This window comes from Rattus norvegicus, chromosome 8 (assembly GCF_021556685.1).
Source record: "Rattus norvegicus strain SHRSP/BbbUtx chromosome 8, alternate assembly SHRSP_T2T, whole genome shotgun sequence".
In the NCBI taxonomy this organism is placed as follows: Eukaryota; Metazoa; Chordata; class Mammalia; order Rodentia; family Muridae; genus Rattus; species Rattus norvegicus.
In genome coordinates this window covers 100,713,895-100,858,073 of record NC_141541.1, presented here as the reverse complement: position 1 = coordinate 100,858,073, position 144,179 = coordinate 100,713,895, and the positions used below count along the sequence as shown (strand labels likewise).

The following is a 144,179-nucleotide window of genomic DNA, read 5'->3' as shown; positions in this document are numbered from 1 at the left end:
TAGAAATCATTGACTCAACTGTCAAAGATAATGTAAAGCAGAAAAAGCTACTGGTCCAAAACATACAGGAAATCCAGGACTCAATGAGAAGATCAAACCTAAGGATAATAGGTATAGAAGAGAGTGAAGACTCCCAGCTCAAAGGACCAGTAAATATCTTCAACAAAATCATAGAAGAAAACTTCCCTAACCTAAAAAAAGAGATACCCATAGGCATACAAGAAGCCTACAGAACTCCAAATAGATTGGACCAGAAAAGAAACACCTCCCGTCACATAATTGTCAAAACACCAAACGCACAAAATAAAGAAAGAATATTAAAAGCAGTAAGGGAAAAAGGTCAAGTAACATATAAAGGGAGACCTATCAGAATCACACCAGACTTTTCGCCAGAAAATATGAAAGCCAGAAGATCCTGGACAGAAGTCATACAGACCCTAAGAGAACACAAATGCCAGCCCAGGTTACTGTATCCTGCAAAACTCTCAATTAACATAGATGGAGAAACCAAGATATTCCATGACAAAACCAAATTTACACAATATCTTTCTACAAATCCAGCACTACAAAGGATAATAAATGGTAAAGCCCAACATAAGGAGGCAAACTATACCCTAGAAGAAGCAAGAAACTAATCGTCTTGGCAACAAAACAAAGAGAAGAAAAGCAAACAAACATAATCTCATATCCAAATATAATATAACGGGAAGCAATAATCACTATTCCTTAATATCTCTCAACATCATTGGCCTCCACTCCCCAATAAAAAGACATACATTAACAAACTGGATACGCAACGAGGACCCTGCATTCTGCTACCTACAGGAAACACACCTCAGAGACAAAGACAGACACTACCTCAGAGTGAAAGGTTGGAAAACAACTTTCCAAGCAAATGGTCGGAAGAAGCAAGCTGGAGTAGCCATTCTAATATCAAATAAAATCAATTTTCAATTAAAAGTCATCAAAAAAGATAAGGAAGGACACTTCATATTCATCAAAGGAAAAATCCACCAAGATGAATTCTCAATCCTAAATATCTATGCCCCAAATACAAGGGCACCAACATATGTAAAAGAAACCTTACTAAAGCTCAAAACACACATTGCACCTCACACAATAATAGTAGGAGATTTCAACACCCCACTCTCATCAATGGACAGATCATGGAAACAGAAATTAAACAGAGATGTAGACAGACTAAGAGAAGTCATGAGCCAAATGGACTTAACGGATGTTTATAGAACATTCTATCCTAAAGCAAAAGGATATACCTTCTTCTCAGCTCCTCATGGTACTTTCTCCAAAATTGACCATATAATTGGTCAAAAAACGGGCCTCAACAGGTACAGAAAGATAGAAATAATCCCATGCGTGCTATCGGACCACCACGGCCTAAAACTAGTCTTCAATAACAATAAGGGAAGAATGCCCACATATACGTGGAAATTGAACAATGCTCTACTCAATGATAACCTGGTCAAGGAAGAAATAAAGAAAGAAATTAAAGACTTTTTAGAATTTAATGAAAGTGAAAGTACAACATACCCAAACTTATGGGACACAACGAAAGCTGTGCTAAGAGGAAAACTCATAGCGCTGAGTGCCTGCAGAAAGAAACAGGAAAGAGCATATGTCAGCAGCTTGACAGCATACCTAAAAGCTCTAGAACAAAAAGAAGGAAATACACCCAGGAGGAGTAGAAGGCAGGAAATAATCAAACTCAGAGCTGAAATCAACCAAGTAGAAACAAAAAGGACCATAGAAAGAATCAACAGAACCAAAAGTTGGTTCTTTGAGAAAATCAACAAGATAGATAAACCCTTAGCCAGACTAATGAGAGGACACAGAGAGTGTGTCCAAATTAACAAAATGAGAAATGAAAAGGGAGACATAACTACAGATTCAGAGGAAATTCAAAAAATCATCAGATCTTACTATAAAAGCCTATATTTAACAGAACTTGAAAATCTGTAGGAAATGGACAATTTCCTAGGCAGATACCAGGTACTGAAGTTAAATCAGGAACAGATAAATCAGCTAAACAACCCCATAACTCCTAAGGAAATAAAAGCAGTCATTAAAGGTCTCCCAACCAAAAAGAGCCCAGGTCCATATGGGTTTAGTGCAGAATTCTATCAGACCTTCATAGAAGACCTCGTACCAATATTATCCAAACTATTCCACAAAATTGAAACAGATGGAGCACTACCGAATTCCTTCTATGAAGCCACAATTACTCTTATACCTAAACCACACAAAGACCCAACAAAGAAAGAGAACTTCAGACCAATTTCCCTTATGAATATCGACGCAAAAATACTCAACAAAATTCTGGCAAACCGAATCCAAGAGCACATCAAAACAATCATCCACCATGATCAAGTAGGCTTCATCCCAGGCATGCAGGGATGGTTTAATATACGGAAAACCATCAACGTGATCTATTATATAAACAAACTGAAAGAACAAAACCACATGATCATTTCATTAGATGCTGAGAAAGCATTTGACAAAATTCAACACCCCTTCATGATAAAAGTCCTAGAAAGAATAGGAATTCAAGGCCCATACCTAAACATAGTAAAAGCCATCTACAGCAAACCAGTTGCTAACATTAAACTAAATGGAGAGAAACTTGAAGCAATCCCGCTAAAATCAGGGATTAGACAAGGCTGCCCACTCTCTCCCTACTTATTCAATATAGTTCTTGAAGTTCTAGCCAGAGCAATCAGACAACAAAAGGAGGTCAAGGGGATACAGATCGGAAAAGAAGAAGTCAAAATATCACTATTTGCAGATGACATGATAGTATATTTAAGTGATCCCAAAAGTTCCACCAGAGAACTACTAAAGCTGATAAACAACTTCAGCAAAGTGGCTGGGTATAAAATTAACTCAAATAAATCAGTAGCCTTCCTCTACACAAAAGAGAAACAAGCCGAGAAAGAAATTAGGGAAATGACACCCTTCATGATAGACCCAAATAATATAAAGTACCTCGGTGTGACTTTAACGAAGCAAGTAAAAGATTTGTACAATAAGAACTTCAAGACACTGAAGAAAGAAATTGAAGAAGACCTCAGAAGATGGAAAGATCTCCCATGCTCATGGATTGGCAAGATTAATATAGTAAAAATGGCCATTTTACCAAAAGCGATCTACAGATTCAATGCAATCCCCATCAAAATACCAATCCAATTCTTCAAAGAGTTAGACAGAACAATTTGCAAATTCATCTGGAATAACAGAAAACCCAGGATAGCTAAAACTATCCTCAACAATATAAGGACTTCAGGGGGAATCACTATCCCTGAACTCAAGCAGTATTACAGAGCAATAGTGATAAAAACTGCATGGTATTGGTATAGAGACAGACAGATAGACCAATGGAATAGAATTGAAGACCCAGAAATGAACCCACACACCTATGGTCACTTGATTTTTGACAAAGGAGCCAAAACCATCAAATGGAAAAAAGATAGCATTTTCAGCAAATGGTGCTGGTTCAACTGGCGGTCAACATGTAGAAGTATACAGATCGATCCATGTTTATCACCCTGTACAAAGCTTAAGTCCAAGTGGATCAAGGACCTCCACATCAAACCAGATACACTCAAACTAATAGAAGAAAAACTAGGGCAGCATCTCGAACACATGGGTACTGGAAAAAATTTCCTGAACAAAACACCAATGGCTTATGCTCTAAGATCAAGAATCGACAAATGGGATCTCATAAAACTACAAAGCTTCTGTAAGGCAAAGGACACGGTGGTTAGGACAAAATGGCAACCAACAGATTGGGAAAAGATCTTTACCAATCCTACAACAGATAGAGGCCTTATATCCAAAATATACAAAGAACTCAAGAAGTTAGACCGCAGGGAGACAAATAACCCTATTAAAAAATGGGGCTCAGAGCTAAACAAAGAATTCACAGCTGAGGAATGCCGAATGGCTGAGAAACACCTAAAGAAATGTTCAACATCTTTAGTCATAAGGGAAATGCAAATCAAAACAACCCTGAGATTTCACCTCACACCAGTGAGAATGGCTAAGATCAAAAACTCAGGTGACAGCAAATGCTGGCGAGGATGTGGAGAAAGAGGAACACTCCTCCATTGTTGGTGGGATTGCAGACTGGTACAACCATTCTGGATATCAGTCTGGAGGTTCCTCAGAAAATTGGACATTGAACTGCCTGAGGATCCAGCTATACCTCTCTTGGGCATATACCCAAAAGATGCCCCAACATATAAAAAAGACAGGTGCTCCACTATGTTCATCGCAGCCTTATTTATAATAGCCAGAAGCTGGAAAGAACCCAGATGCCCTTCAACAGAGGAATGGATACAGAAAATGTGGTACATCTACACAATGGAATATTACTCAGCTATCAAAAACAATGACTTTATGAAATTCGTAGGCAAATGGTTGGAACTGGAAAATATCATCCTGCGTGAGGTGACCCAATCACAGAAAAACACACATGGTATTCACTCATTGATAAATGGCTATTAGCCCAAATGCTTATATTACCCTAGATGCCTAGAACAAATGAAACTCAAGATGGATGATCAAAATGTGAATGCTTCACTCCTTCTTTAAAAGGGGAACAAGAATACCCTTGGCAGGGAATAGAGAGGCAAAGATTAAAACAGACAGAGAAGGAACACCCACTCAGAGCCTGCCCCACATGTGGCCCATTCATATACAGCCATCCAATTATACAAGATGGATGACGCAAAGAAGTGCAGGCCGACAGGAGCCGGATGTAGATCGCTCCTGAGAGACACAGCCAGAATACAGCAAACACAGTGGCGAATGCCAGCAGCAAACCGCTGAACTGAGAATAGGACCCCCGTTGAAGGAATCAGAGAAAGAACTGGAAGAGCTTGAAGGGCCTCGAGACCCCAAAAGTACAACAATGTCAAGCAACCAGAGCTTCCAGGGACTAAGCCACTACCTAAACACTATACATGGACTGACCCTGGACTCTGGCCTCATAGGTAGCAGTGAATATCCTAGTAAGAGCACCAGTGGAAGGGGAAGCCCTGGGTCCTGCTAAGACTGAAGCCCCAGTGAACTAGATTGTTGGGGAGAGGGCAGCAATGGGGGGAGGATGGGGAGGGTAACACCCATAAAGAAGGGGAGGTGGGGAGGGGGATGTTTGCCTGGAAACCGGGAAAGGGAATAACACTAGAAATGTATAAAAGAAATACTCAAGTTAATAAAAAAAAAAATAAAGAAAACACAACTATAGGCTTCTCCTACCTAAAGTTTTGTATTATCTCATACATTTAACATAACTTATGCTGAAGTCCCTGTAATACATTTTGTTTCAAAGGAAAAAAATAGTCCTGTGGTGTTATACCAATAACAATACGTTGAGAAAGAAATTGTGCAAGCAGTTCTACACACACACACACACACACACACACACACACACACAACCAAGAAATGTATTGAAGAATAAGCTCATGCAAGGAGATGAAAGAACTCCACAGTAAAAACAGAAGACACTGGAAAGTGGGAGGATTTTCTATGCTCACAGATAAATAGAATTAATATTATGCAAATGACAATCCTACCAAAAAACGACAAATGGGATTACATGAAATAATAAAGCTTCTATACATAAATGGAAACAAACAGCCAAATAAAAAGACATTCTAGAGAGTGGGTAAAAAAGTGTGGACGTTGAAGCTTCAAAAGGAAGATTAATGTCTAGAATATCTAAAGAACTGCAAATGTAAATGCCAAAAAAAATCAAATTTTCAGTAAGTAAGTGGGCTAAGGGAATCATCTGACTGTTCTCAAAAGGAGAAATGCAGATGGCCAGTGAACATTTGAAAAAGTGCTCAACACCCTTATATTGCAGGAACAATAAAAGTCCATTTAGGGAAAATTCCTTTTGGTCAACAGAATAAAATCTCTGGCCTAGATGGAGAAAAAACTTTGCACTTGTGCACGTCAATCGTCAGACAAGGGACCACCCCTCATGAAGGGCATTTAAATCACACTAAAGAAGCAGGAGGGTTACTTCCAGGTAATTCCTTCCCAGAATTTCCTGTTCCCTAACACAGTCACTCACAATGCCACAGTCACATAGCTTTGTAAGTTTGTTCTTCTGACTTGCTCAGAAAAGTGTAACTTGTCATTTCTTCTTTGTGTCTCCTTTCCAAGCATTCTTCCCTTGAAACCTTGGGCTTTACTTTCTCTGAAGCTCTCCTGTGCGTTTGGCACCTTGTGGCTAGCATCTCTGTTCGTTTGACTCAACTGCATGGTTTCTTCTTTCTCTGCTTCATGGTCCTCCTTTGGGCAGCTGCCAGGACTCACAGTTTGTCTGTCCTGGTGCTTTCCTTTAAAATGCTAATAGAGTTATTAGCTAGCTTTTCAATATATTATTGATGATACTTAGAACCCTGATAAAAGACTCCAATTTCCAAGGTAACATGGAGCAACTCTGTTGAGAGTCCCCCAAATTTCCAGTCACACGTAGCCATCAAGAAAATGAAGATGAAAACTGCCTCAAGATTCCGTCTCACCTCATCCACAATGGCTGTCATCAAATGATAGTAAGGGTTAGGAAAAGGGAATACTGATCAAGTACAAGCAGTGCACATACCATTGAAATCAATAGGAAGGACTGATAAGAGTGAAAAACAGATTTACTATTTTATGACCCAGCTATGCCTTATCTGAGTATATATCCTCATAAGAATATGAAGTTAGAGTCTGGATCACACTGCTTCTTAGGCTATGAAACCTACAACAGCCTCTTCCTTTATCATAGACAGTAGCAAATGCCCTACTGATGACATTTTCTAATTAGCAGACTTCCAATTGCCTAGATTTCTCACTTGGGCATCAAAAGGGGTATTGGTGGCCATATAATCTGCTCCCCATCCTCCTCCTGGCTTCTTGTCTAAAAAAGCAGAGGCTGGCTGCAGGGTTCTTCTGTGAAATCACTCCTATCCTCACTAAATATAGGAAAAGACCCACTTCTGCTACAAGGACCCAGATTCCTATTTGTGGAACTCACTGCCATGATGTCTGCCTATTGTTCTGGAGCCTGAATGCTCCTCAGAGTCCATGAGAGGCTGTTCTGTCTTTTTATGCCATTAATAAAGTTTAGAACAGAGACTGAAGGAACGCCCATTCAGAGCCTGCCCCACATGTGGCCCATACAAGAAGTGCAGGCTGACAGGAACTGGATGTCGATCTCTCCTGAGAGACACAGCCAGAATACAGCAAACACATAGGCGAATGCCAGCAGCAAACCACTGAACTGAGAACGGGACCCCCGTTGAAGGAATCAGAGAAAGGACTGAAAGAGCTTGAAGGGGCTTGAGACCCCAAATGAACAACAATGCCAACTAACCAGAGCTTCCAGGGACTAAGCCACTACCTAAAGACTATACAGGGGCTGACTCTGGGCTCCCACTGCATAGGTAGCAATGAATAGCCTAGTAAGGACACCAGTGGAAGGGGAAGCCCTTGGTCCTGCCAAGACTGAACCCCCAGTGAATGGGATTGTTGCGGGGAGGGTGGTAATGGGGGGAGGATGGGGAGGGGAACACCCATATAGAAGGGGAGTAGGAGGGCTGAGGGAGATGTTGGCCTGGAAACCGGGAAAGGGAATAACAATTGTAATGTAAATAAGAAATACCCAATTTAATAAAGATGAAGAAAAAAATAAATTTGGGGAAGGTTTTCAATTCAAATAATTCTATTTCCTATTAAAAATTACTTACGCATCCATGTTTACTCCTTCTCTGTAGAGAATTCATCAAAAACAATAGCATTCTACCATGTCGACTTCAGATTTGGGACGGTTAATGTTGTGTCAACTTGAAACATTTAGGAAGAGAGAGCTTCATTGGATGAGTTGCCTGCATCAAACTGGCCTATGCGCACGTCTGTGGGGCACTCTCTTAATTAGTATGTTATTATTTTAATTAACAGTTAATTAATGAATTTCTAAAGATGTAGAACAGGCCAGTCCACTATGAGCAGTGCGTTCTGTAGGCAGGTGTATCTGTGCTGTAAAGAAAGGCAGCACAGCAAGCCTTGGAGAGCAAGCATGTAAAATATATTCCACCATGGTCTCTACCTCAGTGTCTGGATCCAGTTTCCTTCTTGAGCTACTTACTGCCCTGGATTCTCTCAGTAATGGACTTTAATCTGTAATATATAAAACCTCTTTTCTCCTCAAGTTGGTTTTGGTTTGTGTTGTTGACTTATTTGTGTGTTCGAGTGTTTTGCCTATATGTGTGTAAGTGCACGACTGTGTGCATTACCATCCCAGAAGAGGGCATCGGATCACCTGGAATAGTAGTTACGGATGTTTCTGAGCCACCACGTGAGTGCTGGGACTCAAACCTGAGTCCCGTACAAGAGCAGCAAGTGCTCTTAAGTGCTTGACAATCTCTCCAGGCTTTTGGTCGTTGATAACAGTAACAGATAACGCACTAGAAACTGTAATCAGCCAGGAAGAGATTCTAAAGAAAGCTTTGTGTCCCTTAACCTATCAGATTTTTGATAACAATGGACTCTGAAGAAATGTGTCTCCACCCATCTTCCACTCAGGAATCTCGTTCTGGAAGGAGGAAAAGGCACAAACCAGAGGAAAAACCTCTCTGTCTGAGAGAAGTTCTATCAAACCTATCAGATCACCTTACAGAAGGAGACTGGAGACCAGTCAAAGAGGAGTCAATGGTGGGCGGGTCCACAGCTTGATGGGACCGCTTAGATCTTCATACCCTTGGCCCTCTGTTTAAACATTCAGCTCCCTTCATGACTCTGAAAATGACTTGGATGATTACACTGAATAAAGTTCTTTGTTCTCGTTTCTATTTTTAGAAATGGCTAATCTAGGGCACAGGTTGTTACCCTCAAGCTCAATAACAGAACAAGACCCTTAACTCTGGCCAACCCAAATTCCAAACCTGACTTGGCTCCTTACTCTCTGTGACCCACAGTCTGTTTTCTCAAGCTTCTTGATTGGGTTACTATTAAATGAAATGTCTCCCTGAGCATACAAAGGCACCCAGTGCATAGACTGTGTTGGGAAGAATGCATCAATGATTATATAGCCAATATATTCCCATTGACTGCTCAGAGAGAAAACTGAAAGTTTAGGGACCCAAAATGCCAATTTGCTCAAAATATGTCATTATTTTAATTATATAAAAATCTAGGATTTTCAAGGTCATAGTTGGAAAAATGTTCAGTTTCCCTAAGAAATTTTATATGGTTTAATATTATTTTTATATACTTTCTTCTTTTCCAGAAATCAATAAATATTTTTGTTTATTTTTGTTTGTTTGCTTGCTTGCTAGTTTGCTTTGCTGGTTTGTTGAACTAGTAATTTCCTTTACTCTGTTGCATCATTTTCTAAGTACCATGACAACAGCTTTAGCCTTTAGGATAAATGGAAAAGCTCCACCAAGCTGGTCAAATCATGTCTGTTTACTTCCCTCCCTTAGACATGCTTGCTCCTAGATTGAGCCTTTGTCCAGGACCTTGGTGGACAGGTGGAACTGCCTTCCCATGTAGCTTTTCTTCCCTGGAGTGTGGATAACCCCTTATCCTAGATTCACGGCTTGTTCTACTGTTATTGGGAGTGCTCATTTTCTAGTTACCTCCCAAGAAAAGCGGAATAAACATGTTTGGAGACTTGACACACGAAAAAGTTCTATTCTGTCCATCCTCATACTCTAAATGCCATTGGCGTGAATTTACAGTTCTAGAATAGTTCCTCCAGAATCTTAGATGACCTGTCCAGTCCACAGTGACAGAGACATTTCCCACAGGCAAGCATTTCCTACCTACTGTTCTGTTTCTGCTGGATTTCTGGATTATGTTTTTAACACTGTTCCACTCTGCTTTCTCCCTTCTTTCCTACACTGATCCTCTGATTTCCTTATCTCCCCCTGCTGCTCTGTTGGGTTTCTTTGCCTTCATGGTTTTGCTTCCTAGAAAATCCTATAAAATTTTTTTTTATTTTGAGATTTCTATCATTTGTATATTTCTCATTCATTCCTTCATTTAAAATTGAATATTTTTACACTCGAGATTTGATTTCCCTCCCTCTGTCTCCACAAGGATGTCCCCACCAGACCTCTACACTTCCCAGGGCCTCTAGTCTCTTGAGGGTTAGGTGCACCTTCTCTGACTGAACCCAGACCTGGGAGTCCTCTGCTGTATGTGTGTTGGAGGCCTCATCTCAGCTGGTGTATGCCGCCTGGTTGGTGATTCAGTGTATAAGAGATCTCAGGGGTCCAGGTTAATAGAGACTGCTGGTTCTCCTACAGGGTCGCCGTCCTCCTTAGCTTCTTCCAGCTTTTCCCTAATTCAACCAGAGGGGTAAGCAGTTCTGTTCTTTGGTTGGGTGTACATATCTACATCTGACCCTTTCAACTGCCTGTTGGGTCTTTAGGAGAGCAGTCATGGTAGGTCCTTTTTTTTTGTGAATGCCCCATAGCTTCAGTAATGGTGTCAGGTCTTGGGGCCTCCCCTTGAGCTGAATCCCACTTTGGGTCTGTCACTGGACCTTCTTTTCCTCAGGCTCTTCTCCATTTCCATCCTTGTATTTCTTTCAGACAGGAAGAATTATGGGTCAGAGCTTTGATTGTGGGATACCAACCCCATCCCTTACTTGACGCCTGTCTTTCTGCTGGAGGTGGGTTCAGTAAGTTCCCTCTCCCCAGTGTATGGCCTTTCATCTAGGGTTCCCCCTTCGAGTCCTGAGAGATTCTCACTTTCTCTGGCACATTCTATAGGGTCCTCCCAACTTCCTTCCCCCCAAGGTTGTCTGTTTCCATTCTTTCTGCTGGCCCTCAGGGCTTCAGTCCTTTCCCCCCACCCAATACTAGATCATGTTCTCCTCTCCCCAGATTCCCACCGTTCCATCCTCTGGCCCTCCCTCCCTCTCTCCTTCTGATTGCATTTGTCTCCCTCCCAAGTCGAACTGAGGCATCCTCACTTGGGCCCTTCAGCTTGTTGACCTTTTTGAGTTCTATGGTTCTGTGGACTGTATCTTGGGTATCATGTACTTTTTTTTTTTTTTTTGACTACTATCCATTTATTAGCCTTGCATGTTCTTTTGGGTCTGAGTTACCTCACTTAGGATGACATTTTCTAGTTCCACCCATTTGCCTGCAAAACTCAAGATGTACTCATTCTTAATAGCTGAGTAATATTCCACTGTGTAAATGAACCACATTTTCTGTATCCATTCTTCTGCCGTGAGACATCTGGGTTGTTTCTAGCTTTTGGCTATCACAAACAAGGGCACTATGAATATAGTGGAGCATGTGTCCCTGTGGCATGGTGGGGCATCTTTGGGGTATATTCCCAAGAGTGGTATTTCTGGATGTTTAAGTAGGTTTATTTCCAATTTTCTGAGGAACCTCCAAATTGATTTCCAGGGTGGTTGTACCAGTTTGCAATCCTACCAGCAATGGAGGAGTCTTCCTCTTTCTCCACATCCTTGCCAACATGTATTGTCACATGAGGTTTTGATTTTAGCCATTCTAAATAGGCATAAGATAGAATCTCAGGGTAATTTTGATTTGCATTTCTCTGATCACTAAGAACTTTGAACATTTCTTTAGGTGCTCCTCAACCATTTGAGATTCCTCTATTGTGAATTCTCAGTTTAGTTCTATACCCCATTTTTCGATTTGTTTTTTTTTTGTTTGTTTTTTGTTTTTTGTTTTTTTTTTTTAGTGGTAAACATCTTGAGTTCTTTATATATTTTGGATATTAGCCCTGTATCAGATGTGGGGCTAGTGAAGTTTTTTTCCAAACCTGTAAGATGCCGATTTGTCTTATTGACTATGTCCTTTGCCTTACAGAAGCTTTCCAGTTTCATGAGGTCCCATTTATCAATTCTTGATCTTAAATCATGAGCCACTGGAGTTCTGTTTAGGAAATTTCTGCCTGTGCCAATGAGTTCAAGGCTCTTTCCCACTTTCCCTTCTATCAGATTCAGTGTATCTGGTTTTATGTTGAGGTCCTTGATCCACTTGGACTTGAGCTTTGTGCATGGTGACAAAAATGGGTCTATTTTCATTTTTCTACATACAGATATCCAGTTAGACCAGCACCATTTATGGAAGATGCTTTCTTTTTTTTTCCATTGTATATTTTTGGCTTCTTTATCAAAGGTCAAGGGTACGTAAGTGTGTGGTTTTATTTCTGGGTCATCAATTCTATTCCATTGATCAACCTATCTGTCTCTGTAACAATACCATGCAGTTTTTTTTTCTTTTTTCTTTTTTTCGGAGCTGGGGACCGAACCCAGGGCCTTGCGCTTGCTAGGCAAGCGCTCTACCACTGAGCTAAATCCCCAACCCCACCATGCAGTTCTTTAAATCACTGTTGCTCTGTAGTAGAGCTTGAGGTCAGGGATGATGATCTCCCAGCCATTCCTAGATTTTTAAGAATTTCTTTTTTTGCTATTCTGGGTTTTTGCCTTTCCAGATGAATTTGAGTATTGCTCTTTCCATGTCTTTGAAGAATTGTAGATTGCCTTTGGTAGGATGGCCATTTTTGCTATGTTAATTCTGCCAATCCCTGAGCATGTGAGATCTCCCCATTTTCTGACATTTTCTATTTTTTTCTTGAGAGACTTGAAGTTCTTGTTATAAACATCTTTCACTTGTTTGGTTAGAGTTACCCCAATCCTGTAAATATATCTACTACTCTCAAAAAGTTTTGTGCCATAATTGTAAATTTAAGAATCTTTTTTTTGTTCTGAATGGTTCATAATGGACACATCATTAAATTACGTTTTCTTTCTTTTAATTATTCAAATATATTGCTCACGTGTCATGTGTGGGTAATTTTTGTTATTCTTGCTGTATTTCCTTTCAGACCTTCACTTTTTAAATTTTCTAGTTCCTTTGTTCTAGATACTATATTTATATGAATACTTACTGCAAATTTCCCAAATATCCTTAGCAAACAATACTAAGATGCTCAAAAGATCAACGAGAGCTAAGTGAGTGCCAGTGCTGGATCCTGTGCAGATAGGAATTTTAATAGGATGAAAAGTCCAGACGTTTGTTAGAAACAGCTCCAACTATCAATGTCCTCATTTTCTGCTGATGATGTTATCCAGACAAAACCACCATTCAGAAAACAGGAGTGGTGTAGCTTTTAAGCCTAGTATTAGGCTTAGCTTTTAAGCTTGGCTGTTATATTGTAGTTCCTAACAAGGAGAAGAAGAGTGTTTTTAATCTGTATACTGTGGCTCATTGATATTTTCTCCTTTTGGGGGTTGATCTTACTGTTGTACTCCACAGTCTGTAGGAAGCATGTCCCCACTGTTTTGGGATAGATTCAAAGCTTGTCTACTGTCCTGGCCCACATATTCTGTATAGAGGAGAAAATAACTTTTCCACTGTGTCTCCATTGCATAACCTGGTACCTTAAATTCAGTAGCCAAAATTATGATCTTCTTTTTCTTGCATCAATTAATTTGTTCCACAGTGGAATTTTAATTCACATTTAACCACATTTTAGCTTTTGGAAACCTGTGAATTAACACCGAGGGACCAACGTATTAAGCATATATTCTTTTAAAACTTTATTGTTGATATTTTTAGCCGCCGAAGAATTAATTTGATATTATCAAAATTTCATGAGAAAAAAAGGAAAGCAGTAAGCAATTTTATCAATTAAAGCATTTCCCAGATCTCTAAGCAAGCTCCCATCTCTTCTCCCTGGTCTGGCATCTAATCCTTTTAAAATTCTTGTCTCTCTATAAGTGCAATTGCTTATATTGTCACATGTATGAGTATTGCCAGAGGCTCACAAGATCTAATTATCTGCATAGTGAGGAAATCAGCAAATGTTTAAATAATTTCCAAACTTTCTTTAGTTTTCTAACGTGAGGGAGGAATGGAAAGTTTCTGAGTGAATGTACTAAGGGCCTCATCAAGGCTTGCATTTTCCTCTGAAGCAGGGACATACCTGACTCATGTTTTCATTCCCCTAAAGCCCTGGCACAGTGCCTTGAATCTGCAGCCATGTAATAACCACCTGATGAATGAATGGGTACATTTACTTCTCTCTCTTTTGCCACAAACAGAGACCCAATTCATTGATTTCCTTTGCCCACCAGGCTTTCAATAATTAAGACATATTTGTTTTACTTCTTATGTGGTAGCTAATAAAACAAGATTCATCTCATACAACGGTGAACCCTAATCCATAATCTTGATGTGATTATCACAGTACTTCCCTATTTTCATATGTTATATTTCTATGTCTTATATGTGAGTCTTCATATCTCCCCATCTTTTTGCTTACAATGCTAGGAACCTAGAGTTAAGCAGATAATACAGTCTTTTTACAGAGAACTGCCTTCTATACATCGTGCATTTTTATATCATTGGAATTCAACTGGTCCCCACTTTTGTTTCCTGAAACATTGAAAGTCTTTAGTATAAGTAAAGGAATGATGTCGTTTTGCAGTTTTAGATCATGGTTGGTGATGTTTTTTATCCAAAATAGAAAATGAAACATAAAGTTTGAAATAAGAAGCTATAATTAGAACGAAAATGTTCTGGAATGAACATTTAAAAGGTATTGGAGCACCTTCAGAATCCAGTAACAGATCTAATAACAAAATCAGTGGGAAAGGAGAGGAATTGGTGCTCATAAAATTGCTCTCTAGCAACTATAAAATTATGGCATGTTTATAAAACTGTGTGCTTCTCTGCTTTATTAGAAGCCATAGCAGTATTGTGATAGGTGTGTTTATAAAACTGTGTGTTTCCTGGCTTTAGTAGAAGCCATAGCAGTGTTGTGGATGACAAGCAGTTCCGCCTAAGCACGATGAATGGCTGCATACCTTGAGAGTTTCCTCGTGTAACTGGCTTATTATACACTAGTGGGCATTTTCCCAGGCTGGTGAGTTATGAGAGTTTTTAAGGGACAAACTTGGGGGGTGGTTAGGGACTAATAAAATTGGATTTGGAGTATATGTAACACATTTAAATTCGGCTTGCTTCTGCCTCATACAGACAAGCAGACCTAATCACAAATGAAATTGTATTGGTAATTATTTTCATGAAACCAGAAACACATTAAGTGAATCTGGCATACTGAATGAAGTTCAGCAGAAAGGAATTTGAAGATCATTTTCTTGTATTTCTAACCCAGTGAGTGTAGTAAAAGGGCATGTCTGCAAGCCTGGAGAGCCAGATTTTCTGTGCTGCCAACAGTGGGGTGGACTAAGGTCAGCACCCGGCAGCTGAGATTCTACAGAAGAAAACATCTTAAAATGAGTCATAGACTAGAATCCTATTCATAGTTAAAATAATTTTCATTCATCATACCAGGGCATTTGCAGATAACAAGGCAAAACAGAACTTGGTTATGGAAAACCATCTTTGACTCAGAAGCAGAAGGTTCTGGGAGCACAGCAAAAATAAACTTCACACACACACACATACACACACACACATACACACACACATATGAAGGCAAAGTTTTTAGTTAAATAATAACCTTGTTAAGTGCTTTTAAATAAGATTTAAACGTGTGATTTATATAACAAAATTTAAATGCTTTTGTGTATTGGATTGTTTAAATCTTTGCAGAACTTCTCATTAAAAGGTAATGTGGAGCTTCTACATATTTAAAACATAATTTATTTATGTTTGTTTTTATGCGTATGAGGTTTGCTTTATGCATATATGTCTGCATCATGTGCATGCCTGGTGACAAGTAAGAAAGGACATTAAAATCTTTTGAACTGGAGTTAACAATGATTCTAAGCTACCATGGGCATGCTGGGAACTGAACCTAGGTTTCTCTGTGAGATCAGTTCGTGCTGTTGGCCACCAAGCCATGTCTCCAGCTCAGCCTCTAGGTTTTTAAAGTCCTCATAGTTTAATGGCTAAGGTTCTTCCAGTCTTTGTGACTACTATGAAAACATAAGATGGCACCACCAGTCTACAGCCTAAAGAACTCTGCGTAATGGCTGTACACGTGTTTATCCCGTGTAAACAGAGCAGCACCATTTGCTACGCGTATGAACTGCTATAATGACATCACCACGGCTCAAATCCAGTCATGTAAGAAAAGCACAGCTAATACATTTCCTAGACAGAGTATGATTTATCACTGTATCTATATGCTAGAAATCTTTGCACTTTGCATAACATGTTTTGTTACTTAATTTTTACTTAGGTGCTTAACAAGGTATTCCTACCTAAGTGACTCAAATTCAATCCTCCCCCCCCCACCAATTTTAACCAAACGCATTGCTATACTACATCATTCATTTTGATTATCCTCATATACAGAGGGGAAAAAATAAAGGGCTACAATGTACTTTAATTAAAACAACATTGCTACAGTCAACAAATTTCAGCGTTACTTCTGGGGTGATCTTAAGTGCTGAACCACTTACAGAAGAGTTTTCATCGAGAACCCCTGTTTAATCTGGCTCAGATTCGTTCTTTACAGTAGTGTGAGAAAAATACATCCTATGTATTATAAATTATAAATTTAACTAAAAAAAAATCAAGACATGAATTACAGTTGTAAAATAAACACGTGGGTAATTTGAATTGACGGAGCCACACAATAGAGGTGCAGGTACTGTCCTATTAAGGTCACCCAGAGAGGTCACCTGAGGCCCCATACTTCCTTCCAGGTCAGGTGATTGATGACACTTTCAAGGGTACAGCTTTATGAAACAAGTCTGAGAAGACTTCGTTGTATCAGTTGAATAAAGTTGTATTTTGGTTTATGACAGTGCAAAGAATCTGCCATGAAAATTGAGGCCTGGTCCTCCTTGCCGGGCTCTGCCCACACCATGATTTGGCACCACTGATGCTTCCATTGATCGCTGAAAATTTTATTAACAACAGCATCTTGTTCAGTGATTTGGTGGACTGTGAAGGATGAGGTAGCTGTGAGGCCACATTTATGCTTCAAGATGTGCTGCCTCTGATATGAGACCTCATCACACTTCTGTTACCTCCTGTGCCCTGCACACATGACATGTCCAGAGCCACACCACCGCCTTTCTCTCTGCCTGACAAATATTGGACGTGGACCTGAGCCATGACTTTAGGTGATTTAAAACTATTCAGTATTTTCACAGAATAGCCTGAAAGGGACATGGTATTTTTGGAAGAGACAGAAGCAGAGTGGAACTCAGAGCATACCTTCCTGTTTCCATTAGTTGAGCCGTCATTGTCAGGGCTACTTTGAATGCTAGCTACAAGGGGAAATGTTACTTTATTTTTAACAGCTCCAGTTTATTCACATTTACAATTTTTTGCATATTTTCAGATTACATTTTAATAACAGCATTTCTCGTCTTTCCTCCCTCCAAACACTCTGATATGCCCTTTCACACTCTCCTTCAAACTCATGGCCTCTTAGTTCATCAATTGTAATAGTATGCAAATATGTATTTGTACATACATCCATTTCCCCAATTATAACCTGCCAAGTCCATGTAATGTTATTTGTATGCATGTTTTCAGAGCTGACTGTTTGGTACTGGACAAGCAATTGGTGTGCTCTTCCTTAGAGACAGCCACCTCCCTAACTCACAGCTTTTCTCAGTCACCTGTAGTTCTTTGAGGAAGGCTGAGGCTTCATGGATGTCTCCCCAAGGGGAGAATATTGATACAGTCTGAGATCCCAGCCTGTAAATGGTCTAATTCCTGCTCTATGCTTTTATATCACAGAGCAGTTAGAAATGGACAGACTGCTTCTCATGCTGCACTTATAAACAGTAAGGATGTGGACTCTTCAAGAATTTGAAAAAAAAAGTTCTCTAACTTAATTCATGTTTCAGGGTAAGATTTATTCATGACATCTAACTTCAAGATTTTTATTTGTTATTTATTGTTGCTTGGAATAAAAACGAGGGCACTGCTCATTATCTTTGATCCCTAATTTGTTACAATTTCTAAGACAAACTTTATTTTTCTCCTCACTACAAGAGGAAGATCGGAATGAATAAGTATTTACTAGCAACCACACAGAACAAGGATTCTGTCTATGAGACAGGTCAAAAATTCATTTATTCATATGACTATATACTTCCTAGGAATTCAACTGTTAGGAAGGAAAGAAGGAAGGAAGGGAGGAAGGAAGGAAGGAAGGAAGGAAGGAAGGAAAGAAGGAAGGAAGGGAGGAAGGAAGGAAGGAAAGAAGGAAGGAAGGGAGGAAGGAAGGAAGGAAGGAAGGGAAGAGAAAGCAAGCCTCTGTTCTCTGCATAATAAAAAGTTAGATGCTGTCTTTATGAAAGTTCTGAGCTGCTGTGCCTTTGTGTGCCACCCTTCCAGATGCAGTGGTTCCTGCATTTGTCTCAATGAACTTCCCTCGTTAGTCTCTGCCTGCAAATACAACCTCCTCCTCCAGCAGTGGCCTTTCTTCTGGTTTCTCAATGCACTCAGACTTGCTTGGACTTCTTGGAGACCCTGCCCGTGCTGCAGACACTGTAAGTTATTGCAGAAGTACATGTTCTCTTCCCTGATGCTACAGATCCATCTACCCAGGCCAGAGATTCTTCCAAGTTTCTGTTGTATAATACTTTATACATTTGAGAATTATTAAAAACTAAAAACAAACAAACAAACAAAAAACCCCAAACCGGATGCGTTTGTGTGAGCTATTTTCATCTATAGTTAGCATTTTAAAGTTAAAATAAGCATTATATGAGCCTAGGCCCGTACCTCAGAAATAGGACAGTTAATACAACCAGGCCTAAGACTCGAGTTTGCTTTTGTTGGCACCACAATAAAATACAATATATAATAAAATAAAATGCAGTACTTTAATAGTATGCACCAATTAAAACTAGCAATGTTAGCATTTTAGTACGAATAAAATTGTGTGATAAATAACTACGCCCTAAGAAGCATTAGTACAAAAATTAGCAGCCTTTAATATTTAGCTTAGACACTTAAAGTTTGCATTTATGCTGTTATGATGTTTTGAGTTCTGATTGAATTACAGAGAGAAAATCTTGCCTCATAAAAGTATGTAGCAGAGAAAACAGCATGTCTAAAGCCCCGTGAGAAACTGTAGGTATTTTCCTATAGCCCCAGGGTGGAGTTTTTACCTAGCAGTTTAGGGCTCTGACCATGTGTGCTCCAGAAAATAAACTACAGACAGCGGTGCTGTTCATGTCTCCAAGTCACAGGCCATATAGTGTTGCTCTTTTTTTCCTTAATTGACTAAAACAGACATAAAGAAAGATTGCTCACATTCGAGGCAAGCAGACATAGAGCCTGCCTGTCCCTGAGGGAAGCAGAGCAGTATGGTTACGTCCCATGCACCAAACTGTTCCTTAGAAGTTGAAGGACAGACTAATCTTTTCAGCTGAGCTCCAGAGACAGAAAACAAACAAGAGAAGAAACCAAGGACTTGAGAGCACAGAGTCAGAATTTTAAAGGAGCAGGGGTCTTCGGTGACAAAGATGGGCATGAAGACATTGAATGAGGAAGACTGACAAGGGAAATGAGGGAAAATAGTAGGAAAAAAGAGAGGAAAAGAGCACATAGAATCAAATGTCACGTGTGATGTGTTTTTGTAATGTTGAATCCAGACGCAGGTGATTGATGTCTGTCAGAAATCTATACATGTGCTTAGGTCGACATACCACTTAACTAGCTTTCTGCTCCATCTACTGAGGACTTAATTTGTCATTGGCTTGCCACTCTGAAGAGATTTGGAGCCCAGCCATCTTCCTGTCTGCTAAGTCAACTAACTTATTCATGATACAGTTTCCTTGGGCCTCAGTTTTTGTTTTTGCTTTTGTTACTTTGTCCAGTGCGGGCAACCTGTCACTGGATTTTTGTTACTGATTTTCAGGTTATTTAACAATTTAAAAATGACTTCCCAGATCAGAAAGTTACAAAATAACTATTACATCTATCAATCAACCAAAAACTAAAGGCAATGCTTTCATCCTTTAAATCCCATCCATTATCTTCCAGTAACAACCCTTCCCAGTACAGCTGCAACAGTAAAGAAGGGAAAAAAGAAACAAAACCTTGCTTGATTAATGCCATTAATCCTTTCTAGAGACTACTATGACAGCTGCAGGTTGGCCTTCTAGCAACCTTAGATTTTTCCTTTGTTTTCTTCTGGAAAGAAATGTCTAAAGCACCATAACAGATTTCTACTTCCCCACCTAGCATGTTTCATCTTTCTTTACCAGCGACTGATTGTTGGGGAGAGTCGACCTGCATCTGACTCTGTTCCTGTGCCTACCTCAGAGACACTTATTGGATGCTTAACCACAGGCTCCCAAAGCAAGGCAGTTTGGGAGAAAAAAAAATAATACCAAAAAATTCCAGATTTGAGTTCTGGAACAAGCCAGGAACCATATCTAGATGAAGGGCTTTCAAAGGTTTAGAGCAGAGAATGAGAGTGGGGATAGAATGTTTTTCACATTCTATCCTCATATATACAGTATGAACTATGTTCAACATAGCCATTTTTCTTATGGTCAATGGATATTTCTGGGTAGTCAACTGTGATTTCAAGCATTGATCCTGTCTAGAAACACAATAACTCTAATGACATCATCACTGTTCGTGCTTTTAAGAAGTCTTTTAAAATTCTCTTCATAATGAACCCCATTCCGATTTGTCAATGTGGCCATTAATTCCACATAAATGACTTTTCTTTAAGTCTCTGATTATTACCAGTTACACCAGATGGTCAGTGAAGACACACTGTAAACATTGCAGGCAACCTTTTCAGACTTGGGCTGTTTCTTTAAAACAATAGACTTATTTACTTTATATATGTGTGTGTGTGCACTCATGTGTGTATGCCTGGTGTATCTACACGTACATACATGTTTGTGATGTGCCTGCAGAGGCCAGAAGAGGACATTTGAAACCCGGGAACAGGAATTAAAGGTAGTTATGATCTGCCTGATGTGGGTGCTCTTAACCACACCAAGTCATATCTCTAGCCTCTTCAGAGCTTGTTACAAGCAAGTAAATAAATTATATTTCTGATGATTTTATGTTCTCAGAATAAGAAGATAATGGCTTTGGAGAACGAGAAGGTTTTTGATTAATTATTTTATTTTTGGAGTTATAAAGTGTTAAATTCATACTTGCATAGTGTACAAACCAGAGCTCCCAGGGACTAAACCACTACCCAAAGACTATACATGGACTGACCCAGGGCTCCAACTGCATGTGTAGCAGAGAATAGCCTTGTTTGGGCACCAGTGGAAGGGGAAGCCCTTGGTCCTGCCAAGGTTGGACCCCCAATGCAGGGGAATGTCGGAGGGGAGGCAGTAAGGTGGGTAGATGGGAAGGGGGAACACCTGTATGGGGGAGGGGGACAGGATGAGGGCTTATAGAAGGAAACCGGGAAAGGAAATAACATTTGAAATGTAAATAAAGAAATATATCTAATAAAAAATATTTCAAAAAAAATCTCAAAAAAAGAAAGTGTTTTGTGAAGATATACATATGAAAATTATATATTTTATGTTTTAAATGAAAAAAAAAACAAAGGTCAGCTCAGGGTAGTGAGCATTTACACCTCCATAGACACTTTAAATTTTTGCTTAACAAATAATAATCATAATTATTTATGAAATATAACGACACACTGAAGCACACATATACAATGTGCATTGATGAAATCGGGAAATAAGATTCTCTACCTTTTATCATTGCTCTGTGGTTGGAGACATTGAACTCCTCTTTCCTCCCTATTAAAAAGCCTAAGTTACTCTGGACAGGTCTGAGCTGTGCTGTCCAACGCTACAACTTCTCCTTGAGTTGTTTTCTGGTAGCGGTTAAGCAAACTCTCACTGCTTCTCCCTCTCCATCTGGGTCATCCCTTTTAGCATATCCTTCCTCTCATTTTTGCTCCGGGTGTTCACTGAAAGAAAATAGCACCCTCATTCAAAGAAACATTTGCACATCGGGGTTTACTGTTACATAATTCACCCGGAGTAAGATATGAAACTAGGTAACTGCATATCAACGGATGGACGGAGAAAGAAAATATGGTTTGTGTCACGTAGCAGAATATTACCTAGCCACAAACATGCTGACATTGTCAGCAAACTGATGTAACTGGGGACATTGTGTTTTGTGAAATTAGACTCAGAAAGACATACTTCAGTCCTTTATCTCATGGAGGGACTGAAGAAAAGAAGAAAGCTGCCTTGAGATGAGAAAAGCCAAGGGTAGGCTTGTTTTCTCTCACACACAAGTAAATGGGAAGCTAGAGGGACTTCAGAGGAATTAACTCAATTTGCTAAATCCCTGGAAGTGGGCATGTGATAAATGCCTGAATAGGGTAAAGCATTCGAGTCAGTCAGAGATTCTGGGCCAAGCTGAGTTTTGTAGTTTGGGAGTGGTGATTCACTTCTAAAAGACAGTTTCCCAAACAACACAGCCAAAGCAAAATATAGGCATTCCTCTAGTCAGTCTTGTTATAACTCCCTACCGGGAATAAATATTTAGTTTAAAATAAACACACACATTCCGATGGTCCCATTTGTAAGAACTCTAGGATTTAACAGCGGACAGTGTGTACACTGACACAGATGACATGGTGGCTATTCTTATTTGTTTTGCATCGCCGGGTGGGTTGTGGTTTCTTTAGTTTGTGAAGACTCCAAAAGGCAGTCTCGAGTTTGGAACCATCAGATTATCATTTAGAAGGACCCCGAAGTAACGCGATTTTCCTGAGCTCTGGAAACAGAAATAGACTCTAACGCTGTATCAAAGCTGGCGGAGACGGAAGGGAACGCGGCTCCCAATGCAGTTTTTCTAATTCCCCTTGGCTCTCTGACTCGAAGGATGTTCCCGTAAGTTTTGTCTGTGACTCAGCAGCAGGTTCCGATGACTTCATGCTTCCACTTATCCAGGACGCGAACATGACTATTTACTCAGTCTGTGATCCCCAATTAGGATGGCAGCAGCCTCAGGGGAACTAAGCGTGTGGCTTGGCGTTCATCTTTTTCCCCCTCTCAGAAAATCAGCACTTACAGTGAGCCTGCTTAGCAGACATTTTTTTGTTTCTTAAATCTTTTCGGATATTTCTTGGTTACTGTAGCTAAAAGCCTAGCTACACAATCTTGCATACAGCAAAGCAAACCTGTTTCTACCCTTTTACATCACTGCTACACCAAGGTCTAAAAACCCAGTCTTGTCCGTCAAATTCTCACAATAATGATTTGTTATCAAAGCTGTTGTGGCATTATGGAATTAATTCTTTAGAAACAGCAAGGGAGTGTAAAGAACTTTCTGCCTCAGAGGCACATGCATGACGATCACAACTGAGTATCATTCAGTTGTGGTGTAAGCATTTGTTGGTATTTTCAGTCGTGTGCGCGCGCGCGCGCGCGTGTGTGTGTGTGTGTGTGTATGTGTGTGTGTGTGTGTGTATTTGCTGTGTGTTAGAGTTTGTGCATTGACAGTGACAATAGTTTTTTTCTTCAAAAGGAGATTGTATAGTTTATATTGGAAAATGATCCTGAAATCAGCAGTCAGGAAATACATTTACATGAATTAACTGTACCCTGAAGTTCATTTCTATCTGAATAAGTAGCAAGAAGAAGGTACCTGAGTTCTACACACACACACACACACACACACACACACACACACACACACACATGATATCCTACCTGTACTGTCTTGGTTTAGAACCATTCATACAATTGAAAGAAAAAGATTAGCAAAAAGTCAAGCAAGTTCAGTTGGTTTAGAGGAGGAAGAACTGAAGTTGGAGTGGAAGGGATATGAATGGAGTTTGGGAGCCATTTTGCCTATTCATTGAATTGAATGAGGGACAGAGCAGAGGATCCAAGCTTGTTTTAATATCCAGGGCTTGTGGAAAAGTGTATACAGTGGACGTTTTCAGTGGACATTAGCTAAGAGACTGCTCTGATTTTGCCTCAAATCCTTCTTTGCAGACAGCATTGATCTTCAGTGATGTGTTTGTAGGGTTGCAAGAATTCACAGGTAAATTCCTAAGGAAATGTGACTGGATTCTCTCCCAATTAGCCTGGATTTTCACCAGGCTATTTTCACAAGATATTCAGAAAAGCAATGGCTATTTTATTGTGAGAGTAACTAAGTCGCACATATTTTCTGCAACATCTCTGCATGAAAAACTGGTACCTGGGTTCTGGAGAGATGGCTGAGTTAATAGCATTACCACTCTTTCAAACAACACGATTTTCTTTTCATCTCCCATGTGGGTGACTCTCACCTGTCTGTAAAGCCAGCTCTACGACCTGGTGCTTCCAAAGGACACCTATTTCCTGTGCAAAATCCGTCCCTTGCATATTTATAGTGGAAAATAATAAATACTTAAAAATATCGATGTCTAAAATCAGCATTTATGTATGTACTTGTTAAGAGACAGGGTCTCCAAATAATATAAAGTACCTCGGTGTGACTTTAACCAAGCAAGTAAAAGATCTGTACAATAAGAACTTCAAGACACTGAGGAAAGAAATTGAAGAAGAACTCAGAAGATGGAAAGATCTCCCATGCTCATGGATTGGCAGGATTAACATAGTAAAAATGGCCATTTTACCAAAAGCGATCTACAGATTCAATGCAATCCCCATCAAAATACCAATCCAATTCTTCAAAGAGTTAGACAGAACAATTTGCAAATTCATCTGGAATAACAAAAAACCCAGGATAGCTAAAGCTATCCTCAACAATAAAAGGACTTCAGGGGGAATCACTATCCCTGAACTCAAGCAGTATTACAGAGCAATAGTGATAAAAACTGCATGGTATTGGTACAGAGACAGACAGATAGACCAATGGAATAGAATTGAAGACCCAGAAATGAACCCACACACCTATGGTCACTTGATTTTTGACAAAGGAGCCAAAACCATCCAATGGAAAAAAGATAGTATTTTCAGCAAATGGTGCTGGTTCAACTGGAGGGCAACATGTAGAAGAATGCAGATCGATCCATCCTTATCACCCTGTACAAAGCTTAAGTCCAAGTGGATCAAGGACCTCCACATCAAACCAGACACACTCAAACTAATAGAAGAAAAACTAGGGAAGCATCTGGAACACATGGGCACTGGAAAAAATTTCCTGAACAAAACACCAATGGCTTATGCTCTAAGATCAAGAATCGACAAATGGGATCTCATAAAACTGCAAAGCTTCTGTAAGGCAAAGGACACTGTGGTTAGGACAAAACGGCAACCAACAGATTGGGAAAAGATCTTTACTAATCGTACAACAGATAGAGGCCTTATATCCAAAATATACAAAGAACTCAAGAAGTTAGACCGCAGGGAGACAAATAACCCTATTATAAAATGGGGTTCAGAGCTAAACAAAGAATTCACAGCTGAGGAATGCCGAATGGCTGAGAAACACCTAAAGAAATGTTCAACATCTTTAGTCATAAGGGAAATGCAAATCAAAACAACCCTGAGATTTCACCTCACACCAGTGCGATTGGCTAAGATCAAAAACTCAGGTGACAGCAGATGCTGGCGAGGATGTGGAGAAAGAGGAACACTCCTCCATTGTTGGTGGGATTGCAGACTGGTAAAACCATTCTGGAAATCAGTCTGGAGGTTCCTCAGAAAATTGGACATTGAACTGCCTGATGATCCAGCTATACCTCTCTTGGGCATATACCCAAAAGATGCCTCAACATATAAAAGAGACACGTGCTCCACTATGTTCATCGCAGCCTTATTTATAATAGCCAGAAGCTGGAAAGAACCCAGATGCCCTTCAACAGAGGAATGGATACAGAAAATGTGGTACATCTACACAATGGAATATTACTCAGCTATCAAAAACAACGAGTTTATGAAATTCGTAGGCAAATGGTTGGAACTGGAAAATATCATCCTGAGTGAGCTAACCCAATCACAGAAAGACATACATGGTATGCACTCATTGATAAGTGGCTATTAGCCCAAATGCTTGAATTACCCTAGATCCCTAGAACAAACGAAACTCAAGACGGATGATCAAAATGTGAATGCTTCACTCCTTCTTTAAATGAGGAAAAAGAATACCCTTGGCAGGGAAGGGAGAGGCAAAGATTAAAACAGAGACTGAAGGAACACCCATTCAGAGCCTGCCCCACATGTGGCCCATACATATACAGCCACCCAATTAGACAAGATGGATGAAGCAAAGAAGTGCAGACCGACAGGAGCCGGATGTAGATTGCTCCTGAGAGACACAGCCAGAATACAGCAAATATAGAGGCAAATGCCAGCAGCAAACCACTGAACTGAGAATAGGTCCCCTATTGAAGGAATCAGAGAAAGAACTGGAAGAGCTTGAAGGGGCTCGAGACCCCAAAAGTACAACAATGCCAAGCAACCAGAGCTTCCAGGGACTAAGCCACTACCTAAAGACTATACATGGACTGACCCTGGACTCTGACCCCATAGGTAGCAATGAATATCCTAGTAAGAGCACCAGTGGAAGGGGAAGCCCTGGGTCCTGCTAAGACTGAACCCCCAGTGAACTAGTCTATGGGGGGAGGGCGGCAATGGGGGGAGGGTTGGGAGGGGAACACCCATAAGGAAGGGGAGGGGGGAGGGGGATGTTTGCCCGGAAACCGGGAAAGGGAATAACACTCGAAATGTATATAAGAAATACTCAAGTTAATAAAAAAAAAAAAAAAAAAAAAGAGACAGGGTCTCCTTATGTAGCTCAGGTTGGCTTTAAACTCTGGATTCCTCCTGCCTTGCCCACCACAGGACTGGGATTACAGGCATGGGAAACACACTGGGTTTGTAATTCATAATTAACTCTACATCGTGTAGTCCACATAGCAATTTCGCCCCAATTCACGAAAGCAAGAGAGTATACTCTATTGATTTATATGCAAATTGGGTATACCTTTCTTGGAGGCTTGACGACATGAGCAGATATTCTCACACTTCATGCGGAATAGATTCTGTGGGGGAGCTCTGCTGCCCTTGCTGCTGCTATGGGATTTGGTAGGATGTAGGATTTTCACCAACTTCCAGGTGACTTCTAGGTATAATTGCAAGGAACTGGACCCTGACACTCAATGGCTCTTAATCTGCTCAATATAAAACCCAGCATAAAATCATCCTCAGAGGACACTCATATTCTGAGGAAGCTTTTAGTGAACACTGAAGATACACCTGGGTTATGACTGTACTTCTGGCTCCAGGGAGTGGCACATGCTCTCCTGATATTTAGAGCAGAGTGGTTTTCAACCTACCTAATGCTGTGTCTCTTTAATACAGCTCCTCATGTTGTGGACACCCACAACCATAAAATAATCTTCATTGCTACTTTATAACTGCAACTTTGCTACTCTTATGAATCATATTCTACATACTTGACCTGCAGGATATCCCACATGTAACCCCTGTGAAAGGGTCTTTGAGACCATAGGTTGAGAACCACTGCTTTAGTGATAGCCCCATCCATGCACACAGCATACACATACATAAATTCCATTTTCAAAAGCATTTGTGTTGCTGGGTAAATCTTTTGTTGTGTGCATAAAGGGAGGAGTTCTCCAGTTCAAGCAACATTTCTGATAGCGACCAGGTAGCACTATTTCATCTAAGAAGCCTTGGGTACCCAGTCCATATTTCTGGTATCTTCTAGAATTCAGTTTCCTGAGATCTGCTCACTGGGTAAGAAACTGTGCCAACCATGACGTTGGCGATGGAATCCACGGGGAGAAGACAGAATAGATTATTGGCCAAAGACCTGATCGCATTTTTACTTGTCTGATACTCCCTTTTAAACAGCTAGAGAACACAGCTAGGGATGTAGAAATAATATTTATTTGCATGAAATAAAGTCATAGATTTCCCTGCTTTGAAATTGCCTTCACACACACACGCACGCACGCACGCACGCACGCACGCACACACGCACATGAACACAAATGAACATAACCTTCTAAATTTTTTAAATAAATGTTATCATTTGTCCAATAGTTACCTAAAATGGATGCATCATCTTCATTGTTAAAGAGAGCTCAGCACCCACGTGGTACCGTACAGCCACTGTAATCCCAGTTCCAAGACATCTGGCGCCTCTTTTGACCTTTATACAGACATGCAGGCACTCATATAAACACAAAATAAGAAAAAAGAATCATTTTTTAAATCACCACAAGTTGGAAACATGTTCGCTTCCTTTTACAAAACCCTGTTTATTTTTCCTTCATACAGCTTGTCTGTCTGCATACCCTTAAATTGTCAGTGTTACCCCCAGGGTTCGCGGGGCTCGTTATAGCAGGGGTGGTATGAATCCAAAAGAAAGCCAAACCCAATGGCTTCTTTCTCAGAAGGAACGAGGTGTTCTTTCGAACTTCTTAGGATCCACAATGAAGGATCCATCGACTGAATCACTAGGGAAATTTCCTATGTGGTTTCCCACCATGTGACTGAGACAGATCACTCTGATGTCTGGCTTTTCTCACCACCCAGAAATAAACTGACCTCCAGAGCCACATGAAGGAAGAACACAGCTGTTGCTGAGGTCGGTGCTTTGTGCCCTGCCCAGGTTGGATCCCCACAGCAGTGAGTGTCTCTCTCCGGGTGCTAGAGTATTTATGCACACTGACCTCATGAGTACCAAAAAACCAAGTTTGTAAACTAAGAATAAACTCAAAATACCAATGTTGTAAAAACACGTTGCATTAAATGTTTCAAAGCTCTGCGAAAGTCTTGATTTTATACTAAGGAAACAGGAAAAACAAAAACAAAAGCAACAAAACAAAACAGAGACTCGTAGTTTCTCTCCTGGTTTCTTCTGAGTTTCCAGGGTACTTTGGACATATGAGCGGTCTCTTTAAAACCCTTCATTGTAGATTAGAATGTAACGCAAGTGGTCCTAAATGCCCCTTCTAGGTTCAAATCTTTCTATCTCATAGATCAGAAGAGACGGAGTCTTGGCTGAGAAAATAATTGTGCTTCGCTAATGAAATCCACAGGCCTGTGCTGCCCCCTACCGCACCGTGTCATATTCCGTTCTTCTGACACCAGGGGTGGGAGGCTGAGAAAACAGGTAAGCTTTGCTCTTCCGTTGCTTCTCCCAAGTACCGTTCCTTTGTGTATTCCTACAAAAATCAACAGTATGAAAGACAGTACAATTCTAATTCTGTTGTGGCACGTTATGCAAGATTTGAAACTCTAGTCATCCTTCACTGTTAGTGAAGAGAATTTGAACAAACTTTTTAAGAAGTTGTTCACGGAAGATGTTCTATAATTTGACAAATGAACTTTACCTGAGCCTCAGTAATTGGGGAGCTGGAAAATTAAATGAATTTTAAATGAATGTGGGGGGGGGGAGACAAAAACCGTATCTTCAATTTGAATCTTCCACAAGGCCGATTAACTTACATCATCTTACAATGAGGTTGGAACAGTGCAGGTCTGGAGCTCAATTACAATTTTTCTTGGGCCAGCTCTGTCCACCTAAGCAACTATATCCCACCTCGGTGACCAATAAAAGCATTTGGACCATACTAACTTAGCAGAACACCAGCTTGCACCAACTCCAAAATCAAGAGTACATCAGAGCATCTGAAGGCATGCCTCTGGTCCTCTGCTTGGCTGTAGCCCGCCTCTCTGATGTCCCCTCAGTGTAGCTGGAAAGGGTTACGATTTATGATTTTCTTGCTGCCGTAAAGCCCCATGAAACTGTTTCAGCACTGAACACAGAGTTTGATGATTACTCAATCTGTGTTCATGGTCAGACATATTTAGCCCCAGAATCAACTCTTTCTTGTTCCCTTTGAGGTGAGAGCTGTGTTTCAGCATCAACAACCTTTTTCATAACAGCAGTAATAGAAATATTGAGCACTGAAAGACAATCTAGAATGTAGTAATGTGTTGGTTGCGAAGATGATGCTACCTCAAATGGAAACAGGACTCACATCCTGCAGTAATCCTCAGACCCAGTGACTGGATGGTTACATTAAAGAACTTTCTCTACCGATCTAGAACTTTACACTTAAAAAAAAAAAAAACCAGATCCCTTACATGTTGCTACAATTGCAAACTAACTAACCTTAAAATCCTCTTGCTGTAGGAAGCTAGAAAGTCTGATGCAGTACAAACCAAGCATACTGAGGGCAAAGTGCAGCTTGCTTCTGGAAGAGTAAGGGTTTAGTAGAGGCTAAAATGTAAGAAGCAGTCTCAGTGCCGGACTCTGATCCACAGTCCTCCTTAACAAATAGGATAAAATTAACACTATCTCTGATTCACTATCTGCCATGAGCCTGGTGGTCGGCTTTGAGCTTACCAAGGTGTGGTTTTAGAGCAGAGACTCTAACAAAACAAAAAGCCCTAGCGGTATTCACTGGTAAAAAGGGTGAAATTCGTCCACTGCTAAGCGGCCATGAAGACAATTATGTATGATGTATATATCGTATCATATCATATCATACTATATTATAAATATTATGTTTATATGCAATATTTAATATTATGCATAATTGATAACATAATTATTACTTGTACCTCAGGAAGGAAAAATTAAATTACTTTTGGAGGATTTAAAAACCACACATTGCCCTCGTTGTTTGGGATTTCGTATTTTAAAACATACACTATCACAGGAAGGGTGTTCATTTGGTACCCCTGGGGTACTAGCAGGGATGAAACTGAACTCTGAAGAAAGTACACCTCACACAAGGCCTCCTCTGTGTCCCCGGCCCTTCCCAGCTGAATTTCAGCATTTCAAAACACAGGACAACATGCTGTCACTCTGTTCTGTTTTTGTATATGCCATTAATGTGCCTTGACACAAGACAGAGTCATCTGGAAAGAAGGAGTTTTGGTTGAGAAATTGCCTGGGAGCAAGATTGTAGAACATTTTCTTAATTAATGATATGAGAAGGTTCATCTCACCGAGGGCAGTGCCATCCCGTGGATAGTGATCTTGGATCTTGGATAAGAAAGCAGGCTGAAGAAGCCATAAGAAGCAAGCCAGTAAGCAGCACTCCTCCATGGCCTCTGCTTCAGTCCATGACTCTAGGTTCCTGCCTTAGTTTACCTGGACTGTGAAGTGTAAGTCTAAAAGAAAGAAACCCTTTCCTCATCAAGTGGCTTTTGGTTGTGGTGCTTTGTCACAGAAATATAAACTCTAATTAAGGCATAGTTGGAATGTTTACAAACTGTAACAATGACCAGAATGTCAAAATAAACCCAAGGTTACCATAGTGACTCAAATCCCTAGAGTAACCAACAGCTGTCTAATTGGACTTAAGCCCTGCTTAAAAGGAAGAGATTCGTGCCCAGGAGTGTAAACCTTTCCAACCACCCATGGATGGCGATGTTGCAGACTCTAAAAGGGGACCTGTGGCTGCCATTTTCTTACATGAGTATAATTCCCACTTACAGCCTAAGGATTTATCTTAATATCATAGATAAGTGTAGCTCTCACCTCTCAAAGAAGACTCTCTAAAAATAACATTTTAATAACTTTCTTGAGAATTTTGATCATATGACTATTTTGATCATATTCACTTCCTTATCTTCCCCAAAGCCATCCCAGCCTTTGTCCCTAACACCTACATTTCATGCTTTCTTCTTAATCCTTTGTTCTTTCAGAAGAAAATACATCATAGCAAATGTCTTGTTTGTTTGGTTTGTGTGTGGGTAAAATGACAGGTTTATACCTGAGCTCTCAGAATGCTGTTTATCTGGTTTATATGCAAAGTACAAGATATCACACAGAAAATGTACATGTCTAGTTAAAATTAGAGGTGCATTTCAAAATATAAGGTAATTAGTTTTAGTCTAGAACTCATGGTTTTGTTTTTATAAAAAGTCACAGCAGCAAGTAAATAACTGAGAAGACAATCTTTCTCATAAAAATCTTTTTGCCTCCTTTTCTGTGACATTCCCTGAGTGTGTTGTAAATACAGAATGAGAGGGACAAGGAATTTAGAGAATGGAGAGAATATGGTAAAAATGATGTAAATATATTATTCACGTATGAAAATCTCAACAAAATAAATGTCGATTGTAATTGGGGCTGGACAAAAGACTCTCAGTTGTTCTCTGACTTTTGACCACTTGTGGATTTCTGTGACATTCTCTTGCAAACAAAGACGCTTCTTTGATGGGGGTGTGAAGGGACTTCTAAGCAAATAGAAACTAATATAAACACTTGCAAAAGAAACTTCTTTTTGTAACAAATAAAGTCTGTCCCTGAAGAAGACAACGATTCAGAGACCAGAGGACTGACCACGCGGAGTCCATCCGCAAGTGATACAAGCTACAACACAAGCCCTAACCAGAGGTTAGATAGGGGGAACATCTCTGAAGAGGGGCAGAAAGAATGTGCAAACCACAGGAGAGCAAGGTTTGAAGTGAGATGATAAATTCTATACATGACAGGCAGCGCTGCAGAGATCATAACATGGTCTTCTAAACAAACCCACACAATGGCAAATACTAATGGACGTTCCTGCATGGATGGGGGAAATCTCATAGGGCCTGTCCAATAGATGATGCGCACCTCAAAGAGGGATAAAGTGTCTTCCCAGAAGGAGCCCCTAACACACTGTCCAATTCTTAGTGGTCAATCCTAAAGTCATGCACATAAGAACAATACTAAATGGACTTAGCAAGCTGTGTGTGAATTTGTATGTTGACTAGAGAAGAGCTTATGTATTTGAGAGGGAGAGGGAGGAACAAGGAAATTGGACCGGGGAATGAGGTAGAAATGATAAAATATAGAATGCATACGAAATTCTTAACATGATAATACAAGTGTTAAAAACAGACAAGTACAAAATTAAAGAGGGTCTGAGGTAGGCGTGCCAGTGTGGAAGTGGGTCTGAGGTAGGGGTGTGGGGTATAGAAGTGGGTCTGAGGTAGGGGTGCAGGTGTGGAAGTGGGTCTGAGGTAGAGGTGCGGGGTGTGGAAGTGGGTCTGAGGTAGGAGTGCGGGGTGTGGAAGTGGGTCTGAGGTAGGAGTGCGGGGTGTGGAAGTGGGTCTGAGGTAGGGGTGCAGGGTGTGGAAGTGGGTCTGATGTAGGGGTGTGGGGTATAGAAGTGGGTCTGAGGTAGAGGTGGGGGGTGTGGAAGTGGGTCTGAGGTAGGGGTGCAGGGTGTAGAAGTGGGTCTGAGGTAGGGGTGTGGGGTATAGAAGTGGGTCTGAGGTAGGGGTGTGGGGTATAGAAGTGGGTCTGAGGTAGGGGTGCAGGTGTGGAAGTGGGTCTGAGGTAGGGGTGTGGGGTATAGAAGTGGGTCTGAGGTAGGGGTGTGGGGTATAGAAGTGGGTCTGAGGTAGGGGTGCAGGTGTGGAAGTGGGTCTGACATAGAGGTGCAGGGTGTAGAAGTAGGTCTGATGTAGGGGTGTGGGGTGTGGAAGTGGGTCTGATGTAGGGGTGTGGGGTGTGGAAGTGGGTCTGAGGTAGGGGTGCAGGGTGTAGAAGTAGGTCTGATGTAGGGGTGCGGGGTGTGGAAGTGGGTCTGACGTAGGGGTGCAGGGTGTAGAAGTAGGTCTGATGTAGGGGTGTGGGGTGTGGAAGTGGGTCTGAGGTAGGGGTGCAGGTGTGGAAGTGGGTCTGAGATAGCGGTGTTGGACGTGGGAATAGACCTTGGAGCAGTTAGTGGGAAGGGTTAAGGTAGGTATGATAAAAATGCATTAATAAAACTATCAAATAATTGACAAAATGTTGAAAAGAAATGTTAGTTATTACTGTACAATATCTACAAAAAAAATGCAATGAGCTTACTTAGTAAATAAGAAATTCCCTAAAAAAATCTCTGTGGAAAGCATTCAGACTCAGTCACAACTCAGAAAATAAAACAAAATACCATCTTACTATTAGTTCTATTACATACTTAAAAGTCTAAGAGACCCAAAAGAACAAGAAAACACTCAACTTTAAAAAAAAACAATTTCTGTTTATTGTTTAGTTAAGGAGGTTGTCTTGATACAATGAAATTCTACTGAGATACAGAAACTGCATGAATCATGATAAAGAATTTTTGCTGTTAGAGACGGCTTAGCATCGTAAACATTAAAGTATGAAGCACAGAAATAGAAAGCATTCTGACCTTCTCTATCAACGTAGTACAAGTGTTAGAATGGGGTGCGCGTGGGTAAAATGACAGGTTTATACCTGAGCTCTCAGAATGCTGTTTATCTGGTTTTATGCAAAGTATGAGATATCACACAGAAAACGTACACGTCTAGTTAAAATTAGCGGTGCATTTTAAAATATAAGGTAATTAGTTTTAGTCTAGAACTCATGATTTTGTGTTTATAAAATGTCAACAGCAGCAAGTAAACACTGAGGAAGACAATCTTTCTCATAAAAAACATTAGTATAATTAAAGCTGAAGCACCTGTCTGTTATTTCAAAAAAGACATGTTGGCTCAATATCTTCTCTCAGGATAACCCAACCCAAGAGCACTTAAACCTTTTTTATTTTTAATAAACTCTAAAAGGATATATCCAATTTAAAAAAATGCCACACACAATCTATGTGGAGGTCGAAAGCCAAGATGTGAGACTCATTAATCAAATCAGTGGATTCTTACATACACTGTCCTTGGTACAAATCTGCTGGTCTTCCATTGTTCTCACTGATAATCTGGAGAAAATATGGAAGCAATATATTTACTGTGTTTTCTTACTGTTTGTATATAATAGGTCTTTTAGCATGCAAAACAGTCAAGCAGTATTAGAACGATGACGGGATTTATACATTCAGTTTTTATAAACTGTTTGTCACAAGGACATCCTGATCTTTAGATGGATTTTGGAAAAAAAATCAAATGAGATAAAAAATACAATAGATAATTCCAGACAGACATCAGGATAAACATCCAGATATAAGGCCTGTGTAAATAAGAGAATTCACACTAAATCTGCTGAGGAAGCAAACGCACAAGGTTTGTAAGATGCCAAGACCTTATCTGGCTGTGGCCCTGATCAACTTTCCCTGGTACCCTCATCCGATCTTCATACATAGGTAGTTCTGCGTTGCCCAGCTGGGGGGATGAAGAAATATGGATAGAAAATATTAACTGCCTATAAAGAGAATACGTTTTATTATGTAATAAAATAAAATTCCCCACTGAGAACTTTATGAACTTGTATGCACGTTGCAGAACGGTGTTCTGGTGCATGCACACAAGAAACATTTCCTTTGCACATTAAAGCACATTCTTTCTGTGCACCTCTTGTCTCCTAAAGATGACGGGTAAGAGTAGCAGTCCTCTCACCTAGAATAAAGTTTGTCCCAATGAAGAAGAGAGGGACAGATACAGAAGACGTGTTATGTCTGTATGTTAAGTTGGGAACTAAGGGCGTCGTTTTCCCATAGCTCACGTGCCTATTGCTTATCGCTCGTATCTGTATGCTGATTGGGCTAATGAAGCAGCCATTTCAGAATAACCTAGTGTCCCAAGCTGCTAAATACTCAACTGAGACACGTGTCAAGCCAGAGGAATACACTTGCTAATAAATGAAGGCTATAAGCTGGATGCAAATTTCTCTGATTCTGTTCTCAACTGACGATTCTTCTGATCTTCTATCTTGATGAACGTCGTGGAGGAGGGCGTTCAAAGTACATGAAATCCTGCAATTGGAGAAGGGATTATATTTAGGTTGAGAGATGGATGGCAAAGAGAAATAACTATATTAATGCGTGTCATAGCCTTCACAGTTTATCATGGGAACATGCTAGTCCAGTAAATAAGTCTACTGAAATATTTATGAGCACAGCTAACGTGCGAGCATGGAGACAGATAGTAAGCTTTTCCTATTCAGCACCAATTAAAATGTTATCGTTAACCAAAGGAAAACCTCAGGTAAGCCAAAGGGTGATGGAACGTTGGTGAGCATGACTGTAGTTGACACGAAAGAGAAAAGGGGGCAGCTGCTTCGCAGTTACTCTCTTATATGGATTTTCACAGGACAGCTGTTTTGAAGTAGCGAGAGTGATAACCAATAGGAAATGAAGCCGACTGCACCCACTGTCTATGGGACACCTTCCAGGTGTGCCCCAGCAGACTGTACTCAGCTGCTTCATTACCTTGGAAAGGTCAGCATTTTTGTGCCTGTTACAAATGAGTAAAGCCAGTCACCCAGTGCCAATCGCGGGCCTAGAAGTGGCCCAGACAGAAGCTGGCCAGGTTTCAGAAGGAATTTTCTGCTAGAGAATACTGCTTCCCGCCATAAGGAATAATTCTCTCAAATGCCCCAGTGAAAGGCTTACAATGAGGAAGCAACAGCCGAAGATCATTGCTTTCATTTTCACATCCAGGGCCAAAGGGAAGCGAATCTCAAAGTGGTCTGCATTTCCCATCGTTGATAAAAAGCCATTCCACTTCCTGATAATACTGCCAATGTTAGATGCTCCATCTAGAGAGTTGACCTGCAATGCCAAGAATAGGTCTTTATGAAAAGCACCAAGGGACGTGTCTCTGTCCTTTTCTTAGAAGCAGTTTGTGCTGTTGCAATTCATAATGTAGGAACAAACACTAATGACACGATTTCCAATGAGAATTTTTTTTTTTTTGGCGTTGTCTCGAAACTGTTTAGTAACTGAGTTCAGTTATATCTTAAAATCCTCAACCTAGTGAATTTTCCTAATCCTTAAATACTCTCTTTGGGGTTTCTTTCAGAAGGTACAACTTGAATTGATAGTTCAGTTCTTTTCTGTAGCACAGGAAGAGAATTTGGGAATACAAAGTCACATCCAACCAAGGGAACCTATAAGCAAAGGTCCTGAATCATATACTATCCACCACTCACTCAAGCCTTTGTGGGACACACCCACCCTATCTTAGCAGACCATGGTTTAAGAATGGGCGGCAGCTTCTAAAAGACAGACACTGACACTGAACTCAGTAGAAATACCCCCTAACATAGCTGCTAATATCACTTATAACAGAATGCTCACACACAGCCCCACCAGGAATCTGGTTTGTTTTCATTTTCTACAATACTGTTAATTAGTAAGCAATGCTTTATTAAGTGGCAATATGAAATGAAAACTTTCTGTTATCATAGGAAGCAGGAGAAGGAATATATTTATTGTATGCCAAACCTCATCCTGTTAAAGGAATTTGAGAAAGCCCCCAAACGTCAGCCCTTCTTTTCTAATGAAATCTTTGGTAGTCCCTGGGATAAATGCAAAACAAAATGTCCTTTTTTATTGAGAAAATGTTATAATATAACCCTGTCACTCATTGTCATTCATCTATGTCCTTATGAATGTACTAAGGGCTATATTTCTTAGAATTTTGCATTTCAAAATACATACATGCATTCTAGAAATCATTAGAAAGAAAAGAGACGACACACACCAAGAATAAATTGATACAATTTACTCCCAAAAGTTTTCATCATTCTAAATGGGGAAAAGATGTTTATAAAAGATGTTTTTATTTTTATCATTTTGAAAAATGTCAAGTGACCATAAGGAACCATGTGGAAAGGGTTGATGTCAACTCCTAATTAATTCTTTCTTCATAATACCTGACTCATTCACAGGAAAATCTGCAGAAGAACATGGTGGGATCTGATACAGAAAGAAGGGAGTGAGGAGAGTAGAAGCACTATTTTTGACATATATTTACCTCAAAAACAGAATCAGAGCCACAGCCATAGGTCGCACATGGACCACGAACTCTCATTGCACTTTCTTTCTTCTCATTCTGGATGCTGTAAGAGGCTCTGCATAAGTTCCAGTGTTCTGCCACAAAGCCAATGGTGACTCCAGGAGGACACTGCACTTCTAACTGCATACGAAACAGTGACAGGGGTTAGGATGCTGTATGTACACAATGCACCCGGATGTTATTCATACACATGCACACACGTGTTTGTGTGCACACCCCCTACACACACATGCATACACACATACATGCATGTAGGCATGCACGCACACCTGGATTTGTTCTCAGTCATTCAAGGGCAAAGAGAATTGATGTTGGGAAGGAAAGACGCATTGTTTCCCTGGGGACAGTTTGCAGGGCTGTATTTCAGAAAGCACTCTAAAGAGGTGAGGTCATGTTTCATTGTGGGAAAAGAACAGGCTTAATTATGGCTTAATTGCTTGATATAAGATTCTAGTTATCTAAGCTCACTGTTACTAACAGGACATACAGCACTGTCTGAACAGATACACCACCTCTCCCAGTCAACCCTGAAGGACTCGAAGCTAAGAAGACCCTCAATGAATGTACTGGTACTCATGTGACTGTGCCATAACTCTGGTTTTTGTTTCATCCAGGACTTTCATTTCTTCTAACTCCATAAAGTGTTACCAGTTAACTTAAAAAAATCTTAACCAGCAAACATAAGTCCCCTACAGACAACTAGAATAACAAAAGAAAATGAAGTGTTGTGAAACTGTAGGATACTCCCCATCTCCCGACTCAAGTACAGATTTCTGAACCCAATGTATACCATGCTTTACCATAAATACATGCTATAACAAAGTTCAATCTATCAATTAGTCACAGTATGCTACTAAGAAAAGAACAGTTCCAATACTCTGTCCTATAATAGAAATTGAGTGAATGTCCACTTTCAACTGCCATTGTGCACATGGTATGTCTATCTTCAATAGTCTGCACAAAAGAGTAATTCATATTCCAGAATTCACCATACTATTCAGCTGATGAATTGTTTGTTTCTGAAATGCGCCATTGACCTTTCAGACTACACTAATCTACAGAAGCTAAAAGCACAGAAAGTATGTGGATGGGGTGGGGTGCTGGGCTATCACAGTTAAAAACCTCCACGTAGAGGTGCATAGCTGCCTTTTATTAATGATTTTAAAATACTGTGCACTATCCTGTTCCATTTAATTGTCCATACATTAAAATTTTATAAAAGGTGAGACTTTCTCTTTTAATAATAGGAGTTATATAGATGAAATTCTTTCTTAGAAATCCAAAGTGAAAGTGTGATTGCTTTCTTGCTTTCTTCTGCACTTTCAGAAGGGTGTTGGGAGTAGATTTTATACAACAAGACGACAAAGCTTTGCATTGTCAAAGCCATTATTCATATATATATATAATGTACATATATATGTGTGTGTATAATTGTGTACAATTCATATATATTATTCAAATATATATACATATATATATATATATTTGTACCTATACAATACAATTGGATAGTTCCCTAGAACCAAATATTCATAAAAGTCTACCCCTATAAGATTTAAAAAAAAAACTCAAGGTTTGGGGATTTAGAGCGCTTGCCTAGCAAGCGCAAGGCCCTGGGTTCAGTCTCCAGCTCTGAAGAAAAAAAGAAAAAAGAAACAAAAAAACCTTAAAGTTGGCATGCTAGTGAAGTATTATGCTGTGAATAGGTGATTAATGCATGCTTCACTTTGCATGACCTCCTCAAGAAACAAACTGCAGAACTTCAGGATGAAATAGTGGTTGCCAAAAACTAGTGGTGAAAACAAGGGTGAGTGGGCAGTTTGTTAATGGAGACCATTTCTGTAGTTATGAAACTGTTGGGACTTCGCTCTGTAATGACAATAAAGGAGTCTCCACAGGTGAGAAGGCTGTGCAAGGAAAATAAAAAAAATGGATGAAAAAGAAAAATATCTTACTTATATTGTTGGACAAAAGTTTGATTAATTTGTAATTTTGCTGTACTGGTTGGCTTTAATCAATTTAATCGATTTCTGACCTCCTTTATAGAAATGCAAAGGGTGTGATCTGAAACCAAAATATATTTGACAATAAATGCCTGCTACATTGGAGAAAAACAAGGATTTGAGAGATTCACCTCAAATACAAAGCTCCTATTACAAATATAATAACTGCAAAAGAGTATTGAGAACAACAGAAAATACTGATGGGCAGGCCAATGCTATCTATTGGGAATCGAGGTTAGAGACAGGTGTGTACTGGCAAATCTGAAATGCATTCTGTCAGGTAAGAACTCTTAATTATCATACCATTTACATATCATTATTAATAGACGATTTGCAAACCCTAGGTGTTCTAATTCAGGGTCCAGACAGGACAGTTAGCATAGTGAGGAAATGAGGGAGGGGAGGAAATCAACAAGGGATTAATACTACTAAAAACAATCAAAGAGAAATAATGGAAATGAGAAAGTAATCAATCAAGCAATAAAATGCACAATGAAGAGCATCGTGACTGACAAGACAAAGCAAGAATGTGAGATTGAAGGACTCAGAACAAGAAGAAGGCCACAGAACATTCATATATACATATACATATATATATGTATATATATGCACACACACATGCATATACACATATGCATATATATACACATATCATATGTATATATAAATTAATGCCTATGACCAAAACGTCCAAGATTTCTGGGATACATTCAAGAAACCAAGTCTAAGAATCCATGGAGTAGAAGAAAAGGAAGGGATAAAATCTAAATCCTAGAAATGATTTGGCATATCAAGAGAAAGTTATTCAAACCTAAGAGGCCTTTAGAACCGCGAACAAAAATGAGCAGAAGAGAACCTCTCCATGACATATCACAGTGAAGATGTAAAAAACACGTAACAAAGGACAAAGGCTATGGTGGGAAAACACCAAGCTGGGAAAAGACACACAATAGTATCAGATTTCTTCTCATCGACTCCACGACCAATAAATTATGGAATGAAAATAAACAATGGCAAACAGGATTGCAGCACTGAGCCAGGCTACGTTTTAAAACTGATGGAGAAATAAGACATTTGAGACAAGCACTCACTAAGACCCTGCATGGCAACCAAGGCAGCCTGCCAAAAATACTTAGAAACCACTTAAAGGTTATGTGCTGCCCAACATGGGTGCTGGAAAACTGAACTTGGGTTCGCAGTAATAGTTTAAGTGTACTTTTCTCAACCGAGATTCCCTTTTCTGAAATGACTCTGGCTTGTGCGACATTCACACCAATCTAATCAGCACAAATATAATTGTAAACATTTTGGCATCAAGTACTGAATCTTCCAATTTCATAAAGCAAACATTTATAGGCAGAGGAAGATCCAATATGTCCTGATATGGTAATAGTGAGAGACCTCAACACCCCACCCCCTAACATCATCAAGATTTCTTTCAAACCATAAACTACAACTAAAAACTATGTAACTTTAGAGCTAAGCTATGTCATCTATTGTCTTGTAGTAATTTATGGAACCTTTTGTAAAAATTAGTGACATTGTAGGTCCCAAAGCCGACCTTAACAGCTAGAAGAGAATTGAAACACTTCCTTATATTCTGTCAGATCACAAGAGAATAAAACTAGAAACGGCATCAAGGAAAATTACTGAAATGACACAAACGCTTGCACACTTTATGAGTACTGGATCACTGAAGAAATCAAAGAGGAAACTGAAATAAAAATACATTCAAACTCAAGTAACAACCAAGTAACAAACTAAAATAACCAGGATGCAGGCAGGACATGGAAGGGAAATATTAGAGCTGGAAAGACTTCCACTAAAGGTCAGGTCTCAAATAATCTAATGAGTCACTTAAAAGTTCTAGAAAATTAACAGCAAGCCAAATCCAAATGAGGGAGATGCTAAGTAATTATAAAGATTAGGGCAGAAAAATTGATGACTTGAAAAGATACACAAAATCAACTAAAATGATTTATTTTTGAAAAGATAAACAAGATTGAAAAATTCCTAGCCACATGAGCCAAAATAAAAAGGGCAGAAATTCACAAAATTGCAGACAAGGGAAAACAAAGTCCAATGTAATCTAAAAGTACATTTCAGCAATGCTATGAAAACTTTCCAAACAGCTTAAGCATGTGATCTGACAAAATTAAATCAAGAAGATATAAATAACCTAATCAGACCAGTGATAACCAACAAGAGTAATTGAGCAAAAATAGTATTCCCTTGATATCAAAACCATATAATGACAGAACATAAAAGAAACCCGCAGAGCACCAGACAGAAACCTCTCAGGAAAATATTGGAAACTGAATTCAAGAACTAATTAAGAAGATCATACTTCATGACCAGTGATTATACTTAATGATCCATATCAGAAATACAAGTGGCCAAGAACCCAAGACCAGATAGGCCATGGGTATAGAAGAAAACTTACTATTATTGTGCTTTCAGAAAATAGCAACAAAATGACTCTTAATGATGTATTACCCATAGTTCAGAGAAAAGCTTATTTAAGCAGATGCAGACTCCCACAAGTGGCCAGTGTGCAGAGATGAGAGGGTAGGAACACTCAGCCCTAACTGGAATGCTTCCAACCTCAAGCCTTAGGATCTATTCAGAAAAGGAGGTAGAAATATTCTAAGGACACAGCATCTTCCAGGCCGGACAGAATCAATGCATATGGCCTCACAGAGACAGCTACACATGCACAGGTATGTTACCGGGTTTTTGTTTTGTTTTGTTTTGGTTTTTTTTTTTGTTTTTTTTGTTTTTTGTTTTTGTTTTTTTCCTTTTTATTGTTTGCTTGTTTTCTGTAACTTTTTTTTTCTGGACCTGCGTTATGGCACGGGAGAAGCACCAAAACACAACACAGAGAGAGCATGTACACTGTAGGTCTGACTCTATCATCTGCAGGGTACTTCTGTCTGGCATTTCATCTACTTTTAAGACTCATTTTTGCAGAAATGTGTAGGCTATGATTCATCTGAGGAATGTGATAATATCAGTATAAAGCATGTGATCACCGTCCATCCCTATCTAACTCATCAGAAAGTGGCTACTGTCAAAAGAGCCTCAAGTTGTACTTGACCTCTCCCACCCCCGCCACCTATCTAATCACAGAAAAAAGGAAAACCATTAAGGTCTGTCTTGTGATATAATTCAGCTTCCTCTTTCTCCACTACTGGGTTTCAGTTTCTTTCTGAGTGGTAGGCCTAGAATGCTTCCTCGCATGTTTAGAAAGAAGCCAAACACCCTGTAATATGCAGATCGGGAAGTGACTATGAATTCCACTCGTGTTCTCTGACCTCTTGCCTCGCACAGGGGCAGCAGAAGCAACAGCAGGTGCATCGGAAAGGCCTCTGCATGGTCATGATCTCTCGGCCCAGGCAGTCAGTGACCCGGAGCACAAAGGGTCTTAGGTTCCGATAGGCATTCCTGGTAAAGTCATCTGTGTCTTCTGTTACGATATAAACCATCTGGTCTACGTTGTTCTTGATATCATATCTATTATTAGTTTCAAAGCGTGTCATCACTAAACGTTAGGATGAGAAAAAGATTTTAAGTTAGAACGAGCTTGGGGGATGGGAGAGCTCAGACAGTCTTTGTTACTTAAGTGAAAGAAGAAGAAGGAAGGAGGAGAAGGAAGGAGAAAGAGGAGAAGAAGATTAGGAGAAGGAAGAGAACTAGCAGTTGTTACAATACTCATGGTAGTAATAATGATAGTAGTATGATTGGGGCTTAAGGCCAAATAGACTTTTTAAAAATTTCAGGTGAAAATGTGAAATGCAACCAGGTGACCCATTAAGCATTTTCAGAATGTTAAACGTTTACTAAGTTTAATATGAAATTATTTTTACAGTTTCCCCACATAAATGTAATAGTTGATACAACATTCCTAGAGTATCAGAACTCAGAAAAATGTTAATAATAAAACCAGTTTAACGGAATCACACACCAGACCATGATTTAGACAGCAGACATGGTACTTGCAAATAAGAAAATAAATCCAGAATGACCAAAGTCCCTGTGCTGTGCCCAGAGGGGCACAGCCAACTCCTACCCTGAACACGAGGGACCTGTAGGGAGCTGAGATCAGAGCTACCAGACAGCGATTGTCTTTCCAGACTTATAACAATAGCCAGGCCTTCTTAGATTCTGTTTTCTCTTTGCCATTGACTGTAGTGAATGGTGGGGCTCTGGCTAGCTCAGTCCACCTTTCCCCTCCTTCTTGCACCCATCTAAGTAAGGTGAATGCAGAAGAGGGAAAGGGGCAGTGCTACAAGGGAGCCAACCAGGTTAGATGTAAGTCCTTTTGGAGTCCAAGAGATCATCAGTGCATGGGGTATGGACGGATAAGACTATATATAATAATTCACTTTATTGCTTTTATGACTCTAATGTAACAGAGAACTGTCTTCTTTCCTTAAATAACTAAAAGCCCATCAGCATAAAATAAGGGAGTAGGTATGAAGTAATACAAATTTCTATCAGGTTAAAATACCTTAATCAAAACACAATGTGAAACAAAACGAATTATACATACATTCCACAGGCTCCAAATGCTGAAGAACGTGTATATTGTCCAACTGTGGGGACAGAACAAAAGCATTTAGAAAACAGAAAGCCAGAGATAATATTTATCAGCAAGAGAAAAGAATGTGATGATGCAATATTAAAATGTATCAATCAGGATCTGGAGAGTTGGCTCAGCCTTAAGATCGCTGGCTGTCTTTCCAGAGGAAGTCACTTGGATCCCACAATGTACATGATTGCTCACAACCATCTGCATGTAATTCCAGCTCCATGAGATCCGACTCTCTTTTTCTTCTCTATGGGTATCAGGCATACAATTGGTGCACAGATACATATGCGGGCCAAATACCCATATGCATGAAATAAAATAAAAATAATTAAAATGTATCCATTGATGCCAAGAATCTCTTTGAAAACTGAATGGAATGGAATCTAAACATGGAATCAATTGAGATTATCTCATCTGCATCCAACTAGATAAATATTAGCAGAGGTATCTAAATAAGAAAAACAGTTTCACATTAAAGGACAGAGCTGACTGATATCAGGGAAACATCTGTGACAACATGTTGAAGAAGCCATATTCATGCACAGAGGAATAGGTTATTTTTCCATCAACTTCTCTGAGATGGTCATACAGTAGCAAGTCAGGACGACACAGTATAAGTTAGACACAGAACATGTGATTCTATTGTGGTTTGGGGATGGTAAACTAGCCAAGGTAAGCCTTGAATAGGAGTCTCCATTTCACATGGTTTCTTGAGTGCCTCTCCCGGTGGTTAAGCACCGTGGTCACTAACAACACCAGGTTCTCGCTGGAGTGCACATTTTAGTATTGAAGCCATGAGGGTAGCACCATGTGAGTAAGATTTGAAGGAGAGGAAGCATTCTAAGATAGCAGTCCATCAACAAAATGATTAGGAATGCCATTAAAGAAACTTCTACTTGAATGGGATTGGAATCACATTAAGGATGAACAGTTTGATGGTTCTAATATCAGTTACACTTCAAAACATCCCAGCAAAAGATAAAGAGTTCCCTCTAGGACAGAGGAATCATTATCAACATAATTCTAAGTCGTTTAGATCATTAGACCGTTCATAATCACTGAGCACGGATGCTGCCTAAAATGTTGCATTTGATCAAAATTCATCAAACAATGAAAGCTATATGAATGTAACAACAAGATTTAAAACAACATGGATGACACATGAGGCAATTAGTTCAAAGAGGATATAGGAGGACATGATTCATAAATATATATAAATCTGATATAAATTAATAAGGAGACATTGCAGGGTCATTTCATATAAGATATCAAAATGGCTGCTAAAGTTGTTTGTGGTTTCTTCTGTAAAATACTAAGAAATTAGAATATAGAAATATAAAAATATCTACTATGTGGTGAAAGTATCTACTGAAGGGCAAAATGTTCTTACCGTGGCTGTGCCAGCAAGGAATAGACAAACAGGCAGAGCCCCTGCAAAGACAAAGCTCTGGAAATATTCTAAAGCTGCGGTGGGTAAGGGCTCTTTGTAGTCTTAACAAAGTATCATGTGATCTGTGTGAGAGATCTCAAGACACCAAACAGGGGAATGACACAAGAGTAACTAGTAGTGCCCAGAGCCTACATTTGTAGAACATGCCTGCTGGCTAACCAAAGGACAGCCATTACCAGTTTATCCACTAAAACTTCTCACAGCAACATTACAGGCTGCCACTGACCAAACCATTTCATAGATAATAAGAGTTGAAGACTACAAGGTTAGAGTTAGTGAACGTAGAGAGGAATAAAAGCCAGGTTTGTCTACCTCCAAACCTCTTTCATTCTCATTTATTTTAAACTCAAATAATTGCTGAAAGGGAAAACAATTCATGAAATATGTTGATTTACTCTCAGAGAAAAAGCGGATAATGACACACCTTTTCCAAAAGGTTTTGGGTTTCAAAATCTTTGGATATCTCATTGGGTACAGAAATGGGGCTTTCTAAATGAGATTCATTGTAGTCACTTCTGAAAGCCTTTTGAACAACAAATGCATCTATTAAGTTTGTTTAAGCAACTTTAATAAGAAATATCATTCCCATAAGATTCAAATTCTTCTATTCTAACCACTGACCTTCAGATATCTGCAGTACAACAGTGTAACTGTGATTTTCAACACTTAACACAAACAGGTCCCTTCACAGGGAGAACTAGAAACTGATAGGTCAACTGCAAAAATGTTTAGTTAACTACACGGAACACATTAAATTGAGACGTTCTTCTAATTAATGTACTTAAAATACTCCCTTTTCCAAAATCAAAACGAGACTTATAAATTAAAAGGCACTTCCACAATTAGCTTTATCTTATTTTCACCAAGTTTTCTTTTGCAGGTTTTAAATATCATTTGTACAAAAACTGTATCTCACACCAGCTCTTATCCTATCATCATAATTCATATAGACACAGAAACTGGGGAGTCACGTGCCCTATAAAAGGGACACGGATTTTAGTTTGAAGCAACATTTTATACTTATTTAAATTGATGTGTTTGGAGGTCCAGGGGTGTTAAAGAGAGCCCGAGATGTTGAGAAGAAGCCAAGGCGTTGAACATTCTATGATTCCCCCTCCCTTTGTCTAGTGTTCTCTTCTTACTTTGGTTTTCTTAATGAGTATGTTTTGTTTTTAAGTAAATGGCATAGCATCAGGTTTTAGTGGCTCTCATTCCTAGTTTTCTAATTTCTTTCAGAAAGTCACACTGAACACTTTGAAAGTTATGTTTGTTGCATCAAGAACGAGTATGTCCTATGAACGCATCCTTGTATTCACTGGCTACCTGTAAAGCCACCACCGCCAGCCTCTACTGTCAGTGACTTATCTCCCTGTGTGCTCTAGCCAACATCTTGTTCCCTCTCCTTAAACCCTAGGGCCATACTTCATAGAAAAATGCTTTGGATTTAATAGAGTACCTGAGCCAAGTATTCCAAACCAGGAGGGCAGTTGGGCATTGGAGCTGGCCCCGGCATCCACATTATGGGAGCAGGCTGACTCGTCAAGGGATATTTGCCAGGCTGGTACTGGATTGGATGGGTACCACCGGTAGGATGGTACAAGGGGATGGCACCGGGCTGCTGGGGAACGTAGTATCCCATAGGCAAGCCTGCAGATGGAGGGGCAGCTGGTCCAGCAGGGCCTGTGTTCTCAAACAAATGAAAGTACTATGCATTATCAATGTGGTGTATTAGAAGTTATATATTTTTTACATGAGAAAATAACCACACAACATGTTCTTAAAGAAAGTAAGTCCTGCTGCTCTCTGAGTACCCAAATATCAACCATGCACTAAGGGGATTATTCACATATTAGTTCACCCGATCCTCTGAAAACTTGTGATGTCATAATGCCTATTTCACAGATATAGTAATGGAGTTCAACACACTGAGAAATAAGACAGCCTCTCACTGCATGAGGAGTCTCTTCTTTGGGGATCATACATGCATTTCATTGGTTTTAATGAAGTTAGCACGAGGTCTGACATGCAATTATCACTGTCATTTACAGCGTATTGCAAAGGGGTCCTTAACTATGTATCCTGGACTGTCTGTTCAATCGCTCCTTTTTGCCTTTCATCTGGTCCTCAGGCAGTTTCTCTCAGAGTCAACTTCTTAAGTTTTGTTTCTTACTCAGACCGCCACAAGTGGAGTGGTTTCAACAAGTGTTCCCTTCCCTGGCTCTAAGCTGCGGACTCCCAAGATCAACTGCAAATCTAGCCTTTGCTAATCTACTTCATGGCCGGGGGTGAATACCTTCAGGAAGACCCAGGCCATCAATCTCATGCCATCGTTCATAAGATCACTAACTCATAAGGGTTTCACTCTCATGACCTGAGCAAACCTCAAAACAGACACTCCCTCCCAGCCATTCTTATAGGTCCCAGCTGGTGAACTTGGTTAAGGTAGGGTTATGAGATGCTCAGTCCAAAGTACTTATCCATATTTATGGCCAATTCTTCACACCCAACCACTATCCAACATCTGATGAACACTGTCTCTGTCATTACAAATCGTTTAAAATCCCAGGAACAGCATTTTCCCATGTTTTTTTTTTAGAAGGGCATGAAGATTATTAAAATGTTATAAAATAACTAACGCATCTGCTGGGGTCATGTTTGCTGGACAGGAGTACAGAAAAACAAAAACAAGGGATCTAAATTTCAAAACTTGGTTGTTTAAGTGCACTACTGTCAAATGTGTAAGAGGGTTATTTGGGGGTCGTTTCTTTAATTGTGCCACAATACAGTAAGTGCTTCAAAAATAGCCTGGAATTCTCAAAACAGAGATTCCTGGCTCAGTGTCCGGTTATCAAACACAATGTCCAAGTCAAAATAACGAAGAAAAACATCTTGACGATCCTTCTCTAAATATATAATTCAGCGGGCTTTGTTGCTGCTGTTGCTGCTGCTGCTGCTGCCGCTGCTGTTCTCCCTGCTAGAGAAGTTGAACAACCATCCCCACTGACTAAATTCAGATGCCTTCTCATCTGAACAGTCACTCTTATTTCTTCCTCTCTCATTTCTAGAAACCCTTCTCTGTGGTTTGCCCAGGGTGGGCATGCCGTGTAGATGGTAGTGGACAGTATGCAACCTGGGAGTCAGGTTTCTCTCCATCCGTATGTTTTCAAATTCTATTTACGTATAGCACACGCATTGCTCTTGCAATATTTCATTGGTTTTTATGGTTCATTAGCATTCTGCGATGTGGAATATATAACATTCTTTCAGTTCTTTAATTCAGGTTTACTGTGGTGATTATAACAACAGTGTTGTCGTCATCCATGTACACATTTCATGTACACATTTTGTATGAACATTATTTTTTTTTAAGCAACTTAGGGAGGAAAGGGTTTATTTCATCATGGAGGGGCAGTCAGGGCAGAACTCAAGGCAGCGGCTGAAGCAGAGGCTACAGAGGAGGGCTGCTTACTGGCTTGATCCCCATTGCTTTATTTTATTTTATTTTATTTTATTTTATTTTATTTTATTTTATTTTATTTTATTTTATGTCTGAGTATTCTGCTGCAATACATCTGCAGGCCAGAGGAGGGCATCAGATCCCCTTACAGATAATTATGAGCCGCCATGTGCTTGCTGGGACTTGAACTCAAGACCTCTGGAAAAAACAGCCAGTGCTCTTAACCACTGAGCCATTTCACCAGTCTGTGAACAAATATCCTGGCAGGACTGGAACTCTCTCCATAGACAAGGCTGGCTTCACACTTAGAAAGATCCACCTGTCTCTGCCTCCCAAGTGCTGTGATTAAAGACATCCATTAAAGGATTAAAGGCTAGGAGTTCTTCTTGGGCTGAGGATTGAGTAATTTGCGAAGGACACTACCAAGTATGTGACAAACGGAGAATTCAAACACTCTGACTACTAAGGTTTTCCTTTTAAAGCATTTTTTAGATTTTAAATTTTAAAGCATACAACTTGCTCTCAGTGAGACATTTTCACATAGGCATCATTGTCTCTTGTCCCCAGTCATCTGTCCTCCTCCTAAGCTCCCTCATCCTTATCATTCCCTTGATGGTCCTCCCCATCTCCAAAGCATCTGTCTCCGTGCCACATGTATTCTACTCCACTACACTGGTTCTCCTTCCCTCATATGCTGATGGTCATCCAGGCTGGATCTGTTGTTGATGGACATCTAGGAAAGTATCTTTATGGCATTCTGACTTGGCATACTTCGGGTCCATAACCGTGAACGATGTAGCCAAGTCACGTGGCGGCTCTGTTCACCTTTCTGAGCAAGATCCACAATGATTTCTACTGTGGCCGCATGAATCTACACATTCAGTCCACCCACCTTGAGTAAGGACCCTTCTTTTTCTGCACATTCTCTCCAGCATTTGCTAACTTCTTTTTTAAATAATGGCCATTCTGACTGGGATAAGACAACATATCAATAAAGTTTAATTTACACATTTCTGACCATAAAGATGTTGAACACCTTTTCAAATATTTTTTTTAGGGTCTAGCCAGATGCTTAAGTGGGTAAAACCATTTATAGTACAAGTCTAATACCCTGAGTTCCGTCCTCAGAACTCAGTAAGAAAAGAGAACCAACTTCCAGACTTGGCCTCTGACCTCCACACACTCACTGAGACCTTTGTGTTTGTGTACCTCCCGACCCTTGTAATGAAATCTTAAAAGTGTTTTTGGGAGTTTGTGTTTCCTCTTCCGAATTGCCCTCTCAGTTCATTTATAGATTAGGTTTCTGTTGATTTTTGCGGTTTATTATTCTGGATATTAATATTCTATCTGATGTGCAGTTGGCAATGTTTTCTCCGTTCTGTAGACTGGCTCATAATTCTCCTTTTGGCCTTGGCTGTACAGAAGCTTTTTCATTTCCTGCAACCCCATTTGTCCGTTCTTGGGAGTTTTTCTTGTAAAGTCCTTCTTTTAAATGTCTTAACCTGTGCCTTGATTGTGAAGTTTTTCTATAGCAGTTTCAGAATTTCAGGTCTTACATTGACCTATAATCCATTGTGTGTGTGTGTGTGTGTGTGTGTGTGTGTGTAGAATGAGAGATACAGATCTAATTTTATTCTTTTATGTATGAGTGTCCAGTTTCCCTAGCATCATTTTTTAAAAGAGGTTGTGCCCAGTTGCTCCCAGTGTATGACTGTGACAACTTTGTTGAAACTTTGGTGGCTATATCACTGTAGATTTATCTCTGAATCCTACATTCTAGTGGCTTATGTGATGGCCAGTCTTGGTTGTCAAATTGACACATTGGGGAACAGGAACTCTTCACTGAAGAATTGCCTCCATCAGATGGGCCCACGAGCATCTCTTTGGGCCATTTTCTTGGTTAGTAGATGATGTTGATGTTAGACGGCCCTGCCCACTGTGAGCAGTGACATCTTTGGGCCAGTGGACCTGGGACCTCACAGGCCCTGTACAAGGACAAAGCTTTGCAAGTCAGATGCAATATGCAGGGTTCCTCCAACGTCTCTGCTTCAGCTCCTGCCTTGAGCTCCTGCTCTGGCTTCCCTTGATGAGGGGATGGATTATGACCTAGAAACTGAAACAAACCCTTTCCATACCTAAGTTAGTTTTGTTCAGCATTTGATCAGTAATGGAGAACAATCTACATGTCTGCTTTTGTGCCAGTATCATAAAAATGACTATAGCTCTTTAATACAATTTGAGATTATGCATTTGGGCGTTTTCCTTGTTGTTGCTGCTGTTGCTGTTGTTGTTGCTGCTTTTCCCTGCTTAGGATACATTAGGCTATACTGACTATTTTTTTTTTTGGTTCTGTGTGCATTTTAGTATTATATGTTCTAGTTTTATGAAGAATGAAATTGAAATTTTGTTAGGGTTGTGTGCAATCTGAAGATCATTTTCAATAATTCAACCACCTTTACGACGACAGCTTCCATTTCATGGGCAGGAGAGGTCTCAGGTCTTCATTCATTTCTTTCCTAACTTTTTAAAACCTTTATGCTTAGGACATATGTTCTTGGGTGTTTTGTTAGGTTGACGCCTCTGTGAATGGAGTTTTTCTTGGCAAGCTGTAATCGGTCTATACTAAGGCAACTGGTTTTTTATGCTGTTTTTGCATCCTGACAATTTGCTGAAAGTGTTTATTAGGTCTAAGTGCTTCCTGATGGCGTTTTAAGGATCCTTTAAGTAGAGAATCATGTCATCTGCAAATAGGAGTACTTAGAGTTTTGTTCCTTTTTCTTTATAGTCTTCTTTCTCTTGTTTTACTGTTCTAGCTAAGAGTTCAAGCACTGAACTGAGTAAGGATGGAGAGAGTGGCGCCATTCCATGTTTCAAATGAGAAAACTCACTTTTTTTTCTTATTTGGTATAATATAAATTATAGATGGCACCTATACAGCCATTATTATATTGGGATATGTTTTTTCTGTTTTTAGTTTCTTTAAGGTTCTTATCATGAAAAGATGCCGAACTGACAGAAGCCTTTTCCGCATCTATATTTCTGCATTTTATAACATTTACTATATTATTAACTACATTACCTCAATATCCCAACTGCATTATAAGCAAGGATTAGGGACACTCATTAGGGGACTCTGTGGAGGGCTGTAGAGCTCGCAACTCAACTGCCAAAAACTACTTCAATCCTTAAATTTCTCTCTGCTCCCCTATCCTCCCTAGTCATAGAAGCAAAGTGGTCTTGTATTAACCAACACTGAGAAAAATAACCAGTTGTGCAGGGGACCAAAATTCCTGCAATTTAGGCATTAGTTTTTGAAGTTAAATGAATATGTGACATCCCAATCTATGATAAAAGCTTGTTAACAAAGTCTTGAACTATAAAATCAATTCTCTAATGCTATCTTAAAATGAAGCTATGAGGTAAACATTACTTTATCTAGGGAGCATTAATCAAATCAGCCTAGGAGCCAGTTGCTTTGATTGAGGCCAGACAGAGACTTACACACTCATTACTGCCTTCTGTATTTTGGAGCATATTATTGTTTGTAAGAAAAGCAAATGGTTATTATAAAGCACTTAACTGCTGTAGTCATGGAGAAACACATAGTGTATTAAGGGATGACAGAAGTGGCTTCTAACCAATGAAGACAAGATGAACTACGACATAAATGCTGACTCATTCACCCTGGCTCTCTATGGCAAGGAAAGGACTTATGAGAACAAAGATCAGAACAAGAACTGAACAAAGCAGGCTCAACTCTGTAGAAGGAAGGGCTGTGTGGAGGTGTTCATAGACAAGGCTAGAGAGCAGGGCAGACCTTATGTTATGTATCTACATCTTGAACTCTATGCCATGAGGAAAAAGGATAGGTGTTTCACATTTGTAATCCTTAGTACACAACACTACATTTGCAAGAGGTGCTTGCTAGCATCCAGATGTAAGGCAATTGTGTTGAAGAAAAGATCAGTGAAACTGGCATTTTAAAAAATGTGTTGACTCATTAGTGGACTGGTTATTAAAGAACAATGATAATATTTCTGGTTTGTGTTCCTACCTGCTTCCAAAGTGTGGAAAACAAAGTACAAATATGGGAGTAATATGTCAAATTTGGTTCAGTGGTTGTGTTTGAGAACATGTATCTATGCAGAGAACGTGGTGGTATCCAGGCAGGTGCAACGGAAAATCTGAAGTGTAATGTGCTAAAATGGGTCAGAATGGGATTTATAAGTATCTTAAAGTACACAAAACTAGTTGGATTATCAAGTTCATTTCATAAGAGAGTAGAAAAAAGAAGAGGAAGAGTGGACAGAAGACAGGGGGAGCCATGCAGGACTCAAGAGAATGCCAAAGAACACTGAGAAAACCAGCTTGTAAGGATAGGGATAGAGTTCTTGATTGTAGAAGTTAGGTGCAGTTCTTCCTCCAAGCCCCATGCTCCCAGAAATAAGACTCAGATTAAAAAATATATTTACAAATACCTTGGTCCCATAGCTAGGCTCTACTCTGACTAGATCATGACTACAGATAACCCATATTTTTTAACCTACATTCTAGCACCTGGCTGGTTACCAGTGCTCAGGCACCCTGTGTCTCTCTCCTCACATCTTTCCAGGCAAAGCTCCCTCCTGGCTCTGTCCTAGAATTCTTTCTCCTCCCAGATGTCCCACCTCTCATTTCCTGCCTAAGCCATTGGCCAGAGGCTTTTTAATTGTCAGGTGATGCATCCCACAGAATACACAAGATATTCTCTCTACACTTGATAAAGACTGAAAGTACATATAATTAAATGATTGGTAATGGTAATTTAAAATGCTTTTAACTTAAAACTAAATGAGAACCAAGATGAGTATCTATAGAAGAAGAATGAGAGGCATTTTAAGTTTAAGCTTATCATGAAGAATGTACTGTAATTACTGAAAGAACTATTATGAGGGTGCTGAACTAGGAGTCAGGGATCCTTCCTCAGATTTTCAAAACCCTCATTTAAAGACTACTAATCATTATATTATGTAAATGAGTCAATTACCATATCTTGTACATTTCCTATAAAAGCACTTAAAGTAATAATAGTTGATGATCAGTAGCCAGACGAAAAGTAGAACTTATGTTAAGGACTTATTCAGTACAATGGTTAACTTCCTAAAATTATGTACAAATTTATATAAATGAGTGATTTTTATTATAAGTATGTACTAACCCCTGTTAAAAATGAAGAAGAAAAACTGTGGAAAAGTTGTGTATAAGAAAGTGGCACATTATGTTTCCTTCTGAATTGAAAATTGCCTGTAATGGTTTTGACTATTTCTGTAGGAGAACAAACTGAAAAAAAATACATGTTTAACTTTGTATAAACACCATACCTCACATTAATTTACAGAGAACTCTAGTATAAAGCTTTCTGCCAATGTCAGTGTGAGAAACTGCCTATGGGATTTTCATACCTAATAATCTTTGGTATTACCATTGATTTTTACTTCAAAAAGTCATACTATTTTGTCTTCTCTAATAGATTCCATGTAACCATGGTTTATTTATTAACTATGCTTTTAATAAACAATACAGGGCATTATTTCTGGTTGGAAAAATACATTTAGAACTAGATTGGAAAATAAATGCTATTTGAATTAAATAATTTCATTAAACCAAAATTTGCAAGTATACTATTTCTGGTTTCTGTGAATTAGAAGAACATGATTCATGCTGCTAGAATTGACACTTCCCTGAGTTGTTGGACTTGGAGGTGCCACAGGCTGCAAAAACAGGATAAGTTCTTGCCAATGCTCTTCATCCCCAAACTGAACTTGATGGCACAGTCTTATTGCTCAAAATACAAAGCATTCACTTTGAATATAGATATAGACCAATAATCAGGCTGGAACTTAACTAGAAGCCTTTTCCTCAGTGGCTGGTTTTCATAGTACCAGAAGGTACTACATAGGCTGCTGAGATGGGGAAGCCATTAACCAATGTTCCCAGTGAGTTACGATATTGACTTTTTAGGCAAAATGTGCCCAGTAGTAAAGCAGAGGCATAGTTATGATGAACATGAAGAAGGCCTGGTGCAAAAAGACAATGCCTTGTAGACACAGCACAGCTGTTGGATTCCTGACCCACAAAAGCTGTGGCGATCTGCTCACGAGGCTTCGCAGCTGCTGGAGGACTGTTAGCAGTTAATGGTTGCGGGGAAAGAGGGTATCATTTTCCTGTAGCCTATGTTCCTGCAAGCAATGCTAATTAAACTCTATGACACACATACACACACACACACACACACACACACACACACACACACACACAAACGGGGTGGAGGGTGCAGGGAGAACCAAGACACACAGAGACAGAGACACAGAGAGAATCGCAAAGGCAGACAGACACACAGGGAGAGACACAGATAGGGAATACACACACACACACACACACACACACACACACACACACACACAGAGAGAGAGAGGGGGGGGAGGGAGACAGAAACAGAGAGAAAAAGAGACACAAAAGCAGAGGGACACACAGGACACACAGGGAGAGACAGGGAAGAGAGACAGAAACATACGAGAGAGAAAAGAGGGGGAAGGGAGAGAGAGAGAGAGAGAGGCACGAAGGGCAGGAAGACTGAGACAGACACACAGAGAGAGCTAGAGAAAGACAGAGAAAGGAAGACAGAGAGAGGGACACAGAGAGATAGTGAGAGACAGAGATTGAAGTAGGAAGGGATTTCCTGGATGAAGGTTTCAGCAGAAGAGAGAGGAGTGACAGAGTAACCATAGGCATGTGTAAAACTGTCCTGTCAACTATTGTTAAAAGATGTGGTCTACCCACTAGGAGGCAAACACAATGACTTGTCACTGTTGGTGACAATTCATTAGCAGTACACTTGGCATTGAATCCATTTTTAACCGACCTGTTTAATGTGAAGAAAGTCTCCTGGGACTGAACCCATGGCCTTCATTTTCTAGACAAAGTCTCCTACGACTGAGGTAAATGCCTAACTCCACCTATTTTTGATATAGAGAAAACCCAAGAAATTCCCATACTGACCAGATCCTGATTTTAACAGTGGGTTTTCCTTGAACGTGGTGTGATTATTTCCTAAAATGACTATTTTCTCCCAAACTTACTCTAGAACTATGGGAGTCTCCACCAATAGTGTTAAGACATAACAATCCATCCCATAGTGTCAGAGTCACTACTTACAGCTATGCTCTGCCCCTTCGTCTCCCCTGACATTTACCCATAGTGCCTCATACCAGATCTTCACAAACTCTATGTAAGACTCAGGTAATTTCCTTGTCTATCAAAGCCGGCTTTACCCAACACTGCTTTCTTCCAAAATCTGGTAGTGTCAGACAGCACCCTGTTCTGTATCCCCGTGGCGTTCTCTTTTACTGTCCACTAAGAACAGAGGGGATCATTCCTACTTTGACGACTCACAACCTCCGTGCCTTCCAATCCACAGCCTGGGCTCACAGGAATATGTTCAACTGGCCCGCTGTCAACTCTCCGTATTTATTGGTTAAATCAAATGTTTGTTTGAGAAATTGACCTTAACAACTGCTTATGGTATTCCAGAAGAGGTTGATTCACCTTACCTGGTACAAAATGAGAATTGTAGTCAGGAGGAGCATCGGGCACAGCAGTTGTTGCTTTTACCTGATTTTCCGCTTCTTCTGTAGGCTGCTCAGGGGCTGTGGGGACCACACCTTGAGGAAGAGAGGGACATGACCCACACAGTAAGCGATAACATGATTGCAAAATGCAGCCATTTTTGTCTCTTATAATAAGCACAGAAAAATACACTCATAATTCTTATGAAACGCGCCTGTTAATAAATTTCATGAATGTTGGGCTGAATGTAAGTTCTGAAAAGGAAACTAAACATCACACTGTGTTTGTGGCTGCAGCCTAAGCTTTCATTGCTCCTGCTGACCACCTGCTGACTCCCACCTACACAGTTAATCTCCTGCAGGCAAGAGAGGTTCTTTGTCTGAGGAACACTGGAAATATAAAGCTAATTTTTATAGCCTTTTGGAGACATGGTATCTAAATTGAAAACCTTAAATAAATTCTCAGTAGTTACAGCCATAAACACATCAGTCAGACTTGGTTCAGCCTATGTCTGCTGTGACTCAGACTCTTACTGAATTCTTCCTAAAAGCCACTTGGTCCCAGTGTCACAGAGGTGGCTGCAAGGATGGTACAGAAGCCATTGTATTATACTATCTCTTGTTCTCTCGCTGAGATTAAAGGAAATCCTTACTTGACTCACTGTAAGAAAGGGCCTCAGTTTCATAAATAAATGGCTGAATTTTATATCAGAGGAAACAAAAGACCCTAACTGTGAGGCAGAATCATCACCTCTTTTGCCTCTAGGCCAAAGATCACCACATCCTCTCACAGCGCTCCTCTCTGGATTTCTCTCCCAACTTTCTTTTGCTTCACCTGATTTCTGTTAAACACTCAGAAACCTTTCAGGCCTGCATGCAACCGTGAGCTGTTTTTACTCCTTTCCTTTCAGAGCATTAATATGTTCAAGTGAACGTGCATACCCATATATCTAAAGGGTCAAATGGTGTAAATGCTCAAACATGTCAGAATAAAATAGACCGTTTCAAAGAAAACAATCAGTTAAAATTGGGACTGGAGTGAGGGCCAAGCTCTTAGGAGTACTTATTGCTTTTGCAGAGGACCCAGCTGGAGATCTCAGCACCCACACTAGGCTGCTCACAACTGCCTGCAACTCCAGCTTCACACATGGACCTTAAAAATAACAAAATAAATTTTAGAAAATTGATAAAATCTTACCTGACATTTTTGTGGATTCTAATTATTCCTGTAAAAGAAAATATGTTAATATCTTTATGTATATATACAATGTATGTATACGACAACAGAAATAATAGAAAGTTTACGAACTCAAAGGAACTGAACATCTCACTACCAAATGAAAAATGGATCAAGACAAGAATCGAGTCTTGAAAATGAAAAACTCTTTAGAATTGAATGAAAGTGGAAGTGGAAACGCAACATCCCCAAACCTATGGAACAATGAAGGAAGGTCTAAGAAGCATGTTTATAGCACCTAAATTTAAAAAAACCTGGAGAGATTTCATATTAATAACAGTGATACATCTAAATGCTCCAGAAAAAAACCAAGAAGAAATAATACCCCAAAAGACACCTTTAACCCCAGTACTCAGGAGGCAGATACAGGCAGAACTTTGTGAATTTGAGGCCAGCCTGGTCTACACAGCTTGTTATAGAAGGGCTAAGGCTACTGAGAGAAATCTTGTCTTGAAAAACAAAAAGCGTAGCAAGGAATAAACAATCAAATCCAGGGCTGAAATCAACGACACAGAAATAAAGAAAAATACAAAGAATCAATGAAATAAAGAATATTGGGGGAAATCAACAAGATTCACACATCCTAGACAAATTAAAAGATAGAGAGAGGAGAAACAAATTAACAAAATTAGAGATGAAAAGGGGATTACCACAAACACTGACAAAATTCATAGGATCGTAATAACACATTTTAAAACTCTGTATTCCATCACCAAAGTGGAAATGAAATTTCCTGATATACACGACCTACCAAAGCTAAGTCAAGATGAAACAAACAACTTAAACAGATCCACAACCCCTAGCGAAGTAGAAGAAATAAATAAAATTCTGACATCCAAGCCTCAAACCAACCAACCAACAAACCAACCAACCAACGAACCAACCAACGAACCAACAAACAAAAAACCCAAAGCCAGATTGATTCCATGCGGAATTCTACCAGACTCTAAACGAACACAGCGCTCCATAATACAGATACTGAAAGAACACTTCCTAATTGTTTTATGAAGCTTCTACTATCTTGATATTAAAACACAGAAAGTCCTGAAGTTCATATTCCTTATGAACACGGATGTAAAAGTTCTCAATAATATACTTGCAAACAGAATCCAAGACATCAGAAAGATTATCCACCGAGACTAAGTTGGCTTCATCCCCAGATATGTAGTGTGGTTCAGCATAGGCAAATCAATAAATGCAATGCAACATATAAACAGACTAAAATATAAAAATACACATGATCATTAGATGCAAAAAAGACTGCTGACAAAATTCAATGTCCCTTCATGATAAAAGCTCTGAAGATACTATGGATACAGGGGACATTTTTCAGCATAATAAAAGTGATTTATAGCAACCCCATAGCAATATCATCCTAGACAGAGAAAAACAAAGGATTTGCACTAAAATCAGGACAAGACAATGATGCCCACTCTCTTCATACTTTCTCAGTATAGCACCTGACATCTTAGCTAGAGCAATAACAATATAATCCTTCACAAACATGAAAATGCTCTCTTCAACTTCATGTGGAAAACACAAAACAACCAGGATTGTTGAAAAAACAATCCTGGATATCAGAACTGTCAGAGTTCTCACTCTCCCATATTCCAGCTTCTGCTATAGAGTTAGAGTGACAGATCCAGCCTGGGGCTGGTGTGAAAACAGACATACTGATCAATGAATCTAATTCAAGACACAGACATAATTGCACACGCTGAGATTTGGCAGTCTTTTGTACATGCCTAATAGGTGTTGTGATGGCAGATGTAGTAAAATAATACATTCTTCAAGTACTTGAGGTTGGAACTAAATCCTATAACTATGACAGGAACACAGTAGGGCTTTTGATTTAGTATAACCCAAGCCTAGGTGCTACCTTCAGACTGAGCTTTTGCAGTTTTTTTGTTCCCTTCCTTCCCTTCCCTTCCCTTGCATTCCTTTCCCTTACCCTTCCTTTCTCTCTACTTTCTTTGTCTCTTTTTGTTTGTTTCTTTGTTTCATTCCTTTTTTCAGTCTTTGTCTCTTTGTTTCCTCTTTCTTCTTCCTTCCTTCCTTCCTTCCTTCCTTCCTTTCTTTCTTTCTTTCTTTCTTTCTTTCTTTCTTTCTTTCTTTCTTTCTTTCTTTCTTTCTTTCTTTCTGTGAGGAATAGAGAATGTTTCTCTATAGCCTTGGCTGGCCTATTGGCGATGTAGCCTAGCCATCCACCATGCAATATTACACCTTGACCTCACTTCCCTCACAGATCAGGGAATCTATATGTATGTGTTTCCAATTACTAAACATATCTATTCCTGCATTGTGAAAGTAGGGGAATTCCAGGGAGTATGTTTTCACACTCACAGATTGACTTGGAGAAGGGTTTCTGTTATAAACCATGATTGTTTACTTTCCATAAGCCCCTACTCTGATTGGTTGGTTTCTATATTAGACTCTACTCTGAATGGTTGGGTTCCTTAAGCCCATACTTTCTGATTGGTTGGTTTCTATATACTTCTACTGTGATTGGCTGGTCATAGTAATGTTGAGAGGTTTCTAGAATAGTACCTATTTCAGAGCCAGTGTGTAGCAGTTTTTGAATAGTATGATTAATTTCTTTCCTTTACTTTATAGCTATCATAAAATAAAACTCACTTTTAAAAGATCCTTTGAAGAAACGGGGAAGAAAAAGTCCAACTGTCAGTATTATTCTTATAGGGTCCTTTTTCAAGAAGAATTAATTGGGTTTCTCTTCTGTCAAGGAGTTCTGGGTCTATAAGCTGACTGTAAATGGCTGGTTTTAGATGAGACTGACACACCTTAGAGCCCTGAGGGAATACAGAACCTCAATTGGGAAAGCAGCCTCCCCCAGATTGGTTTATGGTGAATCTAAATTGATGCAGGAAAATCCAGATCACTGTCAGTAGTGCTACCCCTCATCAAGAAGAGATGAAGCCAGTAAACAGCACTCCCTCATGGCCTCTACCATGGACTGTGATAGGGAACTATGAGCTGAATCCCCTTTCCCTCACAGCAAAACCCATAAAAGCTCAGATATAAACAAATACTAATGAAATGAAGCAGAGCATGCATTCATATCGCCTCACAGGCTGTAAGTGACAACTCTCCCTACCTCCTTTCAGCCACTAGGGCCTTTTCTCATCAACTTAGATTCTCTTTCTTTTCCTTTAAAGTTTCACAATACAATTCTAGCCAAAATATCTTGGAAGCACAATAATTTCCAGTTGGTACAAGTAAGAATTCTGTCATCTTCATCCTTCCTTAATAGTTAGTACATTGTTTCAGATGTTCTGTCAATCAGCAATGGTGAGGCATCAACACTGGTTTCCGCCTTCATCATTTCTAGAAACTAGTTCTGGAAACTGAGGCACATCTCAGGTTAGTATGCCTGCTGAAGGCTTGGCATTTGGGGACAGATGATTCACGTGGGGGTATGTACAGACGCCTGGACCGTAGGAGAGAGAGACACAGTCAGGACACAAAGCCAGGTGGGGCAAGGACCTGCTTCCTTGTAAGGCAGCTGCCGCTGCTACTTCGAATGACGTCTGGCAGCAACGGAAGCCATATTAAACATCGCACATTCTGACCTACCTATGTTGCTGTTCTTTTCTTATACATAATGCTTGCCAACATATTGTGTAAGAAGAATAATTTCCAGTTGGCAGAGACAAGAGTTCTTAGTCCTAGAATAGTCAGTGAACTGAGGGACATGTTCTTGTCACTCAGCGCAGCTAAGCAGGCTGAGACACGAATACAGAAGATTGCTGTTACGTTTCCCTTGTGCAAATCATGACATGATGTAGCATCCCATGAAACCAGAAGTTCTAACACACACACACACACACACACACACACACACACACACACACACACACACGGAGATTTGAAAGTTCAGTCACAAGACCCAAGCTGGTCAGAAATTCACGGTGAAGCACTGGACTTGTGTTGATCTCTGGGAGGGAGGGAAGGAGGGTCTTTTGTTTGGTTGGCTTTGGGTTTTTCTTTTGTTATTTTGTTTGTTTCTTTATTTATTTGATTGCCAGGTGAGAATCTCTTGGTAGACGCTTTGAAACTAGAATATGCATTTGCCTGTCTTTTAAGCCTGTGTTTTTAAAAAGGACAAAAAAGATGGAGACTTCTTCCTGCTTCTCAGCTGAGGAAAGCCTATACAAAGTACCCAAGTCTCCCGTCTGTTCAGTGAATCAAAAATGCAATTAATTTCTGGGCCACGATATCCTTTTTAAATCTTAATCCTCACTTAAAGACACCTGAGGCAAAAAAGAAGACCAGGCAGCCATCCAATAGTGCAAGCCAGCACTCGGCTGACAGCACACACCCAGCCAGGTCTATGGTGTGACTCTGAGGTGAGCATGAGAACCCAGCTCTTTTTCAGGTTGTCCTGTGTATCAGAGAAAGACTGACTGTGGGACCAACCTCCAAGGACTGCTGTATAAGGTTCTGTGGAGACAATGTGAAGCCCTCACGCAATCCTCAGGTGATCGGCATTACTACGGATTCACCAGTAAATTGTGCATGCATAGCCATACTGTTTAATATGCTCTGGTACTTTGTCGGGTCAGCATGGACCAGCTAAACAACTGCCAGACCAACCAGGGCTCTGGGCAAGTACTTTCCTCTCCCTGAGGGAGGAGTTCTAACAGATAGAATTATAAGTATACAAAGGAGCGTGCTACTTAGTTGCAGCCAAAAAAATGTGACAAATGTTGGATTAACAGAATTTCTTTACCAAGCTGTATGTTTTTCAGAGAAAAAAAAGTTGGCTACATTAAAGATCTCTCTCTCTGTCTCTCTGTCTCTGTCTCTCTGTCTCTGTCTCTGTCTCTCTGTCTCTCTCTCTCTCTCTCTCTCTCTCTCTCTCTCTCTCTCTCTCTCCTTTTAAGAGCGACAAGATTACCCTACAGTATAGGACATTGTACATCATAATGACATTTGTGATAAGGGTCATGTATGATAAATCAAAGAATAGATTGCTGTTTTCATTCAGCTTTCTGCCTTATAAAAGTTAGTAAAAAATAAAATGACAAATAAGAAAATGAAAAGAAAAAAATAAATGACCATTTTTAAAAAGTATTAAGAAGTGGAAAAATATTATCTGGAGAATTTGAAAGTGAGAAAAATGTTAACATTAAAATCAAAATATATCTTGGTTTGGTTTTTGGTCATGAAGTTGAAATAACATGAGAAACATTCAGCATTCTCAGCCCATAAGCAGTCACTGTATTCATTTTTCACAATGAAATTTGCAAAGAAATTACGAATGTATTTATGGCATGTCTATAATAAATTTAGAGGGAGAGGGAGAGGGAGAGAGAGGGAGAGGGTTAGGGAGAGGGAGAGGGAGAGGGAGAGGGAGAGGGAAAGATGGAAGATCTCACTCAGTAGCCTAGGCCAGCCTGGAACTCATAGTATAGCCTAGATTGTTCTTGAACTCACAGAGAATCTTCTGCTTAGGTTTTCCAAGTGCTGGGATTATAGTCCTAAGCCACCATATCAAGCTTATTGTATTTCAACATCAATGTTCTTGAATTAGAGACTCAACTAAGTGTCTTAGTATAGTCCTCGCAGTTGAAGACCTACTGTGGGCATATGAGCGATGCTGTACTTGTATGGGAGTCATATTACATTTGGTGAGCGTATAAAGGTTAAATAAAATGTTGTGATTCTTTTCAAATGTTCACATTTAGCCTCATATGTCACAAGACCCAGAAAAGGTGAGTGTGTTATTGTTTTAATAGTTCTAAGAAAATTTGTAGACCTTGTCTAATAAAGTAAATTCTTCCAGCCCTTAAAGAAAGGGTATCTACTAGGCCTTTAAAAAGAGATTCCTACTAGGTCTTAAAGCATTCATATCTGCTAGGTCTTGCTACTGTCTAAATCATTATTTTCTTTTACCTCCACTGAAAGTAATACTAATTAAACTTTCATTGTTATATGTGTAACTTAGTGCTAGATAACAACAAACCAGTGTGGCTGGTCTTGTCCTGGGCTCTAAACTCTTGGGATGTCTCAGTGACAGAGTTATTCTTGTTATATATGGTAGGCCCTTAGGATGACACATGAGGTTACACAGAGGGGATGACTCAAGATGTGGATTGGTCATGTATAAAAGACACACCACAGGTTCAGGGGGTTGAGTGTTCTTATCTGCCTGACCTCTAGGGAGGTAGGGGACTAGAGACTTAATTCAACCACATAGTTCAGGGTTTGAGCAGTCAGGTCTATGTACAGAAACCCCAATACAAAGAGTTCTCAGTATCAAGTTAACTTCACAGCTTTCCTAGGTAAAGGGATGGATGCTTTGTGTTTAGGACAATAATCCAAGCTTTACACAAAAGCCACATGTGTAGGTGAGAGTCATGCAAGAGGCATGGTGATATGTGGAGGTCAAGACACAATGTTCAAATGTCAGTTTCTTCTTCTACAGTGTGTTTTCTGGGCATTGAACTCAACTCCATAGGTTCAGTAGAAAGCTGCCTAACTCACTAACCCCTCACACATGTGTTTTTATTTGGCTAATCTTGATTTGCATTTCTTATAATAAAGCTGTACTCACTTAGAGAGCCCTGAGTCCTGAGTCCTATGCGTTATTACAGAAAATAATCACACCCGAAGGGGTGGTTGGGCTCATTAGGTTGTCAGAGTGTTAGTCATCTGGAAACCTCACACCTGTGTCAAATGCCTGGCGTGAGGGAATTCTTGTTGCCAACTGTGAGACTGTGGAGTCTCTATTGACTTTGGATAGCTAATTTAATGTTGCGATGACGATTAAAATATGTACTCACATAACTGAAAAGGTTACTAACCACTTTGAGTATAGAAACAAGAACACAGGGCAAGAAGCTTTTAGTTTGTTTCTGGTACTCCTGGCCTCAGAATAGCCTGAAACATTCGGGGAGGCACTTGGTGGCTTCAGGACATGTATGCTTTTTTTAAATTCTGTAAGGAATTCCCAATAATGTTTCCCAGAACCTAACAAAGACCTGGAGATCCAAACAAGAGAGAACAGTGTCCAAGTGTGAGACTGAGTGCTAGGTTGTGTCCACTCAAGAGCTAGCTGAGTGGCAGAGAAAGGAAAGCTGCCACTGAAGTCACACACTCAGAAGCTGGCCAAGAACGGAGGCCTCAAACTAAGTACTGCACTGCCTGACCAAACAGTGAGACAGTCACTTTTCTCCATGGAGTTTACAAAGACTCAGGTTCTCCTAAATAATACTCAAAATGTGTAGGAAACAACACAAAATTATGGCACAAAAAAGACTAGAAAAAGGTCAACTCATAGGAAAAAATATCAGAAGATGTTAATGCTAGGAAGACTGTAATGTTGACTCACCTTACAAATAATTTAGGTATTGAAAAAAAATGCTCTAGGGACAAGGGAGAGCCATAGAGCAAAGCTCCTTCACTGGGCCAAGAACTTAGCACTCAAACATGACCTAAGTTTGATTTCCAGAACTCACATAACATGAAAGAAGGAACTAATTCCTCAAGGTTGTCCTCTGACCTCCACATGTATGCTCTGGACACAGGCACCCACATACATGTGTCATGTATACAAATACTATAAAAAATAAAAATTTAAAAATATCCTGAAGGTCCAAGCAAGGAAATGAAATATATAAAAAGTAGATGTGTTTTCTAACTGAGCAAATATAATAACAGATCTAAACATCACTGGATGATATCAATAGACAAATGGAGACTGTGAAAGAAACTACAAACTTAATAGCAAATCAATGAGAATTATCCAGTTATATATAGAAACTATAGAAAAATGAAAAGATGAATTATAGAAAAACAGAAGAACATAGTCAAGCATGCAACTCAATGATGAATGAATTCTCAACATGGGCGATGTCCTGGGTTTGAGCCCCACCAATATAATTAATTTTGCTTTTGTTCATTTTTAAAAGTCATATTATAATGTACTTACTATAGAAAACACACACACACACACACACACACACACACGTGCGCACACACACACAGAGAATTTAGATCAACTAAATAGCAGAGGGATTCCTAGAAGGATCTACCACTAAAGGTGACTTGGTAAGAAGCAGAAAACCTGAACAGAATTACAGTAAGACAATAACTCGGTACTGCATAATGTCCCACAGGAAGAAACTAAGAACATAGGACTTCTCTGATAAACCACAAACTTTTTTTAAAGAAAAAAGAATGAATGCTCAGCTTTCATAAATGTCCCAGAAATAAGTGATTGTATCCTAATTAACTTTGTTGGGTCAGAATGATCTTGATATAACCGGACTCAGACACTATGAAAACAGAGCTATAAACATTACTTAAGAACTTCACCCCATAAGCTAACAAAATACTACAGACCAAACTCAAGCCAAGTCACTGTACGCACACTGTGACCAATCAGGATTTATCTCAATAACAATATAGGGTTTTACTTACTTGAATGTACTTCCTTTTCCCTTTATCTTAAAATTTTTACTAGCATATTTTTTATAACCAATAATATAATTTCATATAGAAATCAACCAATATAGCAAAATTTCATTTAATCTCAATAGACCCCAGAAAAGCATCAAAGGGATCCAATTTCCTTTTTTTTTTTGTTCTTTTTTTTTCTGGTTAAAAATATGAAGCCAAACACTCGATGACCTAGAAAGAGAGTGGGATTTCCTTAACCTGCCAACACTCCCATGAAGCATTCCATAGCTAGCAAAACAAGAAATAAGAAAGACTGCTTCCTCTAAGACCAAAGCACAAGGGTGTTCAGAGTGTCCTCCTGTTCAAAGTTATCCTGGAGTTTCCTGCTGGGAGAGTTTTGTTAGAAAAAGAAATGAGGCAAGCAGATTAAAAAAATAAAAATGTGGCATTTCTACCTTTCTAACCTGTATAACGGTTTCTCGGAAAGTCACTAAGAACTCTTGAAAACTGAAAAAGCTGTGCAACTTGATCATACAGAAGACCAATAAGCAAGACAAAAAGGGAGGGAGGGGAGGGGGCGGGGCAGGAGAGAACAAGAGGAGAGGGAAGAGAACAACTAAGGAGACCATCCTAATGTACCATTCTCTAAAGCCACTTTCTTGAACCTAAGTAAGTTTTCTCTGTTTTAAGTCCAGAGATTCAGTAATAGTTTTGCTTTAAGTGGCATTTTTATTTTCTGTAAATAAATGCAGACTAGAGGCAAGCAAGTAGCAACTGTAAATTACATGCTACAGTAGCATGCTGGCTGGGACAGCCCCTCACAGTGGAACGTCATAAACTACTAACCAGGGAAATATAGAAACCAATGGTCTTGGTGTTAACATATAATGTTTAGAGTACAATCAATACTATTACAATATAGCTTGTTAAAATATAAAAAGGAGAAAATTTGACAAAAACGACATTATTTCTTCCTTACATTTTCTATAATAGGCATATTATAATCTGAACATTAAAAAAATCAACTGGAAACAAAATGTTGGCAATGTATTTCATCCTAGAGAATCCATAAGGAAAGAGCCCTTGAGATCTGCCAGACATAAATGTTGAGTGCATGCATCTCTGTGCATAGATCTTAAGTCAGTTTCTTGGCATCTGTGATGTGAAGCACTGATTTGTTTTATGGGTTTCTTCTTGCCCAGGGAACTAGTAGTGGAGAGGTTGACTGTAAAGGGTCACTAAAGGACCCTGTTAGCCATATTCCACAGTTCTGCAACCGAAGAGGCGCTGGTGCACAGGCTGGCATTGAGAAAGTATCCAATGCAGACAGGGTAGATGGGGATTTTTTTCATTGTCAAGATAAAGGGGGCAGTAAAAAATGTCGTGCAGATAAGTCATCAGACCTATATGCAAAATGTATGCTTTTAAAACTTCTCTGCATAAACTCCACCCTCCAAGAAACCAGAGAAGCCTCTTTTCAGTGAATGAATGAACCCATTACAAAACCCAAATCAAAATTGGCTGTTGCATTTATAACCTAAAATATTCCTTATATTAGTCACGCCATGAATCCTTCCAAAGGAAGAAACTGTACAGCTATTTCCTTAAGATGGGTTGCATGTGGGACTACATTCCAAAATAAAGGATGGACTAAACCAGAAGCAGAGTGAACAGTAAACCCACAGACAATTAACATTATACCTGTCCAGACTGTTTAAAAAGATGATTTGCTCTTTTTATTTTAGCTATCAAACAGGAATGCTTTTATTACATAGTCTACAAAAATATTCTCGCAACATTCATACAGACCATCACCAAACCTAGTGCACTACCAGGAAAATTGCCAAGTCAGGACTGTGCCATCTTCTCACTAGATAAGCAAAAGGCCTCTGGCTTAAGTTAGATAAGCTTAAAAAGATACACTTACTAAAGAGAATTCCTAAAGAATCCATTGTCTGAAAGTGAATACTTACTCCGGCAGTTAAATAGCTACATAAAAAGAATTCTATCTCTCTCTTCTGTATATGGGACCATTGTATCACAGCTATATACACTTCTGTGTACTTTTTGTGTATGTAGTACTGTGTGTGTGTATGTGTGTGTGTGTGTGTGTGTGTGTGTGTGTGTGTGTGTGTATGTCTGTGTATGTTTTAGTACAGAGTGGTGCCTTCCATAGCTTAGTCTTATTAAAATGTCTATTACCATTTAGTAGAACTATTCTCATTTAGTAATTGACTATATTCAATGGACCGGCTTTGTTGTTTAACAGTGAAATTTTGAATTATTTCATAATTTACGATATTGCCAACAATTTGGAAACACTTATGTAGATAACTCTGCATATCAACATTTTAAATTCCAGCAGTGAAGCCAGGAGGTACAATATTTGTGCATTTTAAACATTGTTAAGTAGCTATCTAAAGAATTTAAATCAGTTCACACACTGGACAAAAAGTGAACACTAAGTGGGTTCTCACAGTGTTGGTTATTGTCTTGCAGGAAAAGAAAATGTGGCTTGATTTCTCAAATGTCCTGTTATGAGAGGGTGAGTAGCTGTCATTTCATCTGGAAGTCATTTGCATCTCCACTGCTGGAAATGTCCCATTTGTCATCTGCTCATTTTCTGTTTATTAGGTTTCTTTTCTTTGTCATTTATGTGAAGGGCATTAAAATTTTATGTTAAGATTTTTCCCAGTTTTTGCATTTCTTACTCAATGGTTTAATTTTTGCTTTTCTCAATATATGTTTTCCTTCTTGAAGAAGAACATATGTATGTATTTACTCGAGAAGAATATGTATTATTAAAGTGGACTTTAGCACAATAGTGGTGAAGTATAAGAATATGAACTCTATATTTTCTTCTTTTAGCAAAGTTAATGAATATGACAGTACAAACATTTTGTACTTTTGTTTCTATAATAGGCATCATAACCGTTGATATTCATGAAGGGCAAAATGGAGTTTTCCGGGAATATATCTCAAAATGATCTTTAAAAGGGGAAAATGAAAAGATGAAATTCTTCAGGAAAGATAATGTATTTTTTCCTATGGTAACTGATAGCTATTCTATCTGTAAAGGAACTATAGACATAAATACAAACCATGGATTCTCTGTATCTTTACTACACTTCTTACTGGAACATTTTCTGTAGAGAGCGGCGCGGCGAAACAAAGATGGCGCCGACATCCAGCCTTGTCTGGATATAAACGACTTACTGCGCATGTGCAGGCTTGTCCCCTTGCTAGGGCTCCCTCTAGTGGTGAACAGCGGTACTGCACATGTGCGGTTTATGCACCAGGTGTCAGTTGACCGTTAATATGCTAATGAGGTGATTCATTCTCCGCCAATCCCTGGAGGACAAGTAGTGGGGTGATCCAAGCCCCACCAATCCCTGAGAGATAATTAGCATACTGTTGTCTATATAAGCCGAGCAATTTTGCTGCTCGGGGTCCCTGTTCAAGAGAGCTGTAACACTAAGAAGAGCTGTAACACAGTAAAGGCTTGCTCGCAGAAGAATCCTGTTGCCGCGCGTCGTTCTTGCTGGCGGGACATTAGGCGCGCGACAATTTTCTTCATAAACATGTACACAGAAATATGTAGGAATACATAAACACCAAACGTCACAATGATTCGCTCTGTATTCCAGCTGTCTCAAAGGCTGCAGCATACATGCATGCTGTGACTGTGTGTAGATGCTGCTGTGTGCCTGTAGTTCTGGTGTGTATTTTAATTAGCACATTGCTATGCTTCCATGTTAGAACATTCAAGCCTTCCCAAAGCTTGGGAGAATGTACCTTCTATCTCCTGCTGCCTCCAATTAAACAACTAAATGCTAATACCATTTCCAAACAGTTTCAAAGCTCGCTTCATTACAGAGAACGCTACCATGAACATCTTTAAGGCAGACTTTCGACGGAGGTTTTTTATTTCCTCCTGGATTGTTACAGGACAAATTACAAAAGACAAATAATGAATGCAACTATTCACAGCTATCTCTTGATGATACATTTTGCCAACTACATTTATACTGGACGCTTACACGCATACATTTCTCTCGCTGTGTCAGAACAGCAAAAATGATTGGATATTCAAAATCAGGTCTCGTAAAAGTTAGATTGTATTTTAATTGAATAACCTTTCTTTTTTGAGCATCCTTGTGTCCAGGAATCTTGCTTACCATTTTCTTGAGTGATACTGATAAACCACAGTACAAGCTGTGGTTAAATTACTTTTCTTTTTTCTAACAACAGTGTTCCTTGTTCATATCTGACTTTAATGCACTTATGCTCATGGACATGTTAATGGGCCCAAGTTTTGCATGATGCTTCCCATTTGTCATGTACACAATCCTTTGCATTTCATATAACTGGATTCAAATTAGCCATCCTGACTAGATTTTATATTAACTAGAATAACAATTTTATTATTAGTTTACCCAAATGAATGCCAAGTGGTCCAAGCATGATTAATTTAAATGTTATCCACCAGAGTCCTTCCACTGACTTAAAATGATTACTTACTAAATACCCACTTTTATTTTATCCTTAAACCTCTCTCTTCAGTTTTATTGTAATGTCTGGTAGCATTCTACTGTCTGTTCATTCTTTAGAATATCCCTTTTTATATAAAAAAACCTGCCATGTATTTTTTAAAATTGTAGTGTGGCTAGCCTTTCAAATAGCTAGCTAAACAGCCAGCTTAAAACTATGTATCAGTTAGGATTCTGTTTAATTATGTATTATTTTAGGGACATGATATTTTCATCTGAGAAAATATATTTTATTGGACTCTCCTGTGTAGCATAATTTTAATTCCTGGAGTTTCATATTCATATTTTTATTCACAATCCATAGTTTAAATGGATTTTCCATTTTTTGGTTATTTTATAATAAAGTTTTGTTATTTTATACTAAAGTGTGTTTTCACTGTACTTTCCAGTTTGCCTGTACTTGAGCTTCAAAAGACTTACAAAGTGTGATGGCACTGGAACACTTACTAACTTTGTTATTGTCCCTACAAGTGGATCAGCTGCTTCCTGTTGGCATTTACAGTATGTACTTAAATTATGCATAATGTGACATCTTTGTGTCCTCTGTTCTGGTGATGTCACTGGCACATGCAATGTGACAGTGTGGCTAATTTAATGGTAACATAATAATGCCTTGCTTCCTTATTTCCCATAACAAGGAGCTGGAAGGTGGAGGCTGTGTGTGTTTACTTCTGCAGTAGCATCTGTATCCAACACGTATCTTGGACATCAACCTTATTGCATAATGTCTTCATAATGTACTTCCACTACTCTTGCTGGCTCTACTTAAAATACTCTATGCAAAATAAAACCCCAAACATACTGCGGTTCCTAAGAGTATATACTTAGACACAATAAGAGATATAAAATTCTAAGTCCTAAAAGGCTAATAGTGTACTTTGTAGAATAACGGAAAGAAAACTGGTTCTATCTTTTAGCCCCTGCTCACAAAAACTTGCAAATTTTTAAGACATCTAAACCTGCCCAAGGCCTGAGGAGAGACCCACAGAGCTATAAGGAGGGGACCAACTGCTACTGGTGCTAGAGGGAAACAAGTGGAGAGGATCGCCGGGAAGGGCCTGCACCCTCGAGAGTGGATGTTACCAGAGCCAAATGACTCCCTCATAGAACCTTCACCAGGCACCCCATTGCCCTATCAAGACCCGGGGGCAACCAAGCGGACCCCAACACACGAAATCCCGCCCCGCTCCACAAAGTGAAAGTTGTGCAGCAACCACCTGTGGCTGAGCCGCAGCCTGGGGTTCTGCCCCGCCTCTTCCGATGCCTCGGTTCCCGCGCCCTCCAGCCCACATCCCCCATATGTCCCGGGGTTCCCGCTCACCGCCGGCCCCGCTCTAAGCTCGCAGCTACAGGCGATTGCTGGCTGCGCTCGGTTGTCCTGCCCAGGGGAAGGCGGGAGGCGCTGGGAAGCTGGGGCGATCCACTCCGGGCAGCGGGGCGAGCCTTCCCGGGAGGGCTTCCTGAAGGGTGGGGCGCTGGCGTCCTGAACCCCAGCCAAGCGCAGGGTAAACAAGTTGTGGGCGCCAGAGGAGCCCGCGGGGCTGAGCTCCGAACCGCTCCTCTGCTGGAGGCAGAAAGCAGCTACTCTCTGGGCTCCCAGCTTCACTACCCAGCTCTCATTCCCAGCCCTGGACAAGCCAGTTTGTTCTGGGGGGGAAGAGGGGACTGGTAATGGAGTGCGGATTGGGCCCACAGGAGGCCTGCTCACGATTGATTTTCTGACTCTAAAAAGAAGAGGTTGGTTACTTGGTTAATTGCTGCTCTTTGGAGCAAACTAAAGTGGTTCATTCCTGCACAGGAAGCTGAAGGAAGTGGACAAACCAAAATGTCCTTTGACCTCACTCAGAACCAGGACTGGACAGGGCCTGGCCTGATGAAGTTGATGAGAATTTGGCCTTGCAGGCTGCGCTCTGGGAGGAGTTTACATGGGGGCAGGCACTTGGGAGTGGAGTTCTGGAATTTTCCATTTTCCTTCTCACATGATTTTTCAGAATAGATTGAACAATTAATAATGTTCTGGTTGCTAATAACTGCCAAGAATTCTTCTTAAATGTAGCAATACAGTACTTTATTGAAAGCATGAAACAAAGAGGCTGACATCAAAGTCTTAACAAAATGTACTGTTTTGAATTTGTTAGAGGGACCAAGAAATTGAGCTTGTGAATATGAATATGAATATTGGCCACATCTGAGATACCCAAAACATTCAAGATCAAAACGTGTCTGTGAAGCATTACTTGGAAGACAAATCAAATATATGAGAGCAGCCACAGAGACTCCCAGAAGCTGTGAGCTACAGCAGAACCCAAGGACTTTTGCATTTCCACAGCAAATAACACTCCAGCCTGGACTCCCGGGGATTTGGGGGGGATGGGGTGATGCACTGCTTTCTCTGTGAATCTCTACTGCCTACTAGTCCATGCCTCTGTATCTCTGTCTCTTTGTAAGTAATTTTGGGGTGTGTGTGTGGGGGGGGGGGCTGTTTTGTGTTTACAACAGTCTTAATGTCTGTATTGGAACAGTTCAGTAAAAGTAAAGTTTCCTCAGGTTCCATTTCCTTAATCCTGTGTTTTTAACTGTAATGGTCACAAACTCACAAATGGTAAACTATACAAAATATGATGCTCGAGTCAGTAGTCACTTGTGTCTTGCCAAAACTTGGAGAAAAAAAAATAAGGTAGCATTTATAATGTCTCATGTGTATGATTTCTTGAACTTGACCGGTTTTATTTGTTTGGTTGGTTGGTTGCTTGCTTGCTTATATCTGTATTTTTCAGTTCTCTGAGTGTGTTTTTCTTTTCTGGCACAACCCTTAAGATGATTCCACAGCCTTTCTAAGATCTTAACACTTTATTCTGTATACTTTGTTGGCTTTTAAAATGTATACTTGCTCTACATAGTAATGGATTACGTTGTGACAACTTCTTACATATATGTCAATATACGTTGCTGCTCTTCATGCTACTTCCCACTCCCCTCTCCCATTCTTCTTCCCCATTCTCCATACCCTCTGCCTTCTCTCTTCTTGTGGTCCCCTTTCTCTTCAAGAGCCACCCCACTCTCACCCCTTTCTGGTTTCTGGTTATATTCCATTTATATTCTGTTAACCTCTCACCCCATTGGTTTCTTTTCCTGTTGCTATGATAGACTATTCTAGCAAATGTTACTTAAAAGAGAAAATATTTATTCTGGTTCATAGTTCAAGGCTATGGTCCACCCTGAATACAGTGAAGGCAGCAAGAGCTTGAAACTGTAGGTCAAACCACAGCCCCAATCAGAGAGCAGAGAATAAAGAGGGCATGGGGATGCTCAGATAGCTTTCCTGTTTTAATGCAACCCAACCTAGGGAATGGTTCCACCCACAGGGGAAGGCCTTTCCTTCAGTTAACCTGATTAAGATGATTTCCCACATGCTTGCCCAGAGGTTAACTTAAATCACATGCACATAGGCACACATGCACACACAAACACATACATATACATACATGCACAAATAATTCACAGATATAACCAGAGCACTTTCTCCTATGTACCTCTAAATTCTAATAAAATAATGGCACTAACCGTCATATGGACCCCTTAAATCTCCCATGATCTACTCCTCCCGTGATCCACTGGAGTTGAGGGGGTTAAGAGGGAGGTAGAAAGGAGAGGGAAGGAGGGAAATATGGATGGAGGGAAGGATGCAGGGAGGGAGAGTGGGAGGGATATAGGGAGGGAGGGATGCAGCGAAGGAGGGTGGGAGAGAGAGAAGAGACAGAAGAGGAGGACAAGGAAGGAGGGAAGAGCTACACCGAAATCTAAGATTTCACACATGGTAGGACCTATACTTACTTATCTGTGAATAGAATAAATATTTAGATGTAAACAGGTATTCTTCTATTATAGTAAGATAGTAGCTATAGATTTACTGTCAAGATCCCTCACTTCACGAGCTATAAGTAGTTGGTACATTACCAGTACCAGGTGTGACTTCCCTGTTGTTGAGTAGACCTTACATCCAAGAGAGAGGTGATGGTTATCAGCCAAGTATGTGTACCACTGTTGTAACCTTAGTGTCGTCTCCCTATATCGGCCATTGTTGTGGTTCAGAGGAATCGTAGCTGGGTAGGACTATTGGTTGCCTCCCTTGGGAGAAAGTCCATGACACCTTCTGGTACTATGCAGTAGTCCTCAGGAAGGAGGCTTTTGGGTTAGAGTCAGCTCAGCTCCTCCTGGTTCCCAGTCCAACATATACAGTATCTTCAGCAATAGGGACTAGCTGTGATATTTGTCCTTTGTAATCTAGCTCACTTCATTAAAGGTAACGATATCCATTTTCATCCTTTTTCTTACAGATCTCCTAATTTAGTTTTCGTGGCTGAATAAAAGTTCATGATGCATGTGCATTACGTTTTCTTTATCCATTCATCTGTTGATGAACATCTAATTTCTAATTTTGCTATTTATTTCTATTTATTGTAGAAAGTGAATCAGTACCTCGGATGTGTTAACTACAGTTAACAGATATAATTCCATGGGTAGAATATAACTAGGAGTGTAGCTGGGTCATATAGTAGTTTAGCATTTTTAGGGAACTACCATGATTTTCATAGTGGATACAAAACATTTACGAAATGACCAACCCTGCCGAGGGACCTCACTTCCTCACATCTTTACCACCATTGATTTACTGGTGTTAGGCATTCTGACTAAGACAAGTGGGGATTTTAAATCCACTTCAATTTGCATTTCCTTGATGGACAAAGATGAACATCTTCAAATATTTATTGGCCATTTACATTTCTTCCATTGGGTATCCCATTTTTTGATAAGATTGTTTTCAGTCATCAGTTATCTTATATATTCTAAATTCTAGCCCTCGGTCTGCTATATAGTTGGCAAGTACTTTTGGCAGCCTTAGGCTGGCTTACATCATTGTTTCCTTGGCTATTCCTGCATAAGAAGCCTCTAATATCACATAATCCTCTTTGTCACATCGGGGGCTTGTGTCCTGTGATGCTAACTTTCTCTTCGGAAAGTCTGTGCACGAACCTCATGTTAAGTCACAACTTACCTACAGTTATTCTATCCATTTGAAGGTAAAGCCTTATATTAAGGCCTTTCATTCATTTTAAATCAATTTTTTTTGTACAGGTGAAACGTATGGCTCTATCTATCCAAGCAACATTTACTAAGGATTCTCTCCCTCAATCTAAGTTTTTGGCAATTATTTTTAAAAACGTAGCAATAACTCTTTGGATTGCAGGTTCTTCCATCTACCCTGCATCTGTTTAGCAGCTGTGCGATGCTATTTTTATTACTGTGATTCTTACAGATTTTGAGATCAGATCCTGTGGTACTCCAGCCTAGATATTTCTGCTCAGGATTGCTCTGGTCATTGGAGTCTTTTGTGTTTCCAATATGAACTTGGAATTTTTGTTGGTTTTTGTTCCATGAAAAACCTCATTGAAATTTTGGTGGGGATTATGTTGTATCAGTAGTTTTATTTCTGTAACCCAGACGTTTTCACAGTATTAATTTTGCCAGTGGCATATTACTCTATTTTCTGGTGTTTTCTTCAACTTCTTTCTCTTATGCTCTAAAGTTTTATTAGCAAGGGTTTTTGGCTCCTTGTTTCTTGTATTTAAAAAATATTTTTAAACTAATGTGAGTGAGATTTTCCCCATTGTTTTTACATAGAGATCTAACTTACAGATATTGACTTTATCTACTACTCTGCTGAAGCAGTTTAATCAAGTTTAAAACTGTTCTCCTTTAATTTCTATAGCTTTGATGAAATCACCTGTGAAAAGCAACTTAAGGGAGAGTTTATTTGACTTACAATTCCAGTTATATTGACGTAGGGAGCATCACATCACAGTCAAGAGCAAGAAGAGATTAAAGGCATAGATGCTTGTGGTTTTCTCTGTTCGTCTTCTCCTTTCTTATTCAGGATTCTTGCCTAGGGACAGGTACTGCCCAAAATGAGCTAAGTCTTCTTGGTCAACTAAGAATCAACAGATGTAGGTATGCCCAAGACCTACTTATTCTGGAAAATTTCTAGAGGCTTTCTTTCCAAGTAATTCTAGGTGGCCTTGAATGTTAAATCTGCTCATCCGAAAGCATTTTCTAAAATGTTTGTGTCTTTTAAGCACAAGGACATTTCATCCACAAAAAGAATGCTTTGACTCCTTCCTTTTCTACTTTATCCCATTTACTTCTTCATCTTGTCCTTTGCTGAATAAGAGTTAGAGCACTATACTGACTAAGAGTAATGAGAGAGAATTTTTTTTAGCTTTATCCTATTTAGTATAATGTTGGCCCTTGATTTTTCTTATGCAGCTTTTTATTACATTGAGCCACACTCCTCCAACTTTTCCAAGGCTTTTTATCATGAAATGTTTTTGAAGTTTGTCAAAGAGCTTTTCTGCATCTATTGAGATGATCTTCATTTCTGTCCTTAGTTATTTTTATATGTAGAATACAGGAATTGATTTGGGATGCTGCACAATCCTACCATGAGAAGAAAACATCTTAGTCATGGCTCCTGGGGTTTTTAATATGTGCCTGAATTTGGTTTCCATGTATATGTTTGAAAATACTTGTCTCCATGTTCATAATGGCAGTTGATCATTTTTTGTTTGTTTTTTTTCCTTTCCTATATTCTATTTTGTTGCCAGGGTAATGGTGGCTTCTTAAAATGAATTCGGTGTGAACATATTTTTCTTTAATTCTTCAACATTTTTTTTACTTCTCTTTATATGTTGGGACTCATAGCCATGGTTCTAAGATTAACATTTCAATATTTACCTTTGTGCATCTAGTTATACTAAAGATGAGATTTCTTTGTATTCATACTGTTTGTGGTTTTTTGAGCTTCATAAATGTCTTGGTGTCATTCATCTAATTCTGAAAGCTATTGCTATTTTTCCTTTAACCCCCTTCGAACATTTTCTTTCTTTTCCTGCTGGCAATTCAATTAAATGTGTGTTAGACTCACTGACTGCCTAACAAGTCTTTGTTTACATTTTTCTCTGTCAAATTATATAAACTTTAATATACTGGGAAGCCTATGGCAAATATTTGATTCATATAGTATTAAGATCCCTTCTTGAAACTTTCATGTCTCTTGATGAAATTTCATAACCACTAATTAACTAGAACCATCATTTTTTTGAATTCTTGAACACCATTTTACCATTTTTTTCTACTATATTCCAATACTGTTTTCTCTGTTTCTGTGAACTGACACAGATCTTTGGCAATGAGTCATAAGTTCCTCTTTTTTTAGGATGCACTGCAAATTTTATTGTGTACAAGATATTGTGGACAATAAAGATTTTGACTTCTGTCTTATGCCTCTGAAGAGAGTTAGTCATTCAGGCGATCATAAGCACTAACTTCTGAAGCCCTTTGCATATACTTTGATAAGGCAGGTCTATTAATGTGCCTGAAGGTGAGACCAAACTTCTCTGTCTTTATAATTTCTCAAATCCCAAATTCTGTCTCCCTTGCAAAAGACATACGTGACTTCAAGTCTCAGTCTAGTCCTTTCACCTGCTGCTCTCTGTTTCCCGCATGTGTCATAGCAGTCTCTCTAAAATGTGCTGCTAATCTTTCTTTGTCCCTCCAAACCTCACCATGCAAAAGCCTGGGAATAAATGCTTGTTCCCTAGTCCTGGCACTATTGGGAGGTGGTGGAACTTGTGACAAGTGAGGCCTAGTGGAAAAAGAGTGGTTGCAGTTATGCCCTTGAGATATTAGAATGTGGCTCTTCCTCTTTTCTCTTTTGTCCATGGACCATTTCAGAAGAGCAGGCGAAGGAAGGTAAGAGCTGGTGGATGAAGATGAGACCTGTGAGATGTTGACTTCTAAAGAGGGCGTGGTTTCTGATATAACTCACAGCAGCTGTGGTTACCTGCACCAGACCTGAACAGTCGATCACAAGACAGTCTAACTCCAACATGAGTTATAAAAGGTCTCCAGAGTACCACCCTTGGCAGACTAACTTACAGTGGGTAATTGTTAAGGGAATAGGAGTCACTCTCTTTTGGGATATGACTGGTGGAAGGCTGTGCATTTCTTTGTGAATGGTCGCACACCTACAAACATATGAGAGCATTAATTGGACTTGGGGGATTAGTAACATATAGGGGACATGAAGTTGGGAGGATGATAGGGTAGGGTTTGCCAAGCTGAGTTTGGAGGGAGGTAACGTGGATGGATATGTTATGGCACCAAGGTCTTGGAATTTTTTGCCTCCAAATCTGGGAGTCATAAATTGTTGCTGTTAATAGTATATTCAGTCTAAGATTCCCTTTTAAAGTAGCAGTTGTGAGCAGTGTTTATGCAAAGCTGGTGAAATGTGTCAGTGGTTAAAAAATATTTCTGGTGCAAGTCTGATGATGAGTTTAATCTCCACAAACATTAAGTTTTGGTGGAAGAAGAGAATTGACGCTGGAGAGTTGTTTTTGACCTTCATATGTGTGTTGTGGTACATGCCACACATGCGTCTGTGCTTATTATACACGCACATGCTAATAAATAAAATATTAGAAAATGTGTGCAATGGCTTTATTTGTATGAACATAAAAAAATCAAACATAAACCACTGCTATCAATACAGGGTATGTTGTAGAACACATTTCTCTGAGCAGAACAGCCACCATCTACAGTGGATCAGCTGTGCCTGGCTATGGAAGATCATAATTATGAGACTGTTTATTGCTGACACCCTCTCACTAGAAGGAGGAGTTGGAGAGGATCACTGGACTCTCCTGAGATTCCAATTACTCCCCAGACATTTGTATGTAACCCAGTTTTGTAAGCTGTTCACTGCTCTCAGGAGATATTAGAGAAAATACCTGAGGGAGGTTCACTTAAATGGGTTCCATCTATATTGTTATGAGGAGACCAGAGTGAGACTTTGCAGTGTGATCTCCCTCACCCATGCTCTCTAAATAAGTCTGATAAAGTCATTTATTCCCTAGGGTGGAATCATACTCTGATTGGTTCCTGGGATCTTATGAAAAGAGAATAGAAAAGAAGTTTTACAATAGACTATTTGGGGTGTGGCAGTGGTGAAACAGGGCAAAGAATAAGGACAGCGTAGCTTGAGAGAGTAAAGTAATGTGGCTAAATTGGCAATGGGACCAAGATCTGAAGCAGAATAACTCTTTAAATCTATGCTATTGCTGTAAGCTTTCCTTGAGTCATAACTATGATACACTAATTTAATGAGACTGACTTCTTGAGTTCATATACTATAGCATCATTTACATAAACACAAACCCATATACATAGTAACCACACACTCTTACTCCTATTCATTCTTCAAGACGCCCCTCTCCTCTTTTCCTCTCATTTCTCTCTTCCCTTGTCTTTGCTTTTCTTCTGTACTTCTCTACGCCTAAATATGGGAGGATTGGTGATGGAAGGCAGAGTTTATGTGTAATTTAATTCCTTACTAAGTGCTTATGCTTTTTTGGTTATTATAAAGGAGACTTTGAGCTCCTGACAATCAGTTTAGAGAGGGTGGACCGTATGTATTGGAGACACCAAAAGCTCTAGTGGGAAGACTATCCGCACTGCTTCCTCCACTAACCTCGAAGGTGTTTGTGGGAAGCCACACAGAGAGCTGCCATATAATGGCCCTGAGTGGTTAACAAAATGAAGGAATGAGGGAAAGTAAGGATGCGTACTTGAAATAGGGCATCTTACTTAGAAAAGAGGGTGCTAGCACATATGCCACCAAGACATCAAATTATGTATTGTTCAAGCTAAAAAAAATAGTAAAAGAATTTGTTCTTTTTCTATTTGTTCTATTTTTTCATTGTTCTTTGTAGTTAAAATTTGATTCACTGTCTTGATAATAAATAGGGTTTAAATTACAGTGAAATAATAGTCTTAGAGTTCAGAGAAAACAAAAATATGGGGATTTAAAAACCATTTTTGATCTTAAAAGAGTTTCTGAACAATTATGTGTTATTGGCCTAATAATGTCAGTCCTTCTAGTTCAAAGAAACTCCTCATCTAATAAAGGGGAAACGACTATAAAGGACAGCTTCTTCACTGCTGATCCACAAAGGATGAAGACAGTCCCGGAGCACTTGGCTGTTAGGAAGAAGTGGTGACCATGCCGAGGAAGGGCAATGAGCGTGCGGTATCTGCAGGGGATGCTGTTTAAGGGCTTCCACTGCTGGGACTCTGAAAGGCAAGGCCCATGGAAGCTTCTTCCCACTTGGTGTGGTTCTGTGTTGGTGGCCTCCGTGCCTATTACCTAGATCACATGTGCTATAAGCTCCTTTTGCTTTCCCTATGTTGTTTAAAGAGAGCTTTAGTTTCATTTTGCCTGTCACCGGCAATACCAAGACCACTGCACGCTGAAAGTCCCGTGGATGGTTAAATGATTTTCTCCAAACTCTTCCATACGTAAAACCCTCCTCTCCTGAGTATTTTGGGACATGTGGTCATGTCCCTAGAGAATCAGCTCTAGTCACACACAGTAAAGCTGTAACAGTTATGGAGAGTAATGACCCCTGCTAACTGCTAACTGTTCTGAGGAAGCTGTGTCTGATCAACAGACTTAAAAATCGTTCTTGGGAAGATGCTATCAGGAATCGAAGGTCCATATTGAGGAAAGGTCGCTTGGTACAGTGAGTGCATCTCTGCCTGCAATTAAAAGAAATATTATGACAAAGAGGTGCTATTTGATGGCTGGGGGAAATACTGCCTTAAAATTGTAATTTCAAAGAGAGAAAAGGGTGGACTTATACCCACTAGTGGTTACTCTGTCTCTCATCTTGCACAAGTGCATCACTGCATTTGCTGCCAGCTAGGTTTATGCTCATGTCCACAGGACATGCCTGGCTAGACATTTATTTTTAATTTGCTGAGATCATTCTTTGTAGTGAAAAATCAGATTGGGGGGTGATGATTGACACAGTGGGAGGGGGAAGGAGAATTGGAAACTATTGGAAAACATATTGGGCTTTTCTAATATATATATATATATATATAACTATATATATATAGGTGGGCAGACTTGTGATTGTATAAGTATAAACAGCTTGAGTTATTCAGGGCCACTTGCTTGGACTGCATGATTGAAGGGAGGTGGATTCGGAGAGGGATGCAAAGTCATGATCTAGACATATTGTAAGGAAAAAAACTATTTTTCAATTAAAAAAGATAAATAGAAATCTTAATTAAAAAATTCTTTCTTGGTCTGGAGAGATGGCTCAGTGGTTAAGAGCACTGTCTGCTCTTCCAGAGGTCCTGAGTTCAAATCCCAGCGACCACATGGTGGCTCACAACCATCTGTGACAAGATCAGATGCCCTCTTCTGGTGTGTCTGAAGACAGCTACAGTGTACTTATATATAATAAATAAATAAATGTTTTTAAAAAGGCTTGTGAATATATACAGTCATTCATTCCCTCTGCTAGCTTCTCTCAATCATACAATAGGAAAACAATTTACCCAGCATTATATTATACTCAGTATTATATGTAATGTAGAAATTACATGAGTGTGTATAGTCAGTTATATGAAAACATTTTTGCTCCTGTGTGTAACTCTCTTGAGTATTCCCAGACTTTTGTGATTAAACTTTACATTTAATATACAGTCATATTGTGATAAACAGATGTATTCTGTATTTTAGCAATTTGTACCCAAAAAGGTCTTTAGTCTTCTCTTTTGCTATTATTGTTTCTTTCCTTCCTCCATCTCCTTAAGAAGAAGAATACTTTGAGTTTGTTGTTCACTTTTCTTTTTGACCTTTTCCATTAAAATGTAGCATGGGATGGCTTGGAATGGTGTATGGTGCCAGGCTTTTCTAACTTGATTGCCATTGCTGCGGTTTGACTCTCTAGTTCTCAGGATGGGATCTTCTATATCAACCCAGATGGTGAGCTTGCCTGGCTTTAGCCCACCTGCACCACATCCAACGCCCCGGCCTTTTTTCAGATCCTCATTCTTTGCCAAGGTACAGTCTGGTGAACTTTGACCTCTGTTTTGCCTGCACTCGCCCCTATTTCCAGACCTACCCTGGTACTATACCCTGTGTACTGGCTCAGCCTGATTCATCCCTCCTGCTCATTTTCTAACATCCAGGAATGGATGTTCAACCTATACCCAGGCCCAGTGTGATCTGCTTCACCTGTATGGTTCCTAAACTCCATGCTTGGCCCCTGTTGCTTCTCTGAGTGCTGAATCACATCGGTGAGTAGGCTAAGCATTAACCGGCCTGTGTCATATTGAATCTGCAAGTTTAGCTTGGGACTCAGAAATGAAAATGGATCCAGCATGATGAGTTCCTGGACCCTTGCCTGCCTATACAATCTTCAACCCCTGCTGCATATCCTGTTCAGTATCCTAGGGCTCTGACATAGCCATACCATGACAGATAGCACAACCTGCACACTAGCTCAAAAGCATCCACCCATTTGTCTCATTTGTATATTCTCTGGCTTATTACTAAGTGACACCTGGGTCCTCCAATCCCAAATCTGCATTGAGCATCTGAATGTTTGACCAACCAACTCCTCTTATCTGATCTGAAATCAGCCAAGCTCAGAAAACAACAAAAACAAAAAAAATTTCCCACAGGACAGATTCATCTGAGAATCAGACACACAACCATGAAATAAGTCCACATGGATAAGGTCCATCCAAGAACTACCAACAACATGAAAAACAAAGATAGTAGGTCTCCTCCCACACATACCAACTCTATAGAAATGTTCTCCAATGTCTAATTACATTGACAGAATTCAAGAGCAGTCATTAACTTCATCTAAGAATTCACGGTACTAAAGAAACTAACAAAACTGCTCCATTTATGTTTTTAATCAGTAAGAGTTACTGATTTAACAGATATAAGCTTATATTGACATATTAACAGTTTATTAAGTCAAATGGAGGTAAACTTAAGTTTTATCAAAGAAAAAATAATAAACTTAATTGTGACAACTGTCATAAAGTTGAGTTTGGTAACTTTTGTAACAGTGAGCTCAAAACCTGATTTACAGTGAGCTATTTTTTCTACTGCATCATGTAATGTCTACTGAAACATAAAAAAACATAATTTAAAGATGAAAAGTTAGCACTGATGAGAATAAACAATATATAATAAAAGAAAGTCATGGGTATCTCCTACTATTCTCAACATGGTACAGTCATTGAATGTAGCTGCTGAAGATGTTGGCCCAAAGTTAATCTACATTAGTTGAGATTCACTGTCTCTGCACAGAATGCCCCTTTGGTTATATACTGTACAATGATGAGAGTAGTTTTGGAATATCATTTAGTTCTGGGCCCTCGCTGCAGACAGAACTGTGGAATACAAAACTGCTGTAAAGAAGGAAACTAAGAAAAGAAGCTGTGTACAAACGTTTTGATTCAAACAAGGATGCACCGAAAGTAATTATCCCAGAAAAATAACAATTTAGGAAGGAGGGAGACAAGTCACTTGCATGAGATATAGAAGAATCATTTAGAAAACTCTGCATCTCAACATGTTATAGCTAGAAATAAGTAATAGAATTTCCAGAGAGAAAGCCAACCATTTCCTCTCAGTATATAACTTTCTAATATTCTGAAGCTTCAATGGGCTTCCACACAGCTCCATGGACTTGCTACAAAGGGGACAGTACATATGCATTGCTCCTATTCACCTTACAACAGTTTAATGTGATCATGGAAGCCAAGACATTCAGTAAATGATATCTGATTCTTTCATCATGAGAAAAGCTTGTCTACAAATGAAAATGACAATTAAGCTAGGACAAAACTATAATAGTAAAATAGAACAACAATGTTTTCCCACAGTTGAGAAATTACAGAGTACCCTTGCTTTCCTGCCTTTTCTCTCATTTTTAATGAGTAATGCAAATTAATATAATACTTCTCTTTGTTTCAAAGTACCCTTTGGTGATCAGAAGATGAAATGAAAGTCAAAGACTCTGTTAATACCCTCAATATAAAAGCATTAACAGGTATTTTCACATACTTGACTTCAACATGCTTAGAATGAAATGGAACAGGCAACTAAGTGGGGACTAAAAATGTTGGTCTTTGTCATAAATCTTCACAATAAAGAATAAATCGATGTTTTTTTAAAGCTGCCTCTTTAAGGGAAAGAGAGCCCTCAAGCTAATGCTTACAATTCCTGTCTTGTGTCATCCTGTCAAGATGAGAGTAGAAAGCTGTTTCTGTCTAACTCTATTGCAAGCTGAATGGTGATCACTAGAGCAAGTCTTGAATTGCCCAATAGGACAGCCAGAAGGATTTTGTAACACAGATTTACATTTTTAAAAATGCTTCATATTCTTCAGTTTTTGATGTTTTTAGCATCTGGAGACATGGTGCAGATGCTGTGGTGTTCAGTTGGACAAGATCAGATGTTACTAATGTGCACATGAACCTATGTATATGGCCCTGTGATAGCAGATTGTCATCAGTAGTGTTCATTGATGGTTTTGACTGTTAAGAATACTGGATGTGTAAAGAACTTAATATAGTTCAAAATACCAAAAATAGTTTGCTATTGTACCAGTGATTCTTGTTCCAAGCAATAGTAATTCTAGTTAAGGATAGATTTATGAAGAGCTCAGGTATAGGCTTATTATATCATCAGGACTTAGGCTTTTTTGTTAGACAATTATCTAAATAAAACTGTGGTTTGTTAAACAACATCATGATTTTTAAAAATCTTTGTTAAAAATCGAAGTAAGATTCCTCTGTCTCATCTCCTGCTCTGTAGGAGAAAACCTACTGAACTTTTCCTTTCCTCTATGACTCTGTTCTCAACAGATCAAAAACATCTTTTTCCTCCAACTTTTCTTTCCCAAACTCATCCCATTACCCTAGCCACCAACACCAGCAGGTACTCACAGGGAACACACCAGTTAAGCAGGCCAGGGAAACATGTAAACTAACTGAAGATCGGAAACATCCCCTCTTCTCCTCAACATCCAATCCCCTAGTCTTACTCCTAGCACTGTAACAGCACACAAGTAGTGGCCTTCCTCCACCTCCCCCCAGTTACCTATCCCCCTATATCTCCTATGGATCCCACAGGCTATCCCCTCCAAACCTTCCTCTATACACTAGACACTTTATCCCAGTCCCTAACTCTAGCAAATACCCCCTATTAACCCACTGGCTATACCTGACAAATAGGCTGCCCGCAGATCTTCTGTTCTTTCTCACTCTGTCTCCCAAATTCCAATATCCCAGAGTCATCCCCAGCTCTGCAGCAGAATACCTGTGACAGGCTACCCTGGGCTCCCTTTCCCCATCTTCTGCAGATCTCATAGATCTTCCCCTTCTAGTCTTCATCTCCCGACTTGTTGCTTTTTTCCCAGCTCCCAACTACTGAGGAATTTTAATCCAGCAACATGGCTGCTCTGGCAAGGAATCTCATCCAAAGACCTCGTAGGTCTGTGTGATCCAGCTGGAATGATACATCTTTAATCCCTCTGGCTAGAATGTAGACATACCCTTAGTACATACCTTTAATCACAAAATAGATTATAGAAGGAAGCGGCCATGTTTAAAAGTGATATCCAATTGAGGAACAGGCAAGTGCTGATTCAGAGTTGACAGAATAAATCACACATAGGATACGCCCAACTATCATGAGAACAGACAGGAAAGAGAGGCTACTTAAGAGCAGTACAGAGTGAGTTGGGAGGGCAAGGCAGTTCAGTAATTTCAGTTCAGTTGAGTACAGTTGGGAGAAATGAATAAATCCCTTAAAGAAATCCAGGAAAATACAAACAGTGGAAGAAAACAAATAAAACTGTTTAAGACATAAAAATGGAAATAGAATCAGTAAAGAAAATCCAAATTGATGGAGTTCTGGGGATGAAAAATTTAGGAATTCAAACAGGATCTAAAGAGGCATTCTTCACTAACAGAATACAGTAGATGAATCTCAGGTTTTGAGTAGAAGAAATGGACACAGCTTTCAAAGAAAATGTTAAATCTAAAAGACACCTGAAGCAAACATCCAGAAAACCAGGGACACACTGAAAAGACCAAACCTAAAAATAATAAGAATAGATAAATGAGAATAAATGAAACTCAACAGACCAGGAAGTATTTTCAAAAAAAGTTACAAGAAAAATTATCTAATCTAAAGAAGAAGATGCCTATAAAGATACAAAAAGCATACAGAACACCAGATAGATTTGGCCAAAAAGAAAAAAAAATCAAAACCTTAAACGTAGAGAAAAAGAAAGAACATTAAAAGCTGCAAGGGCAAAAGGCCAACTAACATATAAAGGTAGAACTATAAGGCCTTAAAGGAGATGCTAAAAAACAAGAAGGGCCTAGACAGATATATTACAGACTCTAAGAGATCACAGATGTTAACCCAGTCTACTATACCCAGTAAAACTTTCAATCACCATAGAGAAAATCATATATTCCATGATAAATAAAAATTTAAACAATACCTATCTATAAACTCAGCCTTACAGAAGGTGATAGAAGGAAAACTCTAGACTAAAGAGGTTAACTGCACCCATGAAAACTCAGTAAACAAATTCTCTTAGACCAGCAAAATCAAAGGAAGGGAATCATACACATGCGCACCACCACCACCACTATCACCAGCACCATGACAGTACCACCATTACCATTACCATTGCCACCACGAACACTAACAACAACAACAACAACAACAACAACAACAACAACAAAATAATAGGAATCAATAATCATTGGTTATTGATATCTCTCAATATCAATGAACTTAACTCCCCCAATAAAAAGCCACAAATTAGCAGAATGGATGCAAAACTAGAATTCAACCTTCTTCTGCATGCATGAAACACAGCTCACCATTAGGGATAGACATTTGGACAGACATTCATCAGGGTAAAGGTTTGGAAAAAGATATCCAAAGCAAATGAAGAAGAAAGCTGGTGGAGCCATTTTAATATCTAGTGACATAGACTTCAAACTGAAACTAATCAAAGGAGATGGGAAAGGACACTACATATCCATCAAAAAAATCCACAAGATTATATTTCAGTTCTTAATATCAAGCCCCAAACACAAGAGCACCCAAGTTTGTAAAAGAAACACTTCCACAGTATAAATTACCTTTTGACCATCGCACACTAATATAGGGAGACACTTACTAATGGTCAGGTCATCCATACAAATCTAAACAGAGAAATACTGGAGCTAACAGACATTAAAAGCCAAATGAGCCTAACATATTTATGGAATATTTCACCCAAACCTAAAATTTGATGTTGATACTGGCTTGCTGTGTCTTTATTGTGTTTAGGTATGCCCATTGTATGTATATATATATATATATATATATATATATATATATATATATATATATATATATATATATTCTCTCCAGGACTTTTATCAAGAAATGTTAGATTTTGCCAAGGACATTTTCTGCATCTAAGGAGATGATCATGTCAGTTTTTGCATTCAGTTGGTTTAATAGTGGATTACTGTCTTAGTTAGAGTTTACTACTTTTAACAGACACAATGACCAAGGCAACTCTTATAAAGACAACATTTAATTGGGGCTGGTTTACAGGTTCAGAGGTTTAGTCCATTGTCATTAAGGCAGAAGCATGGCAGCATTTAGGCAATCATGGTGCAGGAGGATGTCAGAGTTCTACTTTTTGTTCCTAAAACAGCTAGAAGACTGTCTTCCAGTTAGCTAGGGCAAGGGTCTTAAATTCCACTCCCATGGTGACACACTTTCTCCAACGAGGCCACACCTACCCCAAAAGGCCACACCTACTCCAACAAGGCCATACCAAATAGTGTCACTCCCTGAGCTAAGCATATTGAAACCACCACATTTACATGGACTGATTTCCATATGCACCTTGTGGAACTTTCTCCAAAATTGACTGCATACTCAGACACAGAGCCAGTCTTATCAGATACAGCAAAATGGATTTAACTTCATATTAGCAATGTATCAACATACCTAAAAGCTCTAGAACAAAAGAAGCAAGCACAGCCAAGAGGAGTGCATGGCACAAATATCAAACTGAAGACTGAAATCATTAAAATACAAATAAAGGAACAATACACAGAATTAATAAAGCAAACAGGTGGTTCTTTAAGAAAATTAACAGGGCAGAAAAACCCTTATTTAAACTAACTAAAGGCAAGGGAAGAATATCTAAATTAATAAAATGAGAAAAGAAAAGGGAGACATAACAACAGATATCAAGGAAAATCAAAGAATTATTAAGTCATACTTTAAATATATGTACTCCATCAAATTGGAAAATCTAAAAGAAATGGATATAATAGGTACAACTTACAAAAGAGAAATCAAAATTGGATAAGCAGTATAAATAGACTTATAGCCTGTAGTGAAACAGAAGCAGTAATTAAAATTCTCCCAAAACAAAACTCAGAGCCAGGTGGTTTTAATAAACATTTCTATGACTTTTCAAAGAGAGTTAATACCAATACTACTTGAATTATTCCACAAAATAGGAACAGAAAGAACATTGCTCAATTCTTATAAGGGCACAGTTACCCTGATACCTGAATCACATAAAGACTCAAAGAAAGAATTACAGACTGATTTTTTTGATAAGTATAGATGCAAAGATACTCAATAGAATACTTGGAAACCAAATAAAGAACATATAGAAAAGATCATTCACCATGATCAAGTTGGCTTCATTCCAGAGATGCAAGGAAAAATCACTGCATGCAAATCGCTTAATACAATGCAATTAAGTTACGAGAACTCAAAGCAATTCCACTAAAATGGAAATAAGACAAGGTTATCTATTCTCTCCTTATCTATTCAATATAGTACTTGAAGTCTTTGATAGCCAAAACAATAAAACTGAAGAAGATCAAGAGTATATAATTGGCAAAGGAAGAAGTCAAAGTATCCTTACTTGCTTATCATATAATAGTGTGCACAAGAGGTGCTAAAAATTCTAATGGGGAACTCCTAAAGCTGATAAACACTTCTTCAAAGTAGATAGATACAAAACTAACTCACAAAAATCAGTAGCCCTCGTTTATACAAATGACAAAGGGAGTGAGGAAGAAATTAGGGAAAAAATTATCCTTATTTGCTTATCATATAATAGTGTGCACAAGAGGTTCAAATAATATAAATTATCCTGAAAGCAACTCTAACCAAGTTAGTGAAAGACTTGTAATATAAAACCTTCAAGTCTTTGATATCAAAGATGTCAAAAGATCTCCCATGCTCACGAATTGGTAGGATTAACATAATAAAAATGGCCATTCTAGCAAATGTAATTTACATATTCAACACAATCCTCATCAAAATTCCAACACAATATTTCACAGACCTTGAAAAAACAATTATCAACATCATGTGGAAAATACAAAGCCAAACAAAACAAAACAGGATAGGTAAAACAATTCTGGAAAATAAAAGAACTGCTGGAGGTCTAACATGCCCTATTCTAGCTGTGCTACAGAGTTATAGTAATAAAAAGCACATGTTACTGGCATAAAAACAGACCTGTTGATCAATGGAATCAAATTGAAGATCCAGGCACCAATCCACACATATATGGACACCTGGTATTTTTATAAAGCTATAAGGATACACTGGAAAAAAAAGAAAGTGACTTCAATAAATGGTGGTTGTCAATTTTTACCCTGTAAAAAAAACTTGTCTAAATGGATCAAAGACCTCAATATGAGGCAAGGTAGACTGAATATGATAGAAAGGAAAGTAGGCAATAATTTTAAACTTATTGGCACAGGAATAAATTTCTGAACAGAACACCAATAGTGCAGACACTGAGATCAAAAATAAATAAACGGGACCTTATTAAACTGAAAAATTTATGCAAAGCAAAGAATACATTCAGATAAAGCAGCAGACTACAGAATGGGAAAAGGTTTTTGGTAACGCCACATCTGACAGAGAACTAATGTCCAAACTATATAACAAACTAAAGAAACGAATATTTTAAAAAAATCAAATAATCCAATTAAAATAGGGTATAGATCTAAACAGAATTCTCAGCAGAGGAATCTCAAATGATTGAAAAACTCTTAAAGAAATGTTCAACATTCTTAGCTTCAGAGAAATGCAAATCCAATCTACTTTGAGATTGCATCCTATATCTGTCAGTGACTATGATCAATAAGATAAGTGACAGTGCATGCTGGAGAGGATGTGGAATACGGAGAATACTCATCGATTGCTGGTGGGAATGCATACTTGTGCAGCCACTGTAGAAATGAATATTTTGGGGATTGGAGAGATGGCTCAGAGTTTAAGAGCACTGACTGCTCTTCCAGAGGTCCTGAGTTCCAGCAACCACATGGCGGCTCACAACCATCTGGATTGAGATTCAATACCCTCTTCTGGAGTGTCTGAAAACAGATACAAGTATACTCATATAAAAATAAATAAATGAATAAATATTTTAAAAAAGAAATGAATATTGTGTTTCTTTAGAAAGCTGCAAATCATTATACCTCATGAACTAGCAATAGTTCTCTCAAGCATATATCCAAAGGACACCTCATCCTACTACATGGTACCGTCTCCAAAATTGACCATATAATCAGTAACAAAACAGGCCTCAACAGCTACAGGAAGATAGAAATAATCCCGTGCATCCTGTCATATCACCAGGGACTAAGGCTGGTCTTCAACAATAAGAATAAAGACAGAAGTTGAACAATGCTCTACTCAATGACAACTTGGTCAAGAAAGAAATACAGAAAGAAATTAAAGACTTCTTAGAATTTAATGAAAATGAAGATACAAAATACCTAAACTTATGGGACACAACGAAAGCTTTGTTAAGAGGAAAACTCATAGCTCTGATTGCCTGTAGAAAGAAACAGGAGAGAGCATACGTCAGCAGCTTGACAGCACATCTAAAACTCTAGAACAAAAAGAAACAAATACACCCTAGAGTAGTAGAAACCAGAAAATAATCAAACTCAGGGCTGAAATCAACCAAGTAGAAACAAAAAGAACTATACAAAGAATCAACAAAACCAGGAGCTGGTTCTTTGAGAAAATTAACAAGATAGATAAACTCTTAGCCAGACTAACCAGAGGTCACAGAGACTATATCCAAATTAACAAAATCAGAAATGAAAAGAGAGACATAAGAACAGAATCTAAGGAAATTCAAAAAACCATCAAATCCTACTACAAAAGCCTATAATTAACAAAATTGGAAAATCTGGAGGAAATTGACAATTTTCTGGACAGGTACCAGGTACCAAAATTAAATCAGGAGCAGATAAACCATCTAACCAACCCCATAACTCCTAAAAAAATAGAAGCAGTTATTAAAAGTTTCCCAACCAAAAATAGCCCAGAATCAGAAGGGTTTACTGCAGAATTCTATCAGATCTTCATAGAAGAGCTCATACCAATACTATCCAAACTATTCCACAAAATTGAAACAGACAGTGCACTACCAAATTCCTTCTATGAAGCCACAATTACTCTTATACCTAAACCACACAAAAACCCAACAAAGAAAGAGAACTTCAGACCAATTTCCCTTAGGAATATCGACGCAAAAATACTCAATAAAATTCTTACAAACTGAATCTAAGAACACATCAAAATTATCATCCATCATGCAGGCTTCATCCCAGGGATGCAGGGATGGTTCACTATATGGAAATCTACCAATGTAATCCACTATATAAACAAACTGCAAGATAAAAACCACATGATCATTTCATTAGACGCTGAGAAAGTATTTGACAAAATTTGACACCCCTTCATGATAAAAGTCCTGGAAAGATCAAGAATTCAAGGCCCATACCTAAACATAGCAAAAGCAATGTACAGAAAACCAGTAGCTAACATCATACTAAATGGAGAGAAGCTTGAAGCAATTCCACTAAAATCAGGGACTAGACAAGGTTGCCCACTCTCTCCCTACTTATTCAGTATAGTACTCGAAGTCCTAGCCAGAGCAATTAGACACCAAAAGGAGGTCAAAGGGATACAAATTGAAAGGGAAGAAGTCAAAATATCACTATTTGCAGATGATATCATAGTATACTTAAGTGACCCCAAAAGTTCCACCAAAGAACTACTAAACCTGAAAAACAACTTCAGGAAAGTGTCGGTGTATAAAATTAACTCAAAAAAAAAAAATCAGTAGCCTTCCTCTACTCAAAGGATAAACAGGCTGAGGAAGAAATTACGGAAATGACACCCTTCACAATAGTTCCCAATAATGTAAAATATCTTGGTGTGACTTTAAGATCTTTATGACAAGAACTTCAAGTCTTTAAAGAAAGAAATTGAAGATCTCAGAAGACGGAAAGATCTCCCATGCTCATGGAATGTCAGAATCAATATAGTAGAAATAGCCATTTTTCCAAAAGTCTACAGACTCAATGTAATCCCCATTAAAATTCCAACTCAGTTCTTTATAGAGATAGAAAGAGCAATTTGCAAATTCATTTGGAATAAAAAAAACCCAGGATAGCGAAAACTATACTCAACAATAAAAGAATTTCTGTGGGAATCACTATCTCTGACTTCAAGCAGTATTACAGAACAATAGTCATAAAAACTGTATGGTATTGGTACAGAGACAGGCAGATAAATCAGTGCAATAGAACTGAAGACCCAGAAATGAACCCACACACCTATGGTCACTTGATTTTTGACAAAGGAGCTAAAACCATCCAATGGAAAAAAGATAGCATTTTCAACAAATGGTGCTGGTTCAACTGGAGGTCAACATATAGAAGAATGCAAATCAATCCATTCTTGTTGCCCTGTACAAAACTTAAGTCCAAGTCGATCAAGGACCTCCAAATCAAACCAGATACCTTCAAACTAATAGAAAAAACTGTGGAAGACTCTCGAACACATGGGCACTGGGGATAATTTCCTGAACAAAACACCAATGGCTTATGCTATAAGATCAAGAATCGACAAATGGGAAAGAAAACCTCAAACACATGCCATACAGTAAGTTTTGGAACTTCATGGAAAATTTAACAAGAAATGGATCTGGATCTCACTAAAAAACTTAAATTTTATATTTTTGGTTGTGAGCCTAGCCTTTAACGGCTGAGCCATCTCTCCAGCCCAAAAACTTAAATTTTAAATAGCATTTTAGTATATAGTAAATGTAGACAATGCTTTTAGATAGTGAGAAGCAAGATAAAACCTAATGACATTAATTTAATGTGTCAAAGTTCACAGTAACATAGTTACTGAATATTATTCTACAATGCCTATTAAAATGTATTTACCAGGCTGGTAACTTGAACTTGTGATCCTCCTGCCTCTGCCTCCTTCAGCAAAATCTACTGGCATATGCCACCACAACTGGTGATTCTATTGTTGATGCCAAGAACTGCTTGCAGACAGGATATTGGTATGGCTGTCATCTGAGAGGCTCTGCCAGCACCTCAGACAGATGCAGATACTCACAGCTAACTATTGGACTGAGCCTGGGGATCCCAATGGAAGAGTTAGGAGAAGGGCTGAAGGAGCTGAAGAGGATGGCAATCCCATAGGAAGAACAGCAGTATCAATTAACTGCACACCTCATAGCTTCCAGGGATTAAACCACCAACCAAAGAGTATGGCTCCTACTTCATATGTAGCAAAGGACTTCCTTATCTGGCATAAATTTGGGGGTAGGTGCTTGGTCCTGTGGAGACTTGATGCCCAAGAGAAGGGAGATGCTAGAGGGGTGAGGTGAGAGTAGGTGGGTAGGTGGGGGAGCAACCTCTTAGAGGCAAAGGGGATTTGGGTGGGGTCAGGGTTTGTGGAGGGGAGACCAGGTAGGGGCACAACATTTGAAATGTAAATAAGTAAAATAATTATAAATAATAAAGTACTTATCAGCTGTGTCCACAAATGTATAGCAATTATCAAGTATTTTGCTTATCTATTTTCCATTCTTCTTGATCAACCTGTCTAATATAGATTTTTTTCTATCATAGTTATATTGTAATGAAGTTTAATTTTTCTTGCTTTTTGAGACATTGAATTTTTATGTATCATGAACCTGCTTTGGATTCATTACAAAGTCTAGTCCGAGTTTGAACTTGCAGCAATCCTCCTGCCTCAGCCTTTCCAGTGCAGGGATAATAGGTGTGAGCCATCATGTTCAGTTGATTACTCAGTCTTAAATTTTTTTTTCATTTCTCTTTTGTGTGTTTGTTGGTTTGTTTTCGAGACAGGGTTTCTCTGTGTAACCCAGGGTATCCTAGAAGTTGCTCTCTAGATCAGGCTGGCAATGAACTCACAGAGATCTTGCCTCTGCCTCCCAAGTACTGGAATTAAGGGTATGTGTCCACCACTTCTGGGCTCAGTTTTAAGTTCTTTCAAGAAATAGAATTACTTGAAATGGAAGTGTATATTAGTGTTAAAGTTAAAAATATAAATTTAATAGGATATTTAAAATAACTGTGATTATGCCTAATTAATTTGCTTTCCATGTGTATATGTATTGTCCGGTTTTAGTATGTGTTGCTCTCTGGGCTGTGTAAGTGCCTGAAGAGTTGGTGTCATAACCTACTCATTCCCACCAATTAGTCAAGCTTTTCTCAACTCACCATGGCCACTGATCTTGCTATGGTCATAATGAAAACTTATTGTTTTCCAGATTGTGAAAATAATCAATAAAAATTCAAGTTCTGACTATTCAAACAATACTAAAAGGATGGAACTTATTTACCAGGGGAAGACAAAAGACGCAAGTGTCTCCAAGAATGTGGAACACTGTAGAGGTTAATTTATTCTTCAGGCCAAAGTCATACTTGTCAATTACAAAACAAACTAGTTATCCTGTTTGGTGGTACTTATTATAGCTTCAGCACTTTGTAGGCTGAGGCAGGAGGATTATATATTAAAAGCCAACCTGAACTACAGAGAAAACAATCTGGCCTGGTTTATTCCTTCTCATCTAACCAAGCCTCACCACAATACCGTGCCCTCGGGCTGTTGAGGTTTGGGCTGTAGCTATGTGTTGTAATGCTAATTTCTGCGCCTGAAGGTCTAGGCCTTCAAGGGAGTTCTCAAGTTTATAAGCTTTTGTTGTGCAAACCTTGTTCCTTAATTTAAAAGTATTGGTTAAATTAAATTGGCTACAGCCAATTGCTGGAGAGATTAGAGGTAGGTGAGTGTTGAGTGACCTGGTTGGGGGTTGGGGGGTGGAGAAGAGTGAGGAGAGAGGAGAAATCAGGAGGAGAAGGAGGAAGAGGGAGAAAGTAGAGGAGAAAGACACCATGAGGGAAGAGGAGAAACAGCAAGTATCTGGGGTACACAACTGGGGAGGTAGCCAGGTCAGCAATTGGAAAAGTAGATTTAGGAGTGACTCCCAGTAGTTGTCAAAGCCAAATAAAATAAACATGGTTTGAGAATTGTTCATTTGTAAGCTAGCTGGAGATAAGTTTAAATTGTGGACTGAGTATACCCTGGCTCCCCTTTTTCATCTTCTCGTCTGCCCAGACATTTCTTTCCCTGCCCTCCTCTGGGAACGTTCATTTCTGGTATTTTAAACGCCTTTTTCTTGCTGTTTAGCCAAAATTCAGGGTTACCTTTTTGACCCAATTCTATTTTCGTTATTGTAATAAATGCCTTGACCAGAAGTAACTCAGGGACACAGGAATTAGTTGGTTTACACTTGCAAATCACAATCCAATTGTTGAGAAAAGTCAGAGAAGGAACCAGGAGGCCTGAACTGTGGAGGAACAATGCTTATTGGATTACTTATTGGCTTATGATAAGCTACCTTTTCTTCTACAGGTCAGGTCTACCCACTAAGGATAGTGTCACTCATAAAGGGTTAGGCCGTTCAACAGCAATCATTAGTCAAGAAACTCTTTCACAGACAAGGCCACAGGAAAATCTGAGGGAGGCAATTCTTTAATTTAGGTTGCTTTTCTCCTTGACTCTAGGTTATATAAAGTTGACAATAAAGGTTAACCAGGACACCTTTCCCACCTAAAATAATCTGTTGTCTTTATTTTTTCCTTTATTTTCCATGTAGTCTCTTTTTTTCTTGTTCTCAACCAAAAATCACTCATTCTATCACCCATTCATTTTTCAACAATATACAATCTGTCTTCTCTAATTTTCTATGGATATAGTTTAATCAATGACCTATGAATTTCTAACTTTGGTAGGATTTAATTTTGATCATTTTGACTTCATGGCATACTTTTCCTGAGAAGATGTACAAGGTTAGTTTAGAAAACTAATGGATTTAACTGGATTGCTGAGTAGAGCACAGAAAACTTACAGATTGCTAAGCCTCAGAAGAAAATGTCTTCCCACCTCATCCAGCCATCATTCACCTCTTTTGTATCCTCAAGGAGAAGAGGGGTTTTGTGTCCCCTGTTCCCTCAGGAAGGGGGACCCCATGTTAGTGGGTCCCTTTTAGTTGATCACAGCTTCTGATTTCAAAACCACAACATGCCCCAGAGAACCATGTTCACAGAAATGAGGCTTTTCTTTCCTTTACCTAACATGCTTTTGGTTCTCATACTTTTCAGTTTTCGATTTTGACTCTTTCATGAGTTAGCCTTTCCACACACTCCATAGCATCCATTTCTTCTTAGATTGTACTATTTTGGCTCACTTTCGTTAAACAATATATTCAAATTCCCAAATTAGTTTCTTCACAGGTCCTTGTCCTCAGATATAGACATCAGCTCCATCAAGCTCAGGACATTACTATCTGAGTGCTACACAGAACCTCAAATTCAAGAGGTTCAAAATAAATTGATTTTTACCTCACACATATGCTTGTATTGTTATGCCCAGATCAGAGGGTCCCCAAAGACCACCAGGAGTCGAACTGGTATGTAATGCAAAGACGATTTACACTTAAGCTTGGACCCTCAGGCTCCTCTGATCTAGCAGGGTAGCCTAAAAGGATCTGAGCCCCTAAGATTTAGCCTCTTCATTGCAGTTATACCAGGGTAAGGGGCTTTGTAACTTGGTTGCTACATGGCTGGATGCCATTTAAAGCTGTAAGTATCTTATAATATCATTGGCTAGCAATGGGCTTAGTAAGCTTAGGCAGACTATTTATGACATCTGGTACTTTTTATAAAAATGAGCTGATTGGTTCCGTATAGGGGTGGAGAGATTTTTTGGAAGAGTCTGTTTTTTTTGGTTTTTTTTTTTTGTTTTTTTGTTTTTTTGTTTTTTTTGTAACTGAGTTTAGGCTAGGGTCAGAGCTAAGTCTAAAACAGAGCTTGTTCTAAGATGGAGTTTGTCCTAACTCTGTTTGTCTAAGGATTTTTAGTATACTCTGTCTTGATGGGCAATACCACAATCTACTTAGCTAGATAGCATGTTCAAAATGTTTTTATAATTCACCAATCTATTTGTCACCAATGGCTTTCTGCAAATACATTTTGTCTTCTATTTCCTAAATAGTCTTCTCCTTTAACTCTTCACCATCACCTAATGTAACCACACTAGCTTAATCCTATACACAGCCAACACAATGTAACCAGATGCAATTGTGGCTATATCAGGCTCCTGTTGAAATCCTTCAGGGTCTCACCGACACACACAGGGTGGTGTAAATGCCCTCTGTCACAGTTTTTCCCATCACTTTTTAACACTGTGCTCCTTAGAACCCAACCAAAGACAAACTGTCATACACTGTGACGTTTGCCACATGTCTCCTTTCGCTCATGCTTCCTCCTCCTTCTGGAAACATACATTTTCAGCACCCATTTCTTCTCTTCCCCTGGATGACTCCTACTTAAGACTTGGCTTATTTCATTTGTGAAGCCTTTCCAGCTGTTTCTCACTGTTGCCTCCCTTCTCCACAGAGAGTTAAAACCATGCTATGTTTTCATAAGAATCTGTCAATGTTCTCATTCAGCACATTAGCATTAGCTCTGCAGGTTTAGGCCCTAGTTTTTCCAGTTGACTGTGGGCTCAATTGGAGGAAAAAATATAAATACGCCTATATGACCTCAATGGATAGCACAGTGTTTGACAATGGTTGTTTTCACTACAGAGGTCATAAATGCACATATGCATCTTGTCTTTTAATTAGAATTATTAGTCACCATGTTCTAAGTACAAAATATCAGATGCACAGTGGCTCAGGACATTTTGTTTGCTCCATATTTCTGATTTTTGAACTTGTTTTAATTATATTGAAATCAAAGAGCATTTAAAAACACATCCTGAAAACTAACAGCACACTAAACACGTATTTGTTAAATCAAGACTTTCAATGTCAAATTCTGTTCCAAGTATTTTCTCCATGATAATATTATAGGGTTTTATTTTTAAGAATTTAATTTTGTTTGTATATTCTTGTTCACTTACCCTGAAGAGGGTTTGATGACATTACAATGTTCTTGCACACAGGAAAAAATATAACAAATATTATCACATCTGTTGGGAAATTAGCGATGAGCTAGACATGGTTTAATTATAGCAGTTACATTCTTATTTTTCATTTAGTATTTGCTTGTGTTCTCCTATGCCTGAACCAAGCTTTTAAGCTTTAAAATATTAGCTTAAATAATTGACATCAGCAAATAAAGATGGGCTACGGTCTGTACTGGTAATAAATAAAGAGAAAAAGGTAATTGTGACTTCATTACCATATGTAATGTTGAAAATGTTTATAAAAGAAGAATATCTGTAAATGTGAACTTTAAGAAACTTTGTTTTATCTGAATCTTCCCATTAAATGAATGAAGTGTAATTAAGGGATATGGTGTTGATATTCATGATAGTTCTGAATGTCTTGAAATAGGAAGTGAACTTCTTTTCTCATGCTAAGCCAGGCAGTACCTAACCTTATACTATACTGATTAAAAAAGGACCTCTCCCCTACTCTCCAAGTGTGTGTGTGTGTGTGTGTGTGTGTGTGTGTGTTTTACTCAGTCTCTATAATGTTACCCATAAGCATGTCTTTAGGGTTGACCAATGGTATTAAGTAACCACCTGTTGTGTCCTTCCCTGGAGAAGACAGTTTCTCCTCCTCTCAATGTCATTGGTCTTTGACTAAGATACTAGGTGTGACTGGTAAAGGGTCTTTCACTTTCAGCTCTATATATCCACAAAGATTTTGTGTGCACATCTGAGAACATTGGAAGGTGTTTGGTAGACAGTTTCTTTCCACATTTACTCTTTCGGATCTTTTATCATATATCCTAACTATGTTTTTTAAAATGTAACAACTTTGTTGATGTGAAATTCATATACTACAAAATCACATTCTCAAAGTAGTGGCTTTGTGTGTGTGTTCAGAACACTGTATAATTGTTATCGTTGAGCACAAAGCAAACCATGGACTTGGAATAGCCTGGCTGTCTTCCCAGACAGTCCCTTCTCTTGTGTTTCTGGACTGCCTCCTCCCAGACTCCATTGCCATCTGTTTCCTGACTTTTTGTGCCTTTTCTCATTAAGCACTTGCTTTTGTGCTGGAAACTTGGCTCGGATTTCTTCTATCTGCCTGTGATGGTCTCCTCCGCATCTTGCCTTAGAGTTTCTCATCAGCTCACTAGCTTCCTTCTTGAGGGGGATCTCTGACCTTGTTTTGTCTTTAACAATTTATCCATGAGCCTAGCATACCTCTGCCATCTCAGCAGATGAGTGTTTCAGACATTTAAGTATACATTTTATTTCTTCTGACCCAGTCTTAATAAAGCTGTAGGAACCTGGATGAGTTCAGAATCTTCTTTTGAAAGTGAGGGAGAATTTAGGGTCTACCCTTAAGAAAATAAAAATTTCTGTATTTCTATCATTCATTCATTTATCACTCACTCATTCATTCAACACCCCACCCCCAGCCCCTGCTCTCTCTTTCTCAAAGCCTGGCCTATGAAAACATGAAGCCCCTCCAGTGAGGAGGTAGATCCCAGTAAGGTATACCATCACCTGCAGCTACTGACTAACTCACCCTCCAAAACCACAAGCAGACCTTACTCACGAAATATCCACCAGCAACCCCCAACACAACAGCCTGATGCAGTCATTCCCCAAAGAGGCATGTGAAGAATGGAGAATTCAGATTAGAAGAGGTACACTTGTCATTCTGGTGGGTGGAACCTAATGAATATCATAAGGACTGCTACAAAGATGCTGGTTCAACTGCAGCATAGGGGGAAGACCTGTCCAAGATGTTCAGGTATTCTTCATGACCCGTTCATGGAACTTTAAGTGCTCGAGGTAAACATGTAGAAAATAGAAAATATGACAGGGTCATTGCTTATCCCATCACTTTTCTGTGTTGCTGCTATGTTTGACTCTTCTTCTCTAACCAGAGCTTCGGGCCATCACCACTGCACTGGTCCATGGGTCATGTATTTTACACACACATACGCGCGCGCGCGCACACACACACACACACACACACACACACACACACACACACACACACACACTCCTCAGCGGGGGAGCTACATAGATGGTCTTAGGATGGTCACGTTTCATTAGCTACTCCAACTCAGGACAAGCCTTCCTGAGCCAGAACTTGAGTTTCAAAACAAGTGAGGGAAAATACTCTAAATCTGGCTTCCAGGTTTTACTTCTAGCTTTGCAGCCTGCTGGCAGAAAGGCGGATTAAGAGTTACACAATGTCATGGGCCTCCATTTATGGGTTATGTGTCTGTGCACTGGCATCGAAAATTTAAAAGTCAACATAAAGAGCCCACAATTTTACTTCTCTCTCTGGGTCCAACAAGTTATATAGCCACATCTGTCTCCAGAAGAGATCGAAAAGTTGGTGGTGACAAGTATGAAAAAAAAAAAAAACCAAAACCAAAAAACACCCAAATCTTTGGAAAATCTTGGTGCACACCATTTCTTTAAACAACTCCACATCTCTTCTCTTTAGCCCAGCAGGAATGGTTCTAGAGTGCCCACTTCATCCTGCAACACTGTGCCCATGGTGCTGCCCCTGAGAGCTTTCAGGAGGACCTGGCTCCTTTGGTAGCTGTCTAGAAGGCTGTGAATTTGACCAGGGTAAACTTCAGGAAGCAAGGGATGTCCTTTGATTTGCTACAGGTAAATGTTTGACCTTCTTGGAATTCATCTCTGAAATGAAAGGGTCAAGAGGATAGAGAAACGGGGTGGGTGGAGGTGACAAAGAGAGCAGGAGGAACTGAGAGAGAAGGAGGAAGGACGATGAGGGGAAGGGAGTAGAAGGCAGACTCAGCATTACTTATACGTGTTGTGCCCTGCCAGAAAGAGGCCATGTCTCCTCTCCTTTCCTTAATGGACCTCATTTAAGCCCTTTCCACTCCGCACCTGGTAGAGATATGAATCTGCTGGTTCTTTGCTGGGTTAAGTAGAAGATTATTGACTCATCAATGTCAGTACTTGGTTCACAGCATTTTGGGAAAATTTGATGAGGTATTGGTGAAGTTAAAGGCAGTGAAATAACGTTTTCCCCACAATCCATGATTTTAACGTTTATACACATCTCCAGGTGAGTATGTGGGAGTGTTCTCCAGCTACAATGGAAGGAAATGGGTGAGATGGGTGTGCAAATGCTTCCTGACTTAAAAACACTGTTTACGATCAGCTTCCTCCTTGGAGTTCTATTTTCCTAACATAGTTTAGCTGCTTCAGGTATTATGATCCCTGTTCTATGTGGTGCGCTGGAGCCAGCTTCCTCCGACCAGCCAGTCATCAACCTCCCATTATCCATATTCAGCTCTGCATTATTGATAATATAGCACAATAAAATGAAATACCATTTTGGAAAAGTGCTGTGTACATATTCTGATGAAATAACAGTACAGTTAGGAAAATGTTTGAAAAAATAAGCAAAGGAAGGAAGGGAGGAGGGAAGGGAAGACATGAAAAATGAACTGTAATCATTTGTACTCTTTGTAACTTATTTTGAAGATTTCTCCACTTGCTTAATGTGAAGCAGATGTTCAAAGATAACTAATGAGACAAATAGAATCCTGCGCAGTGTTTTATTATAACCACCCCCAAATGTAGAAGTGGAACGTGTTCCAGTGAACAACCATGTATTCTCGCCGAGCGCTAAGTACTACACTGAAAAAAATCCTCCATTGGGGTTCCCATCAGTTGCTATGTCTTCTATCATAGCATTATTCTCCCTCTTTTTACATGTTCATAAAAACATTTTCCTGAGCCTTTGCTAAACAGTTTCTGATTCAGTAGGTTTAGGGCAAGGTCCTTGAATTTGCTTATTAGAAACCATATATGCTAATGGTGCTGCCTCAGAGAATATGAAAGCCAGGGTAGGGGGCTGTTGGGAAACTGTCTTGCCAGGTGCTTTGGAGGGCTGGGCTAGCCAATGCATGTGTCCTTGTTTGTTTGCCGTTCTCTGGGGGGACAAGTCTGTCCTTCTTCTTTGAGACAAGGAGAAAAGGCATAGCTTGGTTCATGATAGATGAGGTTACTGGCAGAGGAACAGAACCTTCACGGAAGTCTGTGGTGGTGGTTTCAAAGATTTTAGGCTAATTCTGCAATCAGAATGACCACATGATTCATTGCCTGAATAATCACAAAGCAAATTTGAATTGTAGATGACGTGGCTACAACATGGATGTATGGGAAATTGATACATCAGCTCAAGGAATAAGTGTAGTTGTGACCACACTGACTTCAGCATTTATTTTCTCACACAAGAACAAGAAAGCAGGATGTGTTACTAGCGTTCCCCACATCCACACAAAAGAAAAGTCTACTTAGAAGAGGGAGTTATCTTTCAGAGACATGCTATCCAAACTAAACTATCCTGATCTAATTGAAAATAAACACTCTCGTAGTCATCCAGATATTTGAAAACATTCTGTTTCTCAAAGCTTTTCTTCGGGTTTCCACGGGATGTGGATGCTGACAGCCTTACTTGCTGCTCACTGCGCTGTGACTGTTGGTCAGGAAGAAAGGACTTTAAAGGCAAGTTTTCTTAGCACTTCTGTGACTTACTCCACTGTCTGGATACAAAACACTTCTTGCGTTGTCCTGCTGATGAAATACTACTTCCAGACTTTAGACGTCATAAGTAAAGTGCTAAAATTCTTCTTGTGTAAGTATGTTTCTAGATCAGTAGTTTCTAACACTGCAGTTCTTTAACACGGTTCCTCCTGTTGTAGTGACCACACCCATAAAATTATTTCATAACTGTAATTTTTCTACTGTTGTGAATTGTAATGAATATTTGATATTCAGGATATCTGATGTGTGACCCCAGAAGGGCTCTCGGCTCATAGATGGGGAACCTGAGAACGATTGCTACAGGTAGAATTATTTATTTTTCTCGGGGAAACCTTTAAAACTGAATTAATGTGTCAAAAGAAAATAAAGTTATATGCTTACAGTTTATAGAAATTACTAGAGTCTTTTCCCAATGGGTTCCTAGTGTTTTATACAACCTTAGGAAACATGTGGAAGTGAAAACTGTTTCTACATTCTCCTCATGATTGACTGAGGTCAGTGTTAGTCACCCTAGCATTCTGGAGATATGCAGGGATATTTCCTTCTGATTTGATGAGGTGTTTTTCTGATGCAAAATGCCATTGAGCTGTCTTTCATGTACTAATTGGTTATTTGGATCTTTTACTTGCTAAATACCCATTGGGATATTTTACTCACATCTATCTATCTATCTATCTATCTATCTATCTATCTATCTATCTATCTATCTATCATCTATCTATCTATTATCTATCATCTATCTATCTATATCTATCATCTATCTATCTATCTATCTATCTATCTATCTATCTATCTATCTATCTATCATCTATTTTTCAGTTGTTTAGTTGTAAAAGGTTTTGGAATATGATATATATTCCTTTTTAGTACTTGCGTCCCAGTGGCTTTTTTTTTTGTCCTTTAATTATATAAATGTTTAGTTATGTTGTCCGACTGGTCTAATCACCAACCTGTTCACACATCTCATTGTTTAGAATATTTTTAACTCACTGTGTGTCTTTCTCTTTTTCATTTTTTGTCCTAGATCTTGTTCTTGTCCTAGTCCTTGTTCTGTGATAAAATAGTCTGACAAAACAGCCTAAGGGAGAAAAGGTTTATTTTAGCCCAGAGTTTAAAGTACAATGTGTTATGAAGGGGACAGACGGTGAAGAAAGACTGTGCAGAAAGACTGTGAAGCAGGTAGTGGTGACAGCGACATCCTGGAGAGAGAGACGGGTGGATTCATATGTGCCTGTTCTCATCCAGCTTACCTTCTCCACTATGTGCAGTTCCAGTCAGGTGTCCACTGACTGTGATTAAGCTGAGTCTCCCCATATCAGGGACCATTATTAAGAATATTACCCACAGGCATGTTTAGATTCACAGACCACACACAATCCTGTACCCTCTCAAGTTAATAATTAACACTATCTGTCACATCATTAGATCTCTGGGGTCTCTCCTTCCCATTCACAAGCTGTACATGACACTGTCCTACTACCCCTTGCCATATCCTGATGCTGATGTTTCTTTCTGTGCTGATCATGCCTCTCCCACCCTCCTGTTTCCCTAAAGTTGTTCTAAGATATTGGACAATTTTTCTAACTTTCTTTATGACTTGCCCTTACAAGTTCTGTGCGGTTGAACACAGTCCCAGGCCCCTAAATGAGCCCATTATACACTAAATATCATTCTTACTCTAGAATCTTTTGATTTTAGAGTTCATCTTGATAACAAAATGAGCACGGTATAGACAATGAGGAAAACTGTGAGCTAAGACTGCCCCTATTTACAGATTCGTTTACTCAGATCTATGGCGAGTCAGGGCGGGACAGGCAATAGACACGATTGTTTACAAAGTAAGTGATATTTTGTCTTTCTAATTGATTATCTGTCTGCTCTTGCAATACTGCCTCATTGGTTTATTCTTTAAATCTTGTTTGCTTAGACCTGGATCTTAACAAGTGCAGAAGAAATGAAGATCAATGGCTTTAATGAAGATACCTGTACAAATACACTTTTGAAACTTTAGCGAAAATAATGGTTTATGTAATTACCTCAAGAGAAGTTCTCTGTGCCTAGGTATAAAATAGCGACTATTGTATGCAAGGTTTATTGCATAGGAAAACAGCCATGAAAGCAACCTTTTCAGAGAAACTACAATTCCACGGTACAATGGCAGAAGCATTATTTATGTAAGGTAGAAAACAAAGGGAAGCATTTTAAATTATTGTCAGCAATAATAATTCCAACATGGGGGCTGAAGAGGTGGATCAGAGGTTAAGAGCACTGGCTGCTCTTTCAGAGGTCCTGAGTTCAATTCCCAGCAACCACACAGTGGCTCATCTGGTGCCCTCTTCTGGCCTGCAGGCTTAGATGCAGGCAGAATGCTGTATACATAATAAGTACATCTCTAAAAATTACAAAGCAAAAAATTTTTTCAAATAATTATATTATTCTTAACTATGTTCTTTACACACAAAGAAAATCTGTAAGCTGTTATAAAAATCGCTCATACCAAGTTAGTTTTTGGCAGTGTTACAAAGAAGTTGTAACAAAAGAAAACTATAAGAGCTAAGTGTAATTAAAATCTTTCTACAAACAAAAGAAGTTCTAGATTAATCTTCGGGGGTAAAAGTGTAAGTAGTGACTTGTAAAATCTGAGTTATGTAAGGACTGACTTTTTTTCCTGCTTCTTCAGAGGCAAGAGTCACTAATGTTCCTAAGTTAAGAGATCTAATTTCCGTAGTCATGAACTTATACAATGGAATAAAAGGCCTAGGGAATATTGTAATAGAGATTTCCGTAAATGAAGAACCCTTAAGCAAACACATCTAATATAAAAGATGAAGTTGAAATACTCATTACAAAAGAAAACAAAACAACAAGCTGACTGCTTGGGGCCTGAACTGGAAGGACTGAAAAGGTTGCCAAGAATTCGCAAGCTAAGACTTTGGGTGGCTTATTTAAAATATCCACGTAGCATGGGAAAGAGCAAGCTTTGGAATAGCTTAGCGAAGTGAGCTTAAGTTGGTAACACACTGGCGCACCATCAGACACAAGAGCAAACCATATCTGATTCTGAACTTGAGACTCCAGGGGCAAGATGACACCACTCACTCTTGTTTCTGTCCATGAGTTTCTCTGTTAACATGCCACAATGTGATGAAACATGCCACAGAGATTAAGGATAGCAGCACATGATGGTATGGATGTTGCCTGGGAAGCTGTTGACAAATGATGCCATTGGATTTACAACAAGCTGAGTGGCTTGGGCAAAATACCTAACTTCATTTTCTCATGTCTGAAATAAAAATGGTATATCTACCTTCTATTAGTGAAGAATTAAATGTGCTATTGTATGAAAAATTCTAACAGTCGCAAGAATGCTTTGAACACAGGAGACACTAGGACAAACAGATAGAAGACTGACACCTTCATCATCATTAGCATTACAAGTGTCTCTGGTAGTACCCTGCCTATTCTACAGTGAGCGAGGTTACCAGCACTGCAAATGTGCCTGGAGTCTCATCTGTGACTTGTAAATCTGAGTTATGTAAGGAAGGAAAGGGTTTCTTCTTCTTCTTCTTCTTCTTCTTCTTCTTCTTCTTCTTCTTCTTCTTCTTCTTCTTCTTCTTCTTCTTCTTCTTCTTCTTCTTCTTCTTCTTCTCCTCCTCCTCCTCCTCCTCCTCCTCCTCCTCCTCCTCCTCTTCCTCCTCCCTTCTTCTCTCCCACCTCCTCGTTCATCTTATAAAATCCCAAGGCAAACTTGGAAACGATGTACTTCAAGACTATGTAACTTCACATGACTGGACTATTTGTTGAGAAGCAGAAGAACTAAGAACTCCAGGAAAATTGATCCAACTAATTAAAATATGTCACTCTGGATATATATATATATATATATATATATATATATATGTGTGTGTGTGTGTGTGTATGTATGTATATATATATGTGTGTGTGTGTTTGTGTGTGTATGTATACATATAAATCGATACTACAGATTCCAGAAAAAATATTATATATATGTATATATGTATATATATAATGTATGTATATATATTCTAGAGTATTTTTATGTACCCTAAGATACATATATGCTTGATTAAAGTGATTATATTTTTATATAAGACAGGTTTTAAGAAGGTCCTGATAGCTGTGCTAGCTAGTTTTTTTCATTTGGCTAGAGGGTCTCTTCATTGAGAAAATGCCTCCATAAAATGGTACTGTAGGCAAATCTGTATTGAATTCTCCTGATGATTGGTTGTTGTGGTGACCAATGTGGTGAACCTCAGCTCACTTGGAGTGGTGCCATGCCTGGTCTGATGATCCTAGGTAATATAAGGAATCAGGGGGAGCAAGCCATGAGGAGCAAGACTTTAAGCAACAGTCTTCCGTGATCTTTGTACCAGTTTCTCTTTCCAGGCTCTAGTCTTAATTTCCTTCGCTGACTTCTCTAGATAATTCACCACAGCTCCTGTAAGATGAAGGTGGGGAGGGGATGGGGAAGAAGAAGAAGAAGAAGAAGAAGAAGAAGAAGAAGAAGAAGAAGAAGAAGAAGAAGGAGGAGGAGGAGGAGGAGGAGGAGGAGGAGGAGGAGGAGGAGGAGGAGGAGGAGGAGGAAGGAGGAGGAGGAGGAGGAGGAAGGAGGAGGAGGAGGAAGAAGAGGAAGAAGAAGGAGAAGAAGAAGAAGAAGAAGAAGAAGAAGAAGAAGAAGAAGAAGAAGAAGAAGAAGAAGAAGAAGAAGAAGAAGAAACCCTCTCCTTCCCTCATTGCTTTTGGTTATGTGTTTATCACAGGAGTAGAAACCCTAACTTAGACACTAGGTCTATTGCTTCCTACCTCTCCTTTTGCATTATGTACAAGTAATCTGAACTACAAATCCAAGCCTGGCCATTGGGAAAGCAAGGTCAGGATGACAAGCTGCCTTATGAGGTTTCGTTCAGAACCCCAGGACTCACCAGGCTCTATAAACCATCACACTCTGTAACTTGCATCTGTTCTGCATCGTTTCTTCCAGAAGTTTCTTCTGGCTTTCTTGCCAACTCCTTCCTATAAGTCAGAAGGGAAGGAACAGAGGAAAGAAGAAATGAAGGTAGTATTCACTTCATCTCCTGATAAACTCTCAATGAATTGTTCTTGAACAGTGAAACTGGTACCAATCCCCTGATGTGTTTGTGACAATCATGTAACATATATAGGCAAAAGTATTAGCTTGCATTTGTTTTATAGCAGTAATTCTTGCTATAACTGTATCTACTGGCTTTACAGTTCTTTAAGGACAGAGTGTTAGCCAAGTACAGTATCTTGCAAATATTGGGAACTTGGCTCGTTCAGTTACTCAATCACTTAGCAAACATTTATTGATCATCCTAGTTATGCACTCCTTTTGGCTTAGGCATATATTAATAAATGACCAAGATGTTTTGCTTCACCTTTTCAGTTGAACTCTGTCACAGGCATGTAAGAGACACTTGGTTTATTTCTTCTCTAGCATGCTATATCGCTCTTAGGAAGAAAATCACATTCCCAGTGAGACTCACAAGTGACAGGCTCATAATGAAGAAGCCAACTCCAAAGGTCATGGCTTTCACCTTCCCTTCAAGTCTATTGGGCAGTGAATGCCAAGGTGGTCAGCACCTGCCAATGCTGATAACAGACCCCCCGTTTCCTTATCTCTCTGACAGTATAGGGCACACTACTAAGGAATCTGACCTAGAAAGGCAAGAATGTGACTTTGCAATCATCAAAAGTGCTAGGGTAGGTGTATTGTTTCTCTAACCCCAAGTTCCTCATATTGCGATAGCACAACTATGTTTCAGATAGAGACTAATTATGTAAGCAAGGAAATTACTGCCAAGAAGTGTTAAGTGCCTTGGAGTTCATAGATCTCTAAGCTTGGATGCATGATCCTCGGGGTAGTAGACTTTTCTAAACTTTATGTCAGGCGTTTCAAGGAGCCTATTGCAAAAGCTAATTCCTAATTCTTGTCTGCTTTGAGAGTTACATGGGAAAGCAGATAGGAAAGGAACTTTGCACAGCACAAGCACTGACTGGGGCTGATGAGAACTAAATTGACCATGGTCTCTCAAGGACACCAGAGGGTTTCTGTTTCTAAATTAGAGTGTTCTGTACTTGTCATGAGGGGAAGCATTCTCATGTTACTTTGTCATGGGAGTAATAAACCCCCTTCATGAGCTGGCCAATCTACATTCCATACATCTAACCTGCAGTGGACTCTTTTCTAATCAACATTTGTGCACTAGTATAGTAAGATGAGAAATAAATTTAATGGGCCTCTTTGTGTGGCTGCCAATTTGCAAAGCCTTTGACAAAAATTTTAATAAATCTAAGAAATACTTATGAAAACTTACTTTATTCATGATATAACCATAAAATGACTTTTCCTCTGGGGAAAAACTTATGATCATTAAGTTTTTTCTACTCTTTGACTCTGTCTCTGTCTCTCTGTCTCTCTCTCTGTCTTTCTCTCTCTCTCTTTGTGTGTATGTGTTTCTTGTGGTAATGGACACTGGGTTATATCCTACAAATAAGAAATTTTAAAGGACTCAGAAGTATTGTTCATCTGTAATAAAGTATTGTTTTAATTACTTGGGTCATTATATTCTCTTCTACGATTCATGTCCTCACTAACCCTGATTTTTTTATGTGAGCTTTTATGTCCATGAATATGAGACAGAGTGGAAGGCTTTATGATTGGAGGATTACAGAGATAATGGAGCCAAGGAGGGCCTGAATTCTTACTAGGGTGACATGAGCAACTAGAGAGTCCCAAGGTGAAAAAGATGTCTAGGCAATTTGAGGCAAGTGTCAAGAGAGAGGGGATGTGTCTAAACGGAGGAAGCCGGGGCTTTCATCCATGCCTGTAATAGATTTTCCATTGGTGTAAAGCCGGAAAGAAAAAAAGAAAGGTTCTAATATTACCTGGTACCTACGGCTACACAGAGTGGGTACTTCGACTGTTTCTGAACTGTCCATTTCTTATATCCAATCTACCATTGTTCATAGTAGTCTATTGAAAGTATCATTTTTTTCTGACAAAAGTTTTGCTAGTGTTTAGAACAAAACTGGTAATTCCATACCACCAAGAAGCCACAGCAAGATCATTGAAATTAATTATTATCAAATACATATTTGTATGCCTGCATATTTAGCTGTAGAATATATCTGGCATTCTGAATAATTTAGATTAAAAAACATACCTGTGAAAGTCAAAAAGTTGAGATTATTTTCAAAAGTTTAAGCTAAAGGTATAAAATTCTGTAAAATGTACATACAATTAAATAAGATTTTCAGAGATAAGCCATGGAAATTTCATTTTAAACAAAGAATTCAGCCAATTCTTATGGTTCTAGAAAACTACACTATAAAAAATTGCAGTTCACATTAGTTCATAGTTCTCAATTGTGTCAGAAACTACAATTAAAATACTATTCAAATCTGTCTATATGAAATACTTCACAACTTTGAAAAATAGTTAATTTATAAAATTAATTAAAAGATCAACTTATATCAGGGAACACAGTCATGACATTAAAGTTACAGTAATTCAATGTTTAGCCCTATCACCCCTGCCACATTTCTTATTTTCCTCTCTACAATGGTTAATCTCAATTGTGAACTTGACTATATTTGGAATCAATTAAAACCCAAACACCACATGTGAGGAATATTCTTGATGGGATCATTTGAGTGGGAAGGTCAACAATAAATCTGGATTAATTTGAGGTCAGAAGACAATTGCTTCTGCCTCTCAGCAAGAATTGGAGATATAAGAAGTTTCACAAAAGTTCTGTACCAGATGTCACAGTCTCCGTTCTTTTTCCATGTGCTCAGTAAACAATTGTTAATGCATGCTATCTTTTGTATTTAAGATGAGAGTGCTGGAAAGTTTTGTTTTGTTTTACCACTCTGGTACTAACTACAGTTACTTGGTAAGAGAGAACCTTAAATGAGAAAACAGATCTATCAGATTTGTTTTTAAGGCATTTTCTTTATTGATGGCTGATGTGGGAGGCTCCAGCCTAATTATGAGCTTACCATTCCTGCCTGGGTAAGAGAGCTGGATATAAGGAAATTAGTTGAACATTAGTCTAGGGAATAAGCAAGTAAACAACATTGCTCCATGGTCTCTGCTTCAGTTTTCTGCCTCTAAATTCTGACTTGAGTTCCTGCCTTGGTTTTCCTCAATTATGGACTGTCAGCTGTAAGAAAGGTTAAATAACTTCTTTCCTTCTCAAGTTGCTTTTAGTCATGGTATTAATCAGAGTAATAGGAAGCAACCTAAAACACAAATTGTTACCCGGATTCTGGAGCATTTTTGTGACAGAGTTGACCATGTTACTTTTTGAAAGATTGTGAAAGTGTTTGAAACTTTGAGCCATAAAAGCCATTGAATGTACAAAGCATAATGAGCTGTTTTGTGGCATCTTGGAAGATAGTGTTGAGAGAAATGAAAGTGGTGGAGGCCTGACTTGTGAAGTTTGAGAGAGAAGCAAAGACTCTATTAGGGAAGTTTATGTAATATTTTGAACTAAGAATATGTAGTTCCTAGTCCTACAGGGTTGAAGAATCAGCTGTGATTAACTAGTGATAAAATTAATGAAGTAAATGGACTGAAAAAAATAATGTTAATAATGAGAGACCAGCATTATTGAGGTGAAACCTTCTGGGAAATTTTTACACAGGATCCTGACCTAGAAGCTGTGGTTCAGAGGGCACTAAGACTACACATCTGGCAGCAGAACTTGTCAAATAGCGTGTTAACATCTCTCAAATGGAAATGGTTTTGAAGGCATGGAGGGGCCATGCAGAGTAGTTGAGAGTTGGCATTGTATGGCAAGGTTGGAGACTTCCTGAAGAGATGCTAAAAGAGGTTATGGGTGAAGGTGCAGCCTTAATTATGGAGGAAACCCCAGGATTGATGATTGGGACCATGGAGACAAGGTGAAGTTTGGCACCAGATGGCAGGGTAATGGAGGCTCTGAGGAAGCTACTGGTGAAAGTGCAGCCTCAGTTGTAGTGGCGATGCCAGAATATTGAAGAGGCCGAGACTGTGGAACGATCACCATGGACAGTGGCGTGGTGAAGCGGAGCTGGGTTGACTCTCCAAAACCACCCGTGTGTGCTGTAGATGACAGAGATGGAGGGTACGGTTCGACCTTTTGAGGTCTAGGGGACAATGAGTGAGTTCCAAACGTTGGACACTATTTATAATATCACACTTTGGTGTTGCTTTAAGTTTATTGTAAATGCCCTTGTTCTTCCTTAGAATAAGAAGTATGTAGTTTGTTTTTAATTTTACACACTTGAGAGAGCTTTTGGCTTTTTGAGACACATTGGATTTTTTTTAAAAGACGAGCTTGTGAAATGTTTAAGATTTTATAAGTGAGACTTAAAGTTATACTGTCTTATATTATTATATTAACATGAGATCTTGGGGACAAATCAAACAGAGGATGTTATAGTTTAATGGTACTTATTTGTGTGTCAAATTGACAGTGTCGATGGTTCTGGCTAATTGTTTGTCTGTTACAAACTAGGATCATTGAGAAAGGGGGAGCCTTAAGTAAGAAATGACTCCATCAGATGTGTTGGTAGACAATCTGTGAGGGTATTTTCTTGATTAGTATTTAATGTGGGAGGGATCAGCCTACTGTGGCAGTACCATCCCTGAAGAGATAGCCCTGGAAGGTATAAAAAAGATAGTTGAAAATGAGACTAGCATGACAGCTAATAAGTAGCATTCCTCTACGGTCTCTTTATCCAGATTCCTGTTTTTCTTCAGTTTCTAGCTTAGGTTCCTTCAGTGATGGAATACAAGCTATAAAATAAAATAAAATAAAAATTTTCCTCCCAAGTTGCTTTTGGTCATTATATTAATTACGGAACTGGAAAGCAACTACGACAGTGAACTATCTGGAAGAGCAGAGAAGGTTTGGTAGCTTGTAAGTAGTGTATGCACAACAATTTCATATAATAAATATACTTGCCCATAGTGTGGGTATAAATCTCAGAGCTGTCCTTAAAATGGGAGTGACGGTGGTCACTCCACTGTTTTTCATTGGGTCAAATAATATATGAGCTGATGAAGAAAACAGTAAATATTGATATTTAAATGTAGTACCTGGAAAAGTTGTCAGCTATTCATGATAAAAACATTTATTATTCAACTTCCACATGTAAAACTGTATTTCTTTCTTCACCACAGCCTATGGTACTGTTGGATAAGATTTCATGTACACTGTTTATACTAAGCTTTAGAACTAGAAGAAAGAAAATGGAAACATTGCTGAGAGCATACTTGTTTTTTTCTAACTAAATGAAAGATAAATAAGTTGTGGTTCCGCATCTGCTTTTACTCACAATGATGTCATCACGTAATGCTGTTCAGATGAATGAGTTTCCCTAGCAACAGATTTTCTTTGAAGGAAAACAACTTAACAAAAGGTGTATTAAAACCACCCTTGGGAAACAAGGAAAATGATATTTGTTAAGTCTTTAATGTATAAAATATTGAGTTTTTCTTTTATGTAGTAAAGGTTGTGTAGAACTTATTGGAAAAAAATACTCCATCTTGTTGATGGCATTTTAAGAGGTGAATTGACTCTGTGGTTCCAAGAAGTAGGTCATCACAAGATAATCTACTAATACCTGGAAATAACCACTGTGCAGTCTTCTACCCGCAGTCCCTATCCATCAACCTCAATTCAGAGCAAGTAACTCAAGATGTGACCACCTCTGCCTTTGATTCACTCAAATGCCCCATCTCTGTCCTCTGTGCAAATAAACTTTGAGCTGGCTTTTGGTTGTGTGATGGAATCATAACTCTCATTGAAGAACAAATGGTTCCTTTGAGTAGATGATAGCCTGGCTATTCTGTGGTTGGCACCTGAAATATAAAAAGTTGATTAGTGCTATTTTGTATTGTTCTAATATCTATCTAATAAACAGAAACATGTTTATCTATGAGAAACTTTAACTAAATTTTAGTAAATATAAATATCAATCTGAAAGTGCTCAAATTTCATAACCCTCATTTTACAGCAAAAATCCATGTTGTTTCATTTCAAATTTGTATGCCATCCAGGAAGAAAACAGAAATTGAGATTTGTTCAGTGCATTTAAAAGAAAGTTTCTGTCCACCCCCGAGAGGATCTGCTTATAGACTAGATGCCAACACACTGACCTTCAACTAACCTTTAATGACCTTTAATGAAAGCGCCATAGATCCTTTCAACAACAAGGCTTTAGTTTATGCTACATTTTTGACAGCATCAATCACAATCCTGAGTAACAAACATTGTAATTACTAGCCTTCCTTTTAGTTTAAGTCCTAAACACAGTTTCTATTTTCTCTGAGCATGGGAACAAAATATAAGGCTACTTGAATGTGTTTCCAGGGCTGCAGATCTAATTAGCTTTAAAGCAATGTAATTTTTCCTTGTTCTGAACCAGGCTGATCTTACTCTTTGTTGACAATGCCATTAGTCCTAGTTAAGACAACATGCTGCCCCTAAAAATGAAACTTCTGCCCTTGTAATAAAGACTAATATGTTATTCTTTCCATATCTACAAGCAATGAAGTCTTTTCTGTAGATACTTATAAATAAAAAGGTTGGCAAAGTTAGATTTTACTCCATCATACACATAGTAGGCCTTACTTACCAAAACAATAAATTCTAACAAAAAATGGAAAAACTCAAAGAAGTATAAATAAGAACTGAACTACACTCATGATTCTATTTTTTCAAAGCAACCATGCTTACTATAATGTATATAGCATTTTGTGTATATACAAATATGCATAACAAAACCTACTATCATGTCATATAGTCATTTCTGTTGTGATTCGAATGGCGAGTCCAAGGTGTGGGAGTAAAGTAACTCTCTCTCTCTCTCTCTCTCTCTCTCTCTCTCTCTCTCTCTCTCTCTCTGTGTGTATGTGTGTGTGCAAGTGTGCATATTTGTGTGTGTGCATGTATATATAGCATGTGTACGAGAGTGTGACAGGTGTATACCATACATGTTTGTGGAGATCAGAGGAAAACCTTGTATGGTAGAAGTTCTTGATTTCTTCCTTATCCAAGACAAAGTTTCTTGCTTTTTTCTGAAATACACCGAAACTACCTTGCTCTGGGACATTGGGAATTGTCTTGTCTGTCTCTCATCTACCTACAGGGGATACCACATATGGCTTTTACATGGGTCTTGTGGATCTGAACTCAGGTCTGTTAAACCCTTTCCCCACTGTGTCATCTTCCCAGCGACTTATAAAAGTTTTAGTAAGAAACACACACAGTAGACAAAGAAAAGCACAATTGGTAGAATGCCATTCCTACAAGAAATTGGATATACTATGGTCAGTTAAGAGAAATTGTTGCCTGGCTTGCCTCCAGGGCCATTTATGTGAGGTTTTATTTTACAGCTAAGTGAGCAGCTCGCAATTTTGTTATGTTTATAACATCATTTGTTCTTCATGAGACAGGCTAATTGGATACTCTCAGCCCTTAAGGCTTTGGAATTCTTCCATCTACCAGTTATGCAGCTTCTTCTTCTTCTTTTTTTTTGGTTCTTTTTTTCGGAGCTGGGGACTGAACCCAGGACCTTGTGCTTCCTAGGCAAGCGCCCTACCACTGAGCTAAATCCCCAACCCAGTTCTGCAGCTTCTTATCCCTAGCTCTTCACAGTCCTTGTCATCTGTTACCACACCACTCCTGCCCTGCTGCTCCCTAAAGCACTCATGCTGCCCATGCGTCACCATCATGTTGCTGCCACCATTATGATTGCCACAGTTGGACCACTACTGCTGAAGTTCTGTCTTATGTTACCATCTCAGTACGCTCTACTGATGATGGAGCTCAAATGTAATTGTGAAATACCCAGTCAACAGAAACCTTTTATTGCACAAAATGTTACAGCACCATAACATAGGATGACATTCAAATGAGTGCGTAGCCCTGCTTACAAGACCAGAAAGAGGATGTGGGGCTATATGTTTACTCCCATCACAGTAGACTTTCACGTCAATGAAGGACTGTTTGTATCCATCATGGTACAGGTCTTCATGCAAATGAGGAACTCTTCTTGCATTGATTTCAGATGGCCTTCCCTCAAATGAGGGACCATATTTGCGCTAACTACAAGCTGTCTCTTGGGTAAACAAGGAATATGTCTCCCTTTGAGTGTTGGTAGAAATAACTTCAGTATCCTGTATAGTTCATATTTAAAGGGACCTCATATTACCTTTTATAGAACACACTTTTTCTTAAGTTTGAAATATATGATTTTTGTTTACTCATTTCATCAAATGAGGCAAAGTTCACCAAGCTTTGTGGTGACCAAGTGTCTGGCATAAGACATTTTTCACAGTAGTGGCTGAGACACTTCAGAAGTCAGTATCATGATAGGACAACGAGCAGCTATGATTATCATATAGCTTCCCCTAAGCATTCATGGAACCTTCAACATGGCATGTACAGGCATGACTATATTCCAGCAAGCTGTTTGCTTTGTGATTCTTAGCTCAAGGTCTTCCCTCAAGGAAAGGTCTGACAGCTGTTATATAGTCTTAGTCTCCACCCAACACAACATCTTTGTTTACTTAAAGAAAAGGGGGTGCTTAATAAAGACTTATGCTTAATATTAACTATTATTTAACACTGTTTAATAGTACTTTCTTTTCTTTCCTTTTTTTTTTGCCAGTCATGTTGGTTCTCTCCTGTGTCTCTGGGATGTCCAGCCTCTGGTTCCTGTGCCAAGCTTTGGCTCCCTCTAGTAGTATGGGCCTCAAGTAAGAGCAGTCATTTACCACAAACCCACAACAAGTTCTGTTCTATCATTACTCCAGCATATCTTGCAGGTGCAAGGTTTTGTGGCTGGGTTGATGTACCAATCCCATTGCTGAGAACATTGACATAAGAGACTATTTCCTGAACAGAACATTTATAGAGCAGACACTAAGAACAACAACCAATAAATGGGACCTCATGAAATTGAAAAGTTTCTGCAAGGCAAAGGATAGTCAAAAGGACAAAACAACAGCCTGCAGAATGGGAAAAGATCTTCATAAACCCTACATTTGACAGATGGTTGATATCCAAAATATATTAAAAAATTAATAAATTAGACAGCAACAAACAAATAATCCAGTTTAAAAATGGTATACAGGCCTAAATAGAGAATTCTCTGCAGAGTATTTTTAAATGTTGAGAAACATTTAAAGAAATGTTCAACATCCTTAGCCATCAGGGAAATACAAGTCAAAATGACTTTGAGATTCTGTGTCATACCTGTCAGAATGGCTAAGATCAAAATCACAAGTGACAGCACATGCTGACAAGGACGTGGAACAAGGGGTACACCCCTCCATTGCTGCTGGTTGTACCTCGAGACCCAGTTATAAATTCTTGTGCATATACCCCCAAAATTCCTGTCCAACCACAAGAACACTTGCCCAACCATGTTCATAATAGGTCTGGCTATTATAATAGCCAGAGAATGGAAACAAAGAAAAGGTATACATTTGTACAAAGCAGTAGCTACTGAGCTATTAAAAACAATGACATCGTGAAATTTGAAGCTAAATGAATGGAGCTAGAAAAAATCCTGAGTAAGTAAGCCAGGCCTAGGCAGACAAACAAGATCTGTACTCACTTATCAGAACATTTTTATTTTTCTTAATAGCGGAATAATTTTCATGTAAATATACCACATTCATTACTCATTCATCGCCCAATGAACACATCTGTGATGCTTGTGTTTCCTCACTACTGTGATGAAAGAAGCAATGAACAATGATCTCCAGGACCCTCTATAGCGAGACACAGAGTTCTTTGAGTATATGCCCAAGAATGGTATAGCTCGACCATGTGGTAGATCCATTTCCAGGTTTTTGAGGAACTGTCTTATAGATTTTCATAGTGACGGCACTAATTTGGACTTTCACTAGCAGTGAATAAATGTTTCCATCTCCTCACACCATATCCACACGAGCATTATTTGATATTAGCCATTTGTACTTGAGTAAGATGGAAATCCAAAGGTATTCTGATGTGTGTGTGTGTGTGTGTGTGTGTGTGTGTGTGTGTGTGTCCATGTGCATGAATGTAATGCACTTGTGCTGACATAGGTGGTAACTGATGCCTGATCTCATAGTCTTTTGAGGATGGTTAGTTTTAAAAGAATCGGTATAGAGGATATGAATCGGGAAGAGGAAAGAAGTGACTGGTGTATGTGAGGAGATGAAAAATGAATGCCATCTTTAATGACAGTCTATGATTTACATGGCCACGCCCATGGCCATGTCAAGGACACAATGCCTCAGGCTCATGGGAAATGGTTAAAGTCTTCCCCATAGGTGCCAGCATCAGAGTTGGCCCAGCCTTCTTCTGATCCAGGTAAAAGTGTTTGTGGCTGAAAGGCCAATGCATGCAAATACTAGAACTACAGTTTCCACTTCCTGGAGTTTATAGCCTGACTGCTCACCTCCATAGACGTCCTAGTGAGATTAGTTAATTGCTGCCTTTGCTACACATAATTAATTAAAAAGCTTAGGTTCTGGGTTGCTGTTGTAGTTCGTGCCTCTCCATCAGTATCATATCCCATCTGACCCCAGCTTTTCTGTCCTTGTATCTGTGTAGCCACATAATCCTTTCCTCATTTCCTCCTCAAAACCCCAGCCAACTTTCACAGTCAAGCTTTGCATGTCAGAGCACAAGACTACAAAGAGAAAAAGGTCACTCTTCCCAGTCATCAAATTCCTGGAAAATAGCAGAGGGCTTTTAGGTAAGCAAAGGTTTTTACTTTGGATACCTTTGAGTTGTTTCCTGGAACTCAAGAATAAAAAAAAAAATTAACTTCCAGTGTATTTAGTCCAAAAGCAAACTAATGAGAGCAGTGAGTGATAGAGTCAAACTGTCTAACTCTGCAGATCCATACAGAGGTGCTGACATCTGCCCGGAGATGACTGATGACTGACGAGAAAAAAAAAATGAAGACACCTACGTCAGATGAACCTTGAAGAAGAGTTTTAAAATCCCAGTCGGCTAAGACTTTTCCAGGCAGAGGAGAATGAAGCCCACATTCTCATTATCTATGCATGAGATGCCTGGCCAGCCTGTGGGTTGATCCAGTCCAATAAGCATGTCTCTGCATTAATAACAGGGTCATAAAGAGCCACAGCATGTCTCTGACAGATCTAGTACTGGAGGAAGACGTTGTCAGGTACTTGTGGAAGCAACAAAGATGCATAGGAAGCTATCGTGCGGTCACCACATTTAGAGTCCCCTGGTAGAATTCTAGTTATTTTCTTTGTTGAAGTCTTGAGGTTTGTTATAGTTTGTCTCTGAAACTTACTTCAAAACTTGTGTTGAGGGCACAGACTCTAATATAGCCTTTTACAGTGTTGGGGCCTTGAATGGTGATTGGATTATGAGGGTCTTAATTGGGTTACTTAATGAATCAATTCATAGCCTAGGGGCTATTAGGAGGTAGAGACAGTTTGGAGAAAGTAGAGCTTAAGTTGATTTTCTTCAATATTTTTCTCAGTGATAAAAAACTGCCTCCTATAGGGTCAGAAACAGTTTCTTCCATCCTCCAGCTAATACTAATTATTTTGATACCCCACAAACCACAACATCAAACTAAATGGAGAGAAACTTGAAGCAATCCTACTAAAATCAGGGACTAGACAAGGCTGCCCACTCTCTCCCTACTTATTCAATATAGTTCAATATATAGTTCAGAGCAATCAGACAACAAAAGGAGGTCAAATGGATACAAATTGGAAAGGAAGAAGTCAAAATATCACTATTTGCAGATGATATGATAGTATATTTAAGTGACCCAAAAAAATTCCACCACAGAACTGCTAAGGCTGATAAACAACTTCAGCAAAGATGCTCGGTATACAATTAACTCAAACAAGTCAGTAGTTTTCCTTTACTTAAAGGATAAACAGGCTGAGAAAGAAATTAGGGAAATCACACCCTTCACAAAGTCCCAAATAATATAAAATACCTTGGTGTGTCTTTAATGAAGCAAGTGAAAGATCTGTATGAAAAGAACTTTAAGACTCTGAATAAAGAAATTGAAAATCTCAGAAGATGGATCTCCCATACTCATGAATTGGCAGGATTAATATAGTAAAAATGGCCATTTTACCATTCAATGCAATCCCCATCAAAGTTCCAACTCAATACTTCATAGAGTTAGAGCAATTTGCAATTTTTTTTGGAATAACAAAAAGCCCAGGACAGTTAAAAATATCTTCAACAATAAAAGAAATTCTGGGCAAATCACCATCCCTGACCTCAAGCAGTATTACAGGGCAATAGTGATAAGAACTGTATGGTATTGGTACAGAGACAGGCAGATAGACCAGTGGAACAGAATTGAAGACCCAGAAATGAACCCACACACTTATGGTCACTTGATCTTTGACAAAGGAACTAAAACCATCCAATGGATAAAAGATAGCATTTTCAACAAATGGTGCTGGTTCATCTGGAGGTCAGCATGTAGAAGAATGCAAATCTATCCATTCTTATCACCCTGTAAAAAGCTTAAGTCCAAGTGGATCAAGGACCTCCACATCAAACAAGATACACTCAAACTAATAGAAGACAAAATGAGGAAGAGTCTCGATCACATGGGCACTGGGGAAATTTTTCTGAACATAACACCAATGGCTTATGCTCTAAGATCAAGAATTGACAAATGGGACCTCATAAAACTGCAAAGCTTCTGTAAGGCAAAGGACACTGTCATTAGGACAAAATGACAACCAACAGATTGAGAAAGGATCTTTACCAATCCTACATCCAGTAGAGGGCTAATATCCAAAATATATAAAGATCTTAGGAAGTTAGACTCCAGAGAACCAAATAACCCTATTAAAAATGGGGTAGAGAGCTAAACAAAGAACTCACAGCTGAAGAATGCAGAATGGCTGAGAAGCACCTAAAGAAATGCTTAACATCGTAAGTCATCAGGGAAATGCAAATAAAAACAACCCTGAGATTCCACCTCACACTAGTCAGAGTGGCTAAGATAAAAAACTCAGGTAACAGCAAATGCTGGTGAGGATGTGGAGAAAGGGGAACACTCCTTCACTGTTGGTGGGATTGCAAACTGGTACAACCATTCTGGAAATCAGTCTGGAGGTTCCTCAGAAAATTGGACATTCCACTACCTGAGGACCCAGCTATACCTCTCCTGGGCACATACCCAAAACATGCTCCAACATATAACAAAGACACATGCTCCACTATGTTCATAACAGCCTTATTTATAATAGCCAGAAGCTGGAAAGAACCCAGATGCCCTTCAACAGAGGAATGGATTAAAGAAAAATGTGGTACTACTACTCAGCTACCAAAAACAATGACTTCATGAAATTCATAGGTAAATGGAATGAACTAGAAAATATCATCCTGAGTGAGGTATCCCAATCACAGAAAAACACATGGTATGCACTCATTGATAAGTGGATATTAGCCCAAAAGCTTGGATTACCCAAGATACAATCCACAGACCACATGGAACTCAAGAAGGATGATCAAAATGTAGATACTTCACTCCTTCATAAAAGGGAGAACAAAAAATATCCATAGGAGGGGATATGGAGCAGAGACTGAAGGAATGGCCATTCAGAGCCTGCCCCACATGTGGCCCATATATATACAGCCACCTATATTAGATTAAGATTGATGAAGCTAAGAAGTGCATGCTGACAGGAACTGGATATAGGTATCTCCTGAGAGACATGGCCAGAGCATGTCAAATACAGAGGCAAGTCCTAGCAGCAAACCACTGAACTGAGAACAGGACCCCCATTGAGGAATTAGAGAAAGGATTGAAAGAGCTGAAGGAGCTTGCAACCCCATAAGAACAACAATGGCAACGAACCAGTTTCCAGGGACTAAATCACTACCCAAGGCTATACCCATAGCTCCAATTGCATATGTAGCAGAGGATGGCCTTGTTGGGCACCAATAGAAGGAGAAGCCCTTGGTCCTGCCAAGGTTGGACTCCCAGTGTAGGGGAATGTCGGTGGGGGGGAGTGGTGCGGTAAGGGAGGGTGAATGAGGAGAGGAGTACCCTTATAGAAGAAGTGGAGGGGGATGGGATGGGGGCTTATATCTGGGAAACCGGGAAAAGGAATAACATTTGAAATGTAAATAAAAAATATTGAATAAAAATGAAGAAAAAAAGGGGAATTAAAGGACAAAACAAAAATCTGAAAGTGGGGGGGTAGGTGGGGGGTAGTGAAGGAAAAAGACAAGACAGAAGTGCTGAGTGATCTCTGTGTTACTCTCCTTAGATAAAGTTCCAGGTTTGCCCCAATGCCCTTAGATACCTGTCACAGTTCATATTCCATTTCTATGAGTCCACACAAGCGGGTATAGGTACACAGTCCATCTTTGTGCCATCAACAGTTTGGGCAAAGTAGTAATTCGTCTTTTTTTGCTCTACATTTCCTTCTCTGGCCACTTGAGTTCCTGTCTTCTAATGAGGACCAGACCTTCATGGTATTCACTTTCTGTGTTGAGTTTTGTGAGTTTGCCCCACAATGAGAGCATGTGGTTTGGGGGCTGGATGGCTTGTTTTTTCACCCCACGTGTCTTTCAGTGCTTAGGTACTGGACAGAGCTCTCTCCTTGTCCATTCCTGTCTTAAAATGCCCTTCCTTTATTTTTGTGCCATCCTAGAAGTCAATGTGTCTATAAGACATTCTTATATGTTCTGTAAATGACATATATTTTAAAAATCAAATGAAGAAAAAGTACAGAAAAAACCTCATGCAGCTACTGCCCACAACTACATTTGTAGTCCGTTAGGTTATTGTAAGTGGCTATTGTCAAATACTATTGGAGAGATGTATGCTAATACCTATTCACCTTATCTTACAGTGAGACATTAATTTAACAAGTTACTCACTCTCTTTTTAGCTAGAGCATTAACTAAATCACATCGGGAAAATAAAACCTAGAAGGAGAATCTAATAGGAAACATTGCTTAAGGTAAGAAAGTACTCCTGCCTCTATCTATGGTCTCGTGATACTTTAACTCATGGAAGTTTCATGAAACCCACCTGAAATCCTCACAGTTGTGACTAAAATTCATAGTCACCAAAGACTCCAAGGGGAAGGACAACCCTAGAATTTTACTCCTTTCATTTCAATAAATAACATATAGATATGTACACAAACTTTTAGGGATCCAAAAATATAAAAGCCAGGCAAGCTTGTATTCAAAAACTTAAGGACCTGGCAGGAGATGAGAAACCCAATTAAAGCAACAGTAATGCTTCTGGGAAATAATGACTATTAAAGAAATTTGCATAAGAGGCTATGGAAACAGGGTGAGGGAGCGACTCATTCTTCCTAGATGGGGACAGAGTCTTCAGTGTCAACTTGGCTCCCCAGACAGGGTATTTAAAAGATGTTTTATACTTGAGTCAAATCACCTGTTAAGTAAATTACATGAAGTCACATCAATTTCTGAGATTTGCTCAGGCTCAAGGAGCAGCAGTCTAGAGAGCTACGAAGAGTCCTAGAACTTCAGGAGGCAGCACCATTAGAAGGAAGCATCCCAGCATCAAATGAGGATGCTAGAACTTTTCCACCTGGGGGCAAAAATAGTGAAATTGAAGAGGGAAAGCTGCTCCCCCAATAATTAAAACAAATGAATCAGTACAAAAAGCGCCTAAGAACAGTCCTTCTTATTGATTAGGATAGATTGTACCTATGGAAGACTTTTTAGAGAAATGTTGAGATGTTTTTTAGCAACAGGGATATTTAAGTAATCGTCCTGGCTCAGTACAAAATAAAAATGGAGTACCTTCAAATATCATTAAAATTTTAAGGTGGGAACATTTTTAAACTGAAAGTCCATGAAGTCAATATTAACCACTTTGGTGATCTTAACTTGTGCACTGTAGTAGCTAAAAAAAATCTTTCTCATTTGGTCTCGAATGGGAAACTACAAACTTTGAGACATAGCAAATGCAGGTTTAAATTCCTCATCCATCAATTACTTATTGCCGGGCAGGAGACAAATTCTAAAAATTTTCCCTTTCTCTCTGTAATGTGGCCAAGCAGGCTAAAGCTTCCATGTAAGTTCCATTTTATATAGGATTCACATGTAGGCTTTCTTCTGATGAAGATGAGAATTAGTAGAAATTACTTTTTAAAAGTATATGGAGTATAGAAGCTCTAAAATGTTGAGTGAGTTAAAGGTACACACACACACACAGGCACACAAGACACATGCACGCAGGCACATAGCTGCACGCACACACACACACACACACACACACACTCGCTCACACACAAACACATGCACACACATATATAATTTCTTGGCTGATTGATTCTTGTGATTCTATCACAGTTCTGAGTGACCAGTAACACAGAGGAACTACCATTAGATGAATTATTTTAATACTAATTGTCTTAAATATTACAATAAAGTTTTCTGGACTGGGATTGATTTTCTACCTAGTACTGAGAATACACCACAAATCTATAACCTTGGACATTTCACCATTAGTTTTTAATATTCATAAATAACCATTTGTACAGTACTTTTGTATCTTAAAGAATGTGATTTATTATTTCCCTTTCTTTTTAAAATTAACTTATTTTTATTTAAAAACTTTAGACAATATACTTTGATCATAATCTTCCCCTCCCTCATCCCACCCAAATTCTGATGGAAAATCTGTTTTCTTCACTGGATATATCAACCGTACTTCAGGACATGCCACGTGCTCAGGTGCGATTGGTCAACACAACACAGAGTCCATGTATTTTTCTTACGTCTTTCCCCCTTTCTTTCTTTGGAGGACAGTGGAAGTGCTGGTCTTGACTTGCTGCTTCTTGTGTCTGTGTGGCCTGCAAACTTCATTCTCTGTCTCCAAGTACTAATAACTGGCTCTTATCACATTATTAGAAAAATACTATTCAGTTTTACAGTGTTTTCTTCTGACCAGACCAATGTTCTCCTTTACAAAATTAAGATACTTGTATACTTAAGAGAAAAATAATGTCAAACTCATTCCAAAAAGGCAGTGTCATCCTGATACTAATGTTGAATAAGGATGCAATGTAAAAAGTATTCATAGGTCGATCTCCCTCTGAACATAGAGCAAAAATTCTTAACAATCCAGTACAAGGGAACGTTCATCATCACCAATTTGGTTCTGTCCCAAGGATGCAAAGTTACTGTAGCATATATAAATCAAGAAATGTAATATATAATATAAATAGATTCAAGGTCAGAAAAAATAGACTCAAGTCACAAACACAAAATCATCTCAAAAGATGCAGAAAAGATATTTGACAAAGTCCTGGTGAAAGCCCCAAACCACTTAGGATAGAAGAAGACACCTCGACCCAATAAGGCTACACAAAGTAACCCATAGCCAACAGGATACTGAATGTGAAAAGAATTCAAAGACAAGGATATCCACTTTCTCCATTCTTATTCAGTAGTGTTCGAATCTTATTTGCTAGAGCAACAAAATGAAAGAAATAAAAGAGAGACAAGCAGGAGAGTAAGAAATGATTCAATCTCTATTTGAAGGCAATATTGCCTTATATATGAGGCCCTAAAAACTCAAATGTTTCAGCAAGTAGGAGAAGATCATCATCACCGTCACCATCATGGACAACGCATCAGTACCACATAGCAAACGTGTCAAGAAGTAAATCAGGAAGACTATCTCATTCACAAGAGCTTACAAACACCTAGGAGTAAACCATCAAGGAAGGGCAGGATCTCTACAAAGAAAAACGTAGAACGCTGAAGAAAAATATGCAGAAAGTAGAATATGGATATCTTGCTTACAGACTACTAGAATTAATTGAGTGAAGATGTCTGTATTAACCAAAGTGGCCAACAGATGCCACATAATCTCTATATAAATTTCATTAACATTCTTTCCTGAACTAGTCAAATCCTAAAATCATATCGAAATGCAAAAGATCCCAAACAAACACAGATGTCTTCAGCAGAAAGAACAGGGCAGCATCATAATATTCAATCTAGAATTATACTGTAGAATGTGACTAACAAAAACTGCATTTTTTTTGGCAGAAATGCCAACCAATGTATCAAAATACAGGGCCTAGAAGTAAAGCCATGGCCACAGCCATCTGATTTTTGACAAAGACATAGAAATGTATACATTGGGAAAAAGACGGCTTCACACATGGAAGAATGAAGATGGAGCTTCATTTCTCGCCTTCCACAGATGTCAAATAAAAATAGATCAAAGACCTTGATACTAACCGTGAGTCTCTGAAGCTGTTAGAAGAAAAAGAAGGGGAGACTTTTCAAGTTATAAACTCAGGTACGGCCATTCTGAAAATGACCCCCAGAGCTCAGGAAGGGAAACCAAGACTTGACAAATAGGGTTTTATAAGGTTATAAAGTTTCTGCCCAGCAGAGGAAAAGACAGCTTAGGTAGGAGAAACTATTTGGTAGCTGTATATCTGGTACATAGCATTAACAGCTGGAACATATAAAGAACTCAAAATTCTAAATACCAGAATAGCCAATTCCATAAATGTGAAGCATAATGAAACAGAAAACAAAGGAAGAAAAGCTGAACGACCTTAACCATAGGGGGATGCAAGTTAGAACCACACTTGAGATTCCATTGCACTTGTGATATTGGTCATCATTCAGAAGACAAAAGGCAACAGATAGCAGTAAAGGTGTGGCAAACGGGACTCCTTATATTCCATTGGTGGGAATGTAAACAAAATTAGTCCCAATGTAAATCAGGACAGAGGTTCCTTAAAACTTAAAATAGATCTTACTATGCCATTGCAACCTATGACCCAATGATGCCAGTTCTGAATATGTACCTGAAGGGTTTCAGGTCAATGTATCAGAGATGCCTTCACATCCATGATCACTGCAACACTCTTCAAAAGAGCCTAGTTAGGGAATCTGCCTCACTATCAACAGATGAACTGATAAAATGTGGAACATGTATGCTCTGGGTTTTTAATCAGCTATAAAGAAGATGAAAGTGGGTTGTTTGTTCAGAAAAAAAGGATTCAGCTATAGCCCAAATATATGAAAAAAATGAATGCTCAGATTGACAAATAACAGATACTTTCTCTCGGTTGTGTATTTTATACAGATTCATAATCCCCACTCTGTCTCTCTCTCTGTCTCTGTCTCTTTGTCTCTGTCTCTGTCTCTGTCTCTCTCTCTCTCTCTCTCTCTCTCTCTCACACACACACACACACACACACACACACACACACCCTCACAGACGCACACACACCGTCATGTATTTACAGGGGGAGCAGAAGTCAGACTTTGAAGAAGGGAGACTGTGGGAAAAGGAAAGGGAGAAGGTTTAGCAGGCGAATAGGGACAAGCACATGATGTATTTCAATGACAGTGCCTTCATGCACAGCATCACTGTGCAATGAACAAATACAGTTAACTCCCAGAGAGGAGCAAGAGCATCTCTTGGTGCAGCTCCAAAGTGGCTAAGCTCCAGTGACTGCTGTGGATTGCATTTCTTTGCAGGGTTTTGGTTTTGGTTTTAGCTCAAGCCCCTGAATCCATGTACCCTCATTTGTATTTGCAAAAGTTGCTCACAGTGTAACGACAGTCCTGGCTGATCCTGATGCCAAAATTCAAACGGAGTTTTGAGGATACGAGGAGAGTGGGCAATTTGCATAGGGGTAAAGTGAAAGCAATTGAGATCACAGGGCAGCCAGAGAAAGACATGGGGCAAGGGTGGGAAGCACACTATTTTGCTGGAACTAAACCCATGAGATTGAGTCCAGTGTCCAACTAGACATGTAGAGTTGTTGACTTAACTAGCTTCCTTGACCCTTTGCTGTCACAGTCATCATGTGGAAGGAGCTTTGGCTAGCCTTTTAGGTGATGAAAGATCTATGGCCTGTTACAATTTTTGTCCCAGTTAAGCAGCTGTGTGAACAAAGCCTTCTGGGTGATCTAGTCCTAGCCTGCCAGTTGCCTGCCGACTCACAGAGGAGCCAGAACTGGGCAGCAGAATCTTGAGTTGATTATAATAATTACTTATTAAATCTAATGTGCTTTAGGGAAACACCATACTAACAATTTTAATGAAATAAAACATTGTTCAAATATATTTAGAGAAAGCAGTTTAATTTCTTAATAAAGATAGATAAAGCTTCATGCCAGTAATCTCCATCTGGTTGATTATCAGGACTAGATAGAGTTCAGGATACACATACACCTAGAGTGAAAATTTAAAAATATAAATGAATGTAGTTCGGTTGTCTGATTTGTACAAACAGGCACAGGTGTCAGAGAGAAGAGCTTTCAGGGTTGCGCTGTAATTACTGTAATAAAAAAAATAAAACCTTAAAAGCAGAATTATGAGGACCAGACCTTCAAAAGTCCAATTTCCAAGTAAATGTTGTTTTACTACTTGCAAAAATCATTGAAGTAACAGTATAGAGAACAACATTTTATGTATACAGGTTCTTTCATTGAATATACTTATTTTAGTAAATTGGAGAAAAGAGAAAAGTTATATTGTTCCTGTCCTAAAAAAAATCTAACATGAATATTGTGTTTCAAAGTCTTCCTATCCACAATCACTCTATATTATCACATGTTTATATTTTTCTGTTGTCACAGCAGGATAAAATAGTCCAAAGTTTCAATCATGCTATGTTGCCCTGGCTGGTCATGTAGCCTAGGCTGACCTCATTCTCACAGCAACCTTCATTCTTATGTTTTTGAGCATGGGCATTACAAGTGCTTTGGTATTCCTGGCTGCCAATCATTTTCTTTATGGTCCTTTTTTTTTTAAAAGCATGTGTCTTGGAAAACTGTTTTTATACTCATCACTTAGTTGAGTTTTAGGTAACCTTTACATTTGTGTCCAAAATTTGTGTTTTAGTCTTCTCCTTTGCTTCTTGGTCAGATGTGAAGCCTGTCTTGTATCTCTACTATTTGCTTTTTAATATTTAGTGTTGTTTACTTGTTTGGAAGGATGAACCTAGATGACTGGAATGGAGCAGTCTGAAGTATATACTTCAAATGATCTTTGGAAGCTATACACTGTCTCCACGTGCTCGGTGATCCAGTGTGTCGTTTTCTAGGTTTGTTCTGTGTTTACCCTTTCATTTACTTTTTTGTGGTAGCTAATCGATATTAGCTCATTCATTTTCTAGTTTCCTTCTATAGCACTTACAACTATACCCTCTTTTTCTTTAGTGTGCATCACCAATTTTGAAAGGTAATAATTGGATTATTATATATTTTGATTTTTTAAATTAAGTCCTTTTAATCCCTGAAATATTTACATGCTTCCATATGTAAAAATACTTAAAACATTAATCTTTAACTTCTAATACAGTCTGTGACAACTAATATTTGAGTGGTGCCAGTTCCCTAAAGTTTATGGTGTCATAACAGGATGCATGTTGAAAAAGAATTAATTATCTTCTGTTATCTAGCTATTTGGTATAAAGTTCTACCTACATATGCTCCCTAAGTCAGTATTGTTGACTTTCCCATTCAAATTTAAATAATTTGATATCGTTGCTCTTTTATCTGCTGAAACTGAAAGATGTCATCAAGTTTCTTACTCTGTTGATGACCTTGTCATTCTCCAACATCTGTCTTCAGAGTGTGAGGTGACGTTAGGGGCTTGCTCATCTATTGCTCTCAATTCTCGTTTCAGTGGAATGCTTACCATAAGATATCTAAGGTCATTGTCTCTACACTTAAGTGTTCCTCATTAGTCCAATATCTATTCTTGGTTCCAACAACTTCTTTAGTTTTATTTTTGTCTTATATTTTACAACATTTCCTTTCCTTAAATATTATATCATATTTTAGGCACCCCTTATAAAGTAACTATGTATTTTAAAAAAATCTGCTAAGGGCAGTGAGCAGAGATAGCACAGAACCCAAGAATATGTTGCCTGTTTAGGGAATCAAGGCTGGAATCCCAGAATCAACATGGGAACTCACAACTGCCTGTAACTCAGCTCCGGGGCATATGACACTCTCTTCTGACTTCCAAAGGCACCAGTCACACACATTGTGCACATACATAGGCAGGCAAAATGCTCCTAGGTGTAAAATAGATCTGAATAAAAAGACAATTCGAAAGCCTGGTGTAAGGATGAAAATCGCAGCATGAGTGCAAGAGGAGGTCATGAAGTCCTGCTCTGGCAGAGGAGTTATTTGCAATGGACAGTTTCTGGGTGAGGGAAAGTCTGTTTTCCTCAAGGTTGTGGTTTTGTAGAAGTTACCAATGATCCAGTAGATGGCTCCACAACCATGTACATCCTGGCAGCATTAAGTGGTTTTGAAGAAGAACACAAGAAATTGGGAAAGAATAGCAGTGGGGGGAGACTGGGTGGAGGAGGGAAAGACGGTTCTTGATTAGAACACATTCTAAGCATGAAATGTTCAAGAAACAAAAACTCCTCTCTAACAACTGCAATTAACAGACAATAGTAATTCTATAGCTAATGCTATTAGAGACGTGGCCTTTAGAAGGCATTAGGATATGAGTCTCAACCTCCCATCACCCCCACCTCCCAAATGGGACAAGACTCTAAAAATCATCTCTAGTAGACTGACTAACTTGTCCTTCTCATCCATTCTGCCTTGTGAGGACCTCCTGTTTGCTCTCTCCTTGGGACATCATTTTTATGATGCTGCTGGAGAAGTAAATGTTGCGCTCCCACTGGACACTGCCCTCTCACCGTGATCTTGTTCTTTAAAAGACTATCTTCATCTCTAACAGTTATGCAAGTGTCTGTTCAGTCAAGATACAAAAAGTTCAGTGTATGCTAAAATAGGACACGTATTGTGATGACGTAAGAGCATGTGATTGCGATAGGAAATTATTATGAAACTGTAGGAAAAAAAATACCAAAGGGCATAGTACACTGTGAGAACAGGAAGAGAGAGGGAGGGTGAAAGGATGAAGGAGTAGGGGAAGGGAGAGAAGACAGAGATTGGATAAATAAGTACAAAGGCTGACATTCAGACTCTCTGGAGAGAGTACGGTAGCAGCTGCCAGTGGTAGAGAAGCCAACCAAACCACATTAATCTGCATATGGCAAGCAAGAAAACACATCTTTGCACCACAGGCAAGCCTTTCTTGAGAGTGGCAAACACTCAGACTTTAGTTTTCACTGTGGATATGAGGCCTAGAGGACATCCCACCTGTACGAGAAGGACTAGAAAAAGAACACCCTTTAATGTATGTTATAGAATATGAGAGCACAGTAAAGATATCAGTAAACATGAGGAATTTTTCCCTAGTTCCTCCTGCCCCTGCAGCATAGCTGATAAAGTGTTTGGGTCACCAGATTTTCACTAACGTTCTCTCCTAGCACTACATTGGGCCTGTAGAGCCTGTAAAAGCCTTATAGCCTTGGCCCTCAACCATCCCATGAGGTACTCTTGGTGTGGTCAATGGCTATTCTAGCTGTACTTGGTCTGTGCTCATGAGGTTTACCTGAACATGTGAGGTTTAGCTTCTGTTACTCTCCTGACCTGGACACATGGTTGAAGATACCCCTGGGCACACAATCTGTGTAATACTTAGGTTAAAGGATGGCCTCTTCTCTTTCCCCTTTTTCCCCTCCCTTTTCTTCCCCTCACTACCCCTTCTTTCCCCACCTCCTTCCTCTCCTCTCTTCTGTTCTCTTCCTGTTCTCCCTTTGCTGGTGTGCTCTGCCCTTTCTTATCTTTTTCTTTATGGCTTCATAATAATTTCCTTTAACAATCTTATGGTTCTTCACAATATCTTTTCTGTTTTTGGATCACACTCAGATTTATTATCTCGACTGTACAAAGGCTGGCTTAACAGTTCATAAATGAAGTAACATTTCCACTCACGCAGTATCATAGCTGCAGAGCTCTTCCAGCAGAAAGAAACTTCAAGGACACCATGAATTTCAGGTGCTCCTAAGGAACATTGCTGGAATACAAACAGGCCTCTGACACCCAGACGCAATCAACCTAGTGAGAGTTTTTTCTGCAGATGTTAGATGATACAAGAGTTTAAGAACAAAGGCCACCCAGATCACCACTCCTGACAGCACAGGGAATTCCACCTTGCAAAGCATTTGGACAACATTTGTTATCATTTCCTTAAATTGAGTATCTTTTTAAATGAAAAAAATCAATTGAAGAAAAATTAGTAAGTATTTAAAAGGAATGAAACAAAGCTCTTTAAATATATAGGTAATAAATTAAAAATATACACCTATGCCTTTAAATTCTAATTGTGAGAAGTGAAAATGATTAAAATCCAATGATAAAGTTTCAATATAATAGCCCAAAAAGAGTTGTAGAGAAAAGAAATAATCGCGTAGAAAAAAAAATCAGTAAAATTCTTGCTGAATAACAAGTAGGAAACAAATGAAATAAGAATCACTTACCTGAAAACAAAAACAAAAATATAAAATCCATTAATATAATCATGAAAAAAATCCCAAATTCTAGGAATGATAAGGGAGTTACTATTACATAACTTGAAAACTCATGAACAATACTTCAACAATGTTATACCAAGAAAACAGAAATATACACTGAAACTATTTGTAAATGCAAATTGTAAAAATAAAACATGCTTACCAGCAAAACCTGTAGCGAGAATTTTGGTATCTTAAAGAACCCAATTATGTTATGTGAATGTTCTTTAGTCCCAGGTATGGGATATGGGCTGCTTCAGTTTGTCCACAACCATTAACTACAGTGATTTCATGATCTAAGGGAGCTTGATTTTTGCCAGCTGCAGATAGTTTAATTCAGGCCTGGGGGCGGTGGCTGAAGAGGGTTTAAATGGGCGAGCCTGTGGCTCCCTGTGATCCTGGTTGCTGTTGTTGTGGATTGAAGAAAAGAAGTTGGAGATATCCTAAAGAGGAAGATTGGACTTGCCAGGAACCTAATGTCCCTAATTAGCAGGAAGTAGTCTAAAAATATCTATGTCCCCTTCCCCCTCTTTCTCTTTTCCCTAGTGTTGGGGGACTTGGAAGGGATTAGGGTGGAATCAGTGTGAAGGGTAAGAGATATAATAACCCAGAAAAGCAGCTAAAACAAATATGCCAACAAAACCTTGTTATTCAAATATTTTAAAGGGTAGAGTTTAACGCTAAAATCTAGCACATACACACTTTCATACACATACATACAAACATACAAAGACATGCACATTCGTATACACCTGCACTCTCATTCACACACTCGATGCACACACATACATGCATACACACACACACACATTCACTCACCTCCCTAACATATACATAGACGCACATACTCACAAACATGTAGAGGTATATTAAGCATATGTAAGTGTGTATACATCATAAATGCATACATGTATGGTAGGGTATGATTTACTTGGCAATTAATTTTTATATTCAACAGTATACTTTGTAGATGCCTGTGACTATACTATAGAGCTGTAGCATTCCTTTAAGTCACCCTTTGTATGGCAAAGTCATTACTTAATCCACTACTTAGAGTACTTAATTTAAGCTTGCAGCAGAATAGCTTGTGAGCTTGATCTAGGGCAGATTGCCAAAACTCATTCCTGGATCTTCTGGCTCAGTTGGTGTTCTGTGGGACCTCATGTTTAGGCTCTAGTTCCATGCTTGGGATTCCTTAGCGTATTAGTTATTATTGTTATTTCCCTCGTGTGGATTTCTGTGGTTATCGCTTACATTTCTTCCAACTTTTGTGAATCCCGATTATATACTTTATTTAAGATTTTCTATCCTCTACAATCTAGACTAAAACAGACAGGGAAATCGAGGTCAGGCTCTTCGATTCTCTCAAAATGGTGAACATATGAAATGTTCATGCACTCCTTATTGTAGGTATACAGTGATCTTTTTCTGTAATAAATAGTCAAAGTATTTTAGTTGACAAAGATAGGCACAGTCTTTTATAGCATACTTAAATTGGAAAAAAAAGCTTGTATACTAATTGCTCCATAAGTGTCTACTATAATCTTAAAGCCTCCAATGCATGTGAAAGATCCTCAGTGGTTTTTTTTTTTATTTTCATTTACTAAAGTTTCATCTTTTTGAAAAAATAATTCACATGTAACAGGAAGATTAAGGGTTGAATTATGAATGACAATTTCTCAGAGTGGGCAATGAAATTGAGCTATCTGGACAGTTACCTATATTCTTTTTCTATGATCAGATTTTTAGAATAATCCAGAATCATTGCCTCTCTGAAATAAATTTGAGGAACTTATGTGGAACCTTATTTCATGATCCAGACCTGTGTAGCATATCTGAATGAAGAATGATATCTTTAGCATTGATCCTACCTGTATCTTTCTCCTTTGCTATTTACTTTCATTTTGTAATCACCTTTGACCGTATAAGGCATTTCTAGATTTTTTTCATTAAATTTTTAAAGTTTAGTTTCTCTCAAACACATACACTCAGCAATATTGACCTAACTAAAGAAAACCATTTTGCACATTGAAGAATGAATGTTTCAGTGCATGCCTTCCATATCATAATTTTGGTATACAATTAACTGATTTTACTGGTTAAGAGAGATGGATCCTATGAGTAGTCAAACTAAATTTAAAGAGAATACCAGAACAAAGAAATAACTACCTATATTTAAGATAGCTAAAGTAAATGAACTATAAGCAATTTATATGTTGCCATATATCCCTTATAGCATAACAGTCTAAAATAAATCTTTAACAATTAATTGTAGAAATAGACATGAAAAGTTGTTAGTTTATCAAAGATTTTACATTTTATCTCTTTCTAATATACTCAATATTATGAACAACAAATATTTATTTAACAGTATTTAGTTAAATACTATTAGAAATTATTTTCAAATTTAAATAGAAATATTTATTGCAGAATTTGAAGTTATCACCTTGATATAGCTTTTATCCAAATTATGAAAAATGTTTTATATGCAAACGTATTTTTATATAATACATATATTAGGACATTAGGGACGTTATACATTAGGATATAAAAAAAACCTTTTCCAAGTACATATATTTGGCACACATTTTAGAAGTTTCCAACTGTCTTGGTTAGGCTTTTATTGCTGTAAAGAAACACCATGACCCCCATGGCATCTCTGATAAAGGAAACATTTCAGTGGAGCTGACTTACAGTTTCAGAGATTTAATCCATTATTCTCATGGCAGGAAATAACTGTGCATGCAGACATGACACAGGAGAAGGAGTTGAGAGTTCCATGTGTTGATCTGCAGCTAGCAGGAGACTATGTATCACACTGGGCATAGCGTGAGCATAGGAGACCCCAAAGCCCTCCCCACTAATGATATATTCCATCCAACAAGGCCACACCCCTAACAGTGATACTCCCTGTGGGCCAAGCATGCAAACACATGAGTCTATGGGGGCCATTCCTATTCAAACCACCATACCAGTCATGGTTTGTGTTCTTGAATCAAGCACAACCTGGAAGAGAGTTCTTGGTAAAATAAATCCACTCACCTCAGGGCCCAAAATAAATGGGAAACTAAAGCAAGAGACTAGAGTCTCACAGTTCCATTGAAGACATGTCCCTAATGTTCTTAGGCATTCACAAGACTCCATTTTCTAAAGGCTCAATCCCCCTCCCAAAAGTATGACCAGGCTAGGGACCGAGGCTTTTGTGGAATATTTCAGATCCAACTTATAGGAGCATTATGAATAAAGCTGTTTGCAACATTCTTGAGCATGCTTTTATGTGGCCATGTTTTTGGCTAATTTGGTGTATATTTAATAGTTGTTAGTAGTAATTTATGTTCATCCATGACAAATATATCATAATCTATTAAGAATATAAAAAAACTCTTCCAGAAGGAAGATTTCATTTTTAAAAGTATTGTAAATAAGATCTGGCCAGTGACTACAGACATCATAATTATCAAAGTGAATTATTCACAGTATGACAGGAAATTGATATTAATGGCATAAACAAACAGCAAGTCAATCTCATGCAACCCAATGCAGACTAAGACATTTTCCTAATGTTGATGTTCATTGTTCACATTTGCATAATGGGCTCCTAATACCCAAGTATGAGTTCAACATAAAATGGAAGTAATATTTCTAGAGTTCGTCACATTCTCAAAATCCATTCTAAATAACAATACGACACTCAAAATAAACTTTACTACAGCCACAAAAATTAAAGTTTAAAGTCAAATAAAATGTAAAATAGTTTGTTACAGTCATAATGATTTAGTATCCTAAAAAGATCTTATTTATATTATAACAGACCAAATGTTCCAATATGCATTATTAGACCACAACCAAATGTCCCAATTCGGATGGAGGGTTGGGTGCTGTCCCAGGTGTCCACATCCACAGCATTGTGAGTTGTAGATTATAAAAGCAAAATGAAAGAAAACCAGAATATGTATTATGGGAATACTCTAGAGTGAGGGATTGAATTGATTCAAACATCAAGCTTAAATTTTAACACTATTGAAATAACGCGACTAGAGTCAAGAATTAGAGTATTTATATTCTCTTTTTTGCTATATCATCTATGCTCTATTTTAGAATTGTTTTTAGTGGACATACTTATGTTTTATGTTTGTATTCAGTACTTGAAGTAAAGCCAGAAAGAGTCCTAGGAATGCAACGTGTCCAAATTAATCCCATTAATCTTATCCCTATTGCCACGTGACTACTTCAACCTCTTTTAATAAAATTATCTTTCTCTTTCAGAGTTATTGGACTCCTTTTCCTCTTTAATTTAATAGTAAAGGGCAGACAGGCTGACATTTTGTCTAAGCAAGGGGCAGATGAACATTTAAAATACCGCTTTGGTACATATCGATCTCCAGTGTCCTTGTTTTTATGAATTTATAGCAAATCTCCATGGCAGCACAATGCACTATTGACCCCGAATAAAAGTTAATCATTCTGTGTTTTTCTTTGCCTTGCTCAGAATTAGACTTAAATATAATAAATATACAAACTCAACTTCCAGTTCAACATTTCAGAGGATGGTTCTAGCAGTGTTTATGAGGATGCTGAAGTCATTCCAAAATCTACTCTCATCATTTTGGGAACAAACGTGTGGATTGTTGTCTATATGCACGTGAGGGCAGGCACAATCTAAGGCAAGGCCTGTGACTGGGCAGTGAAAAAGTAAGTCGGGCAGGGAGTTTTAGAGAGAAGAGAAGGAGAGGAGAAAAAAGAAGAGTCAAGATGGAGGCAGAGAAGGATGACCTAGAACTGTGTGGCCTTAATGGTCCACAGGTAATTATAAATATTTCATAAGGGATGGAATTTTACAGGACAATTTGTCTTATCTAGGTGAGCAGTTTATATGAATATTTATTGGCTCTGATTTTGTTGTGTGGATGTTTTGTGGAGTGAGAATTTAAGATATAAATCTGATTGGTAAATTACAAGCTTATCGAGTTTTGATTTTAACAGGTTTCTGAGAGTTGTGAATATAACCACAGTGGGTGGATGCTGGCAATGTGAGCAGAGTTCATAACAAGAGAGCCCGAGATAGGCGGTCTTGATATGGAACTGGTATGACAACGACCCACCTTGGGAGCTAGATAGATGGCAAGATCGCCCCAGAACCCAGGGAGTAGCTTGCAACAATGTGGAATGGAGGTTGGGAACTTAACGAGTAGGGTGGAGAGTTAGAGAAAGGATTGAAAAAGTTCAAGGGGTTTGCAAACTCTTAAGTACAACAATACCAACCAACCAGAGCTCCCAGAGACTTAAACCACATTCAAAGAGTACACATGACCCATGGCTCCAGCTACATATGTAGCAGAGATTGACCTTGTTGGGCACCAATGGGAGGAGAAGCCCTTGGTCGGGCCAAGGCTCCACCCCCAGTGTAGGGGAATGTCAGGGAGGGAAGGGGTGAGTGGATCGGTGGGGGAATACCCTCATAGAAGAAGGGGGGTTGGGATAGGAGGTTTATGGACAGGAAACCAGGAAAGGGGATAACATTTGAAATCCAATAAAGAAAGAAAGAAAGAGAGAGAGAGAGAGAGAGAGAGAGAGAGAGAGAGAGAGAGAGAGAAAGAGAGAGGGAGGGAGGGAGGAAGTAAGGAAGGAAGGAAGGAAGGAAGGAAGGAAGGAAGGAAGGAAGGAAGGAAGAAAATACCCCGCAGATGCCATGTGGCCTGCCAGAGCCAGCAGTAGCTTGGGTTGGTGCATTGTTTGTATTATTTACTATCACACAAAGACTGTTTCATCAACTCTTACACATACATATTCAAAATTGCAGTCACATAGCTAAAAGACAATTATAGTTTTAAAAAGTCCCAACAAAACAGATAAACTCGTAAACTTTAGAGTTATTTAGATGTGCTATATTACACCTCTATTTAAACTTTGAGGAAAAGAAAAAATGTTTTCCAAGGTGGGTCATTCTGTTTTACATTCTCACAAGCAATATAAGAGGGTTCTACATTCTCTACATTACCACAAGCACTTAGGATTGCATATCTTTTGAATTTTAACTACCACTGTGGGTGTGAAGCCATAGCGCATAATTTTGACTCATTTTTTAATAATGACTAATGCTGTTAAATTCTGGGGTTTTTTTTCTCCTTTTTTTTTTTTTTTTTGCTATTGACCTATTGACCCGCTAAGCATCTACTCCAATCCTTTTCCCATGTTTTTGTTGTGCTGTTATTTACTGAGTTGTCAGAATGTTTTATTTTTTATGGATAACAAGATTTGTAAACATTTCTCCAATTACGTACATTGTCTTCTTACTAAGTGACTTGCTTTAAAATACATGCTTCTAATTTCGTTGAAATAAACTTACTTGTCTGATGGTGTTACAACTGTTGCTTGAGCTTTATGTGTTATTTATAATAAACCATCCCCTAATCCAGAGTTAGTATTTTAGTATATCTTTCTAATACTATTAAACTTTCGGTTCTTTTGTTTCTGTTTATGATCTGTTTTGAAAGAATGTCTGCCTATGGTATGCTGTAATCATTCAACTTGACTCCTTTGGGTGCCAATGCCCAGTTACTTTAGGATAAAAAAAAATTGTTGATGACACTTTTTTCCCTTAATTTTTTTTGAGTCCCGTAGAACACCAAGTATTCATAAATATAAACTATACTCCAGGACATTCCAATCTTCCACTGATCTGTATGTCTCTTTTATGTTAGTTCCAGACTCTGAGTATAATTTTTGCAATGGGAAGGTCTGAGTCCTTCAAATTAAGCTTACAAAATAAAAGACTGCATTGTGAGCTGACTTAAAAATAATGAAATAAAAGGAAGACTCATGTTCCTGGTTGCTGCTGCCGCAGAGAGCTCGTGGGCAGCACCCCGCGAGCAAACTTGAGCCTCGGGACCACAGGTAAGACCAACTTTTCTGCTGCAAGTGACCTGCCTGGTGAACTCGGGACACACAGAGGCAGAATTCCTCTAAGGCCTGGCACTCCCTGTGTTTACCGGGAGTCCCACACCCTCGGATCCCTGCCCGCAGCAGCTCTCTGCTCCCAGACACCGTGGGAGAGAGACCTCACCGCCTGGTCAGGTGGGCACTCCTGAGGCTGCAGAGCGGAAGACACCACCAACACTGCCCACCCCTGCCCACATCCCTGGCCCAAGAGGAAACTGTATAAGGCCTCTGGGTTCCCATGGGGGAGGGCCCAGGAGCGGCAGGACCCCTGTGCCTGAGACACCACCGGAACCTGAAGGAACAGACCGGATAAACAGTTCTCTGCACCCAAATCCCGTAGGAGGGAGAGCTAAACCTTCAGAGAGGCAGACACGCCTGGGAAACCAGAAGAGACTGCACTCTGCACACATCTCTGACACCAGAGGAAAATACCACACGCCATCTGGAACCCTGGTGCACTGAAGCTCCCAGAAATGGCTGGGCAGATCTTCCTGGTTGCTGCCACCGCAGAGAGCTCAAGGGCAGCACCACGTGAGCAAACTTGAGCCTCAGGACCACAGGTAAGACCAACTTTTCTGCTGCAAGTGACCTGTCTGGTGAACTCAAGACACAGACCCACAGGAACAGCTGAAGACCTGTAGAGAGGAAAAACTACACACCCGAAAGCAGAACACTCTGTCCCCATAACTGGCTGAAAGAAAACAGGAAAACAGGTCTACAGCACTCCTGACACACAGGCTTATAGGACAGTCTAGCCACTGTCAGAAATAGCAGAACAAAGTAACACTAGAGATAATCTGATGGCAAGAGGCAAGCACAGGAACCCAAGCAACAGAAACCAAGACTACATGGCACCATCGGAGCCCAATTCTCCCATCAAACCAAACATGGAATATCCAAATACACCAGAAAAGCAAGATCTAGTTTCAAAATCATATTTGATCAGGATGCTGGAGGACTTCAAGAAAGACGTGAAGAACTCCCTTAGAGAACAAGTAGAAGCCTACAAAGAGGAATCGCAAAAATCCCTGAAAGAATTCCAGGAAATCATAAATAAACAAGTAGAAGCCCATAGAGAGGAGTCACAAAAATCCCTGAAAGAATTCCAGGAAAACACAATCAAACAGTTGAAGGAATTAAAAATGGAAATAGAAGCAATCAAGAAAGAACACATGGAAACAACCCTGGATATAGAACCAAAAGAAGAGACAAGGAGCTGTAGATACGAGCTTCACCAACAGAATACAAGAGATGGAAGAGAGAATCTCAGGAGCAGAAGATTCCATAGAAATCATTGACTCAACTGTCAAAGATAATGTAAAGCGGAAAAAGCTACTAGTCCAAAACATACAGGAAATCCAGGACTCAATGAGAAGATCAAACCTAAGGATAATAGGTATAGAAGAGAGTGAAGACTCCCAGCTCAAAGGACCAGTAACTATCTTCAACAAAATCATAGAAGAAAACTTCCCTAACCTAAAAAAAGAGATACCCATAGGCATACAAGAAGCCTACAGAACTCCAAATAGATTGGACCAGAAAAGAAACACCTCCCGTCACATAATTGTCAAAACACCAAACGCACAAAATAAAGAAAGAATATTAAAAGCAGTAAGGGAAAAAGGTCAAGTAACATATAAAGGCAGACCTATCAGAATCACACCAGACTTTTCGCCAGAAACTATGAAGGCCAGAAGATCCTGGACTGATGTCATACAGACACTAAGAGAACACAAATGCCAGCCCAGGTTACTGTATCCTGCGAAACTCTCAATTAACATAGATGGAGAAACCAAGATATTCCATGACAAAACCAAATTTACACAATATCTTTCTACAAATCCAGCACTACAAAGGATAATAAATGGTAAAGCCCAACATAAGGAGGCAAACTATACCCTAGAAGAAGCAAGAAACTAATCGTCTTGGCAACAAAACAAAGAGAAGAAAAGCACACAAACATAACCTCACATCCAAATATGAATATAACAGGAAGCAATAATCACTATTCCTTAATATCTCTCAACATCAATGGCCTCAACTCCCCAATAAAGAGACATAGATTAACAAACTGGATACGCAACGAGGACCCTGCATTCTGCTGCCTACAGGAAACACACCTCAGAGACAAAGACAGACACTACCTCAGAGTGAAAGGCTGGAAAACAACTTTCCAAGCAAATGGTCGGAAGAAGCAAGCTGGAGTAGCCATTCTAATATCAAATAAAATCAATTTTCAACTAAAAGTCATCAAAAAAGATAAGGAAGGACACTTCATATTCATCAAAGGAAAAATCCACCAAGATGAACTCTCAATCCTAAATATCTATGCCCCAAATACAAGGGCACCGACATATGTAAAAGAAACCTTACTAAAGCTCAAAACACACATTGCACCTCACACAATAATAGTAGGACATTTCAACACCCCACTGTCATCAATGGACAGATCATGGAAACAGAAATTAAACAGAGACGTAGACAGACTAAGAGAAGTCATGAGCCAAATGGACTTAACAGATATTTATAGAACATTCTATCCTAAAGCAAAAGGATATACCTTCTTCTCAGCTCCTCATGGTACTTTCTCCAAAATTGACCATATAATTGGTCAAAAAACGGGCCTCAACAGGTACAGAAAGATAGAAATAATCCCATGCATGCTATCAGACCACCACGGCCTAAAACTGGTCTTCAATAACAATAAGTGAAGAATGCCCACATATACGTGGAAATTGAACAATGCTCTACTCAATGATAACCTGGTCAAGGAAGAAATAAAGAAAGAAATTAAAGCCTTTTTAGAATTTAATGAAAATGAAGGTACAACATACCCAAACTTATGGGACACAATGAAAGCTGTGCTAAGAGGAAAACTCATAGATCCGAGTGCCTGCAGAAAGAAACAGGAAAGAGCATATGTCAGCAGCTTGACAGCACACCTAAAAGCTCTAGAACAAAAAGAAGCAAATACACCCAGGAGGAGTAGAATGCAGGAAATAATCAAACTCAGAGCTGAAATCAACCAAGTAGAAACAAAAAGGACCATAGAAAGAATCAACAGAACCAAAAGTTGGTTCTTTGAGAAAATCAACAAGATAGATAAACCCTTAGCCAGACTAACGAGAGGACACAGAGAGTGTATCCAAATTAACAAAATCAGAAATGAAAAGGGAGACATAACTACAGATTCAGAGGAAATTCAAAAAATCATCAGATCTTACTATAAAAGCCTATATTCAACAAAACTTGAAAATCTACAGGAAATGGACAATTTCCTAGACAGATACCAGGTACCGAAGTTAAATCAGGAACAGATAAAGCAGCTAAACAACCCCATAACTCCTAAGGAAATAGAAGCAGTCATTAAAGGTCTCCCAACCAAAAAGAGCCCAGGTCCAGACGGGTTTAGTGCAGAATTCTATCAGACCTTCATAGAAGACCGCATACCAATATTATCCAAACTATTCCACAAAATTGGAACAGATGGAGCACTACCGAATTCCTTCTATGAAGCCACAATTACTCTTATACCTAAACCACACAAAGACCCAACAAAGAAAGAGAACTTCAGACCAATTTCCCTTGTGAATATCGACGCAAAAATACTCAACAAAATTCTGACAAACCGAATCCAAGAGCACATCAAAACAATCATCCACCATGATCAAGTAGGCTTCATCCCAGGCATGCAGGGATGGTTTAATATACGGAAAACCATCAACGTGATCCATTATATAAACAAACTGAAAGAACAAAACCACATGATCATTTCATTAGATGCTGAGAAAGCATTTGACAAAATTCAACACCTCTTCATGATAAAAGTCCTGGAAAGAATAGGAATTCAAGGCCCATACCTAAACATAGTAAAAGCCATATACAGCAAACCAGTTGCTAA

The 144,179-nt window shown here is 39.0% G+C and overlaps 1 protein-coding gene and 1 long non-coding RNA gene across 2 annotated transcripts; one reads left to right on the top strand and one right to left on the bottom strand.

The window, feature by feature from the left end:
• Positions 1-34,997: 34,997 nt before the first annotated feature.
• Positions 34,998-72,603, bottom strand: Plscr4 (phospholipid scramblase 4). Its single transcript, NM_001012000.1, is given in 9 exon segments — positions 34,998-35,595; positions 36,235-36,393; positions 37,601-37,762; positions 42,960-43,186; positions 44,198-44,240; positions 47,143-47,366; positions 56,733-56,843; positions 57,946-57,973; positions 72,277-72,603. Coding segments are annotated over 8 exon segments (981 nt in total). The 5' UTR covers positions 57,953-57,973; positions 72,277-72,603; the 3' UTR covers positions 34,998-35,547.
• Positions 42,191-73,577, top strand: LOC148004299 (uncharacterized). The gene is made up of 3 exons (XR_015627381.1): positions 42,191-42,365; positions 68,905-68,950; positions 71,873-73,577. It is a non-coding gene; the product is annotated as an uncharacterized LOC148004299 (long non-coding RNA).
• Positions 73,578-144,179: the final 70,602 nt, after the last annotated feature.